At 45.8% G+C, this 144179-nt stretch overlaps 1 protein-coding gene and 1 long non-coding RNA gene across 2 annotated transcripts; both read left to right on the top strand.

The window, feature by feature from the left end:
* Nucleotides 1–29272: 29272 nt before the first annotated feature.
* Nucleotides 29273–88140, top strand: FMR1 (FMRP translational regulator 1). The gene is made up of 16 exons (XM_040442482.1): nt 29273–29559; nt 52167–52219; nt 54229–54322; nt 54445–54477; nt 63298–63369; nt 63526–63674; nt 66307–66400; nt 68895–69011; nt 69596–69766; nt 69851–69929; nt 80634–80743; nt 81881–81967; nt 83389–83584; nt 84003–84179; nt 85077–85159; nt 87145–88140. Exons 1-16 carry the CDS (start codon nt 29308–29310, stop codon nt 87304–87306), a joined length of 1929 nt encoding a protein of 642 aa, XP_040298416.1. The 5' UTR covers nt 29273–29307; the 3' UTR covers nt 87307–88140.
* A 16164-nt stretch (nt 88141–104304) lies between these two features.
* Nucleotides 104305–117605, top strand: LOC121009526. Its single transcript, XR_005780771.1, has 3 exons — nt 104305–104317; nt 112216–112221; nt 117151–117605. It is a non-coding gene; the product is annotated as an uncharacterized LOC121009526 (long non-coding RNA).
* Nucleotides 117606–144179: the final 26574 nt, after the last annotated feature.

The raw sequence follows: 144179 nt of genomic DNA, 5'->3' as shown, positions 1-144179 counted from the left end.
GCTGGAGTGCCCAAAAGCACAAGGTGTGCAATACTCAGAGACATGGCCAAGGTAAGAAAGGCTGAAAGACGACCACCACTGAACAAGACACACAAGCTGAAACGTCAAGACTGGGCCAAGAAATATCTCAAGACTGATTTTTCTAAGGTTTTATGGACTGATGAAATGAGAGTGAGTCTTGATGGGCCAGATGGATGGGCCCGTGGCTGGATTGGTAAAGGGCAGAGAGCTCCAGTCCGACTCAGACGCCAGCAAGGTGGAGGTGGAGTACTGGTTTGGGCTGGTATCTTCAAAGATGAGCTTGTGGGGCCTTTTCGGGTTGAGGATGGAGTCAAGCTCAACTCCCAGTCCTACTGCCAGTTTCTGGAAGACACCTTCTTCAAGCAGTGGTACAGGAAGAAGTCTGCATCCTTCAAGAAAAACATGATTTTCATGCAGGACAATGCTCCATAACACGCGTCCAAGTACTCCACAGCGTGGCTGGCAAGAAAGGGTATAAAAGAAGAAAATCTAATGACATGGCCTCCTTGTTCACCTGATCTGAACCCCATTGAGAACCTGTGGTCCATCATCAAATGTGAGATTTACAAGCAGGGAAAACAGTACACCTCTCTGAACAGTGTCTGGGAGGCTGTGGTTGCTGCTGCACGCAATGTTGATGGTGAACAGATCAAAACACTGACAGAATCCATGGATGGCAGGCTTTTGAGTGTCCTTGCAAAGAAAGGTGGCTATATTGGTCACTGATTTGTTTTGTTTTGTTTTTGAATGTCAGAAATGTATATTTGTGAATGTTGAGATGTTATATTGGTTTCACTGGTAAAAATAAATAATTGAAATGGGTATATATTTGTTTTTTGTTAAGTTGCCTAATAATTATGCACAGTAATAGTCACCTGCACACACAGATATCCCCCTAAAATAGCTAAAACTAAAAACAAACTAAAAACTACTTCCAAAAATATTCAGCTTTGATATTGAGTTTTTTGGGTTCATTGAGAACATGGTTGTTGTTCAATAATAAAATTAATCCTCAAAAATACAACTTGCCTAATAATTCTGCACTCCCTGTAGCTACATTTTTCAAGCTGCTAGAAGTTTCCTGAGACTGGAGAAAATAGTTGGCATGGCAGAACATTAGAATAGCATTATATGCAGATAGAGTGCTCCAATATATTTGCGATTGCGCAAATCGGCAATTAATGATACGCATATTTTGGCGAAATACGTGCAACATCACATTTTAGCAGGTCTGACTACATATTACTGATTGGTGCACTAAGTATTGTTGTGAACTTGTGACATCACAGCACTATGTCTGTAGCATGTATGAATGGACAGCAGAGCCTATCACACTACCTAACACGCTGCACTGGAACCCGCTACACTATATCACTATCTAACCTACACTGACTATCTCCCACTAACTATCTGTATTATATGTAAGCTAACTAACTATCTAATATAATGACACAGGAAAGCACAGAGCACAGCAATAACACTGCTGTCTCTCTCAGAACTGCAAAATACTGCATACAAGGGCTGCTGGGGAGGTTCTTATATAGTAAGGGGTAGGCAACTTTCCTATTGGTTGCTAAGGATGTTGCTAAGCTCAGACAAAGATATTGCAGCCTTCTCATTGGCCCACAAGCAAGAAGCAGGGAGGGATCATGTGTTCAGATGAAAAAAATCTATAATATTGCCCTATATTCTAAATCTTCGCAAATTCTCGAAGTAGCGATATTCGCGATAAAAATTTTCAATTTGAATATTCGCGCCCAACACTAGTCACAAGATGACCAGCTTTTCATAACATGATTTCACAATACTGTTATGAGATCTATGCTATATGTGTCTATTAGAGATGAGCGAATCAAAGCTGACGAAGTCGAATTTGTTCCGAATTTCAGGAAAAATTTGATTCTGAATGAATGCGAATTTCCTCACGCTTCGTGGTAACGAATTGCAATTTTTCCTAACATGGCGGCTAGCCAGCTACAATGGCGGCTAAAATGGCAGATACATGCATGAGGACATGGGGCAAGGAACTCTGGGAAGGCGGGATGACCCATAATGCCATGCATGCAGCCAATCAGCAGCCAGCCAGCCTGGTGATGTCACAGCCCTATAAATACTGCGGCCATCTTAGAGTCTGCCATTCACTATCGTACTTTGTTCAGGTACAGATGTGTATGCAGGCGCTAGGGAGAGTGAAAGATAAACTAATTGTTAAGAAAAAAAGGAAAGTAGTGATTTACTAGTGCAGGGAAAGGACAGTGAGAGTAATAATTTCACAGGCAGGGAGAGACGTGTGCAGATGCTAGGGAGAGTCATAGGAAAATCCTCATTGTGAAAAAAAGCGATTTACAAGTGCAGGGAAACATTACTTGGGGATCCAGATAGCCTCATAATACAGCTCTGTCATTCCAGCAATTAGTTATTGGGGTGCAAGTGGTATGTTGAAAAGCCTTTAGTGGCTTTTATCTGTGGAAAAAGATAAATATATACGCAGGTCAAATTTGCTGTTAACTGCGCTGATATCATTTAGTGGCCTATTTCAATACAATACGAAAAATATTTACGCAGGTCACTTTTGTTGTTATTTGCGCTGAAAGCGTTTCTTGTCATATTTCACTACAACATGAGAAAAATAGACGCAGTTCACATTTGGTGTGATTTGCACTAAAAGCGTTTATTGTCATATTTCTATAGAAAAAGAGAAAAATATTCGCAGTTCACTTTTTCTGTTATTTATTTAGAAATCGTTTAGTGGCCAATTTTAGTTCAATACGAGAAATATATACGGAGTTCAATTTTGCTGTTATTTACGCTGAAATCGCTTTGTTGCCAATTTTAAATCCTTTAGTTGCCGATCTCAGTAAATAAAGTAAAATATATTTGGTGTTTTTAGGGGTGTTTTAATTTGTTTTAAATTTATTTAGTTTAGCTCTGGCGCAGGCACAGGTCGCAGCAGAGTAAGGGGGCATGGCAGCAGGGGTTTCTTCACGAGGCCTCAGGTCCACATGTCAGCTAGCGGTCGTGTCTTGACCAGCAACGCAGCGGTTCTTGATTGGTTGACTGGATCTTCGACTTTGTAGCAAGTGACAGAAGCACCAGCAGTCTGAGTCTAGAATCGCTGATGAGCAGCTTTCTTCACCCCATAGTGAAGAAACTACTCACCAGCAGCAGCAGGTAGACCTGGAGCAGGACCTGAACCAGCAGGTGGTGGCATACTTTGACAGCACCTTGCCAGCCGTCATAGAAGATCTGCTGGACTACTGGGCAGCCAAACTGGATTTGTGGCCTCAACTGGCTGAGTTTGCCCTGGAAAAGCTTTCCTGCCCGGCGAGTAGTTTGGCATCAGAGCGGGTGTTTAGTGCGGCAGGGGCCATATTTAACCTAAGAAGAACTCACCTGTCCACCCAAAATGTGTAGAAACTTACTTTTGTCAAGATGAATCAGGTGTGGATCAGCCAGGATTTCCACCCACCAATGCCTGATGCAACAGATTAGATCAATTATCCCCACACTATGTCACCATGCCACTCTGTGGTATCATGCTGCTGCTGCTTTTGCTGCCATGTCCACACTATGTCCCCATGCCACTCTGTGGGCCTCCTGATGCTGCCATCTCCACACTATGTCACCGTGCCACTTTGTGGCCTCCTGAAGCTGCCATGTCCACACTATGTCACCTTGCCACTCTGTGGTATCATGCCACTGCTGTTGCTGCCATCTCCACACTATGTCACCTTGCCACTTTGTGGCCTCCTGATGCTGCCATGTCCACACTATGTCACCTTGCCACTCTGTGGTATCATGCTGCTGCTGTTTCTGCCATCGCCACAGTATGTACCATGCCACTTTGTGGCCTCCTGATGCTGCCATGTCCACACTATGTCACCTTGCCACTCTGTGGTATCATGCTGCTGCTGCTGCCATCTCCACACTATGTCACCTTGCCACTCTGTGGCCTCCTGATGCAGCCAAGTCCACACTATGTCACCATGCCACTCTGTGGCCTAATCATACTGCTGCTGTCATCTCCACACTTTGTCATTGTGCCACTCTGTGGCCTCCTGATTCTGCCACCACCTCCAGATCCTGTCATTGTGCCACTTGGTGGTCTCCTCATGCTGCTTCCACCTCACCACTACTCGCACCTGAGGAAGGGGTTTCACTTGTGCATGTAGCTGGCACAGATCGACCACGTCCTCTCTCTGCAACAGGAGATCCACCAGCAGCACTACGACCTGGGCCACGTCCCTTTTTTGACGCTCTCCTCATATTTTTCGATTTTAGGATCTTGCCCTAAATGGTTGTTTAATTAATAGTAGAATAGAACGACAGTATGTAAAGGGTGTATCTCACACGGCCTGAACCAGACTAGGCCTCAATTAAATAATTTTTTTGCCCAAAATGGCTGTATTTTAAATGCCTGAATCAAACCCCTGTATGTAGAGGGTGTATCTCACAGGGCCTGAACCAGTGTAGGCCTAAATTAAATATTTCTTTGCACAAAATGGATGTATTTCAAATGCCTGAATCAAACCCCTGTATGTAGAGGGTGTATCTCACAGGGCATGAACCAGTGTAGGCCTAAATTTTATATTTCTTTGCCCAAAATGGCTGTATTTCAAATGGCTGTATTTCAAATGCCTGAATCAAACCCCTGTATGTAGAGGGGGTATCTCACAGGGCCTGAACCAGTGTAGGCCTCAATTCAATATTGGTGCACCAAATGGCGGTATTTAAAATCTCTGAATGTAACCCAAATGTATTAAGGGTGTATCTCACAATGACATCTGCATCAAAGGCTGCCAACTAAATTTTTTGTGCCCAAATGAGTGTTGGTTTAACAACTGAATTTGACAGCAGTATATGAGTCTGTAATTTCACACGTGCTGATGCTGCAAGGCCTGAAAATGTGTTTTTTTATTTGTCAAAAAAGTGTGTTTTTAAAACCCCAAAAAATGATGGGTGTATTTCTAGCTTAAATTGCACACGGACTAATCAAGATGTAGATTGCCAAAATAAGTGTTTTTTTTGGTAACAGAATATGAAAGCTGTATATATTAAACTTGAAATTAACACTTGCAGATCAGGAAAATACTGTTTTTTGAGAAAAAAAAGTGTGTTTTTCAAACCCCAGAAAATGATGGGTGTATTTCTAGCTTAAATTGCACACTGACTAATCAAGATGTTGTACATTGCTAAAAAAGTGGGTTTTTTGGTAACAGAATATGAAAGCTGTACAGTCGTGGCCAAAAGTTTTGAGAATGACACAAATATTAGTTTTCACAAAGTTTGCTGCTAAACTGCTTTTAGATCTTTGTTGTTTCTGTGATGTAGTGAAATATAATTACACGCACTTCATACGTTTCAAAAACTTTTATCGACAATTACATTACATTTATGCAAAGAGTCAGTATTTGCAGTGTTGGCCCTTCTTTTTCAGGACCTCTGCAATTCGACTGGGCATGCTCTCAATCAACTTCTGGGCCAATTCCTGACTGATAGCAACCCATTCTTTCATAATCACTTCTTGGAGTTTGTCAGAATTAGTGGGTTTTTGTTTGTCCACCCGCCTCTTGAGGATTGACCACAAGTTCTCAATGGGATTAAGATCTGGGGAGTTTCCAGGCCATGGACCCAAAATGTCAACGTTTTGGTCCCCGAGCCACTTAGTTATCACTTTTGCCTTATGGCACGGTGCTCCATTGTGCTGGAAAATGCATTGTTCTTCACCAAACTGTTGTTGGATTGTTGGAAGAAGTTGCTGTTGGAGGGTGTTTTGGTACCATTCTTTATTCATGGCTGTGTCTTTGGGCAAAATTGTGAGTGAGCCCACTCCCTTGGATGAGAAGCAACCCCACACATGAATGGTCTCAGGATGCTTTACTGTTGGCATGACACAGGACTGAGGTTAGCGCTCACCTTTTCTTCTCCGGACAAGCCTTTTTCCAGATGCCCCAAACAATCGGAAAGAGGCTTCATCTGAGAATATGACTTTGCCCCAGTCCTCAGCAGTCCATTCACCATACTTTCTGCAGAAGATCAATCTGTCCCTGATGTTTTTTTTGGAGAGAAGTGGCTTCTTTGCTGGCCTTCTTGACACCAGGCCATCTTCCAAAAGTCTTCGCCTCACTGTGCGTGCAGATGCGCTCTCACCCCTGCCTGCTGCCATTCCTGAGCAAGCTCTGCACTGGTGGCACTCCGATCCCGCAGCTAAATCCTCTTTAGGAGACGATCCTGGCGCTTGCTGGACTTTCTTGGACGCCCTGAAGCCTTCTTAACAAGAATTGAACCTCTTTCCTTGAAGTTCTTGATGATCCTATAAATTGTTGATTGAGGTGCAATCTTAGTAGCCACAATATCCTTGCTTGTGAAGCCATTTTTATGCAACGCAATGATGGCTGCACGCGTTTCTTTGCAGGTCACCATGGTTAACAATGGAAGAACAATGATTTCAAGCATCACCCTCCTTTTAACATGTCAAGTCTGCCATTTTAACCCAATCAGCCTTACATAATGATCTCCAGCCTTGTGCTCGTCAACATTCTCACCTGAGATCACCCAAGACGATTACAGAAATGATCTCAGCAGGTCCTTTAATGACAGCAATGAAATGCAGTGGAAAGGTTTTTTTGGGATCAAGTTAATTTTTGTGGCAAAGAAGGACTATGCAATTCATCTGATCACTCTTCATAACATTCTGGAGTATATGCAAATTGCTATTATAAAAACTTAAGCAGCAACTTTTCCAATTTCCAATATGTATGTAATTCTCAAAACTTTTGGCCACGACTGTATATATTAAACTTGAATTTAACACTTGCAGATCAGGAAAATACTGTTTTTTGAAAAAAAAAAGTGTGTTTTTCAAACCCCAGAAAATGATGGGTGTACTTCTAGCTTAAAACACTGAAAAAATGCGTTAATGGTGGTTGTATAAAGAATTACTTATCACAGAGGTCAACCACCTAAAATATAGCTTTTATTTGAAAATATTTAAAATTACCATAAATCCCTCACATGGGGACAATAGAACATGAAAAACAAACAAACACGTATACTTGGGCTGGATCAAGAACAGGGGGGGGGGGGATGGTGGTATAGCGGGGAATGGACCAACCAGAAGGGTCCCTAGTAGAGCCCTAAGGTATCCCTTCCTAGTACTCAGCCCAGAGATGCAACCAAATGGTGGGAGCACTCTGTCCCCGTGCCTGCCCTATCTGTCCTTGAAAAAGCCCTAAAACACACAATAGACCCTTATGGATGCCCAGGTCATATAATGTAGTGAGATATGAATATCGGAAAGGTAATCAAAATTCAAAAGGTTCTCGTCTCGACGCGTTTCCCCATTAGATTTGGTTCGTCAGGAGACAATTAAAGAAAAGCCAATGCAGTGCAGTCACACCGCTGAGTCTATACATACACAATCCAAAATTAAATCCAAGAGAATAAATTCCAGAAAAAAGGAAATTAATATAAACCAAAGTACTGGAGCACCAACAGAGAAATACCTTCAAACCGCCTGACACACGACCAGAAAACAACATTGCTTACCGGTAATTGTTTTTCTCGATATTCATGACGGCACCCCATGCGACCAGGGACCTCCCATCCGGGACAGGAAACCTGAGAAGATAAAAGGTTCACACCCCCACCAAGCACCACTGATAGTAATAAACAGTACTCCGGAGGTGAATACACGTAAGAAAAAGAGAGAGAGAGAGATCCAATACGGTACATTATATCTCTTCAATACTTAAGAGAGAAACTCTCAGAAACCTATAAGGAAGTAGCGGGCTACTCCGCATATAACCTAATAAAGGACAACTAAAAGCTTTTTATTTATTTTTTATTTTTTTTTATATTAGGGAAGGGAAAATTTTGGGGGTGCCGTCATGGGTATCGAGAAAAACAATTACCGGTAAGCAATGTTGTTTTCCCCTCACCCATGACGGCACCCCATGCGAGATAGACTATTAATGAGAAACTAGGGGGGGACAACCGCCTGAAGCACCTTCCTACCAAAGGCGGAATCCGCGTGAAGTTGGAGCCTGTAATGTTTTAAAAAGGTATGTTGAGAGCTCCAAGTTGCTGCTCTACAAATCTGGGCCAGGGAGGCATCCGCCTTCTCGGCCCAGGACGTAGCTACCGCTCGGGTGGAGTGGGCTCCGAACCCTGAAGGGGGCGAGAGACCCTGCGCTAAATAGGCTTCGGAAATGGCCCTTTTAACCCATCTAGCAATAACCGCCGTGGACATTTTCCGCCCCTTATTTCTACCCCAAAACTGAATAAGGAGGTTTTCTTCCAACCTCCGGGCCGAGGTAGACTCTAAATAAGCAAGCAGACATCTTTTGACGTCCAGGCAATGATACTCCCTTTCTAAACTATTAGAGGGATTAGGGCAAAAAGATGGAAGGACAACATCCTGACTTCTATGGAAGTCCGAAACCACCTTTGGCTGGAAGGACGGGAGAGGCCTAGTAATAACTTTGTCGTCCAAGACCTGGGTATAAGGAGGAAAAGCCGAGAAAGCCTGAATCTCTGAGATCCTCCTAGCTGAAGTAATGGCCAGTAAAAAGGACATCTTGAAAGAGAGCATATCTATGGGCATGTCTGACAAGGGCTCAAAAGGTATCTGTGACAGGGCCGTCAAGACCGTGTTTAGGTCCCAAGGAGGGGACAAGGGTCTTATCGAAGGGCGGATCCTGGAGGCTGCTGACAGAAACCTTTTAACCCAAGGACGCAGGGCCAGCTGGGAATCGAAGAAGTAACTCAAGGCTGCCCCATGTACTCTTAGGGTGGAAGCCCTAAGCCCCTTATCCAAGCCAGCTTGTAAAAAATCTAGGACCCTAGAGACATTTGGAGGAGAGAAGGGGTCAGGATTGATCCCTAAAAAGGAGGAAAAGACTTCCCAGATTTTATTATATTTTCTGGCCGTGGTGGCTTTCCTACTTCCCAAAATGGTGGAAACTACAGATTGGGACAGACCTAACCAAATCTCCCTCTCAGCCTCCATGCTGCCAGATACAAAATTCCTGGATTGGGATGCAGGATCGGGCCTTGATATAATAGATCCTCCCGAGGGGGCAGAATCCAAGGGGGGGCTATTGCTAGGTCTAGGAGGCAGGAGTACCAGGACCTTTCTGGCCACACTGGGGCCACTAGGGTAATCGTTGCTTTCTCCTTCTGGACTTTTTTCAGGACCTGCGGAATTAGGGAAAACGGAGGGAAGGCATAACCCTCCTCCTGAGTCCAGTTCTGTGCTAATCCGTCTAAAGCTGTTGGATCGTCCAGACGATTTATGGAGAAGAACCTTTCCACTTTCCTGTTCTTTCTGGAGGCAAATAGGTCGATTGTAGGGAGGCCAAATTTCTGCGTTAACTGGGAGAAGACCTCTGAGTTTAGGCACCAGTCCCCCTGCTTTAGCTGGGTGCGACTCAGAAAATCGGCTACTATGTTCTCTTTCCCCTTTATGTGGACTGCTGACAGGGATAGATGTTTCTGTTCTGCTAGCTGAAAGATCTGGTGACAGAGAAGGTACTCTTGTTCCGCCTTGATGGTTGATGTATGCCACTGTAGTCAAGTTGTCTGAGTATAGAACTATGTTTCTGAAGGATATGTCTGGAGTTATCGCTTTTAAGGCCATTTCTACTGCTTTCAGTTCTTTGAAGTTCGAGGTGGCTTTCCTGGTATTCAAATCCCACCTCCCTTGCCAACCCTTGTTCTCCGAGTGGGCCCCCCAACCCCACGGGCTGGCGTCCGTTGTTATTACTATCGGATCCTGAAAGGCCCATGGTACTCCTGCTGAGAGATTCTCTGTCACAGTCCACCAAAGAAGAGACACTCTCGCCTCTGCGGATAAGTGGAAAAGCCGGTCCAACGACTGCTTGCAGCCGTCCCACTGGCGCAGGATGCATGACTGTAGCTTCCTTGTATGAGCCTGTGCATATAGGACCGCTGGAAAGGTTGCTGTCAGGTGGCCCAGCACTGCCATTGCCCTCCTGAACGAGCAGAGGTAGGATCTGAAAAGATCCAGAACATGCTCCCTGATGGAGAATATCTTGGCGGACGGGAGGAAGGACTTTTCTACTCGGGAGTCTAAAAGGATGCCTAAAAATACACAACTCTGGGATGGTGTTAGGCAAGACTTTTTCCAATTTATTTTCCAGCCCAGGCTCTTTAACAGGGCGCAGGAAACCTCGATGTTTTGAATCAAGCCTTCCTTGGTCTGGGAAATAAACAGGAAGTCGTCCAAGTATGGCAGCAACGGAACCCCTGACAACCTTAGGAAGGAGGCTACTTCCGCAATCACCTTTGTGAAGATTCTGGGGGCTTGAGAAACCCCAAAGGGGAGGGCTCTGTATTGCAGGTGTAGACATTCCCCCTGAACCCAGACTGCTGTCCTCAAATATTTTTGGGAGGACACATGCATTGGCACGTGGTAGTACGCGTCCTCTAAGTCCAGAGTCGCCATCCAGCAATTCTTTGATAGGAGATCTATGGCCGACCTTATGGTCTCCATGCGAAATTTTTTGTAGCTGAGGAATCTGTTTAATTTCTTCAGGTTTAGGATTACCCGGAAGGAGCCATTGGGTTTTTTTACTAAAAAAAGAGGAGAGTAAAAACCCCTGCCCCTCTCTGCCTGCGGAACCGGGACAACCACCCCTTTTCGCAGAAGCAGCAGGACCTCTGACTCTAAGGCCTGTCTCTTGACTAGATCCTTGGGGTAATCTGTCAGCCTGAACGAGTCCTGGGGACGGGTCAGAAGCTCCAGCCGGAACCCCTCTCCAATCCCTCCCAGGATCCAGCCGTTCTTGGTTATGTTCTTCCAGGCTGGGAGAAAGAGAGATAATCTTCCCCCTACCTGGGATTCGGCGTCATTGCTTATCTTTGGGTCTTTGATCTTGGGGTTTAAAAAGAAAACCTCCGGATTTCTTAGGAAATCTATCCTTTTCCCTTCTATCATACTGCCTACCCTTTTGCCTTGGTATCTACGAAAAAAGGGGGGGCGTTGAGGAGCTGGAAAACCCTTCTTCTTGTCTGAGGCCTTTTCAAGTATATCATCGAGGGAAGATCCAAAGAGCCTGTCACCCTCACAGGGGATAGAGCATAACCTAGCCTTAGAACCCTGATCAGCCTTCCAGGACTTCAGCCAAATAGCTCTTCTAGCTGCATTGGACAAGGCGGATGATCTGGCTGAGAACCTAACTATATCTGTGGAGGCATCGGCTAAAAAATCAACAGCCTTAAAAAAGGTGGGAAGAGAGGCCAAAACTTCTTCTCTTGGCTTCTTCTCACTGAGATGCTGTTCTAACTGTTCCAGCCAGATATGTAGTGACCTAGAGACCCATGACGCTGCAACCGCCGGCCTCAAGCAGGTAGAGGATGATTCCCAGGCCTTCTTCAAATAAAAATCCGCTTTTTTATCCAGAGGATCAGACAGGCTGCCCAGGTCATCAAACGGTAGAGCAGACTTTTTGGCAATCTTCGCCACCGGAGCGTCAACAGTAGGGGCCTTGTCCCTACAGGCTGCTACCTTCTCATCAAAGGGATATTTCCTTTTAACAGAGCTTGGAATAAAAAACTTCCTATCAGGATTCTTCCATTCCTTTTTAATTAATGCCTGCACATTCTCATGAATGGTGAAAACCCTCTGCTTCCTGGGACCTAACCCCTGAAAGGCAACGTCTGCTGTCGACTTAGCCTGTTTCACCTCTTCTAACTGCATAGTTGCTCTGACCGCTTTAAGGAGGTTTTGGGTATCTTCGGGCGAGAAGTAGGAACCCCCTGTTTCTTCTTCTGCTGACGAAGTAGTGTCATTAGAGAGTAACTGGCCTGCTTCTCTTTCCTCCACGTCAGAATGGTCTATATCCGAATCCCTAATATCCGGAGATTTTCCCGGAGACCGCGGGCGATTCGTACTTAAGGATTTTAAGGAGGCTTTCACTTCAGATCTTATTAAAGATCGCATATTCCTGGAAAGGCTCCTTGACTCCTCCGCCACCAACTTATCGATACATGGGGTGCATAACGGCTTAGAATAGGAGGAAGCTAGGGGGGCCTTACATCCTGCACACTCCTTATGCTTCGTTTTAGAGGCCGCTTTTTTGGGGGGCTTTGCCACCTACACAAATCAAGCAGATAACACCCCATTAATAAAAAGGATATATCTCACCACCTTTTTTAGCCCCCACTCCTCAGGACTGGTACCGGACTCGCGGGCCTTGAGGGTTCCAGGGGTTCGGCGCGTCCGTCTGCCGGCTCTGACATCTTGCTGAAAACAAAGAGCCTCTTCAGCACCACACTGTGTGCCACATCAGCCGGCTGGGTTCCCCCCCTCTGCCCCATTTATATTTTAAAAGACGCGCCAGGGCACACATCGGCGCTTAACCCGACTTCCGGGTAAAGCCCCGCCCCCCCGCGTCGGGGCGCGCGCATGCGCAGACGCCCCTTCCGACGCCGACAGGAAGACGGGCAACCCGGGAGCAAGGAGGGAAGCCGCCTGAACACGGCCACAGCGGCTCCCTCAGGCCAGCGCCGGGATGTGGGGGAAGAAGCCCAGACTATAGGCAGCAGCCCCGGAGAGCATAACGCCACCTGGGGGAGGCCACCCACCGGATAAGAACCTGGGCCTCCCCCCGGCTGCAGGTGAGAACCAACATGAAGCTTCCCAGGGACTTCCTATCCGGAGGACAGGAAACCTGAACTGGTGCTTGGTGGGGGTGTGAACCTTTTATCTTCTCAGGTTTCCTGTCCCGGATGGGAGGTCCCTGGTCGCATGGGGTGCCGTCATGGGTGAGGGGAAATATAATGATAATACAGCTGACAAGATGGTGTAAAAACAGAGCCTGCAGCTAAATGAATACAGACATCCACCTAAAAAGTGGTCAACGGTGCTGAGTATATCATTTAAGCAAAGCATGCACCCATCAACCTTGAATAGAGATAAATCGTGCTGTACTTATCTTTTGGAAGAGTGTCCAGGCGGTTTGAGGTGCTCCAGGGGGCACTAAAATGAGGCTCCATGTGAGGGATTTATGGTAATTTTTAATATTTTCAAATAAAAGCTATATTTTAGGTGGTTGACCTCTGTGATATGTACTTCTAGCTTAAATTGCACACTGACTAATCAAGATGTTGTAGATTGCCAAAAAAGTGTTATTTTGCTAACAGAATATGAAAGCTGTATATATTAAACTTGAATTTAATACTTCCTGGCTGTGAGCTGCCCAATCGCAGAGGAGAGAGTCACAGCCAGGAAGAAGGAGAAGCCCCTTGAGAAAAGCGGCCATCTCCTCTTCCCTGTACCAATGCTTCTAATTAGCATACAGGTGAACTTTTTTCTCTCCCTGGCAGTGAAAAGTAGTTTATGGCACAAACCCATTAATTATCCTTCTGACAAAGGAAAATTCAATAATTTCATAATCTATATATATATAAAGGACGTATGTATGTACAGTCGTGGCCAAAAGTTTTGAGAATGACACAAATATTAGTTTTCACAAAGTTTGCTGCTAAACTGCTTTTAGATCTTTGCTTCAGTTGTTTCTGTGATGTAGTGAAATATAATTACACGCACTTCATACGTTTCAAAGGCTTTTATCGACAATTACATTACATTTATGCAAAGAGTCAGTATTTGCAGTGTTGGCCCTTCTTTTTCAGGACCTCTGCAATTCGACTGGGCATGCTCTCAATCAACTTCTGGGCCAATTCCTGACTGATAGCAACCCATTCTTTCATAATCACTTCTTGGAGTTTGTCAGAATTAGTGGGTTTTTGTTTGTCCACCCGCCTCTTGAGGATTGACCACAAGTTCTCAATGGGATTAAGATCTGGGGAGTTTCTAGGCCATGGACCCAAAATGTCAACGTTTTGGTCCCCGAGCCACTTAGTTATCACTTTTGCCTTATGGCACGGTGCTCCATCGTGCTGGAAAATGCATTGTTCTTCACCAAACTGTTGTTGGATTGTTGGAAGAAGTTGCTGTTGGAGGGTGTTTTGGTACCATTCTTTATTCATGGCTGTGTTTTTGGGCAAAATTGTGAGTGAGCCCACTCCCTTGAATGAGAAGCAACCCCACACATGAATGGTCTCAGGATGCTTTACTGTTGGCATGACACAGGACTGATGGTAGCGCTCACCTTTTCTTCTCCGGACAAGCCTTTTTCCAGATGCCCCAAACAATCGGAAAGAGGCTTCATCGGAGAATATGACTTTGCCCCAGTCCTCAGCAGTCCATTCACCATACTTTCTGCAGAAGATCAATCTGTCCCTGATGTTTTTTTTGGAGAGAAGTGGATTCTTTGCTGCCCTTCTTGACACAGGCCATCTTCCAAAAGTCTTCGCCTCACTGTGCGTGCAGATGCGCTCACACCTGCCTGCTGCCATTCCTGAGCAAGCTCTTCACTGGTGGCACTCCGATCCCGCAGCTGAATCCTCTTTAGGAGACAATCCTGGCGCTTGCTGGACTTTCTTGGACGCCCTGAAGCCTTCTTAACAAGAATTGAACCTCTTTCCTTGAAGTTCTTGATGATCCTATAAATTGTTGATTGAGGTGCAATCTTAGTAGCCACAATATCCTTGCCTGTGAAGCCAATTTTATGCAACGCAATGATGGCTGCACGCGTTTCTTTGCAGGTCACCATGGTTAACAATGGAAGAACAATGATTTCAAGCATCACCCTCCTCTTAACATGTCAAGTCTGCCATTTTAACCCAATCAGCCTGACATAATGATCTCCAGCCTTGTGCTCGTCACCATTCTCACCTGAGTTAACAAGACAATTACTGAAATGATCTCAGCAGGTCCTTTAATGACAGCAATGAAATGCAGTGGAAAGTTTTTTTTGGGATTAAGTTAATTTTCCTGGCAAAGAAGGACTATGCAATTCATCTGATCACTCTTCATAACATTCTGGAGTATATGCAAATTGCTATTATAAAAACTTAAGCAGCAACTTTTCCAATTTCCAATATTTATGTAATTCTCAATACTTTTGGCCACGGCTGTATGTTCCACGATCACTCAAAATCGCAACCATCGATTTCAACGAAACTTGGTATACACATCCCTTGCTACCTGGAAAGAAATCTTGTGGGGGGGGGGGGGGGGGTCACAACTCTCTAGGACGTGCCGTTCCGGAGATATTCCCCACAAATGACCTGCATTATCCAATAGAAGCCTGCAAGTCACTGACATTAGAGATCTGGGAGTAGGCAGCAACAGCGGCGACCACCCTCCTTGGGCTGATCTGGGTACTGTTGTCAGACTGCTGAGTGGCGACCGTTGCTACCTCCTCTTCCTGATCCGATGCCAAGAATGGCTGCGCATCGGTAAGGTCTTGTAATGGATGGGAAAATAATTCCTCTGACTCAAGCGGAGGGGCTATGGTGGTGGTGGTGTCTTTGGGGGTGCACACAGCAGAGAGTGAAGAGGGTGCAGATACAGAGGATGAGGAGGGTGCAGAAGCGGAAGGCTGAATGAGCCACTCAACCAAGTCTGGTGCGTCATTTGAAGTAATCGCACGCACCTTCTGCAACTTCCCACTTAGTCCTGGTGCACCTGCCTGACCCCTACCAACCCTTCGGAATGGCCTGACTCTTCCTCTGCCAAAAGTCCCTATAGAAGAGCAGTATTTGTGAAAGAAGGTATATCACCCTGCTTCAATTACTTTTTTGGGGGGGCAACTGGTATATCACACCAGTTGAAATTATTTGTTCCAATAGCGTTTGTCACTATCTGTAGCTGAGGTAATGCAGCTAAATCGCAAACAAATGCTGCACTACCCAACTGCACTATATAGAACGTATATTATTGGTATATAACACCCCTGCTTCAATCAGTTTTTTTGGGGGGGGCAACTGGTATATCACACCAGTAGAAATTATTTGTTCCAATAGCGTTTGGCACTCTGTGTGGCTGCAGTATCGCAGCAGAACCGCAAACAAATACTGCACAATACAAATGCACTATAATATACTTTCTATGTTAGAAAGTATATTATAAGTATATCAAACCCCTCAGTATGTCACACCTATTGATAGCACACCTATAGCAGTCCTTTAAAGGACTTTTGTGGCCCTATTAGCTAGCGTTTGGTGTCCCTAACAGCTGTCCCTGCTCCACACAGCAACCTCTCCCTACACTGGCAAAAGACTGAATGTAAAATGGCGGCCAGATCACGTTCATTTATAGGGTAGAGGGTGTGTCCATGTGCTGAAACGTCTCAAATGGCTGTCCTGTACCACCTGATGGATGTGTCATGGGTCAAAGTTCTTCACAATGTAAAAGAATATGCCGCTGGCGGACATTGTCATATCGCGAACGAGCAAAGTTCGTCGCGAAACAACCGCCGGGCGAACTGCAAGGTTATCTCTACCCACAAGGACAGTAGCCGCTGTCAGCTTCAGCCAGTCCTTTGCCTACTTCCGGTTGCGTTCCACCGTGGAACGCATCGGAACCCTCGGCACACGGCGCAGTGCTCCTATCTCCTGCATGCAGCCATATCCGGATGAGAACATATATTTGGACTTATCTCTTTTGGACACAGTCCTGCTTTTGGAGACTTTATACCTATATTTCTCCATTGTTAGCATGCGTTCCACCCTGGAACTCATCCCACTTCCGGATGTCATTTCCGGTGCCCGGGATATTTAGGTGAGTTTTACTCCATAAGGGCTAGCATATATATAGGTGTGTATACACCATTCTCAAGCTCGTTTTTCTACATGCACCTTCGCCCATTTACTTCTCTGGCAACTTGGTAAGTTTAACCCCTCATGGGGGCACCCGGTTCCTCTTTCTAATTAGTGATTTACTTTATTTTACTTTTTTTTACTTGTCATGTTTAACCTTACATTTTCAGTGCAGTTTAAGGCTTATATTTCTATATGTCCTTGACTATTCCAGATAGATATGTAAACCTACATACATTGCTTTCCTTGGGGATCATGTATTTTACTCCTCACATATGCCTTGTTCAGCTAACCCTATATTGTTACTCCTAAGCCATTCATACTGGGCAGATCATAAGCTCTGCGCATTCAGTTATTATTCATTTTTTTTACGATTTTTGACATGTCTAGTTACCGTATTTTACGCCCTATAAGACGCACATAGGTTTTTGAGGAGGAAAATAAGAAAAAAATATTTTGAACCAAAAGGTGTGCTTTTGACGGGCTTTGAACTAATGGTAGCCTGTGAATGACACTATTATGGGGGTCTGTGGATGGCACTGTTATGGGGGTCTGTGGCTGACACTGTTATGGGGGTCTGTGGCTGACACTGTTATGGGGGTCTATGGCTGACACTGTTATAGGGGTCTTTGGCTGACACTGTTATGGGGGCGTCTGTGGATGGCACGGTTATGGGGGCAGCTGTGGATGGCATGACACTGCTATGGGGGGATCTGTGGATGACAGATAAATAGCATCTTATGCTATTTGACATTCACAGATCCCCCCCATAACAGTGTCCGCCACTGTGAATGACCCCCAATACAGGGGCTGGCATCTACACTAGTTTTTAAATGGCAGCGGGGGCCCAGTGCAGTCATTGTATTCCATTGCACCGAGCCCCGCTCACTGTACTAATGGTATCTGTAACTGCAGGCAGGCAATGGTTAACTATACATATGTTCGATCCAGCACTGAGCAGCCTGTACTCGCGATCATAGCAGGCTGGATGCAGGAGGCTGGGCGGGCGGGCACTGGCAGCGTAACTTCCTACGTCAAGTGCCTGCGCCGCCTGTTTCATTCATAAAGTGGGCGGAGCAGGCACGTGACGTAGGAAGTTACGCTGCCAGTGCCTGCCCGCCCGCCCAGCCTCCTATGATCATAAGTACAGGCTGCTCAGTGCTGGATTGAACATATGTATAGTTAACCATTGCCTGCCTGCAGTTACAGATACCATTAGTACAGTGAGCAGGGCCCGATGAAATAGAATACAGTGACAGCACCGGGCCCCGCTGCCATTATAAAACTAAAGGCCGGCCCCCAGCCCCTCCTCGCTGATACACACGCCGGCCGCGCTGTGCAGCTTGCGGTCGGTGGTGTATCAGTGTAAAAATGGCAGCCTTCACCCCATAAGACGCACTGCCATTTTCCTCCCACTTTGAGGGGGGGGGGTGCGTCTTATAGGGCGAAAAATACGGTAATATGTTTTATGACATGAATCCAATGTCTAGAAAATAGTATTCAGACCTGTTAACCCCTATGATGCATATTGAGCCTTTATTTTCTTGAAGCATGTTCACACTTGATGTCATTCTATTTTGACTACTTTATATTATTTATATTGTCTCACAGTGTTTGAAAAAGGTCATTTTTGACCGAAACGTCACTTAAATGTGAAGTTGCCTTATGAATAAAGATTGAATTCTGCATACAGTTGGAGTGCTGTTGTTTATATCTACTACTTATATCAGTCTGGGAAGCCATAACAACAAGCACCTAAGACAGATTTGACAAGAGTGCCGCACCATTCCTATACAAAGCCCTGCACTGCCATGTAATAATATTGTAATGTCAGGACCAGTGAAAGGTCCTCTTTAAATCAGGTCTATCCTGGTCTGCAGTTAAACTGCAGGGAGAGTGTATCCCAGTATACATCAGTGTGCATTGCCCCAACATGCATAGCTAATCCTTTCTGGTAGTGAAACAGTTACTGTGCATCAGAATGACAGCCAGGTCACATACATGGATGTGCACATTATAAAATCATATAGCAGCCTTCAGTAAAGCAAAACATGCTGTGCGCCCCTGCAGAAGCTATGTCCAAACTCCTTAGTAGAACAAAATAAAGACATGAAGGCAGCGCCAATAAAGCAGTGGAGAATAAAAAAGGTTCTTTTAATCCATGTTGTGGCAGTGCAAACACATGCTTTTGAATCCTTTATGTTAGCGCTAGAATGACTGTCACTATTAGGGCTCATTCAGACGGCCGTATGCTGTCCGCAAAAATGCAGATCCGTTTTTTTCTGGACAGTTCAGCATGTTCGCAAAAAAACGGATTGCATTCCGTTTTTTTGCTGATCCATAGACTTCAATAGGGCCATGTCCTGATTTTCACTGACAAGTATAGGACATGTTTCATTTTTTTGCTGAGCCGTGCAGTGGAAGAAAAGGGCCCCTTAGAAGTGAATGGGACAGCATCTAATCCACAAAAAAATGGATCTGCATTTTTTGCGGACAGCATACGGCCGTCAGAATGAGCCCTTAGACTCAGTTCAAACTTGAGTTATTTAGTCAGTTATTCTCATCATTTATTGTCAGCAAAAAGCAGAACGGGTCGAACCCACAGAACAGGTGTAGATCTATTCATGATACCTAATCTGAAAGTAGGCTTGGCTCCTGATTTTGGCTCACAAAAACTGATGGAAATAACTGGCCAAATAACTGAAGTGTGAACTCAGCCTTACAGGTCAATGTTAGCATTCAGTAGGGCTGTCGAATATAATCGATGCATCGATGCATCGCGATTCGACCCCCGGCGATTCTGCATCGATGCGGTTGCTTTAAATAATCGATGCATGTTGACAGGGCCGCTGATAGGTACAGCTGGCCCAGTTGTACCGGGCCCGGCCCCCCCCCCCCCCGCTTTCTACGTTTTTTTTTTTTTTTAAATCGCCGCTCAGTACTACCTGCCTGCTTGCTGTGCCTGTAGGGACTATTTCCTCTGTTTCGGGCGCGGAAGAGTATCTCTTCTCTTCTCTCTCCCGCGCCCGCTCCTCTGCTCTGCTCAGTCCCGGAATCAAGTCCCGGCCAGCTTGTCGGCTGTTTTTTTTACCGCCGCTTCCGGGTAGGTCTTCTGCGGGACTGGGCGTTCCTATTTGATTGACAGGCTTCCGACCGTCGCATACTGTGCGTCACGAGTTGCCAAAAGAAGCCGAAGACCGTGCAACATCGACTGTGTCAGGTGGGGGTCAGCGTCTGTGTCAGGTGAGGTGGCCAGGTGGGGTCAGCGTCTGTGTCAGGTGGGGGTCAGCGTCTGTGTCAGGTGAGGTGGCCAGGTGGGGTCAGCGTCTGTGTCAGGTGGGGGTCAGCATCTGTGTCAGGTGGGGGTCAGCGTCTGTGTCAGGTGGGGGTCAGCGTCTGTGTCAGGTGGGGGTCAGCGTCTGTGTCAGGTGGGGCCCCCTGATCACCCCCCTGTCATTGATTACCCCCCTGTCATTGATCAACCCCCTGTAAAGCTCCATTCAGACGTCCGCATGATTTTTACGGATCCACTGATAGATGGATCGGATCCGCAAAACGCATCCGGACGTCTGAATGAAGCCTTACAGGGGCGTGATCAATGACTGTGGTGATCACCCCATATAGACTCCCTGATCACCCCCCTGTCATTGATTACCCCCCTGTCATTGATCAACCCCCTGTAAAGCTCCATTCAGACGTCCGCATGATTTTTACGGATCCACTGATAGATGGATCGGATCCGCAAAACGCATCCGGACGTCTGAATGAAGCCTTACAGGGGCGTGATCAATGACTGTGGTGATCAAAGCTGCATTGACGGATCCGTTCTTCCGATCTGCGCAGACCTTTAAATCTGTGAAAAAAATAAACACCGGATCCGTTTTTCCAGATGACACCGGAGAGACAGATCCGGTATTTCAATGCATTTGTCAGACGGATCCGCCTGACAAATGCATCCGTTTGCGTCCAGATTGCCGGAATCCTCTGAAAAACAAGGGGACTTGGGTAATAATCTTGATGCATCGTGATGCATCGCCGAATCGAATCGAATCGTGGACTTGATAATCGTAATCGCATCGAATCGTGAGACGAGTGAAGATGCGCAGCCCTAGCATTCAGTCTAAATGATCGGCGTGGACTGAACCGTACAGTGGCCCAAAATTCAAGTAGTGGCCCTGTGACAGTGTGGGGAGGGTGTCAACAGTAAGGTTGTGTTGACATCACTGTATTTTTCCCTTCTTCTGTTCCATCAGAAAAATAGCCAAAAAAAAGTGGATCCTGTATTTCGAGTATCCGCCCTCACATGCTCAGTATTTGGTTAGCATTTGATCAATATTTGTAACGCAAAAACAGGAGTGAGTCTAAAACAGAGATAAAATGTGATGGAAATATGACACAGACTTCCACCAGCAGGCAATCTCTAACAAACGAGTTCCTCCTGTGGATTACGAAATTGGGCCGCACATTGTGAAGTTCCACCAATCTTAATCTCTTAGATACTTTATAATATACTCACAAGAGTCACTAAAATTCAGGCATTGAACAATAAAATCTGTAGCACTGCCCGACCCGGGTTTCGCCAGAATAGTTTCGTCAGGGGTGAATTTCCCACCCTTCCTTAGGTGTTTCTTTATACCACTGAGGGAGCCGGGTAGCACACCCTTCCCTTATGTTCATACATTTAAAACCTTCTCCATAAAATTCCAATCATTTTTCTTGCATAAAGTTATAGATCATGATACAATGTAATCTATCACACATACCTTCGGTAACGCTACCTCAATCCTAAGCACCACATATACCTCCTTTCTTTCTTTTATATCCCTATTCACACTGCGGCAGGAACCCGCTATTCAATCAGACATGGTTTCAAATCAAAATCAACATTTAATCTGCTTGGTTGCAGTGAATCTAACCTGTAGATCCACTCTACCTCTCTGCGGTTAATGTTACTAACTGGATAACCACCCCTCCAATTGTGGACCACCTTTTCCAAACCCACAACCCAAAGCCCTCTTGGGTCCTTATTATGACATCTTTTAAAGTGCATCGAGACACTATGACTCTCCAGGCCTTTTTTTTATGTTGTTTGTATGTTCTCGGAGCCGTGTTTTCATTTTCCGTAGTGTCCTCCCTACATACAAATGATTGCAGGGACACTTTAATAAATCACCCCTGCATGTTCACAGCTTATCTCTCCTTTAATATTATATTCTGTACCATTTTCTCTAGTCACCTTTTGTATATTCCGACATTTCTTGTCCTCTTTGGAGCGGTTCCTACAGGCAATGCAGAAACCGCATCATGTGAACTGCATTTTAGTTTCTTTTCAATAGGAATATAGCTGGGCACCAGTGAGTTGCGTATATTAAAGGGCCTTCCGATATAGGATACTGGGTTTTTCTGGAATTACATCCCCCAGTGTAGGGTAATTTTTTAGGACCTTCAAGTTTTTTCTTAACATATTTTTCATTGGACCAGCAGGTGCACAATATTGGGTAAAAAAAGTAAACCTAAAATCTTTTTCTTTATTCTTTACAGCTCTCTCCTTTTTGTTCTCCTTTCCTCGATTTGCTCCTCATATATTTTTTGTATTTTTTTTCATCATACCGCTTTTCCTCGAACCGTTTTCTTTTTTTTATCGGTGCAATTCCTACAAATTCTCATCAGTTGGCCTTTTGGTATATTTTCTAGCCAAGGTCCAAAATGACAACTGGTTGTGTCAATGTAGCCATTGACATCCGTGGGCTTGAAATAGGTTTTGGTTTTCAGGGAGTTCCCTTCAATGGATATGGTAAGATCCAGGAAGTTAACCCTCTCTTACCATATCCATTGAAGGGAACTCCTTGAAAACCAAAACCTATTTCAAGCCCACATTGACACAACCAGTTGTCATTTTGGACCTTGGCTAGAAAATATACCAAAAGGCCAATCTAGGGCCACTTTATGGCGATGCTCCATGTGTTGACGCAGGACTGTGGTGCCAACATAAGCAATCTGACCGTGCCCAATGATTCCACCTTGCTTCTGTTTCATGGGCCTGCTGTCACGTTCATCCCCTAATGATGATCCTGCCCCCTCTTAACTCGGCTCTCACATGTGATCGGCTACATCATCATACACTATTGTCTGGTCGTCACTTATATAGCAAAGGACCGGCACTCATTTTCTTGACGATATTGAGAGACTTTTATTCAAAGCATAATAGCATCATCAGTGCCAAGTTAGAGCTCAAGCATGAGCCTTTTTCCAACTGCAATACTCCATTAGTGAGCAAGCCAGTGATGTCATCATGTAACCATGACAACCTGTAAACAGTGTGAATAAACATATAAGGTGTCAGAGTGACAACAGCAGACATGGCAATGTAGTAACCATAGGCAACGTATCCAGCAAATTATACCAAAGTCATTCAAGAGTCCATAATGTAATTCTTCTTGGTCAAACTGCACATCTTCGCAACATTGTTTGTCTTCTGAAATTGAGGGAAATAAAATAAATAAAAGTAAATTACATGAAGTTTTATGATTCATAATCTCCTTTCAGACCCATAGGCTCCAGTGTCTGCAGCCTATGGATCCAGTATGCCTCCCGTTTTTTTAGTAGCTGTATGCGGTTTCCACCTCTACGTGGTTGGGGGACATGGTCGATAATCTGGAATCGTAACTTTGGAATTTTATGTTTACAAGCATAAAAGTGATATGGTATGGGCAAGAGTAGATTATTTTAACGGATAGTCGACTTATGCTTGGAAAACCTATCTTTCATCCGTGTGGTGGTCTCCCATGTATAGTAGACTGCAGGGACATTTTAAAATATACCCATGTATTGCGTATATTTTAAAATGTCCCTGAGGTACATGGGTCAGTGTGATGCTATACTGTGAGACCAGGCCTTTATGTTCGGACAGGAAACACGGTTTTGCTGAAGGTCTTCAGTAGGGCTGTATTATATGGGGATGGGGTCAGGTAGAGGGTTGCGGAGAGATAACAATGGTGAATTTGAGTCAATATATTTCACCTTTATTTATAAAAAAAAATCCAAAAGTTAACGAAAATTCAAAAACAATTCACTGTTTTCTAAATTTGAATCTCTCTGCTTTTAAGGCCTCATGCACACGACCGTTGTTCTGGTCCGCATCTAAGCCGCAGTTTTTGTGGCTCGGGTGCAGACCCATTCACTTCAATGGGGCCGCAAAAGATTCGGACAGCACTCCGCGTGCTGTCCGCATCCGTTGCTCCGTTCCGTGGTCCCGCAAAAAAAAATATAACATGTTCTATTCTTGTCCTTTTTGCAGACAGGAATAGGCATTTCTACAATGTGCCGCATGTTCCGTAAATTGCGGAAGGCACACGGGCGGCTTCCGTGTTTTGCAGATCGCAAAAAAACGGAACGGTCGTGTGCATGAGGCCTAAGACAGATAAGTGATACCTCATTAATTAACATTCCCCATATGTGTTCTTTGTGTTGGCATAATTTTGGTAATGCAATTTTATTTTTTCAGGACGTTAGAAGGTTTAGAATTTTAGAAGCAATTTTTGAAATTAAGAAAATTTCCGAAATAAATTTTTTTAAGGACCAGTTCAGTTCTGAAGTCATTTTGAAGAGCTCAAATAATAGAAACCACCCATAAATACCCAATTTTAGAAACTACACCCCTCAAACTATTCAAAACTGGTTTTAGAAATGTTGTTAACCCTTTAAGTATTCCATAGGAATTAAAGCAAAATTTCCTGTAACACATCAAGGGTTAACAAAAAAAAAAAACTTGTATACCTCTGTATGGGCACACGGCAGGGCTCAGAAGGCAAAGAGTGCCAAATGATTTTTGAAAGGGCATATTTTGCTGGAAAGGTCTTAGTGCGCTATGTTGCATTTGAAAATGTGGTCACTTTTTGGGGGTTTTCACTGTGGGGGTACCTTAGTCACAGTGAACCGCCCCCGCCCCCCCCCCAAACAGTAACCAGATTTTGTAAACTACACCACCCAAAAAAATGTTATGGGGTGTAGTGAGCACTTTGACCCAATAGGCATTTCATAGAATTTATAACCCTTGGCTTTGAAAATGAAAAATAATTTTTTTTACAAGAAAATGGTGCTTTAGGCCCAAACTTTCTTTTTCACAAAAGATAACAGGAGAATATCCCCCCCCCCCAATTTGCTACCCATTTTCTCCTGAATACAGTACGACCCCAATTGTGATCGTAAACTGTTATTTGGGGATACGCCAGGGCTCAGAAGAGAGGGAGCAGCATCTGGATTTTCTAACATGGAATTTTCTGTATTGGTTTTTAAGAGCAATAACTTTTTATTTTTCTGTTGACTGAGCTGCGTGAGGGCTTATTTTTTGCGGGACAAGCTGTAGTTTTTATTGGCACCATTCTGGGGTACATTTGGCTTTCTGGTAGATTATTTTTTGCGGGGAACTCACAAAAAAAGCTGTGTCATTTTTCTATATTTCTTTTTACATCGTTCACTTGATAGGGTAGATCATGTGATATTTTTGTACATCAGGTCGTTGCGGATGCAATGATACCAAATATGTCTATTTTTTTTTTACGTTTTACCCAATAAGAACATTTTTAGAGCCATTTTCTTAGAGCCATATTTTTAAAAAAAATTCTGGCTATGGTCTTGTGTGACGTTTTTATTGCTACCCTTTTGGGCTACATACAACTTTTTGTTTATTATGTCTTTTGGGAGGTGAGATGACTAAAAAAAAGCTGTTTGGGCGGCTTTTTTTTTTTTTATGGGGTAGATCATGTTATATTTTTGTAGAGCCAGTTGCTACGGACATGGCAAATATGTCAATTTTTACGTTTTACACAATAAGAGCATATTTAGAAAAAATCATGTTTGTGTTGCAATTTTCTTAGAGCCGTATTTTTGGGGGCCCATTTTTTGCGGGATGACGTAACGTTTATTTTTCTACCATTTTGGGGTGCATACGAATTTTTTATCGATTAACATTATGTTCTATTCTTGTCCTTTTTGCAGACAGGAATAGGCATTTCTACAATGTGCCGCATGTTCCGTTCCGCAAATTGCGGAAGGCACACGGGCGGCTTCCGTGTTTTGCAGATCGCAAAAAACGGAACGGTCGTGTGCATGAGGCCTAAGACAGACATTTTTCATGACCCAACCCCTTTAAATGATGACCTATTCTCAGAACAGGCTGTCACTAACAACAAAACAACATTTTCAGCCCGCGGTTTTGGTGCGCATCCACACAAAAAAAAATGGAGCTTTTTTTGATCCTTATACATTTTGAATTAATCACTTCAATGGGAGATTCAGCGCTGATTCTGCCCCAAGATTGGGCATGCGTCTTTTTTTCATGTGAAAAAAAAAAAAAAAAGCAAGTGCTCCGGACAAGAATAGGACATGTTCTATCTTTTGCGGAGCTGCGGACCGGAAGATCGGGGCCGCGCTCCGCAAATGCGGACAGCACACCGTGTGCTGTCCGCATCCATTCCCTCCCCATAGAGAATGAATGGGTCCGCACCCGTTTCGCAAAATTGCCGAACGGATGCGGACGTGTGAATGGAGCCTTAGGGTCTGCTACATCAAGTATTATCTCGTTCAAGGTCAGAAGTGTAAATAATAAAATCAAACCTTTTAGTAAAACATAGTATGTGACCTTGAAATTTACCAGTACTGTCTGATAACAGGCAATAGTGTTTATATTCATGGTATTTTTTGCCCTATAAGACGCACCCCCCCCCCCCCAAAAGTGTGTGTGTGGGGGGGGGGTGACAATGCGTCTTATAAGATGAATACAGGAAGAAGAAAAAAAAAGGTCGGTCTTCATTGCATGTGTCCGGTACATCGCAGGCTGTACTGCATAAGGACAACAGCCTGCGATGTACTGGACATTGATCCCAACATGTAGGGTACCTGAAAAATAAATCCCAACCCGTCTGTGTGCCGCAATTAGGTAGAAGAGGGCAGCAGCGCTTCAATGTGCGAGGGAGAGCGGCGAGGCTTCGGTAAGGAGGGGTGAGCCGGCGTCATTCTGTATGCAGGGGTGAGCCCTGCCAGCAGCGCTCCTGCCCTGTCCTTTCATACTTGCCTGCTCCACCTCTACATCGTCCCATGTGACTGATCACTGTACGGTAGAAGGCCAGTCCACAGTGTTCATTGCTGACCTAGTATTGGTACAAAAGGTACAAAGTGTTATTAAAGTGCCCCCCCTCTCAAGTGTGTCACTGGATACCCCCTCAATAAGTGTTAGCCACCCCATAAGCGTGTCACAGCAAATCCTTCAGCCCGTAAACAGCGGGTCCGCAATACAGGGCACCGGCCGTGTGCACCCCGCATCAGGATGAGACCATCATAATATCCTTCCAAAAATGTGGCATCAGTAAGGGCTCTTTCACACTTGCGTTGTTTTGTTCCGGCATAGAGTTCCGTCGTCGGGGCTCTATGCCAGAAGAATCCTGATCAGTTTTATCCTAATGCATTCTGAATGGAGAGAAATCCGTTCAGGATGCATCAGGATGTCTTCAGGTCCGGAACGGAACGTTTTTTGGCCGGAGAAAATACCGCAGCATGCTGCGCTTTTTGCTCCGGCCAAAAATCCTTAACACTTGCCGCAAGGCCGGATCCGGAATTAATGCCCATTGAAAGGCATTAATCCGGATCCGGCCTTAAGCTAAACGTCGTTTCGGCGCATTACCGGATCCGACGTTTAGCTTTTTCTGAATGGTTACCATGGCTGCCAGGACGCTAAAGTTCAGTTTGCCGTGGTAAAGTGTAGTGGGGAGCAGTATACTTACTATCCGTGTGGCTCCCCGGGCGCTTCAGAGTGACGTCAGGGCGCCCCACGTGCATGGATGACGTGATCACATGGACACGTCATCCATGCGCATGGGGCGCTCTGACGTCATTCTGGAGCGCCCCGGGAGCCGCACGGACTGTAAGTATACTGCTCCCCGGCTCCCCCACTACTACTATGGCAGCCAGGACTTTAATAGCGTCCTGGGTGCCATAGTAACACTGAACGCATTTTGAAGACGGATCAGTCTTCAAATGCTTTCAGTTCACTTGCGTTTTTCCAGATCCGGCGGGCACCTCCGGCAAATGGAGTACACGCCGGATCCGGACAACGCAAGTGTGAAAGAGCCCTTATGCCTTGGACCGATAAGAAGCCAGCATGCTGTATGAAGACCCTTATTTGCAATGTCGCGCGTGACTTTGTTGAATAACTTTGGTAGTTGATTTTTTTTTAAGTGGAAAACAACTTTAAAACGTGGAACCAAACTCGGCTTCGGTTCAGACTAGAGCCCAGATTGATCTCCAGGATAATACTGTACGAAGTTTTGAACGAAGCGACTCCGGATGTAGCATTGGAAGCTCGCCTCGCGCAACTCTCTATCCTGTAGATAGGGTGCAACTTAGCACAATCCCTTTAATATTGCCCAGGGTGACATTTTGTCTAAAATGGTATTTGCTAAGGGCAGCGGTGACGTTACAACGCAGGAGGCCTTGCAGGCCGACACATAGGGGACAGTTACCACCCCGTTTCCCAGAGGTAAGCATGCCCTTTTTAACCTTGGCCTGCCTGCCGAGAGCCTGTGTTGTACCGGCGTCTACTATAGGGTCACCGTATGACGGTACCATGCTGTGTCAGGCTACTTTCACACTAGCGTTGTTACTGGATCCGGAAGGGTTAAGCAAAAAACGCTTCCATTACTGATAATACAATTATGAACGGATCCGGTTGTATTATCTTTAACATACCCAAGACGGATCCGTCATGAGCTCCATTGAAAGTCAATGAGAGACGGATCCGTTTTCTATCGTGTCAGAGAAAACTGATCCGTTCCCATTGACTTGCATTGCGGGTCATGACGGATCCGCCTTGGTCCGCATCCCATGATGGAAAGAAAACCGCAGCTTGATCTCCAGTATGAGAACGCAACGCATTCTGGAGCTTTCCGTTCTGTTCAGTTACATTTTGTCCCCATTGACAATGAATGGGGACAAAACGGAAGCGGTTTTTTTTTCAGTACCGAGACCCTATGATGGATCTCAATACTGTAAAATTGAAACACTAGTGTGAAAGTAGCCTTGGGGTGGGCTCTGCAAGTTTTCAGTGCAATTGTAATAGCGCCGCCAGGCCATACGTCATTTACACGTAAGCAACATGTACGTTACTAGAAGAAGACTCGGTATAGTCATATTGAGCGCGCCCTCTAGCGGTGTCACAACAACGCTCCAAACGGGTACGGAGGACATTCCCGGCGTCCCCTCTACCTCAGACCGGACCCCATCCCTCGCGTTCCTCTCCCGCCGCCAGACGCGCTCTTCAGCCACACCCCTGTCTGCTCCCTCACCTCCATGGCAACCCCCGGCTGAACGCCCCACCCCCCTCCTGACGTCAGCCGCAAGCGCTCCACACAGTCCAAATAAATAAATAACTAGAAGGAGCGCGCCATCCGATTGGGCGACGCAAGGGAGCGTCGCCGTCCCGTTGGCTTCCGCGCCTATCAGTCGGCGTGACGTCACGAAGCCACTAGGTTAGGCTGCGCCCGCTGTTTGTGAATGGGCGTGATCGAAAGCCGCGGCCTCTCGTCACGTGATCGCGTTTTAATGTTTACATTCGAGGCGGGTGAGGGGGGAATCCTTTCGCCAGACGGGTGCCCGTTTCGGTTTCATTTCCCGGGAGGAGGTGGAGAGGGGACGGCCGACCGGCGGCGCTCATGCTGCAGTCCAACCACTGACGAGAGGAGACCGAGGCCTGGAGGGACCGCCTTATCTGCAGCCAGTGACCAGGGCATCGCGCCGAGCAACATGGAGGAGCTGGTGGTGGAGGTGCGGGGCTCCAATGGAGCCTTCTACAAGGTGAGGCCTGTGCATCCCCGGCAGCAGCCGTCCTCCGCCGGCAGGGATGCGTTCGGAGTCCAGGCCCGGGCTGAATGCTCTGAGCACAGGCCTGCATCTGCATATAATGACTTGCAAACTTCCCCTCCCTCCATTCATAGTGCATTCCTCCCCCCGGCTGCAGCTGCAGTGCCATCTCCCACCTGCTGCCTGGCACCAGGGCACGGCTCCTAGCCTGGCATCCCTCTCCTGCCATCACCTAGGATCTAACCCTCCCCTTTTTAGGTTGTCCACATATATCCTGTCATCTCCATACTGGGCAGGGCATGATGCCCATAGGGTCTGATTAGTGCATTTAACCCCTTCCATTGTTTTGGTGCCAGCCTGATGTCAGAATGGCTTGTTACATTTTACCTTTGTGTTTCCTCATTTAATTTTTTATCAAATCCTTCTTCCTTTTTAGATGTGGGTGACAACCCATATGGCCGCCCTTACGGGTCTCGCCAGGTTGTCGCTCAACTTTCCTGGATTTAGTTAGGCTCCACTTTGCGCGAGGGACGGAGGGGTGACAACTGCGGAGGTGGCTGAGACCTGGTTGTATTGGTTCTCCTTCTGCATGTTTGCCCTTTACATGGTAGGCAGCACGGTATGGCGCCCTGGTAATAGTGTGCCACACGTCATCAGATGGCATGCCAAGGCTGGGCAAGGTACCACATGCGCGGTGATGATGGGAAAGTTGTTATTTCTTGGCTACCGGAGACGAGCAGCCTTATCGTAGCGCCTAAGGCAGGGATTCACAACCCCTGATGGCACACGCATCCTCCTGCTGAATGGAAACACGACTGATCACTGGGGCGCCGCACAGTAAACCATGGGCGATTCCTTTACTATGGAGGAAAGTGCTCATTGGTTAAAGGGGTTTTCTCGTCTGGGACATTGATGGTGTATCGCTACAATATGCCATCGATGTCAGATAGGTGCAGGTCCCACATCCTGGACCCATTCCTGTCTCCAGAACGGGGCCCCCAACGTGCTCTCCATTCACTGGATTGGGAGTTCCGAAAATAGTTGAGTGAGCTTGCTCTGCTATCTTCCGAAGTCCCGTGGCGGTCAATGGAGAGTATGCCATGCATGCGTGGCCACCTCTCCATTCACCGCTGTGGGACTGCTGGAATTGGCCAGCGCTCAGCTATTTTCGGAACTCCCATAGCAGTGAATGGAGGGTGGTCGCGCCTGCGTGATTGGTCTCCTGAAGGAGAGCACTTCTGGAGGTAGGTGTGGGACCTGCTCCTATCTGACATTGATCCAAGCGATATGCCATCAATGTCCGAGATGGGAATACCCCTTTAATATAGACTCCTGTCACACAGTCAGGGGCAATATCTATGGGTAGGCACCTGCATTAACCAATGATCGCTGCCCCCTGCCTGTAATAACCAGTGAAGGAAAGCACTTGTTTATACATAGGAGCTAGGATGGCCAACACTGTGCCCCCTGCTCCCCATTGTTTAAAGTATACTGGCAGAGGGTCCTTTCACACTAGCGTTTTTCTTTTCCGGCACTGAGTTCCGTCCTAGGGGCTCAAATCCGGAAAAGAACTGATCAGTTTTATCCCCATGCATTCTGAATGGAGAGCAATCCGTTCAGGATGTCTTCACCGAACAGCGTTTTGGACGGAGGAAATGCCGCAGCATGCTGTGGTATTATCTCTGTCCAAAATTCCGGATCAGTTGCCGGAATGCCGGATCCAGCATTAATTTACATTGAAATGTATTAGTGCCAGATCCGTCCTTCTAGTCCGGTAAAAATTAGAAAAAAAAATATGACATCCGGATCTAATTCTTACAATGCATTTGTAAGACGGATCTAATGCTAACCTAACTAGCCTACTTGTATCTATGCCCCCGTTACTCCAGAAATCTAACTTTTATAATATGCTAATTAGCCTCTAGGTGCGGGGGGGGGGGGGGTTGCCCCTGCTCCTAGACGCTCCGTTCTGCCACCTCTGGCCACACCCTGCTACACTAGATTGACAGGGCCAGGCAGCCTTCACCTTCAACTGCCGGCCCTGTGCGCTGGGGAAATCTCGCGCCGTTCAGTGAGGCAGCCGGCGAGCGCCCTTTACTCGCTGCACCTGTGCCGTATACTGAATGGCACGGCGCAGGCGTGAGATTTACACGGCAGACAGGGCCAGCAGTAGGAGACCAACGCTGCCTGGCCCTTTCAATCTAGTGTAGCAGGAAGTTACTCCGTGTGTCTGTATTTCCGTTGCAAAAAAACTGAACATGTCCTGTTATTGTCCGCATTACGGACAAGGATAGGACTGTTCTATTACGGGCCAGCTGTTCCGTTCCGCAAAATACAGAATGCACACGGACGTCATCCTCAAAATAAATACGGTCGTATACATGAGCCCTTAAACTTGCTTTTCTCTTAGCCATTACTTCTGCTAGGAGAGTTGGTGTGATCGCTGCACTTTCCATTGACCAGCCTTACTTGGTGATCTTGGAGGATCGGTTGGTGGATTTCTCCTGATCCTTCATTTTTACCAAAGGTCTCTTCCCAGTTTCACCGTTCTCAAGAGATAGATTTAGGCCTCTTTCACACGGGTGTCGTGGGTGAGGGCCGGATGCGTTCAGGGTGCATTGCAGGAAACCCACGCGAGTAGGCACACAATTTCAGTCAGTTTTGTCTGCGATTGCGTTCCAATGTTAAATTTTTTTTGCTCGAGTGCAATGCGTTTTGCACGCGCGTGAGAAAAAACTGAATGTGGTACCCGGACCCGGACTTCTTCACTGAAGTTCGGGTTTGGGTTTGACGTTCTGTAGATTTTATTATTTTCCATTATAACATGGTTATAATGGAAAATAATAGCATTCTTTAATACAGAATGCTAAGTATAATGTCAATTGAGGGTTAAAAAAAATTAAAAAACATAACTCACCTCATCGACTTCATTGCGCAGCCGGCATCGTCTTCTTTCAGGACCCGCAAAAGACCTTTGATGTAATCGCGCTCACCGCGTGGTGACGTCAGCGCAGGTTCTGCTGAATGAAGATAGAAGGATCTTCTATCTTCATTCAGAAGGACCTGCGCTCACCACGTGGTGAGCGCGATTATGTCATCAGAGGCTGTGCGATCAAGTGGATGAGAAGAGTTAATTTTATTTATTTTTTTAACTCCTCAAGGCACATTTTACTAAGCATTCTGTATTAAGAATGCTATTATTTTACCTTATAACAATGTTATAAGATAAACTAATACAGTGAATAGACTTTAAAGGGGTCCGGGGTTGCTCATCCCTATCATCTCCTAGCAACCATGCGAATGCTTGCGATTTTTACGCAGCTCCATTTATTTCTATGGGGCCTGCGTTGTGTGAAAAACGCAGAATATAGAACATGCTGCGATTTTCATGCAACGCACAAGGGATTCGTGAAAATCACCTCTCATGTGCACAGCCCCATTGAAGTGAATGGGTCTGGATTCAGTGCGGGTGCAATGCGTTCACCTCACGCATTGCACCCGCGCAGAATTCTCGCCCGCGTGAAAGGGACCTTACCCTCTCTCTGTGCTTCTTCAAAAAATGAGAGGGAATCAGAATTTCATTGTTTAGATGTTAGGAGGTGTATAATACAATATCTACAGGTCACTCAGCCTTGGGGGTCCTCCTCCCGTCTGTTACTTTTATTCCAAGGTGCCAAGAAGGGCTCTGCTGCTTCTTCCCAGACCATTGCTAGGTGGATTAGACAAGCTATTTACTTAGCATATTCTTCCAAGGGGGTTGTTCTGCCCTCGGGGTTCGGAGCTCACTCTACTAGACCAGTCTCCACTTCATGGGCAGAGAGGGCCTCCGCTTCTATAGAGCAGATTTGTAGGGCTGCCACCTGGAGTTCTCCACATACATTTTTGTGCGTTTCTGTGTTGGACCGCGCTGCTGTTTCTTCACTGAAAAAACCTTCCTTCCAGCCGAAAACCATTCACATCCCTGGACATAGGCGAAAACGCCAAACTTCCACGTGTGAGCTCCTCTTATTCACGCCTGTGGAATATCAAGAGGGCGCACTGATAGTGAAGTACTGATAACTCAGATCTACTAAAAGTGGTTTATTGTACTTACAAACAAATTCTTTGTAAAAGCTTATCAAAGTTGTTGAGACACTAATCGTCCTCCTGCCCGACCTGGGTTTTGCTTTCACGCTTCATCAGGGGCGGATATCCAACCCCTTACGGGGATGTCTTAAATTCGGTAGAAGTGTCCCACCCTTTTTTACCCTCCACCAATAAAAGCTTATACACTCTTTAAAACACGGACAAATAAAATTTTATATATATATTCACCCATGTGGCATAAATCAGCAGCAGCGACGTTTCGGCTCATCCATAGAGCCTTTCTCAAGCAAATAACACGTGTGTCCAATAGCATATATATAGACCAACCAATCAGAAAAAGTCACAAGTGTATAAGTGGTCATAATAACATATAATATAATCAATCACTTCAAAAAATTTTTTTTTTAAATTGCAATACAATAGTGATACCATGATTCCAACATATAGATAAATTGATACAAAAAAAACCATGTCAATAATAAAAAAATACAGTGCATTCAGATGTGTACATCATAAGAAGTATATAATTGGTGACAGGTGGTGCAAATCCAAATCATGCTGTGAAACAGCGGAGCGTGGGAATGAAGTGATGACAGTACATACCATACAGGTGTGCCGGCGACTTCATGTATTCATACCGCCGAAATCTCGGAGTGTTACAACCAGCACTGCGCCTGCGTCAAACATCACTAGAATGTAAGCCGGAAGTGATCTAGCTGGCTCCTGCTTGGGTTTGCACATGCGACCTCCGAGTCCAAAATCGCCATCTTGGTAATGGTATACCAGTGACTACAGGCCGACGCATGCGCATATATGCGCTGACACCCACTGCGCCATCTTAGTAGAGGTACATGCAACTAAAGTCCTAATGGCACAGAAATATGTGCACATATGGTGTACACAGGAGCAAGAAGGAGGTGACACCCTGTCAAGGACATCAACCCTCCCCCTTATAGGACCATGTCCGTATGGGCGCATAACACTGCAGTATCAGGCGCACATACTGTTTGGTCACTCGCCTAGCTCCATCACCAATTCAACGAGGGTTCTCCTCCTATTGAGGACCACTAACATCCTCCATTACTGTGATATTGGCACATCTGCAGTACAATATAAAACATGACGTATATCTATACATATGAGAGTCGCAATCCCACTCCAATGGATCCATGTACCCTGGTCATCACATTCCCACTCCGATCCATCACAGCATCTATATAAAAGAAGAAAATAAGAGGAAAAAATTATTAAATGAAATCTTTAATCTTGAAACTAACACATTAAAACCATATTGGTTGTGTTATTCTGCATAACACCATATACAATGGAAGTGAGAGAGACCAAATAAATACGGGGGTAACGGCAAGCCTGGATTATACTCAACATTCAGACCCTTTTGGTTTGAGACTGTTGAGTGTATAAATCCAGTGCATCTCCCTTTTTTTAAAAAGTGTTGTTCTATCACCCCCTCTCCTAGGTAGGGGGACATGATCGAGGATCCAACACTTAAAATCTTTCTCTGCATGATTGAAGTCAGTGAAATGTTTTGGTACAGGTAAATCACGTATTTTCTTGCGTATGGACAACCAATGGTTACTCAACCTAGTTTTAAAGGGACACTGACAGGCCCAATAAGCATAATTATCTATATATATGCATGCCGAGGTATAAAAACATATAGGTATACCCCTGTCCACCTTATAAATACAGCAAACTCCTGTTTTATAACCTGATGTAATCGCTCTTCTTTCTGCCCAAGGGGCGGCGTTTCAGCTTCACTTCTGCCCAGCCAGCCGCGCCCCAACCGCCGTTTGGAAGCGCCGCCCAGCTCATCAATATTCACTTCTGCAGATGTCGTTGAGAGCAGCGCTCTGAAGCGCTAGAGTGGAGTGCTTGGCGCAGGCGCAGAACGGAGAAGCTAAATCGGCCTCAAAGAAGCAGAGGGGACGCAGGCGTTGTGATCCCGGCGAGTGAGGATGCCGGGCGCATGCGCAGAAGCTGAAAGTGAGTCCGATGCCCATAGCTTTCTATTGGGCATGCGCGGGATCTCGTAACGTCGGGGACAGCAGAAGCCGCCCAGCGAAGTGAATATTGATGAGTTGGGCGGCGCTTCAAAACGGCGGTTGGGGCGCGGCTGGCTGGGCAGAAGTGAAGCTGAAACGCTGCCCCTTGGGCAGAAAGAAGAGCGATTACATCAGGTTATAAAACAGGAGTTTGCTGTATTGGTGGACAGGGGTTATACTTATATGTTTTTAATACACATTAGAAGACCTGGGCATGCATATATATATATATATATATAGATAATTATGCTTATTGGGCCTGTCAGTGTCCCTTTAAGGTCTGTTGATGTCTCCCCTACGTAAAGTAGTTTGCAGGGACATGTTAAAACATATATGACATAACTTGAATTACAAGTAAGGTGGTATCGACTAGGATGTACCACTCCTGTGTCAGGGTGTCTAAACTCAGAACCTCTACAGATGTAGCGACAACTGCCCGGCTGTGTCAGTGTGGCTTGTTTCATCCCACTTTTAGGGCCAACATCAGCTTTAGTCAGTTGATCACTCATATTCCTCGTCCTACGGTATGCAAACAAGGGAGGTGATCTAAATTCAGTGATCCTACCGAGACACCCTTTGTGGATGCCCCAGTGTCGTCTAATTATTTGATTAATCCCTGCACTACTTTCAGTATATGCCGAAATAAATGGGATTCAATTAGATTTCTCCTTAAATTTTTACTGATTAATGTGTCTTTTCTATCAGCCTAAACCAGAAAATTCCCTGCAAGGGACTATCTTCCCATACTTCACTAGTTTCATTCATAAGAACTCTCCAGCATCATCTACCATGTGATCTGATCACGCGAGGGGTTCTCCCCAATCAATAACTACACATCTCCCATTCATTCAAAAGATCCACGCTTCCAACTCTGAAGTAAGTAATTCCGGCATTGTGTATGTGTAGTCCTCGGCGGGGCATTCAAACTGAGCAGGGTTTTCTCAACTCAACATTCAGCCCTTGTGGTTGGAGCGTAACTAGGTTAAACATCCATTCTACCTCTTTGATTAATGTGCACAATGGAGTCCCCTCCCCGCCAATGCGCTTTCACCAGTTCTGTACCAGTGAAGGCTAATCCTTTCGGGTCCTTTTGGGCATTCTTAAAATGTAAGGAGACAATATGTGTCTCTAATCCTTTCTTGATGTTTCTGATGTGTTCTTGGACCCTAGTTTTAAATTTTCTTGTAGTCCTGCCGACGTGCTGGAGGCCACACGGGCACTCCAACACGTAGACAACTCCTGCGCTTTCACATGTGATATTACCTTTTTATTTTAAAAAACTGATCCTTCTTATTGGAAAAAAATGCCTTTTTTATTTTCTTTACTTCTATTTTTGCATGGAAGGCAGAGCCCACACCATGTGAATTTACTCCCTTTTTTCAACACAATAGTTCGAGGGGCCGCACTATATGCCAGGCGATTCCTGAGGTTCGGGGCTTTTTTTAAAATAACCTCTGGACATTTTGGGATTTATTTTCCCAAAATAGGGTAATTTTTTTAAAATTCCTCCCAGAGCTTGCCTCTCCCCTTTCCATATTAACAGGCAATCGTCGATATAGCGTCACCACGATATCACTCACCCTTTTTTTTATTTTTTTTTATTTTTTTATTTATTCAAAATAGGACTGATTTTCTCTTTTTCTCAGAGGGCCATGAATAAATTGGCAAAGCTTGGGGAGAATTTTGCCCCCATCGCCGTCCCAGTAAATAATAAATGTTTTCAAAAATAAAATGGTTATGAGAGAGACAAAAATCTAGGCAATCTAAAATAAAATTCTTTTGCAGGTTGTTCATAAGGGGGTCCCCTCTGAGACCCAGAGTTTTTGGAATAATCGTATAGAGGGAGGTGACGTCTGCTGTAGCCAACCACGTATCTGCACTACTAATCCCTAAATTATCAACCAGTTCTATCGCGCTTCCAGAATCTTTTAAATATGATGGAACCTGTGTTACATATCTCTGCAGAAAAAAATCTACAGGGAGTGCAGAATTATTAGGCAAGTTGTATTTTTGAGGATTAATTTTATTATTGAACAACAACCATGTTCTCAATGAACCCAAAAAACTCATTAATATCAAAGCTGAATATTTTTGGAAGTAGTTTTTAGTTTGTTTTTAGTTTTAGCTATTTTAGGGGGATATCTGTGTGTGCAGGTGACTATTACTGTGCATAATTATTAGGCAACTTAACAAAAAACAAATATATACCCATTTCAATTATTTATTTTTACCAGTGAAACCAATATAACATCTCAACATTCACAAATATACATTTCTGACATTCAAAAACAAAACAAAAACAAATCTGTGACCAATATAGCCACCTTTCTTTGCAAGGACACTCAAAAGCCTGCCATCCATGGATTCTGTCAGTGTTTTGATCTGTTCACCATCAACATTGATTGCAGCAGCAACCACAGCCTCCCAGACACTGTTCAGAGAGGTGTACTGTTTTCCCTCCTTGTAAATCTCACATTTGATGATGGACCACAGGTTCTCAATGGGGTTCAGATCAGGTGAACAAGGAGGCCATGTCATTAGATTTTCTTCTTTTATACCCTTTCTTGCCAGCCACGCTGTGGAGTACTTGGACGCGTGTGATGGAGCATTGTCCTGCATGAAAATCCTGTTTTTCTTGAAGGATGCAGACTTCTTCCTGTACCACTGCTTGAAGAAGGTGTCTTCCAGAAACTGGCAGTAGGACTGGGAGTTGAGCTTGACTCCATCCTCAACCCGAAAAGGCCCCACAAGCTCATCTTTGATGATACCAGCCCAAACCAGTACTCCACCTCCACCTTGCTGGCGTCTGAGTCGGACTGGAGCTCTCTGCCCTTTACCAATCCAGCCACGGGCCCATCCATCTGGCCCATCAAGACTCACTCTCATTTCATCAGTCCATAAAACCTTAGAAAAATCAGTCTTGAGATATTTCTTGGCCCAGTCTTGACGTTTCAGCTCGTGTGTCTTGTTCAGTGGTGGTCGTCTTTCAGCCTTTCTTACCTTGGCCATGTCTCTGAGTATTGCACACCTTGTGCTTTTGGGCACTCCAGTGATGTTGCAGCTCTGAAATATGGCCAAACTGGTGGCAAGTGGCATCTTGGCAGCTGCACGCTTGACTTTTCTCAGTTCATGGGCAGTTATTTTGCGCCTTGGTTTTTCCACACGCTTCTTGCAACCCTGTTGACTATTTTGAATGAAACGCTTGATTGTTCGATGATCACGCTTCAGAAGCTTTGCAATTTTAAGAGTGCTGCATCCCTCTGCAAGATATCTCACTATTTTAGACTTTTCTGAGCCTGTCAAGTCCTTCTTTTGACCCATTTTGCCAAAGGAAAGGAAGTTGCCTAATAATTATGCACACCTGATATAGGGTGTTGATGTCATTAGACCACACCCCTTCTCATTACAGAGATGCACGTCACCTAATATGCTTAATTGGTAGTAGGCTTTCGAGCCTATACAGCTTGGAGTAAGACAACATGCATAAAGAGGATGATGTGGTGAAAATACTCATTTGCCTAATAATTCTGCACGCAGTGTACGTACTCGGAGAGTCTGCTTGTTAAAGAATTAATCCCCTCAACGATGGCTTTCCTGGGGGGGTTTTACAAGCTTTTATGAATTTTAGGAAGGTGATAAATCACTGGTGTAACCGGGCGTTTAATCGCCAGATAATCAAGTTCTTTTTTATTTAGGACTTCCTTTTTATAACCTTCCTGAAGAAGCATATACATCTTCCCTTTAAACTCAATTAGGGGGTTATTTCTCAGGATTCGATATGTCTTTTCATCCGATATTAATCTCTGCATTTCGGTCTCCTATTTATCACTCCCTCCTTTATCTGCAGGTTTTATCACAATATAGTGGAGGGTTTTTTCCATTTTTTTTTTTTTGTGCCATTTTTTTCTTCGCTAGTCAGATTATGTTTTCTGGGTCTCATATATCTAAATTCTCCAATTCTCTTAAAATTCCCCTTTTGAAAGCCTCGACACAGTCATTGTCCCGATTTTTAGGAAAAAATCTTGATTTATCACGCAGCTGAGTATGAATGATTCCATTCACACTCCCTGCGTTTTTGAGGGGAGGTGCCTGCTTATTATTATGGTACTTGGCAATGTTTAATTTCCTAATAGACCTCAAATTTATTGAGCCCGTGAGTGGGTGCAAATTTTAACCCCTTTCCAAGTACTCTCTTTTCTGATTCTGAGAGTATATGGGAGCTTAGCTTAAACACTCCTTTTATTTCCCCTGCTCTTCTTTCTGTATCGGCTGCTGTTTTCCTCTTCCTCTTCTCCCTTTACATAACTGTTTTTCCTTTCTCTACTCCCATTCCCTCGATTATATTGTCCCTTTGAACTCCTTTTGTCACTTGATGTGGAACATTTTGTTTCTCCAAATCCCTATATGTTTGTAATAGTAGTGCATCCTCATTTTTATTTTGCTGGGAATATGGCTGGAATTGTTGGTTAATATTTACATTTCTAACGCCCTGCTGGGATGGCTGTCCCTGCCGATATGTGGGATAAAAACTTTCTTGCTGATGGTAATGCCTTCCGTAGTTATTCCTATATGTTCCTTACATACCCATGCGGTGTATTATTATAGTTTTGATATGGTCTCATCCACAGTCTCTGATCCCATGTATTATAATATTTTTAAAACCTCAACTACTATTAAAATAGCCTGTAGGATGACCCCCTTGTGAACAACCTGCAAAATAAATTTATTTTAGATTGTTTTTAAAAATAAAATCTAGGCACTTATGTACAGTGCACTGGGACGGCAATAGGGGCGAAATTCGCCCAAAGCTTTGCCAATTTATTCATGGCCCTCTGGGGAAAAAGGGAAAATCAGTCCTATTTTGAATAAAAAAAAACACAAAAAGGTGAGTTGATATTGTGGCGATTGCCTGTTAATATGGAAAGGGAAAAGGCAAGGGTCTGGAGTACTGTATATACTCGAGTATAAGACGATTTATTTGGCACATATTTTTGTGCTCAAAAAGCCCCCTCGTCTTATACTTGAGTCTAGGTCTTAGCTCCGGTAATAGCAGGCAGTGCGGGGGGCGGCGCTCACTCACTGACGTCACGCGCCTGCGCCGCCTAGTGAGAGCAGGCGCGTGACGTCAGTGAGTGAGCGCCGCTCCCCGCACTGCCTGCTATTACCGGAGCAAAGACAAAGTAAGATATCCAAGCAATGAGCAATGATTAAAGTTAAAGGTTACTGATTAGTTTATAAATATACTGATGTGAGCGTCGGGGAGGGGGATCTGTGGATGGCACTGTAGGGGGATCTGTGGATGGCAGTGCCATCCACAGATCCTCCTACAGTGCCATCCACAGATCCTCCTACAGTGCCATCCACAGATCCTCCTACAGTGCCATCCACAGATCCTCCTACAGTGCCATCCACAGATCCCCCTACAGTGCCATCCACAGATCCCCCCCTCCCCTAAACAGTGCCATCATGGCACTGTTTAGGGGAGGGGGGATCTGTGGATGGCACTGTTTAGGGGGGGATCTGTGGATGGCACTGTTTAGGGGGGGATCTGTGGATGGCACTGTTTAGGGGGGAGATCTGTGGATGGCTCCCTGTATTTAATGCAGAGTGTGTGTGTGTGTATATAATGCACACACTCTGCATTAAATACAGGGAGTCAGAGTCAGACTTCCATCAATCTGAGTCACCCTCTTGCAGATGTGTGTATATAATGTAGAGTGTGTGCATTATATACACATACACTCTGCATTATAGCTGCATTTCCCACCCTAGTCTTATACTCGAGTCAATAATTTTTCCCATTTTATCGGGGTAAAATTAGGGGCCTCGGCTTATACTCGGGTCGGCTTATACTCGAGTATATACGGTAATTTATTTCAGAACTGAACATGAATGTTTGGAACCTCTGATTCACTAATAACATCAGCGCAACCTCTGTAGATTTTTTTTACATTTTTTTTTTTAGACCTGACGATTTTTATTGAAAAGAACCGTTTTAAAAGTAAAATTTTTTTTAAAGCTGCGGATGTCAATGCATATATAGACGTTACAGCGCTCCAGATGGCAGCCAAAATGGTCGCCAATGCGCCTTTAAATTTGCAGATGGCGACAAGACTTTTTAGCCTTGTCGGCATTTGCGACAGGGCTGCCGCGCTTTAGCTAAATATTGCGGCGGGGCATGGGAGGCAATAATTCCTTGCCCCAACGCAGGCGTTCGCTCAGCAGCACAGGGGAGAAGGAAGCAGTCTCTCCCTCCCCGACTGTGGCCACTGCGCCACCAATGATGTTAACTTGTTCATTAATTCAAATACAGGAGGCGGGTGCTGGCTGCAGAATCATATAGCCGGCACCCGACCTCTGACAGGTAGCTGCGATCCGCGGCTGCCATGGTAAGCTCTCTGCTGCCGTGTGCACAAAGCCCAGGGCAGCAGGGACAGTGTAAAGTCCTATTCACCCTAATAGAGCTCTATTAGGGTGAATAGGACAAGGGTTGTAGCCCCTAAGTAAAATAATAGTAAATAAAAAGTGTTAAAAAAAAGTTTAAAAAAACACAAACACCAAAATATTAAGCATAAATTGCCCCCTTTCCCAATTTTACATATAAAATATATAAACATATTACATATTGCCACGTCTGAAAAGTCCAAACTATTAAAATAAAAAAAATGTCCTATGCGGTGAGCGCCATAACACAAAAAAATAAAAATAAAACTGCGCAATTCGCCTTTTTTTTTTTTAGTCACCTTTTCCCCCCCAAAAATAGGATCGGACTGTTCTATTATTGGCCGGATGTTCCATAAAATGCAGAATGCATGCTGCTTTTTTTTGGTGTTTTTTTTTTTTTCCGCGTGGTATCGAGTATCGCAATACTTTTTTATGGTATCAAAACCTAATCTAAATTTTGGTATCGAAACAACCCTAGTCTGGACTCTGGAGCACTGCGTTAGCAGTTGTCATTATGCACCTTGGTTAAAGAACATCCCCAAGGGACAGATTAAAAGAATATACCGTAATTGCACAGAAAACAGATATAGAAGGGAGTGTAAAATTAAAAGAACAAAAAGCTACAAAGAAAAGTAAGGATTTTAGGTTCACCATTCTCACTCAGTACAACACTAATGTGGGTTTACTTAAAAACACCATTCTGGAAAACCTGGGGGGACTCCATTGTGCACATTAATAAAAAAGAGGTAGAATGGATGTTTAACCTAGTTACGCTCCAACCACAAGGGCTGAATGTTGAGTGCGATTTAAAACCCTGCTTAGTTTGAATGCCCCGCCGAGGACTACACAATGCAGGGATTACTTACTTCAGAGTTGGAATCGTGGATCTTTTAATGAATGGGAGATGTGTAGTTATTGATTGGGGAGAACCCCTCGCGTGATCAGATCACATGGTAGATGATGCTGGAGAGTTCTTATGAATGAAACTAGTGAAGTATGGGAAGATAGTCCCTTGAAGGGAATTTTCTGGTTTAGGCTGGGTATTAGACAGAATTATTAAAGGGGTTGTCCGGGTTCAGAGCTGAACCCGGACATACCTCCATTTTCACCCAGGCAGCCCCCCTGACTTGAGCATCGGAGCAGTTCATGATCCGATGCTCGCCTTTGCCCTTCGCTAGATTGCGCAGGGCAATGGCTCTTTTGTTTACAATAACACACAGTGTGTTCGGTGACGTCACTGGCTCTGATGGGCGTGCTTTAGCGCTTCCCTAGCTGTTTTACTGACATCACCAGGCTTCCTGGCAGCCCCATGGAGAGCCCGGTTCATCACCGGAACTCTTGAAAATGCCTTTCCCCTGCGCGATTTAGCGCAAGGCAAAGGTGAGCATCGGAGCATGAACTGCTCCGATGCTCAAGTCAGGGGGGCTGCCTGGGTGAAAATGGAGATATGTCCGGGTTCGGGCAGGAGGACGATTAGTGTCTCAACAACTTTGATATGCTTTTACAAAGAATTTGTTTGTGAGTACAATAAACCACTTTTAGTAGACCTGAGTTATCAGTACTTCACTATCGTGTGCGCCCTCTTGATATTCCACAGGAGTGAATAAGAGGAGTTTACACGTGGAAGTTTGGTGTTTTCCCCTATGTCCAGGGATGTGAATGGTTTTATGCTGGAAGGAAGGTTTTTTCAGTGAAGAAACAGCAGCGCGGTCCAACACAGAAACGCACGGATTGACATTTGTGAACTTGACCCACTTCACATTTGGACCTGCAGAGCTAACAATACAGGCAACGTATTGGCGTTAAACTTTTATTATATTGATTTTTCAAACACTATAGACTTCAGCTGCCTTCTAATGAGGGCCTTGCTTTTGTCTGTAAGGTGCTCCAAGCTGTTGTCCCGCCCTAGATTATTCTCACCTAATCTCTAGGGGTGCTGTCATAGGTGAAGAGGAAAAATTTTATTACACTTACCGATAATCGTTTTTCTTTGAGCCTTTGACAGCACCCGGTTAATTCCCTTCTCATAATGTTAATAATAAATAAAAAAGAATGAGTTTTTTCACAAGACGGGTATCATTTTTATCAGCAGGATTAGCCCTACCAGGAAGCCTGGTTTTAATAAAGTTGATCCTGTTGACAGACGCTCTTTTAAAAAGGTTGTGTAATCTCAGACTTTGATGACATATCACTAGAATATGCCATCAAAGTCAGATAATTGCGAGTCCCAACTCTGAGACTCACACCCTTAACCAGAACGGGCCCCCGAAAGTGAAGGAGAGCGCACTGTCCTCTCCACTCATTCCCATAAAAATGATTGTAGAGCACATGGCGCATGCGCGGCCACCCCTCCCTTCACTTCTATGGGACTGCTGGAGATAGCCAAGGGTGCTCGGCTATTTTCACCAGTCTCATGGAAATAAATAAAGGGTGGCCCACCATGCTTGGCCGCTCTGTGCTCAGTTCAGGTGTCCTGTTCTAGAGAAAGGTGTAGGTCCCACCTCTGAACCTATATGACATTGGTGGCATATCCTAACTATCAGGTTCTGGACCAGATTTTGTGCCCACCCCATCAGGCATACAAAGATGGCTGTAATTGACAGCCAGCCCTCCACAGCAATGGTTGAGGTCAGGGTCTACTCAGATCCCTTCTATTTAATCCGTTAAAGGGGTTGGCCGGTTTCTTACATTGGTGACCTATCCTCAGGATAGAAAGCAGCGCTCCATCTGCTCCTCCCCACTGAAATTAACGGGACAGAAGAGCTGTAATTACACCTGCCTGCCACTGCGATGTCGATGGCAAGCAGGTAAACGGTGAAGAGAAGGCAGCCTGAGCGCGAGCGCTGCTTTCACTTCATACAGCTGATTGGCGGGGGTGTCGGGAGTCGGACCACAGCTGATCTGATATTGATGACCTCTCCTGAGGATAGGTCATTAATATAAGAAAAGTGGACAACCTTTTAAATGCTACTGTCCATATTAACGCCCCAAAAAGTTAAATGCTCAGATATTACCGTATCTACCCCAAAATTGTTCTATTAATTAATTTCATCTTGGGCCGCAAAAAAAAGCCTCTTAAATGTAGACTGCTCAAAAAAATAGAGGGAACACAAAAATAACACATCCTAGATCTGAATTAATTTAATATTCTTCTGAAATACTTTTTTCTTTACATAGTTGAATGTGCTGACAACAAAATCACACAAAAATTAAAAAATGGAAATCAAATTTTTCAACCCATGTAGGTCTGGATTTGGAGTCGCCCTCAAAATTAAAGTGGAAAAACACACTACAGGCTGATCCAACTTTGATGTAATGTCCTTAAAACAAGTCAAAATGAGGCTCAGTAGTGTGTGTGGCCTCCACGTGCCTGTATGACCTCCCTACAACGCCTGTGCATGCTCCTGATGAGTTGGCGGACGGTCTCCTGAAGGATCTCTTCCCAGACCTGGACTAAAGCATCTGCCAACTCCTGGACAGTCTGTGGTGCAACGTGACGTTTGTGGATAGAGCGAGACATGATGTCCCAGATGTGCTCAATTGGATTCAGGTCTGGGGAACGGGCGGGCCAGTCCATAGCATCAATGCCTTCGTCTTGCAGGAACTGCTGACACACTCCAGCCACATGAGGTCTAGCATTGTCTTGCATTAGGAGGAACCCAGGGCCAACCGCACCAGCATATGGTCTCACAAGGGGTCTGAGGATCTAATCTCGGTACCTAATGGCAGTCAGGCTACCTCTGGCGAGCACATGGAGGTCTGTGCGGCCCTCCAAAGAAATGCCACCCCACACCATTACTGACCCAATGCCAAACCGGTCATGCTGGAGGATGTTGCAGGCAGCAGAATGTTCTCCACGGCGTCTCAAGACTCTGTCACGTCTGTCACATGTGCTCAGTGTGAACCTGCTTTCATCTGTGAAGAGCACAGGGCGCCAGTGGCGAATTTGCCAAAATTGGTGTTCTCTGGAAAATGCCAAACGTCCTGCACGGTGTTGGGCTGTAAGCACAACCCCCACCTGTGGACGTTCGGCCATCATATCACCCTCATGGAGTCTGTTTCTGACCGTTTGAGCAGACACATGCACATTTGTGGCCTGCTGGAGGTCATTTTGCAGGGCTCTGGCAGTACTCCTCCTGTTCCTCCTTGCACAAAGGCGGAGGTAGCGGTCCTGCTGCTGGGTTGTTGCCCTCCTACGGCCTCCTCCCCGTCTCCTGATGTACTGGCTTGTCTCCTGGTAGCGCCTCCATGCTCTGGACACTACGCTGACAGACACAGCAAACCTTCTTGCCACAGCTCGCATTCATGTGCCATCTTGGATAAGCTGCACTACCTGAGCCACTTGTGTGGGTTGTAGACTCCGTCTCATGCTACCACTAGAGTGAAAGCACCGCCAGCATTCAAAAGTGACCAAAACATCAGCCAGGAAGCATAGGAACTGAGAAGTGATCTGTGGTTACCACCTGCAGAACCACTCCTTTATTGGGGGTGTCTTGCTAATTGCCTATAATTTCCACCTGTTGTCTATCCCATTTGCACAACAGCATGTGAAATTGATTGTCACTCAGTGTTGCTTCCTAAGTGGACAGTTTGATTTCACAGAAGTGTGATTGACTTGGAGTTACATTGTGTTCTTTAAGTGTTCCCTTTATTTTTTTGAGCAGTGTATATACATGTAAAAAAATAAATAACTATTGATCTGAACGTTGCGAGGCACAAGTTTTATTGTGCCCTATGAATTACAGGGAACCTGTTATAATGCCTCACATACAGCAGACTGATGCCCTTCTGTATTCTAACTTCCAGGGGTGGATGGCATAGACACTTATAGCTATCAATACCGTGTGTCAGTGTCTAAGGATCCAAACTAAGTATAGTATGTGAAGACTGTTCCTGTGAAATATGGGGCTCATTCGATGCATGTAATTGTTTGATCAAACTACAATATTCTCCTAGAGGAGCGTATACTGGGGAAGGTGTCAATGACTGAGTGAAGACCACCCTCCAAAAGGCAGCTTTTCAATAAGTAATAACCAATATCTACTCCTATAATAATAATATAATATGAACGTAAATTAAATGACCTGATGAGGTGCTTTGCGACCCCTTATCTATCACATGCTGCCCTCAGATAGGACAGCATATGAGCCCAATAGCATTTCCACTAACTTCAGCCATAAATGCGTTCAAGTCCTTGAACTGTCCTCTGTCAAGTTAGAAGGAATTCCATTCAGGTTTAGTATGTGTGTGCTGGAAAGCTCAGTGGCAGCAAATCCGGCCAGACCTGGTAACACGGTGATCGCTGCCTGTCTAGGAAGCTGTACAGTCGTGGCCAAAAGTTTTGAGAATTACATAAATATTGGAAAAGTTGCTGCTTAAGTTTTTATAATAGCAATTTGCATATACTCCAGAATGTTATGAAGAGTGATCAGATGAATTGCATAGTCCTTCTTTGCCATGAAAATTAACTTAATCCCAAAAAAAACTTTCCACTGCATTTCATTGCTGTCATTAAAGGACCTGCTGAGATCACTTCAGTAATCGTCTTGTTAACTCAGGTGAGAATGTTGACGAGCACAAGCCTGGAGATCATTATGTCAGGCTGATTGGGTTAAAATGGCAGACTTGACATGTTAAAAGGAGGGTGATGCTTGAAATCATTGTTAACCATGGTGACCTGCAAAGAAACGTGTGCAGCCATCATTGCGTTGCATAAAAATGGCTTCACAGGCAAGGATATTGTGGCTACTAAGATTGCACCTCAATCAACAATTTATAGGATCATCAAGAACTTCAAGGAAAGAGGTTCAATTCTTGTTAAGAAGGCTTCAGGGCATCCAAAAAAGTCCAGCAAGCGCCAGGATCGTCTCCTAAAGAGGATTCAGCTGCGGGATCGGAGTGCCACCAGTGCAGAGCTTGCTCAGGAATGGCAGCAGGCAGGTGTGAGCGCATCTGCACGCACAGTGAGGCAAATACTTTTGGAAGATGGCCTGGTGTCAAGAAGGCCAGCAAAGAAGCCACTTCTCTAAAAAAAAAAAAAAACATCAGGGACAGATTGATCTTCTGCAGAAAGTATGGTGAATGGACTGCTGAGGACTGGGGCAAAGTCATATTCTCCGATGAAGCCTCTTTCCGATTGTTTAGGGCATCTGGAAAAAGGCTTGTCCGGAGAAGAAAAGGTGAGCGCTACCATCAGTCCTGTGTCATGCCAACAGTAAAGCATCCTGAGACCATTCATGTGTGGGGTTGCTTCTCATCCAAGGGAGTGGGCTCACTCACAATTTTGCCCAAAAACACAGCCATGAATAAAGAATGGTACCAAAACACCCTCCAACAGCAACTTCTTCCAACAATCCAACAACAGTTTGGTGAAGAACAATGCATTTTCCAGCACGATGGAGCACCGTGCCATAAGGCAAAAGGGATAACTAAGTGGCTCGGGGACCAAAACGTTGACATTTTGGGTCCATGGCCTGGAAACTCCCCAGATCTTAATCCCATTGAGAACTTGTGGTCAATCCTCAAGAGGCGGGTGGACAAACAAAAACCCACTAATTCTGACAAACTCCCAAGAAGTGATTATGAAAGAATGGGTTGCTATCAGTCAGGAATTGGCCCAGAAGTTGATTGGGAGCATGCCCAGTCGAATTGCAGAGGTCCTGAAAAAGAAGGGCCAACACTGCAAATACTGACTCTTTGCATAAATGTCATGTAATTGTCGATAAAAGCCTTTGAAACGTATGAAGTGCGTGTAATTATATTTCACTACATCTCAGAATCACTCGAAACAAAGATCTACAAGAAGTTTAGCAGCAAACTTTGTGAAAACTAATATTTTGTGTCATTCTCAAAACTTTTGGCCATGACTGTACTTTTTATAAGTCAATGTAGGTGATGACCCCTGTGAGGTTGGAACCGGTAGCCATATTGGTTGTCCTGCAACTACCGCAAACATCTGAATAGAGTTTTTATAAGTAACATCGCACTGACAAAGGTTAAGTAATTGGTCATCCAACCACATGCAGGTTGTAGGTGTTCTTATGGAATAAATAATACCTAGTAGGGCTTCTTTCACATGTCAAAGAATTATGGACGTCTGACATAAGTATCTCTCACGTATATGATTGTCTGTGGATCCTTGAAAACCAGGGATGCCACCTGTGTTTGGTCCGTGGTTTTAATGGACCATTGGTAGGAAATGTTCTAGAAACAAATTTTCTGCCTCGCAATGTCTGTGGAATACAGATGATACACTGAAGGCAAAAAATGGATACGGACCAAACGCAGAATCTTCATGTTCATCTTCTTCATGGATGAACCATTGAACATCTTGTTATAGAGGTCATCAACGTGTGAATGAGGTCTAACAGTAGCACTCTTAAATAATGAGTTTCTTGTGAAAATTTTAGTTCTTGACTCGGCAAATGTAATATCCATTGTCTTAGTTTTTTTTGTGGGAAAAGTCTAAAAACAACCAAGCTTGCTGTTCCTGATGGGTCTTATTGTATCTGTTAGGTGTATTTAGTACTTTGAGTGCACAAGGGTGTTTTTCTGTGAGGTCTGATGAACTCATAAACAGTTTACTGTCACCTGTATTTTGCTTGTGACACTAAAGGTTCACTAAGGCTACTTATACATTTACAATGGAAAAAAAGAAAAAAAACGTTTAGGGTACGTCCACACAGCACGTATAAGCTGTGCTTTTTCCCAGTGGAGTCATTGGCAGATTTCCACTGCATGTTTTACCTTTGCCACACATAGTGGAACCCATGGTGGAAACCACAGTTACCTGTTTCCTGGGTTCTGGCTTTTTTGCTCCCCCTTGGTCGCTGCAGGTCACTTGCACGACCTGCCTCTCTATCAGAGCGGGACCCACGTTCTTGTAATCGTCGGCAGTCCCATTGTTCGGACCCCCAGCGGTCAGCTAGTTATCCCCTATCCTGTGGATAACTGGTACCTTAAAAAACATGGCAAAGCCCCTTTAATCTTGCTTTCTCCATTTTACTGCTTATCTGGCTTGTACCAGTTGTCTGATTATTGATTTATCAAGTTGTACCACACCTACATGGATGGGATCTTTGACTATTTTGCTCAGGATTCACTGCATTGCCAGTTAATTACCTCATCTTTTAGATGCATTAAAGGAGTACAATATTAAAGATCAATCCTGCCAATCCCCCACTGATCTTCCAAGGACAGTGACATCATATTTATCAGTCTCATGATCTATGTGCATCTTAAAGGCTGAAGGCTGATGTGAACTCAGCCTCTGTTCTTGTGCTCCTTTTATAGGATCAGGAGAACGGAAAGGACAGTTTCAGCACATAATTGAGCTAAACGGAACCTATGGGCCCCATAGCCTATAATGGGGTCCGTTGGGTTTCCGCTCAGATGAAGATTTTTGAAGCAGAGACAAAAGTCGTGTATGCAAGACTTGTGTCTCTGCTTCAAAAATCTTCCTCTGAGAGGAAACCTAACGGAGCCTATTATAGTCTATTGGGCCCCTAGGCTCCGTTCAACTCAGTTTTGTGCCAAATCCGTCCTTGTTCCTATAACTGAGCAGAGATACGGAAAAGCTGAATGCCGATGTGAACTCAGCCTTAGTACCATTTAAGTAAATAGGACTTGGCTGTAGTACCAAGCATAGCCACTATAATATGTACGGCGCTGTGCTTGGTATACTGTGAGGAGGCCACAGTGCTCAATGGAGCGCCTTGGTTTCTTCAAACAGCTGATCGGTGGGTGTGCTGGGAGTCAGCTGAGCGGGCAGGCTCTCCACAGTTTCCGTTACGCCCTACGCTGTTTGCATTACTCCTATTCAGTACTATGGTAGTTAAGGAAACGGTGAAGCTCCTGCCCACTCAGCTGTTTCTGTAAGCCTAGGCATCTGGAGCTGTCGCTGAGTCCCATCTTGTCGTGGAAATGCTAAGACAGGACAACCCCGTTAACGGAACAAGCTGCAAAGGACATTAGAAATAGTGAGGATTGCAGCCGTGTCAAAACCATCCACCCTTGTGCAATCAAAGTACTAAGTGCAGAATAAGAAAGGAAATATAACAGAGAATGAAAATGACACAAAAGCTCATAAACGATATAGCTTCCAGTAAAGACCATGTAAATCAGAGGTGGCACTTATCGTTAAATGGGTTATCCAGCAGGCAAAGGGCTCAGAGTGGGTTAAAAATGAAATGAAACAATATTCACCTCTCTGATCCCCTACTGCTCCCATTCCGACACATAAAGGGGTATTCTGGTTGAATGAAGGGATTCCCTATCCAACTATTAGATCGGTGAGGGTCCTATCAGCGATTATTAGAATGGGGGCCCTGTACCCCCTACAGCCCCCCCTTAAAAGAACGGAGCGGCGGATCGCACATGCGCATGGCTCTGCATTCATTTCTATGGGAGTTCTGGAGATGGCAGAGTACAGCGCTCCACTATCTCCGGAATTCCCATGGGAACCGGCCCACTGTTGTTTTTAGGCGGGCTGTAGGGGTTAGAGGGCCCCTATTCTTGTTATTGGTGGGAGTCCCCATGCTAGAACCCTCACAGATCTAATAGTTATCCCCTATCCTGTGAATAGCGGATAATTTTACCCAACTGCAATACCCCTTTAACAGTCCCCACAGATGCAGCCGAGCTAAACTTTATGGTTAATGTGATAAGTCAAAAAAACATAAAAACTCCTTCAATGTATTTCAATGGCCCTTGTCACAAGATGGCACGAGATAACTGTCAGAGTTATCAGAGTCAATTTTAGCTCGGCTACATCTGTAATTCAATGTGCAAAAAACACTATTTTTTCTGTTTGTTTCACAGCACAATTTTAGTAGCTTCTTATGTATAATGTGTGAGACTTGTCAGACGTGTTTGATTCTCCTTATGTCATGTGCACATTTTCCATACATCTATCCTGCTTATTAGGAGGTTCTGTCTCTGTAGATCAGGCTTCCACAATGGCGTTCAGTGTATATTTCTTCTCAGCATGTTCTGTCTCCTCTCTTTCAGGCATTTGTGAAGGACGTACATGAGGATTCCATAACTGTTACTTTCGAAAATAAGTAAGTTCACGGTAACTGCGCCCCCACTGCATGTCATACAGTACACAGCTCTTTTATGTGGTGAGCGAGCCCATCCCGCCAGTGTTGCCCTCCATATTACTGATCTGAAATGAAAGGAAGAAAACTAAGTAGAATCTAAACGTTTCTTGTGGATTTGAAGCAGTCATTATATTTGCAGTTAAAAATGGTAACGTAAATGCCTGGAATATTCTTATGTTTCTTTTATTCTTTCTGCTATTTTGTTCCAAAATGGGGGGAAAAGTATCGGTTTTAATTTCTATTTCCTTGTATGTTTTGCTCAGTTAATCTTTGCTCCGTTAGGTTTCTATTTTTGACAGAAGAAAAAGTTCTGTCTGCGGGACATTTCTTTCCACCAAAAATAACGGATGCATAATGGAAAGGAGCTTTCTGTTTTTCATAACGTCAATGATTCATATGTAGAAACAAGGGGGGGGGGGGGGGGATTTATTAAGACCGGCGTTTTAGACGCCCGTCTTAATAAGCCCCTGCGCTGGCGGTGGACTGCCGAAGTTCTGAACAGGCGCCGGCCTCTACATCACTTTGGCGTATCCAGCGCAGGTCTAAAGACAGCTTCCTTGCTGGCGTGGATTTAGACAATTTCTACACCTAAAACAGATTGCGCCTGAAGTACGCCTAATATAGGCATGTTTTTGATCCTAAATGACCTCCCAAGTTTTCTCTGTTATTCAGTTCATTTCATACCTTCTGGGGGAGCAGGTAAACACTAAAAAGGACGCAGCGCCCATAACCAGTGCCATGTCCCCTTCAAACATCTGATCGGTGGGGATGGCAGGTGTTGGACACCGCCGATCTGAAATTGATGACCTATCCTGAGGATAGGTGATCAATATCCTGACAGTGCACAACCCCTTTACGTATCTCAATCAGAAGAGCTTCTGCAGCAGCTGGGTTTTGTGCTGCCTTCCAGCTTCAGGAGTTGTCTGCAACATTACTTCGCTTTTTGTTAGAATGCTGTTATATCTAAACTGGTTTGGGGTAGAATAGAGCTGTGTATTTTATATATTAAAGGGGTTATCCAGGAATTTATATTGATGACCTATGCTCTTGATAGGTAATCAGTTTCAGATCGGTGATTGTCGGACACCTGGTGCCCCCATCAATTATTGGTCAAATGGCCTAGTTGCAGCTGAGGCTGAGCTGCAATACCAAGCTCAGCCGCTATACTGTGTACGGCACTCTTCTTTGAAAAGCTGCCGGCAGTGGGGTGCACTCGCCGGAGCTCTGGTGAGCACGGCAGCCCTCTTGATCAACGGGTGTGCCAGGACTCGGACCTCCGCCAATGTGATAATGATGACCTACGCTGTGGATAGGATATCATTAGGGATGAGCAAATCTCAGGATAAATGAAATTCGCCACGAAGCCTAATTTCCTTGTGCTTCCAGTAGCGAATCGATTTTAACCTGAAACCAAACAAAAATAATAATAATACGTACCTGCTCCAGTTGCTCGTGACGGACCACCCGCCTCCATTTTGCTTGAAGATCTCGGCCGAAATCCCTGCGCTGTGACGTCATCTCGGGATGCGCGAGATTTCCCGCCAGACCTTAAAGCAAGATGGCGGCGGCCGACCCATCGTGAGCAAATGGATCGGGTATTTTTTTTTAAAATTTTTTTTAAATTTTTTTTTTACATTTTACACTTTTATGTATATCAGATGCGGCCATCATGTATGAACACGGCATCTGAGGGGTACAATGACGGGGAGCGCGCCATCGCCGCTCCCTTTCTTTGCACTCACTACTTACAAATAAATGCGATTTGTGACGAAGTCATTCGTCATGAAGCTGATTTTACCAAAAAATAAAAAAAATCTAAAAATGTGGTGAGGCAGCTGAATTGAATTTTAGAAAACTTCGGTCATCTCTAGTCATCATTATTAATTCTTGGATAATCCCTTATTGCTTGCGGTATTGGTCAGCTGTCTTGCACATTACAAAGGACAATTGTGATGGACTTCTATTTGCAGCTGGCAGCCAGAGCGACAGATCCCATTTCACGATGTAAGGTTCCCGCCGCCTTCGGGTTCCAATAAGGACATAAACGAGAGTGATGAAGTTGAGGTAAGTGGAGCCTCCATTGATGATGTGCGTAGCATCTTTAACATCTTCATCCCTGTGCTGTTCTACCATGTCCTTCCAGTAACAGATAATAAACTGTTCTTTTCTCCACTTATTCTTTTTAGTTTTTGAGGGTGAAAGGCGAAGATGATTTCATGGTAGGTTGTGAGGAATGCCAGTTTACTAAACCAAGCTTATTCTTTCTCTGCAGACAAGCCACCTGCCCCGTATTGTACTTTTATATTGTGTTTTTGCTGTGTGTACGCGCTGTGTTGTGATCTTGTTTGGGCTCAAGAACACGCTTGAAATTCATCATTTGGGATGCAGAAGCAATGTCTGTCTTCATAGGTCAGAGTACATGGGTAGGGACAAGGCCCACATATACTGGACACACCCGGGCTTTTAGGCATTGTATTTGCTGGGTCTCTGTTGTATCAGGCCCGGTAAACTCATCTTACCTATAATAAGTTTATATTAGAATATTATTTACATAGTTCTATTGTATATTTAAAGGCTATGGACACTTTTGCTGTGGAAAAATTATATATTTTTTTTGAGGATTTGCTCTGGTAGGCAGGGTAAGCGGACGCAGTACAGAGGCAAAACAAGTTCGTAAATCAAAATGTCAGTGTTTGTTTATTTCACACAAAAGGCAAGAGAAAAACAACTCCTTACAGTCTTGGTGTTAATTCACACAATGAAGAGTCCATAGAACAGACGGGTCACCTTTCTAGCCGTTTTATCCCTGGCAGTTCACAGCAGACTTTAGGGGGCCTGCTTCCCAGTGTGCAGCCCTCATGCGGCTCTCAGCCCTCCAGCACAGCACCATGCTTCAGATCCCAAAACAGAGACTCAGCTACTGAGCCCAGCTGCCTTTTTAAAGGACAGCCAGGTGCTGCCAAAACCCGGACCGGCACTTAAACTCTGGTCCGGTATTTGATCTCACCTGGCTGGAAATCAGCTCAGCTGCCTATGTTGGGAGGAAAACACCTGCCTTCCCAAACAAAACCCCTTGCTATGTCACATACCTCCCCCCCACGCTTTGTTCAACCCTGAGGGAGTGAACACACGACAGACAGTGTACCTGGGACAGGGCATCCGCGTTTCTCTGTAACTTGCCTGCCCTGTTTTCTACTGTAAACTTAAAGTTTTGCAAGGACAAGAACCATCTGGTGACCCGAGCATTCCTCTCTTTGGCCTGGCTCATCCACTTGAGAGGGCAGTGGTTGGTCACCAGACTGAACTTTCTCCCCAACAGATAATAGCGGAGAGACTCGAGTGCCCACTTGATGGCCAGGCACTCTCTCTCCACTATACAGTACCGGGTATCGGCTGGAGTGAGCTTACGGCTGAGGAAGACAACTGGATGCTCCTCCCCGCTGACTTCCTGAGACAGTACCGCACCGAGGTCTACTTCGGAGGCATCCGTCTGTACTATAAACTCCCTTTTGAAGTCGAGCGTCACCAAAATTGGGGACCCACACAGGGCCGACTTCAAAGCAGAGAAAGCCTCTTCCGCCTGGTCATTCCAGCGGACCATCACGGACTTCCGTCCCTTCAAGAGCCCTGTCAATGGGGCTGCTAAAGTGGCAAAATGGGGAACGAACCTCATAATAGCCCACCATTCCCAGGAATGACTTTACTTGCCTAGAGGTGACATGTCGGGGCTAATTCCTTATTGCCTCGATTTTGTTTACTTGGGGTTTGATGACTCCGCACCCAATGACATACCCCAGGTATTTGGTCTCCTCTAACCCTATTGAAGAGAGTCTACTACGGCCTGTACTTTGGGTAGGTGACTTTCCCAGTCGGTACTGTAAATGACAATATCATCCAGGTAAGCCGAGGCGTACCGCCGATGTGGATGAAGCACAATGTCTATAAGATGTTGAAAAGTGGCAGGGGCACCATGCAGACCGAAGGGTAACGCCTTTTATTGGTACAGCCCCTCTGGTGTAATGAAGGCAGTTTTCTCTTTGGCAGCCTCCGTCAAGGGTACCTGCCAGTACCCTTTGGTGAGGTCCAAAACAGAAAAATAGCGGGCTTGGCCTAACCTTTCAATATGCTCATCCCCCCCGAGGCATGGGATATGACGAAACGTCCTGTCCGGCTTGGGTATTGACTATAGGACTGGCCAACTCACTTTTAGACTCCTCGATGACGTCTAGCCGCAGCATGAGCTGCACTTCCTCCGAGATGGCTTGTCGCTGAGCCTCGGGTACCCTGTATGGCTTTAACTGGACTTTTGCCTGAGGCTCAGTGACAATGTCATGCTTGCGGAACTGCCTCCAGGGAGGTTTGAGAACACATCGGTGTTCCGACTAACGAACTCCCTGGTCTCCTGAGCCTGTTAAGAGGAGAGGCTGTCACAAATTTTTACTGTGGCAACCGCTTCCCTTGCATCAGACATAGGAGCCAGAACCTCTTCCCCTAGAAAACCCGGCCGCGGGCTGTCTTCAGTACAGGTCTCCCTATCTTTCCAAGGTTTGAGTAAATTAACATGGTAAACCTGCTCCGGCTTCCGCCGCCCTGGCTGGTGTACCTTGTAATTTACCTCTCCAACTTTCTCGAGTACCTCGTAGGGCCCCTGCCATCTAGCCAGGAACTTACTGTCCACGGTCGGTACCAGAACCAAAACCCAATCACCCGGGTTAAAGATCCGGACCCAAACCTGCCGATTATAGATCCGACTCTGGGCTCGCTGAGGGGCCTCCATATGCTCCCTGACAAGAGGCAAAACAGTCTCTATCAGCTGTTGCATCATGGTAACATACTCCAGGACACTTTTATGTGGAGTGGGTTGCTGTTCCCACGCCTCTTTGGCCATGTCCAACAGACCACGAGGATGTCTGCCATAAAGCAATTGGAAGGACGAGAACCCAGTAGAAGCCTGGGGTCCCTCTCGCATAGCAAACATGAGATAGGAAGGATTGGGACCTTCTTCTGCCCTATCTTTAGACACCACCCTTTTTAACATAGTTTTTAGAGTTTTGTTAAACCTTTCAACCAGACCGTCCGTTTGCGGATGGTACACGTCCGTCTGTAACTGTCTGATATGCAGCAACTTAGAGTTCCCTCATGACCTTGCACATAAAAGGGGTCCCCTGGTCAGTCAGAACCTCTTTAGGTAGCCCCACTCGGGAGAACATCTCCATTAGCTCCTTAGCTATAAGCTTCGCCGATGTATGTCGCAGTGGCACCGCCTCCGGGTACCGAGTGGCGTAGTCCAGGATGACCAAGATGTGTTGGTGTCCTTTAGCGGACTTCGCTACTGGGCCTACGAGGTCCATAGCGATTCGCTCAAACGGCACCTTGATGATCGGAAGAGGTACCAAGGGACTGCGATAAAAGGTGCTGGGGGCTAGTTGCCTGGCAGGTCAGGCAAGACTTACAGAATTCTTCCACCTCCCTAAACACACTGGGCCAGTAAAACAGTTGTAGTATCCGGTCCTGTGTCTTCTGCATTCCCAGATAACCCCTGCGAACATGTTGGTGGGCTAACTCTAACACGAGTTTGCGATAAGCCTGGGGCACCACCAACTGTTCAATGGATTCACCTTGCAGCTGGTTTACCCGGTACAACATCTCCTGATGAACCACAAAACGGGGGAACACCAACTCTGCCCCTGGTTGTTGTGGTTCACCATCTACTATTAATACATTTTCCCAGGCTCGGGATAGGGTTGGATCCCGGTGTTGGGCGGTACCAAAATTATCCCCGGAGACATTGAAGTCTGCCAGCTCAGGACCCGGCAGCAAGTCCTCCATGTCTCCCACCATCACACTTAGTGGGGTTGTCTCCCCCTCTTCCACCGAAGTGGCGGTCACCCCTACCGCTGGCCCTTCGGACTCAGGTTCCCTGGGTTCTGGTCTCCCCCCTGATCCGGGCCACTCTGCTACGGTTACCCCTTTCTCATGGGTATCAGTCACTCTCGTACCAGGCCACAGTGCCGGGAAGCCCGGGAATTCTCTCCCTAGTATAAGTTCGTAGTGTAGATTGGTGGCGACAGCCACCTCGTGGGTCTACCTGCCGGCAACCGTGGATAGAGACACCATAGCAGTGGGGTAGTCTTTCAAGTCTCCATGAATACACATGACCCCGACTTTCCGGCCAGTATACTCAGTGGACCGTACCAGGGGAGCCCTTACCAGTGTCACCAGACTCCCTGAATCCAACAGAGCCTCCGCTGGAGTGTCTCCCACCTCCACCTGGCACAGGTGATTCAGAGTCTCCGGGGCACCCGCTGCACACAACTTCCTGGCATATAACGACTGACGGAAGCCATAGTTTGTGTCCATGGGTTCCACCTGATGGGGACAGTCAGCTCGTACATGGGCAGGCTCCCGACACCGCCAACAGACTATTGCAGCTGGGTCCACAGGGGGTACATCCTGGGCAGGTTTGGTGGGCACAAACTGCCGGGCCTGGGGTGGAGAGTTACGGGATTTCACTACCCCCCTCCCAAAAAAAAAACCCTGTAGATTCCGGGTATCCTCATAGCGCTCCACCAGGTTGACCATCTCGAGAGCATTACCTGGAGAGACCTGGCCGATCCATTGCTGGAGAGGGGGTGGCAAATCCCTCCAGAACATATCAGCCAACAGACGGTCCAGCATATCAGTGGGGGTCAGCACATCAGGCTGTAGCCACTTTTGCAAGAGGTTAAGTAAGTTATAATACTGGGGTCTTACGGGCTCAGCCGGCTTAAACCCCGACTGATGCACTCGCTGGGCCCGGACCAACACATTCACCCCCAGTCTTGCCAGAATCTCACCCTTGACTTTCTGGTAGTCAGCCGCTTGATCGTCCAGCAAGTCGAAATACACACGCTGGGAATCGGATGTCAGAAAAGGAGCGACGACCTCAGCCCACTGATCTCGGGGTAGATTCTGCCTTGTGGCCACCTTCTCGTACATCGCCAGGTAGGTTTCGACATACTCTGATGGTGTCATCTTGGGGATCGCCACACGGCCGGCTTTCCAGACATCATGGACACTCTGGGACGCTCCTGCCGTCTGTAAAGCCATCACGTGTTGTAACAGCAGCTGGTTTGTTTCTTGCTGGTGTTGGTTAGCCTCCACAAGAGCTTTCATTACAGCCTCCATTTTGTCACGTGACATAGGTTTAAATTTAGCTGGTTTAATCCAGGATATCCAGCCGTACCCAAAAACAAAAATATTTTGGCGTTTATGCCAGCCTCACCGCGTGTGCCCGCTCCAAGCCACCAATTGTGAGGATTTGCTCTGGTAGGCAGGGTAAGCGGACGCAGTACAGAGGCAAAACAAGTTCGTAAATCAAAATGTCAGTGTTTATTCACACAAAAGGCAAAAGAAAAACAACTCATTACAGTCTTGGTGTTAATTCACACAATGAAGAGTCCATAGAACAGACGGGTCACCTTTCTAGCCGTTTTATCCCCGGCAGTTCACAGCAGACTTTAGGGGGCCTGCTTCCCAGTGTGCAGCCCTCATGCGGCTCTCAGCCCTCCAGCACAGCACCATGCTTCAGATCCCAAAACAGAGACTCAGCTACTGAGCCCAGCTGCCTTTTTAAAGGACAGCCAGGTGCTGCCAAAACCCGGACCGGCACTTAAACTCTGGTCCGGTATTTGATCTCACCTGGCTGGAAATCAGCCCAGCCGCCCATGTTGGGAAGAAAATACCTGCCTTCCCAAACAAAACCCTTTGCTATGTCACTATATATATATATATATATATATATATAAACTACTAGTTGCCTTGATTAAAAAATAGAATTGCACCAAGTTTCAGTCTGCAGTTTTCATTCCTCCATTCATACATTTTCAGACCTGGTGTTCAGTTTTCAGATTGCACCTAGCTTCAGACATTTCTCCAATGAATACATTCTGGATCTCGTGACAGTCTAGCAAAACCCTTGACAGACTGCAAGTCACATCACAACCACTGGGTGGCCACACATAGACAACTATATAGGATTTAAACCTCAGCATATAACATGACATGCAATGTGGGTTTTATATTTGTAGCTTGCAGTGGGTATCACACTTTACAGTACAAGTAGGACATATGCCCCAAATCCATAGCCTTCTGCTACGAAATCTGCTGTGGATTTTCCATATGTAGCCATACCCTAAGAGCCTTTTTTTTTTTTTTTCTGATTAAAGAAAAGGGTAAAAAGTTATTTTGCTAATTTTGACAAAGCTTTCTGCTTTACTACTGTTATTTGCTGCCCTGTGTATATACCGTATTTTTCGGACTATAAGAAGCAAGGGAAAAGTAGCAGTGCGTCTTATAGTCAAAATGCTAATGACCGCTTCCATTATGGCTACTCTCCCTGGTCTTCTTCCGGGACCCACTCTGCACTGTGTCCTGACTGCGTACAGCGTCAGGGCGTAGGCGCACCCTATGACCTGGCGCTGTGCGATGTCGGGTCACGGTGCAGTACGAGCCAGAAAATGACCAGGGAGTGGCAGTACCGTCCGGAGCAAGCAAGGGGTATGATCTGAGGTCTGATCTGAGGCTGATGGGGGCCAATCTGATATTAATGACCTATTCTGATGAAAGGCCATCAATATTTATTCCCATGTAACCCCTTTTACATGTATACTATATATCCATCTGCTCTGTAATGCGCTGCCTGCAGATTGCACTGCATTTCACTATGAGAAATACTCCATAAAGCAAAGACTTACCTTTGCGACTGTATAACATTTAGAGCAGTGCCCTAGTATTTAGAGAGGACCTCTTCCCTCTTCTGACATGTCTGTTTTAATAACTACTTGCATTCCCCATGCAATAATGAGCCTGGAGCATCTATTTCTATGTTGTACCGTATCTGTTACTCCTGCTAGATGTTTATTAATGCAGTAAAAACGGTGTTACCAGTTGGGGCATGTCCCTGCACTGATTGGATCGTGTCAGCCTGTGCAGGGACACACCCTCATCTGGTAGCAGTTTTCAATGTATTAATAAAACTTCTAGTAGGAGTAACAGAGCTACGGTACAGCACAGAGTCATAATTGATGATCCAGCATTTTCATTTCATGTGAAATACAGATATTTACTAAAACCGAAATCTCCGGAGTGGTGACAGGTCCTCCTTAAATAAATGTCCAATAAAGTGACAATCACCGGCACCTGAATCTTAGTAATCCAGATTTCCCATAGGAACCAATCAGAGCTTATCTTTTCAAACTGCTCTGGAAATATTAAAGCGACACTGTGATTGGTTTACCAGTTTTTTCTGTTATGGGCAGTTGAGGTAGGTGGGGATGTGTACCTTGTATGGCGTAGGTCAGGGCTTGATGCTCTTTGTATGCTGGTGTGACATATATGCCGTGTATAGTTATAGTGCTGCGTGGTGTTTGTTGTGTGCACACCGAGGCTAGGGCTCCACCACACGGGACAGGCAGCCAAAGATTGCAGCCTTGTAATGCTTTGTTTCTATACATCACAACATAATGAATCTGACTGGGGTCGCACTATGACTCTCAAGTTGACGCCACCCAACAGTCGTCAAAGGTCCGGCAGGTTTAATTTCACTTTCATTAGTTGCAGTGCTACACTGTGCTCTTTGGCCGTGCAGGTGACATGTGACCAAAGTGAACATTTAGTCCTTTTTTTCCCCTCAATATCTGCCATCGGGACAGAGTTGGGACTCCATACACATTAGATGGTCTGTTGGTTTTGATTTAGTGGTTTCTGCTGCCCTACGCGAGAATTAGATTCCTTGTCCCCTGAGCGTGCACACTGCTGTTCCATTCAGTCTCTAGGGGACTGCTCAAGGTAACTGAATACTGCACACAACCATCCAGTCCCATAGACTTTGGTTGGAGCAGCAGTGCACATTCTTGACTGTTGCTGCCTTAAGGCTAGGTTCACACCTGAGCGTTTTACAGCGCGTTCCTACGCGCTGTAAAACGCTCAACAGGCAAAAACCAATGTTTCCCTATGGGCATGGTTCTCACCTGAGCATTTTACAGCGCGTACGAACGCGCTGTAAAACGCCCTACGCCCCAAGAAGTACAGGAGCTTCTTTGGGGCGTATTGTCGCGCGTTCCCGCCCATAGATTCATTGGATGCCTCTGTATTCAATCACACAAACGCGCGTACTACGCGCGTTTCCAAAATACCAAAACGCCCGATAAAAACGCCTGTAAAAAGCGCTTATCGAATACGCTCAGGTGTGAACCCAGCCTTAAACAGAGGATATGGGACCAGTGTTCTCATGATTGTTAGGGGTTCCAGCAGTCAGACCCCCTCCAAATATTATATATTTATCTCCTGAGGAGGCTTATAGGCCATACATGCTCTTTAGGAATTCTGGGAAGAGGGTATGCAAATGAACTATTAACAAGCTCTGCCTCTGATGCCACCAAGATGTAAGGTAGCTATCCTATAAGTCAAAGATCGACCCTTTAAATAGGCCTTGAGACATGACTTGGTTAATAAATAAGCCTCATCCGCAGACAGCTGTTTTGGGGTCAGTGCAGAGCAGAGAGTACTGGCTTAACTGTCTGAGAGGCCTAGGTCAGGATTTGGGGGGGTACTATCTCGCTTTAGATCTGTGGCATCAGAGGCAGAGCTTTCTAAGAGCTCATTTGTATACCTTTTTCCCCTCCAAACAGACATTTATCAGCTATTCTGTGGATAGGTGGTGAGTGTCACTCTTGGTACAGCTCTGCTGTTCCCCAGAAATATTGAAGTTATAATGGTGGTTTAGAGGCAGACAATCAAGTGATGGGTTCACTTTAACAGTAGAGCTTGGAGTTTTTTTCTGTTCGATCTTGTGTTGTACATAATGGAGGCTCTGATTGTTACTTTACATATCTTTTTGTGGAAAAGTACAGAATATTTGATCCTTTGTTTCCACAAAGACTTTTCAGTTTTATAAGAGTCAAGAGTCTACACTTGAGATGTGATGTGTTGACCAAATTTCATATAATTCTCCATTTTTAAAGCAATGGTCTTTAATGTGACTTCAATGTGTTTTCCAGGTTTATTCCAGAGCAAATGAGAAAGAGCCATGCTGCTGGTGGCTTGCTAAAGTTAGAATGATAAAGGGTGAGGTAGGAATATGTCTACAATTTTTTTTTGGTCTCATTTTGTTATAGCTTGTGATTGAAAACGGGGGCGTTTCGCTCCACTGGGTGGAAAATTCTGGCCAAAAGGAGTCATGATTTTAATGTCAAGTGACTTACATGATTGTTTCTCTTCCTGCCTAGTTTTACGTAATAGAATATGCGGCTTGTGATGCCACCTATAATGAGATTGTCACCATAGAAAGACTGCGCTCTGTAAACCCCAACAAGCCGGCGACGAAAAACTCCTTCCACAAAGTGAAGCTGGACGTTCCTGAAGATTTGCGGCAAATGTGAGTTTACTACAAATAAAGCAGAATTATTCAACTGACTGCCTTTAGAAAATACTATTCATTTTACATTTACCTATTAGAATTGTTTCCCACCGCAGAACGTGCCGCTGCATTATGCCACACCGATCTATGGGTGTCCGACTGCTGGCACTCCTTAACCATCACTAAGGCAAAAGCCCTTTCTCTGCATTCCCAAAATTAGGAGGTGCTGCAGCTGCTCTGTTGTAGGGATTATGGGGTTCCCAGCAATCAAAACTTAACCGATGTTATGTCCTAGCGATCCTATCGTTTAATTTAATGGGACCCTACGGAGAGCTGGGTTCTGCTGACCCACCTAGTGATTCGGTCGCAGCTTCCAGGTGGAGAAAGAAAAGAGAATTGGTTACACATGTGCACGATTTTCTGGATTTACTTCTATGTGGCTTTTCCGTGCGGATTTTGTTGCATCTAAGCACCAAATCTTGCATGTGTTGCACGCAGATTTTGGGTCTCCACAAATGGTTGACATGCTGCAGATTTCAGAATCCACACCGTAGGTCAATTTCTGCACAGAAAATGTCCACACCTTGTAAATGAGATTTTGAAAATGTCATGTAATTTGCTGGTACTGTATTACACACCGTGGGCATGTGGACTATGGGGGCTTGGAAACAGAGAGCGCGACTGCTTGACTGCTTCCATGGCTCCCACTGAAGTGAATGAAGTCACGTGGATGACCACCTCCCCATTCAATCACCACCTGGATGCGGTGACCACCTCAACAGGCAGGTCGAGCCTCCACAAGCTCTAGAGGTGGGTCCCGCGTCTATGAGATGGATCTGCCATAAATGTCCAGGTTGGGAGTACCCCTTAAAGGGTTTGGCCCATCTGAGACCTTAATGGTATATCCTAGCGTTATGCAATCAATGCCCTAGATGGTCTAACCCCTTTAACAGCCTACCTATTTCGGGCCTTAAAGACATATATTTTTTTTATCCTTGTATTGCAAGAGCCATAACTTTTTCTAATTTCCGACAATGTACCAGTATGAGGGCTTGTTTTTTGTGGGCCGAGTTATATTTTTAAATGGCACCATTTTGGAGTATACATAATTTATTTATTTTTTCTCACGGCTGTGAGAGGCCATCTTTGGGGTGGGAAGATACCTCAAAAACAGCAGTTCTGGCATTGTTTTTGTTCACCATGTACCGGTAGGTTAAATAACGTGACAATTTTAATAGTTCAGGATGTTGCCGAAAAAGCGATATTGGCTATGTGTTTTTAAATTTTCACATATTTATTTGTTAAGGTTTTCTTTTTTTTTTTTTTAATACTTTTAAGTTTTTGCTTTTTATTTGTTTACAGTTCTAATAGTGTACTTGAACACTAGGGGACTTGATCACTTCTATAATTCACTGAAATATTTCTGTATTGCAGCCTATTAGACACTGCCTCTTGCAGTGTCTAATAGACATATGTGCACGGCAGACCTGGGGGCCTTTCTTACGTCCCTGGCTGCCATAATAACAAGCATTGGCACTTTGTGATGATGTTGCAGAGGGCTATGGCTTGACAGTGGGAGCCCCATCCCTTAAATGCCGTGGTCGCTATTGACTGCGGCATCTAAGGGGTTAAACTGCCAGGATCAGAGTTATCGCCTATCCAGGCAGGAGCAGTGCTCTGTATTACAGCCCTGCTCCTGCTCTGATCTTGTGGGTGTATTCACAGCACCTGCGGTGCCAGGAAGTAAAAAATGCACATTGGCAAGCGGGATCTAACATCTTACTGTAACACACGTTTTCAGTCTAGGTCACAAAGAGGTTATTGGTTTGAGAACCCTCTAAGGGAATAGAATTGTGTAAAGTCACATAAAATGAGGAGGGAATCTGAACTGGCTGTGAGTTCTAAATGAGGAACAATTGCTCCTTGAGCTGAATCTAATTTACACGATTGGTGTAAGACCACACAGTACGGTTGTGTAGCGGTTGCGCTACAGTCCATTATTGCAGATCCGTAAAAGCCGTATTGGGCTCAAGTTAAACTAATTAGAACCGCACTGTTTAGTCCGTCTGTATTGTTTTTGGCGGCATAGTATTGCGGGTGCAGCGCTGCCGTTAACAATACAGTCCGACTAAGCAGTGCATTCCTAATTAGTTTAGTTAGTGCCCGCTGTGACTTTTACGACCACGCGGTACTAAATTGTGGCACGGTCTTGTTCTGGTGTGATCATACCCTTACCAAATTGTCTAGGACATGGTTATCTGGTGTACTTTTTTTTTTTATTAAGCTAGTTTGTATGTGATGCTCTTAATTATGTAACTAAATACTTTACATTCCCATGGCCAAACTGGCGCGTGTAGTATCTTGGAAAGTCTGTACGGTACGTTTTTAGTCAAGTGCAGCCAAAGCAATGAATTGAAGTATAACAGCGGTTTGGTTTACGTCATGGATGTACGCCTAAAAGTGTTAGGTGCCACACTCGTATGAGGTATTTTTCTTTAGACGCTGACTGCTCTTATGAGTGCCATGGCAGTGTCTTGGTGGTTGTTAGTCTAATATGCAATGCCCCTGTTAGACAGTCGTAATAACCATTCACCTAGCACAATGTCCGGAGATACCATTTGGCATTTTATTATGTTTTTCCTGATTTTAGGTGCGCAAAAGAATCTGCTCACAAAGACTTCAAAAAGGCAGTCGGGGCGTTTTCTGTAACATATGATTCAGAAAATGGCCAGCTCGTCATCTTGGTAAGCATCGCAGTTATCCTTCCAAAAAATATACTTTTCATTTTAGAATTGTGACTTGTTTTCTGCTTATTGCAGTGTTTGGTATCCTCTTATTCCTGTAATTGTGTTTTGGGGAATATATATGTCCGTATGTAACACTTGAGTAAAATCGAAGTTTTCTATACTGGAATACCACTTTAATGTATATATTGGTAAACGTTCCTAGGAACTGCGCACCTTATGACGAAATTATGCATTAAGTTAATCATGCAGGCACAGCAACTCTGACTGCCACTCTGATGACACATTGATCTGGGCCATTTAACCTATTAGAAGTTGTAACCAGTGCTGAGTATGGCAGCAAAGGAGGATGATCAAGGGGATAGGGGCTCCTTTTGTTTCTGTCAGTGGCAGCATTGTAATATCGGGGGCTGGCTGTCTTATACTGGTAGCCCAGGGAATAATTAAGAGAACCCATGGCTGCGAGTATATAAAACCAGCTGCACTGTGGGGTGAAGTATTAGATAGATAAAGTCTTCACACTGTGAATACTTGATCTAAGGTCCCAAAATGTAGAACCAAAGAAGGAGGTGAAAGATGATCCATTTATTCACGCATCGCCACCTTCTAACTCACAGGACCCTTTCTCAAGCAAGTGTAATAGTGCCATACAGAGTATGAGGGCAGTGTGATGATCTCTATCAATAAAAATCCATCGTTCATTAATGTGTCAAAGGTGTGGAGGAGAAACAGGTTTATACAGTCAAGTTAGTAAATGCCACTAGAGTAATAAAAGCGTACATAATAATCAGTGACACATAGTTACATCAGGTGCAGAACAAGAGTAATCTGAGGGCACAGGATCTCAACATGCTCATCCCGACATTCGTGTTACCCCAGTGAGTCCGACTCTCGTCACCAGCTCCGATCAATGATGCTCAGAACGGCCGCTCCAAATGTGCATGCTCAAACCGTGGTATGAAGGAGTCCTCGCCTTACTGGTTAAAGGGGTTCTCTGGGAATTAAGAAAGTGAAATTACTTAAATATTACTTAATTATAAATATATATCCAAATACCTTTCATTACTAATAATGGCTCGTTTTGTCTAGGAAGCAATCAGGGGAAATAAAATGGCTGTCGTCCCTATTACTACACACAAAACCTGTCCTAATTACACAGGAGAACAAGTTACTTCAGAATACTCCGCTAAGGAGCTGCCTCATCCTCCTCCTCTCTGCTCTGCTCGTCAGGGATTATGATGCTGAATACAGTTTAATATGATTTTCAGCTGAATCTCTGTAGGAATGGAGTTCAAGAGGAGACATGAAGTACAAGGAGGAGGTGGGGATGTGGCTGATGAGCAGCAGCACTTGTATGCAGTCTCTATTACCACAGCCCCAGATTACCACAGTCTGTCCTGTCCGTCCTCTCTGTACTTTATGTCTCCTCATGAACACCGTTCCCACAGAGATTCAGCTGAAGATTTTATCAGCTGTAGTCAGCATCATAATCCCTGACAAGCAGAGCAGAGAGGAGGATGAGGCAGCTCTTTAGCTCAGTGTTCTGAAGTAATTTGTCCTTCTGAGTGATTAGGACAGGAGTGATAAGGATTTTCATATTTTTTATTCCCGGAGGACCCCTTTAAGAGAACAAATTCCTAAACAATTATAAATCTAAATGACCACTTATTAGGAGAGAGATAACTGTAAGATGAGTCAGCAATGTTAAACATAGGAGAGACTCTGCATGTAAAGTGAGAATCCGCTTTTAGGACTATTACCGCCCTATTAGAAGGGTGATTGGCCTATGTAGCAGACCATAGAGCAACGAAATAATACATACCACTCCGCACCAGTTTCCAAAGTATACCGCAGTTTTATCCGGAAAACTTGACGGTTCACAGTCATGTTGATGGCCGCACAGTTCTGTAGGTAAAACTGTAGTATTACAGGCAGAATTCTGCAGCCATTAATCTGTCAATCAAAGTAACACACCCGCTTCGTGATGGGGTAGGTTTTTGGTTGCATGTGGCTGCCACCAAGTAGAACAGTAATTTCGTACCCTGTAGGTGCAGCGGTACAATTGCTTAAAGAGGACCTGTCGCCTCTCCTGACACGCCTGTTTTAATAGCTTCATTTATTCCCCATCTAATAACACATCTTGAACATCTAGTCTTATGGCCATTCCTTTATTATTTCACGTTAATGGGGTTTTCTGGGACTTAGATTTTGATGATCTATCCACTGGATAGGTCATCGGTAACAGATCAGTGGGGTCCGATACTTGGCCACCCCAATCGGTAAGCTGTTTTGGGCAGCAGGAAGCTGATGGCTCTGTTCACCGTGTGGTGCCCTTGCTGGAATACTACAGAGTTCAAGTAGCTGCCCTAAACAGCTGATTGGTGGGGGTGCCGGGTTTCAGCCCCCATGAGCTGCGATTGGTGACCTATTCTGAGGAGAGTGGAAATCCCCTTTAAGATGTTTTGTATAAATGTCACTTTTTATCTCTTTACAGTCTGTGAATGAAGTTACCATAAAAAGGGCAAACATGTTGAGCGACATGCATTTCCGAAGCCTCCGGACAAAATTGTCTTTGATGTTGAGGAATGAAGAAGCCAGCAAGCAACTTGAAGTATGTAGATTTTATTGTCCTTTTTCCATGCAGCCATTCTTGCCTGCAGGATATACTGTGGCATTGTAAGGTTTTTTTAAAGGGAGTCTCAAAAGCAGCATTGATATGAACCCAAGCATAGTTTTGATCCGATTCCAAACCCGTGGCTCCTTGACGGATAAAAATCTGCTTTTTAAAAAAATTATGCAAATGATGCCTTTAGTGAAGTGAAGGTGGCACCATTGCTCTCATTGTGTAGTAACTCTAATCCATTCACTGCCCAGCCGCTTTCTCAAACTGTTGATTGACGGGGCCTGGTAGTAGGTATGTAAGGCCCGTTTCAGACTAACAAATTCCACACATCGGACTCGCAGCGTGAGTATGCGGCAGCTCCCGTCCTGACCTCCCAGCACTGCCGGAGTCGCATACCATTGTATTGATTTATGATGCTATGGAACCCTTACAGTACTGGAATGTATTGGATAACACTGGCAGCATTATGTCAGTGTGATCCAGTTAGGTGGTTAATGACCCGGCATGGAATGTTCTTCCCTGCTTGCTGTAATCGGGAGGAATACCTGAAGTATTTGTGTATTTTTTTGCAGAGCTCACGGCAGCTAGCATCCAGATTCCACGAGCAATTTGTTGTACGAGAAGATCTGATGGGTTTAGCCATCGGCACTCACGGTGCAAATATACAACAGGCTAGGAAAGTTCCAGGGGTGACAGCTATTGATTTAGATGAAGACACATGTACATTTCATATTTATGGTGAGGTAAGTGTTGAACGCCTGGAAATGCACTGTGTAAATTGTTCTGACTTTGATTTATATAAATTTCCAAATGATTCACTTGTATAGGACCAAGACGCTGTAAAGAAAGCAAGGACATACCTAGAATTTGCTGAAGATGTAATTCAAGTTCCTCGAAATTTAGTCGGTAAGTTTGTGTATCTTGGATTATTGTGCACATAGTGTGTGCAGTGGCGTAACTAGAGCTCTATGGGCCCCAGGTCAAACTTTGGATTGGGGTTCCCCACCCCCTTTTTTCCCTTTTTGCCCCCCTCTCTCACTGTATATATTTAATTTTTTGCCCTCTCTAAATGTGTATATTTCATTTTTTGCCCCCCTCTCTCAATGAGGGGGATATGATATAAACTTTTAAATACATAAAGGGAATCAACAAGGTAAAAGAGGAGAGAATATTTAAAAGAAGAAAAACTGCTACAAGAGGACATAGTTTTAAATTAGAGGGGCAAAGGTTTAAAAGTAATATCAGGAAGTATTACTTTACTGAGAGAGTAGTGGATGCATGGAGTAGCCTTCCTGCAGAAGTGGTAGCTGCAAATACAATGGAGGAGTTTAAGCATGCATGGGATAGGCATAAGGCTATCCTTCATATAAGATAGGGCCGGTGGCTATCCATAGTAATCAGATATATTGGGCAGACTGAATGGGCCAAATGGTTCTTATCTGCCGACACATTCTATGTTTCTATTTATGTATATACACTGCTCAAAAAAATAAAGGGAACACAAAAATAACACATCCTAGATCTGAGTTAATTAAATATTCTTCTGAAATACTTTGTTCTTTACAAAGTTGAATGTGCTGACAACAAAATCACACAAAAATTAAAAAATGGAAATCACATTTTTCAACCCATGGAGGTCTGGATTTGGAGTCACACTCTAAATTAAAGTGGAGAAACACACTACAGGCTGATCCAACTTTGATGTAATGTCCTTAAAACAAGTCAAAATGGTTCAGTAGTGTGTGTGGCCTCCACGTGCCTGTATGACCTCCCTACAACACCTGTGCATGCTCCTGATGAGGTGGCGGACGATCTCCTGAGGGATCTCCTCCCAGACCTGGACTAAAGCATCTGCCAACTCCTGGACAGTCTGTGGTGCAACGTGACGTTGGTGGATAGAGCGAGACATGATGTCCCAGATGTGCTCAATTGGATTCAGGTCTGGGGAACGGGCGGGCCAGTCCATAGCATCAATGCCTTCGTCTTGCAGGAACTGCTGACACACTCCAGCCACATGAGGTCTAGCATTGTCTTGCATTAGGAGGAACCCAGGGCCAACCGCACCAGCATATGGTCTCACAAGGGGTCTGAGGATCTCATCTCAGTACCTAATGGCAGTCAGGCTACCTCTGGCGAGCACATGGAGGGCTGTGCGGCCCTCCAAAGAAATGCCACCCCACACCATTACTGACCCAATGCCAAACCGGTCATGCTGAAGGATGTTGCAGGCAGCAGAACGTTCTCCACGGCGTCTCCAGACTCTGTCATGTCTGTCACATGTGCTCAGTGTGAACCTGCTTTTATCTGTGAAGAGCACAGGGCGCCAGTGGCGAATTTGCCAATCTTGGTGTTCTCTGGCAAATGCCAAACGTCCTGCACAGTGTTGGGCTGTAAGCACAACCTCCACCTGTGGACGTCGGGCCCTCATATCACCCTCATGAAGTCTGTTTCTGACCGTTTGAGCAGACACATGCACATTTATGGCCTGCTGGAGGTCATTTTGCAGGGCTCTGGCAGTGCTCCTCCTGTTCCTCCTTGCACAAAGGCGGAGGTAGCGGTCCTGCTGCTGGGTTGTTGCCCTCCTACGGCCTCCTCCACGTCTCCTGATGTACTGGCCTGTCTCTTGGTAGCGCCTCCATGCTCTGGACACTACGCTGACAGACACAGCAAACCTTCTTGCCACAGCTCGCATTGATGTGCCATCCTGGATAAGCTGCACTACCTGAGCCACTTGTGTGGGTTGTAGACTCCATCTCATGCTACCACTAGAGTGAAAGCACTGCCAGCATTCAAAAGTGACCAAAACATCAGCCAGGAAGCATAGGAACTGAGAAGTGGTCTGTGGTCACCACCTGCAGAACCACTCCTTTATTGGGGGTGTCTTGCTAATTGCCTATAATTTCCACCTGTTGTCTATCCTATTTGCACAACAGCATGTGAAATTGATTGTCACTCAGTGTTGCTTCCTAAGTGGACAGTTTGATTTCACAGAAGTGTGATTGACTTGGAGTTACATTGTGTTGTTTAAGTGTTCCCTTTATTTTTTTGAGCAGTGTATATTTTTTTTTGCACCCTCTCTCAATTTATATATTAAATTTTTTTGCACCCTGAGTAATGAATGATTTGCTGCCAGACTTCCAGTGCCCCGCCCTGCCCTCCCCTCATATGACCCCCCTTTCTGAATCCAGGGTTAGGTAGTTAATTATATGTCGCCACTGCCAGGTGCACCCTCTCCCCCCAGTATGAAGCTGGTGTGGACATGCATAAAAAAAAAAAATCATAATTACCTACTCTGTTCCGCTCCGTCTGTCGGTCTGTACTCGCGTGCTGCCGGCTGTGGCAGAAGCTGCGCAATCCCTTCATACGCTCTCTGTGGGTGGGTTAGGGTTTGTATGGGTCTGGCCATTAAAAGCACTTGCGGAGCTGCGGCCCCAGCCCCCTCCCGCCGGGCCCGGTCATGGTCTCGCCCTCTGCGACCACGATCGTTATGCCCCTGAGTGTGTGTGACTGCAGCAATTCAATGGTGGGCGCAGCATTCTGTGCCTTGATCCAGGCTCCAAATGTATAGGGCCACAGTAGTTAATAGCAGTGAGCTCTGATATTATATAACGACATGCATTTTTTTCCTGCACATGGACAAACGTCCGGTACATTATAAGACTGCTGCAAATAATAGCTTTTCATACCAGTTAGTAAAACTCAAGCAGTCAGTGAGGTTTTTTGGCCACAGGGTGGCAGTCTTCTGCATGTATACCATACTCCTGTGTTACAGTTCATTTTTAAGGCTTTATTCACATCTTTACTAAGGTTTCCCATCAGGTATTCAGTCATTTTTTACCCCTTTGGCTGAGACTTCTTGTAACATAACTAATTGATTTCAAAGGGAACCTGTCATGTCCCAAACCATGGTTCCCGCCATGCTGCCAAAACTAGACATAGTCTGTCATGTTAATTAACCCCATAGGGACACAGCCTTATTTCAGCTTAAGGACCAGGCCATTTTTTGCAAATCTGACCAGTGTCACTTTAAAGAGGACCTTTCACTAGTTTAAAAACTATATCAGTGGGCAGATCGGCGCCCAGGGGTCCCCCTGCACTTACTAGTAGGTCTGGGCGCCGCTCCGTTCACCCGGTATAGGCTCCGGTGTGTGCAGCTCCCTCTTTTGTACGGGGCAGAGTTTTTGTATTGGGGTTGTCCCCCTAGTAAGTGCAGGGGGAACCCTGGGCGCCGCTCTGCCCACTGATATAGTTAGTTTTTCGTTTTTAAACTAGTGAAAGGTCCTCTTTAAGTGCTGATAACTTTAAAACGCTTTGACTTATCCAGGCCATTCTGAGATTGTTTTTTCGTCACATATTGTACTTCATGACACTGGTAAAATGAAGTAAAAAAAAAAATAATAATACCTAATTTACCAAAAATTTTGAAAAATTAGCAAATTTCAAAGTTTCAGTTTCTCTACTTCTGTAATACATAGTAATACCCCCAAAAATTGTGATGACTTTACATTCCCCATATGTCTACTTCATGTTTGAATTATTTTGGGAATGATATTTTATTTTTTGGGGATGTTACAAGGCTTAGAAGTTTAGAAGCAAATCTTGAAATTTTTCAGTAATTTACAAAAACCCAATTTTTAGGGACCAGTTCAGGTCTGAAGTCACTTTGCGAGGCTTACATAATAGAAACCACCCAAAAATTACCCCATCTAAGAAACTACACCCCTCAAGGTATTCAAAACTTTACATACGTTGTTAACCCTTTAGGTGTTGCACAAGAGTTATTGGCAAATGGGGATGAAATTTGAGAATTTCATTTTTTTGTCTAATCTTCCATTTTAACCCATTTTTCCACTAACAAAGTAAGGGTTAACAGCCAAACAAGACTGTATCTTTATTGCCCTGACTCTGCCGTTTACAGAAACACCCAATATGTGGCCGTAAACTACTGTACGGCCACACAGCGGGGCGTAGAGTGAAAGGTGCGCCGATTGGTTTTTGGAAGGCAGATTTTGTTGGACTGGTTTATTGACACCATGTCCCATTTGAAGCCCCCCTGATGCACCCCTAGAGGAGAAACTCCCTAAAAGTGACCCCATCTAAGAAACTACACCCCTCAAGGTATTCAAAACTTATTTTACATACAGTACAGACCAAAAGTTTGGACACACCTTCTCATTCAAAGAGTTTTCTTTATTTTCATGACTATGAAAATTGTAGATTCACACTGAAGGCATCAAAACTATGAATTAACACATGTGGAATTATACACATAACAAACAAGTGTGAAACAACTGAAAATATGTCATATTCTAGGTTCTTCAAAGTAGCCACCTTTTGCTTTCATTATTGCTTTGCACACTCTTGGCATTCTCTTATGTGGGGGCTCATTTTTTGCGGGATGAGCGGACGGTTTTATTGGCACTATTTTGGGGGCTATATGACTTTTTGATCGCTTGCTATTAAACTTTTTGTTATGTAAGGTGACAAAAAAATTCCTTTTTTGCCCTTTTTTTTTTTTTCTGGACCATGTTCATCTGGGGGGTTAGGTCATGGGGTATTTTTATAGAGGAGATTATTACCGACGCGGCGATACCTAATATGTCTACTTTTAATAAATTATTTTAGTTTTTTTGGGTGTCTCAAGTCTGAGAACCAGTTTTTTTATCTGATGTCAGTGCTAAATTGGGATATAAATTTAGTACTCCATGGAAGTGTGATACTCCCTGAAGCAACCAATAATGCAGAGGCCCGGATGATCGGGGCACGGGTCACATTGAGTTGTGGTGTCCTTCTGTATCCCCCTCCTGTGACACACTCTGCACCGTTTTTGGGTTCGTCCCTTCTTTCCAGTATGGGGGACCACACCTGGAAAGTGTTGGCCAGGGACGATCCGGGCGCCTACAGTACTCCGGGCTGCTCTTTCCCGGTCCGAAAATATCAGGGCCTTGAGGACTGCCTCATAGAACTGAAGGAATGTCCCTGTGCTGCCAGCGCTTCGAGACAGCACAAAAAAGTTGTACATGGCAACCTGTACCAAGTAGACCGCAACTTTTTTTGTACCATGCCCGGGTTTTGCGCATGGCGTTATATGGCTTGAGGACTTGATCAGAGAGATCAACTCCTCCCATATACCGATTGTAGTCGACGATACAATCTGGCTTAAGGACCGTTGCCGCGGTACCTCGCACAGGGACAGGGGTGATGCCGTTACCATGAATTGTGGACAGCATAAGGACATCCCTCTTGTCCTTATACCTGACCAGCAACAGGTTTCCAGTGGTAAGGGCACGGGTCTCACCCCTGGGGATAGGTACCTGGAGGGGGGGGGGGGGGGCAGGGAGGCCGCGTTGATTTTTCCGCACGGTCCCACAAGCGGACGTGGATCTGGCGGCAAGGGACTGGAACAAGGGGATACTGGTATAAAAGTTATCCACGTACAGGTGGTAACCCTTATCCAGCAGTGGGTGCATAAGGTCCCACACAAGTTTCCCGCTAACACCCAGAGTGGGGGGACATTCTGGGGGTTGAATCCGGGAATCTCGCCCCTCGTATATACGAAATTTGTAAGTGTAACCTGAGGTACTCTCACAAATTTTGTATAGCTTCACGCCATACCTCGCCCGCTTGGAGGGCACATACTGGCGGAAAATGAGTCTCCCCTTGAACGCAATGAGAGACTCCTCAACCGTGACTTCCCTTCCAGGTACATAGGCCTCCATGAATTTGGCCCCAAAGTGATCGATGACCGGCCGTATCTTATACAGACGGTCATGGGCAGGATCACCTCCGGGGGACGGGGGACGGGGGGGGACATGCTGCATTATCGGAATAATGAAGACATTTCCGGATGGCCTCAAACCGGGAGCGTGTCATGGCCGTACTGTAAAGTGGGGTCTGGTATAGGATGTCCCCACTCCAGTAATGCCTGACGCTGGGTTTCTTGACCAGGCCCATATGCAGCACGAGGCCCCAAAATGTCCTCATTACGGCTGCACTGACCGGTGTCCAGCCACCAGGCCTGGCCAAAAAGGAGCCCGGGTGTGGAGCAACGAACTGTTGGGCGTACAGGTTCGTCTGCTCCACCATCAGATTTACCAGTGGGTCACTGAAAAAATGACAAAAAAAGTCATATTCAGTGTAGCCCACTGTGGAAATCTGGATTCCTGATTGGCCTACAAAATCAGGAATCACGGGCTCGTATCGCTCTGGGCTACACCAGACTAGTTCACCGACAGTGTGCTCCGGTGGATTTAACTGGTGGGCCGGAAAACTAGTACGAGCCCCAAAGCTGCTCGTACTAGGCTGGGCCACAGGGTCCCTAACATGGTGGTCCCCTTGCTCCGCCGCCTTGGGGGCTCATCATCATCGCTGGATGATGAGGAGGACGCGGATGACAACAGGAATGTGGGGTCATCCTCGTCCTCACTGGGACTCTCAGAGTCAGAGGCAAGCTGGGCGTATGCCTCCTCGGCCGAGAACGTCCGGCGGGCCATAGGGGAGTGTGTGTCCGCGTGTGTATGTGCGTGTGTGTAACTCTTTATTTTGTATGCGTGTGTGTGGGGGCACGGGTGTTCACAAACTCACCCTAAAACTAACAGAAAAAAAAAACTAAAAAAGGCCAAAAAATGTGAAAACAATTATTCAAAACCGCTGATCAACTGTCCGAAGTTGATCAGCGGTGGGGTGTGCGATTCGTTAACAGTGGCCGGACGCTAAGAGTGTCGGCCACAGTCGGCGTACACAAAAAAAATTTATAAAAATCCTGCACCCCAAAAAAGTGTGGGGGGGCAAGCGGCAGCACCCCTGGGGGGTGATGCAATCAAAGTTGAACAAACTAACTTTCCCTTTTTCTTTTTCCTGCGTAACCCAAACTTTCCCTATGCTTTCCCTATGTACCTGAAGTTCAGATGGGGGGTGCTGGGGCACAGATCGGGTCCTGGGGGACACAGATGGGGTGATGCTGGCACCGATGGACAACACGTGCAGGCAGGAGGAGGAGAGGAGCGCCTGCATCTTTTAAATCTGCCGCCGCCCCGCCCACAGACCAATCAGAGGCGATCCTGAGAGGTGAAGTCACCATCACCACTCAGGATCGCTGGATGGTGATTGGAGGGGTGAAATCACACCACCATCACCATCCTGTTCCGGGTTATCGGGTCTTCAGAGACCCGAATAACCCGGAAACGCAGAAAACCGCAGGTCTGAATTGACCTGTGGTTTTCTGCGATCGCCGACATGGGGGGGGTCACAGGACCCCCCGGCGCATTTAGCCTAGGTGCCTGCTCAATGATTTGAGCAGGCACCGGGTTCCGATCACCGCCCGCCAGGCGGCATTGATCGGAACCATACATGACGTACCGGTACGTCATGTGTCCTTAAGAGGTTAAAGGCTATGGACACCTTTTGAGGCAGTTTTTTATCATTTACATTTTACTAATTTTGAGCAAAATTTTTTTGATATGGTCCCTGTTAAAAATTTCCAGCAGTTTTTCCCCTCCAGCTTTCAGTTTCAGTGCATCAATAGAGTATTGCACTCTGCCTGATGCTGAGTCCGTCAAGGATCTGACGGCTCTATCTGTAGCCCTTATCTTTGAACGCCTTATAACACTCATAGCAAAATTTTTGTAGATTTTTTATTTATTTTTTTGCTGATAAGAATATGGCTTACATCAGGGCTTGACAAATTTCCTTGGAATCTAGGAGCCAGCTAAAAAAGTTAGGAGCCAGGCGGAGCCGCATCATAAAGCCCCTAGTAGGTGCCCCCATAGTGCCCCCCCCCCCCCCCACTTCTCCATAGAGCCCCCCCAATAATGCTGTATACCATGTTACATATACCGCTGCTCCGTCCCCGGACCCTATTGACTATAATGCGGACGGGGGCGGAGCTCCGGCGCAGTTCGCGGTGAGAGGCCGCCGGACTAAAGTTGGACATGCAGTACTTTTAGTCCGGCGGCCTTTCACCATGCACTGCCGTGCTGCGCCGGAGCTCTGCCCCCATTATAGTCAATGGGGACAGAGCTGCGGTCCGGCGAAACAGCGGAAGGACGGATATGACAGGGTGAACAGCCTGCCTGATCCGTCCTGCCGCAAGTGTGAAAGTAGCCTTAGTTCTATAGCTACTGAATGAGACAGAAGAAGGGATGCCTTTAACATATAGATCTCCTTGAGAAGCCAATTTGATCCTAAAGGGTTAATTCAAACTGTAATCTAAACTGTGTCCTGTCCCTTCTCTTATCTCTCTGCTCCTGTCCCTTAATCTTATCACTGCTGCAAAAGCATCAGCCACAGCCTCAGTGTAACCTGTTCTAGAGTCTGACTGACTGTTCTTTTAACTCAAAGAATCGAATGAGTCACTAACTGAGTCGGATCTTTAGATTCTTAACCTGTGACTCATTCGATTCCCTGTACTTGTGTCAGTGACTCGGCTGCTAGTCCTTGCATTGCCTCAGCTCTGATTGGTTGGTGGGCGGGGAGGGGAGGGGCTAGCAGAAGCAGCTTCCACTCTAGGATCAGATTACACTCCTCCCGAGCCCCTCCCCTCCCTGCTGCCGGCGTCTCTGCTATTGTGTGCTGTGACGGAGCTGTTTCACACGGTGCTGCCTCCGGACAGAACGGCAGCTCCGCACCCATCGCCCGGGCACCTTTGAAAACGGGCTGACAAATACCCAAGCGCCAGGACTAAATTCCTGGTCGCCATGGCGACCTGGCGCCTGGGATTTGTCGAGCCCTGGCTTACATGAGTATGAGTAGTCAGGAGTTGAGAGATAGGGGCTGCAGCTCCCTGAAGGATTTAAGCTACATGCACACGAACGTTGTTTGTTTCCATGTCCATTCAGTTTTTTTTTGCAGATAGAATGCGGACCCGTTCATTTCAATGGGTCCGTTCCGTAGCCCCGCAAAAAAATATAGAACATGTCCTATTCTTGTCCGTTTAAGGCCTCTTTCACACGAGCGTGACGGATTAGGTCCGGATGCGTTCAGGGTGCGTTCAGTGAAACTCGCACCATTTTGCAATCAAGTTCAGTCAGTTTTGTCTGCGATTGTGTTCAGTTGTTCAGTTTTTTCCGCGCGGGTGCAATGCGTTTTGATGCGTTTTTCACGCGCGTGATAAAAAACGGAAGGTTTACAAACAACATCTCTTAGCAACCATCAGTGAAAAACGCATCGCACCCGCAGTTGCTTGCGGATGCAATGCGTTTTTCACGCACCTCCATTCACTTCTATGGAGCCAGGGCTGCGTGAAAAACGCAGAATATAGAACATGCTTCGATTTTCACACAATGCAGAACTGATGCGTGAAAAACAACGCTCATGTACACAGCCCCATTGAAATGAATGGGTCAGGATTTAGTGCGGGTGCTATGCGTTCACGTCACGCATTGCACCCGCGCGGAAAACTCGCTCGTGTGAAAGGGGCCTAAGGCTACTTTCACACTGGCGTTTTGGCTTTCCGTTTGTGAGATCCGTTTAGGGCTCTCACAACCGGTCCAAAACTGATCAGTTTTGCCCTAATGCATTCTGAATGGAAAAGGATCCGCTCAGAATTCATCAGGTTGCCTCCGTTCCGTCTCCATTCCGGCCTGGAGGCGGACACCAAAACGCTGCCTGCAACGTCTTGTGTCCGTCTGATGAAACTGAGCCAAACTGATCCGTCCTGGCACACAATGTAAGTCAATGGGGACGGATCCGTTTTCATTGACACAATATGGTGCAATTGAAAACGGATCCGCCTCCCATTTGACTTTCAATGTCAAAATGGATTCGCAGGTGCGAAAGTAGCCTTAGGCATTGTAACAATGGATCCGAAAAAAAAAACTGATGGCATATGGATGTCATCCGTTTTTTTTGTTTTTTTTCAGCCCGCAAAACACATACGGTCGTGTGCATGTAGCCTTAATGTGAGACTGAACAATAGTCTGTAGAGGTAGTGAAGGCTTTGGAGGAAAAACCATTAAAATGTTTAATAAAGACCAACTGAAAAAGAGATTTTAGCCCAAAATGAGTAAAATTGAATTATATAAAATGCATTCAAGGTGTCATTAGACTTTTCTTTTAAAAAAAAGTTGCCCCAAAAATTGTAATTCTTATCAAAATTGTGCTCACACTACATGCAGAGTAGCCTCTTTCTTTTTTTGATTGACAGGCTGCCTTGCTCTGAGCTCTACTAGTAGCAGGGCAGTGTGACGTACTGCAGCTTTGTCCTGTAGCTCTCACACCAGAGTTGTGGCCCCTTCACACAACTGAACGTCCAAAAGTTGGACCCCCACCTATATGCTGCTGTTAGGCCATTAGTATTATGAACCTAGAAAAACCCTTGAATTACATCTGTGCTTTTGTGGACTGCAGCTGTCCAATTCCTTAGCACTACCAAATGTTGAATGCATGCTGTTTCTACAAGCATCCACATGTGTGAACGGAGCTTATGGTTTTTGTTAACGCTAAGAATTTATCTTAGTAAATCTACGGGATATATTTTATGAAAAATGCAGTGGAGCGGATATTGTTTCTGGTCAATTCGACCAATGCATCTAATGTTTTCTTTTGCTTTTTGTCTTCTTTTACGCTCAGATTTTGCTGTTGTACATGTCTTGCATTTTTTTTTTTTACCAGGAAAAGTCATTGGGAAGAATGGAAAACTCATTCAGGAAATTGTGGATAAATCAGGGGTTGTCAGAGTGAGGATTGAAGCTGAAAATGATAAAAACATTTCCCAAGAGGAGGTACATTTCTTCTTCTTTGACCTTTTGGCTTTCAGTTTTCTTCATTACTGGTTTATTTGGTGTCTGTTCTGATTATTTGGGAAGACAAAATGCTACTGACTTGTGTAACCCACAGATTGCCAAGTGTTCTGTATATACAATCGGTTTGAGCAGATTCTGTTTTCTTGTGTCTCCAAGTTAAAGATGTATAACAGGGATCAGCAGCTTCCGGCATCCCCAACTCCCATCATGCTCCATTCAGTTCTATGGGAGTTCCGAGAACAGCCAAGAAAATGTGCATGCTGGGAGTCGTAGTTCCACCACAGCTGGAGTTCCAGAGGTTGCTGATCCCTTGTGTTGAATTTAGTCTATTCAAAGAATAGTGAGTCTCTGCATCCCTCCATCTTTTTATTTCATGCAATGCCCTTACCTTAGCTGTGAAATTATGTGCAAATGGTTGCTAAATTCATATACAAGAGGATTGTCCGACTTGTGTATTTTATTTCCGTTATTTATAGAATAGGAAATTGTATGTTTTCTATTATACACTTTTTTAAAAGGGTTTTTCAAGATTTTTTTTTTTTTTTTTTTTTTTTTTTTTTTTATCCTCTGGATAGGTTATCAGTATCTTATTAGTGGGGGTCCACCTAGGACCCCTGCCGATCAACTGGCGCTCCTGTAAGCGCTGCTGCCTTCTCGCGGCTCAGCAAGCACAGCGTCGTACATTCGCTGTGCTCTGTATTGTGCTCGGCCCCAATCACTTGAATGGGGCTGAGCTGCTCCTAGGCCACGTGATCGATGAACTTAGGAAAAGCAAAGAAGCGCCGCTGCCTTCTCAATCAGCTGATCAGCGGGGGTCCTGGATGTTGGACCCCCACTAATCAGATACTGATTTTTCAAACCCTTAAAACTTAGTGCGGATCCCAAAATCTTCCGTAATCATGTGACCAATGCTTAAGTCACATCGGCAACAATATTGTTTGCGTTCGGGGCAGCGTTGTCTCTGTACTTGATTATTTAGTGAGCATGATTTATTAGTCAGGGCTTTATCTTTAGTAAATTGCAAAACCTTCACATAAACGAGGCCTCGACGACTTGATGCAACCTGTGATCGATCTGCAGCATGCAAATATTAAAATTGTGATCATTTACTTTTAGGGAATGGTTCCTTTTGTGTTTGTGGGCACAAAGGACAGTATCACCAATGCAACCGTTCTGCTGGACTACCACCTTAACTATTTAAAGGTAACGTTTCACTCTTCAGAGTTAACATTGGATTGCACATTAAAGGGCTGTGCGGTTCTAGTATTTTGATGACCTATCCTTATTAGGGACGTCTTAGTTAAAAAGGTAGTGGGATCCCAGTGCAGAATTCAGAATGAAGTGCTACTACAGAGTGCGGAGTTCTTACTGAAGTCAAGGGATTGTAATGTGTGTGACCTGGCACATCCCTGCATTACGTAGTCAAGACACATAACAGTGCCATGTGTGCCATCAGTGTACTGGCGCTGCAGATCACTAGGTCCCCAGCAGATTACAGACTATCTCCGGAGGTCTCAGTGGGAAGCCAAGGGCACTATTGTGACAAAAAGGCACTGTCCAAAGCAGTCAACTTTTTTTGTAATGCCCACAGCCTGCCTTCGTAAAAAGAAGATAAATACTTACCTGCTGCCTGCCGCCCTGGTCCTCCGCGCTGCTCATTCTGGTCCCCCGGACTGTTTACAACATGAGCATAGTCGCATGCTTTGCTGCAGCCAATTGCTGCTTTCAGCGGTGATGTGTGGCTTGTGGCCATGTTATTGGCTGCAGCGGAGTATATGACCATTCCCATGCACCACTGGATGCAAATGGTTCAGGGACCAGAATATGGACAATGCGAGAGGCAGTGTGGCAGACCGGAGCGGCAGGCTGCAGGCAAGACTTAGATAAAAAGTCTTTATTCCCGAGAGCTCCTTTAAAGCCCGTTGGGGGTCTCATCCCTGCCTTATTGCTATAGACTGCCTAGAAAGTCATAATATAAAGCTCTTTGCCTGGTCATTATAGGTTTATAATACAACTTGAGTTGAGTAGTGAATATTTTGAGAAACACACTTCAGTTTTGCCCTCATTCATTGTCAATGGGGACAAAACTGAACAAACCGAAACGGAGTGCACCAGAATGCATTCCATTCCGGTTTGTTGCTTTCCCAATCTGGATACAAAACTGCTGCAATCAGCGTTTTTGTGTGCGCCATAGGATACTGATCAAGACCGTTCCGTTTTTTCGGACATGAAAAAAAAACTGATCCGGGGCCCATTGATTTACAATGGTTTTAGTGTCGGATCCATCTTTCTCATTTTAGAAATAATAAAACCGGATCCGTTCTGAACAGATGGAGATGGTTGTATTATTTACCGGATGCGTTTTTGCTGATCCCTTGCCGGATCCAGCAAAAACGCAGATGTTAAAGTAGCGTGAAATGAAGGAAAGTTTTTGGCCAATTGACACACACAGTATATTTGAAAGTTGCAGCAGGTTTTGTAAAATGAATGTGCTTTATTCGTGAAAAGTAGAATCCCCCTTAAAAGGTGTCATAGTAAGCAGAAATGCATGCATGGATGTTGTTCTACACGTATTAGCAGAATCCTGTATGGAAGACTGACGTGCTTATGTCATATGTCTACAGGAAGTGGACCAACTGCGCCTGGAGCGGCTGCAGATTGATGAACAGCTCCGACAAATCGGAGCCAGCTCGAGACCTCCACCAAATCGTCCTGAAAAAGAGAAGGGCTATTTAAGTGAAGACTGCAGTGGCATAGGACGAGGAAGTCGACCATATAACAACAGGGGGCGCAGCAGGAGGGGAACTGGTTATGCATCGGGTAAGTTATGAAGCACAACATGTTGCAATTTTCTTCCATCGCTGCTTCAAATTTGGACGAGGAGGTGAGATGGGGGTTCATAGTGGTACAGATATCCGTGGTTTGCTGGAGGTTAGGGAAGATTAAAGTGGTTGTCCCACTAGAACTGCTTATCCCTTATTCACAAGATAGGTGATAAGTGCCTGATCATCTGGGGTCCAACTTCTGGGGCCCCTGTTGATCACTAGAACATATGAATGGAGCCGCATGCACACTGCCGCTGTATTCAGCTCTGTGGGGCTGCCGTTGAGTTGTTGTAATGGGACATTGGGGGGCAGTTCATCTTTAGTATGCAGAATCCACACAAAATGTTCAAAGGCTCGACATTATTTCTTCCACGTTGACATGAAATAACGACATGTCCAATATTTTGTTGCAGGTACAAATTCTGAGGCATCAAATGCTTCAGAGACTGAGTCTGACCACCGGGATGAGCTCAGTGATTGGTCCTTGGCCCCTGCTGAGGAAGAGCGTGATAATTACATTCGGAGGGTTGATGGAAGAAGGCGTGGCGGAGCACGAGGTCAAGGACTTAGAGGACGTGGGGGGTTCAAAGGTAATTTATTTTTATTTTATTTTTTAAAGAAAACTTTCACCTCAGGCTACTTTCACACTGGCGTTTTGAATTCCATTTGTGAGATCCGTTTCAGGGATCTCACAAACGGTTCAAAACGGATCAGTTCAGCCCCAATGCATTTTCAATGGAAAAGGATCCGCTCAGAATACATCAGTTTGGCTCCGTTCTGCCTCCATTCCACTCTGGATGCTGACACCAAAACGCTGCTTGCAGCATTTTGGTGTCCGGCTGGCGATGCGGAGCCAAACGGATCCGTCCTGACTTACAATGTTAGTCAATGGGAGCGGATCCGTTTTCACTGACACAATATGGTGCAATTGAAAACTGATCCGTCCCCCATTGACTTTCAATATAAGTCATGACGGATCCGTTTTGACTTTGTTCTTCATAATGCAAACAGATCCGTTCTGAACGTATACAATCGTTTGCATTATAGGTGCGGATCCGTCTGTGCAGATACCAGACGGATCCTCACCTAAACGCAGGTGTGAAAGTAGCCTCCACTAAATGGCAAAGGCTTTTCCATTTTAGGAGTGGGAAATGGTTTTGTGAGGTGTCCGAGGATAAGCTTGGTGGTGGTCTGGAAACTCGGGCTCCCACCGATTGACTGGAATAAAAGATTAATAACTCTCTTTGTGACTTATTGTACATGTGCCATTGCTCTATGGAGGACAGTAGTTTTTTTTTTACTACCCAGGCTTGTGTTTGGAGAAGTCTAGACTGATGCTTAAAAGCGTCAGCTAAATCACTGAGCTCTGCGTCCATTAAGTTCATAAAAACTGGAGATTTAATTTATGTATCTACCTTTTGGGACATTGTTGCAGCATACAGTATTTGTTTCAGAAATGATATAAATTTTTGTTCTGCTTATTTTAGCAAATGATGACCAGTCTCGAACAGACAACCGACAGCGCAATTCTCGAGAACCTAAAACAAGGACAGCAGATGGTTCTCTCCAGGTTTGTCAATGAGTATTTATTATATGGCCATTAAATTGAGTAAAATATTGTATGGGGTATTCCCATCTCCGCAGGATATGCCATAAATTTCTGATAGATGGGGACCCACACCCATCTTTAGAATAGGAGTTCCCCGTCCACAATCCTGCCTGCCTGGTGAGGCGGCCACTAGTGAGAAATGAATGTGTGCAGCTCTCTCCATTCACTTGGAACCAGCCACTTACACCTGCTCAGCTACCACACATCCGCCGCCACCTCTCATTATTTCTCTGGGTACAGTGGCCAGCAGCTTCCTCAATATGCTGGATGGGAGGGCGGAGGGAACCACACCTGTCAGACGTCTATGACATTTCCTGTGCATGCGCCACAAAATATCTATAATGGAAATGCTCCTTTAACCCCTTAGGGACTTAGGATGTACCGGTACGCCATGTTTGCCGAGTCCTTAAGGACTCAGGACGTACCGGTACGTCCTAAGTTTAAAAGTAGATTGCGGCGGGGGTTAATAGGAACAGGATGCCCGCTGAAATCATTCAGCGGGCATCCTGTAACAAAGCCGGGGGGGGGTCATGTGACCACCCCGTATCGGCGATTGCCGCAAACCGTAGGTCAATTCAGACCTGAGGTTTGCGGCTTTTACCTGCGGCGGGCGGTGCCATCGGGTCCCCATGCGTCTGTGGGGGGGACCCGATGGCATGTAAGGCAGCGCGATGTCTAAGGAAGGCATCGCGCAGGCTAGAAGCTGTATGAGTAATACACACGTATTGGAATGCATTGTAAAGGATTAGACCCCCAAAAGTTCAAGTCCCAAAGTAGGACAAAAAATAAAGTGAAAAAAAAAATTGGAAAAAATAAAGTTTTCCCCAAAAAAAATGTAAAGTTTCAAGTAAAAATAAACAAAAACATAATTTTCCCTAAATAAAGTTAAAAAAAATTGGAAAAAAATAGGGGGGGGGGGGAGTATACATATTAGGTATCGCCGCGTCCGTATCGACTGGCTCTATAAACATATCACATGACCTAACCCCTCAGATGAACACCATAAAAAATAAAAACTGTGCTAAATAAACCATTTTTTTTGTCACCTTACATCACAAAAAGTACAACCGCAAGCGATCAAAAAGGCGTTTGCCCACCAAAATAGTACCAATCTAACCGTCACCTCATCCCGCAAATAATGAGCCCTTACCTGAGACAATCGCCCAAAAAATAAAAAAAACTATGGCTCAGAATATGGAGACACTAAAACATCTTTTTTTTTTTTTGTTTTAAAAAAGCTGTTGTGTAAAACTTACATAAATAAAAAAAAAAGTATACATATTAGGTATCGCCGCGTTCGTATCAACCGGCTCTATAAAAATATCACATGACCTAACCCCTCAGATGAACATCGTAAAAAATAAAAACTGCTAAATAAACCATTTTTTGTCCCCTTACATCACAAAAAGTGTAATAGCAAGCAATCAAAAAGTCACACGCACCCCAAAATAGTGCCAATAAAACCGTCATCTCATCCGCAAAAATCATACCCGACCCATGGTAATCGCCCAAAAACGGAAAAAATTATGGCTCTCAGACTATGAAACACTAAAACATGATTTTTTTTTGCTTCAAAAAAGAAATCATTGTGTAAAACTTACATAAATAAAAAAATGTATACATATTAGGTATCGCCGCATCCGTGACAACCTGGTCTATAAAAATATAACCTGTCAGATAAATGTTGTAAATAACAAAAAATAAAAACGGTGCCAAAACAGATATTTCTTGTTATCTTGCCTCACAAAAAGTGTAATATAGAGCAACCAAAAAGCATATGTACCCTAAAGCACAAAATTTTTTACCATTCAGCATTTTGCAGAAATCGAACACTGGTTTTCTAAAACTTACAGAAAACCCCTTTGATGTAGCATGAAGTTTAAGAAAGACCTATGCCATTTATCTTGAATGCGATAAACGCGTAATTATTCAACTTTGTATTGTAGATCCGAATTGACTGCAATAATGAGAGAAGTGTACATACTAAAAGCTTGCAGAACACACCCATTGAGGGCAATCGACTTCGCACTGGCAAAGACCGCATTCAGAAGAAAGAAAAATCCGAGGCGGTGGATGGGCAGCAGATGATGGTTAATGGCGTACCGTAACTTTACATGTCTCCTGTCAACCCTTCACACTCTAAGCAAAATCTAAGATTCATCCTATTTCACGTTATAGAAGCCTGTTAGGCCAAAGACAAATAGGCAAGAAGACACGGGGCATGAAACAGAGCGTTCCTGTTAGCCTTATTTTGTTAGTATTGGCTATAAACGTTTTCAAAGGTCAGACATTGGAAACCTATTTGCATTAAATATCAAACCTTCTGAGGCTTTCAAGTACATATTGCACTTGACTTAAAAAAAAAAAAAAGGAGAAAAAAAAGAAAAAAAAAATATTTTTTGTTTAAAAGAGAAAATAAATGAAAACCTACTAAGCTGTGTGTTGGTATAATTGTGTTCAGTTGCACTATTTTCAGGCAGCTGATTAGAACGGTAGACAACAGCATCTATTCAGCCGGGCTCATGTCTCCACTCATGCAGTATGTCTTACATCATTCCTACAACGCCCAATCATTGGACAATATCTTAGTGGGCCCTAATAATTGTGCAACGTAATGTCATTTCTCATTTGGTTAAAAAAAAAAAAGTGAGAAAAAAAAAAAAAGTCGTATGATCTGTGCCTTTTTTATATCTGGACATGTATGGCTAGTGTTTGAATGCAGGAATCAGGGGAGAAAAACGTAAATGTGTAAAATATATGTAGCAAATATGTAAACCCAATAGAACTCTTTTTAAGGCGAGTGCATGCTTTCCATACACACGTACACCTAAACCTCGGCTGCAAACAGTAGAAATTTGGTTTTGCACTGATACACTAGCAGATAATAATCCTGCCAGGGACCATGTTTCTTCATAGACAGAATAGATGGGGCCATTTTATTATTATTTTTTAATATTGTGAGCGGTGATTTAATGCTAGTATTGGGGCTTTGTGCCTGATGGATGAGTGCGAATGTTTAGTATCTGGACTTTCAATACCATTTTTTTAAGATTTCTCCCCCCTGCAACCTCTCCCAGTGTAGGAAGGGTTGGTAGATGCTTGTATGCACCCGAAGACCTTACACCCTTGGCATTGGATGGATTCGCTCTATCTGTAAAGTAACAATCAACCTGTACTATGTAGCATTTGTCCTTCTAATTTCATTAGCTCCATTCCTTTATTGCCTATGGACTCGCAGCATGTACCGAATCAGAGCTTCTCCCTATCTGCCAAGACTTAGCAAGTCTTGATTTATTTTTTATTTTTTTTCATGTTGTTTCCGGGAACCAGTTTTTATTTGGCTTCCCACCTACTTGCATACAACTGAATACACCATGAAAATTTGCTGCACTTAAATTAACATAAAAAAACAAACAAAAAGGAAAGACTTAAACGTTTTGCCAAACACTAATTTTAGTTATTTATTTTTTGGGAATGTATAGTATTTGGATAATGAATGAATTGGTACATTGCACACATCATCTCTACGCTGGTTTGGTTTAACAAAACTGTAGATAATTAACCAAGGTAGTCTAACCTTGTTTATGCCCACGAAGCGTTCTCTGTACATAATAGCTACAATATATTGGACTTTATGTTGACATTTGTTTGGTTATAGTGCAATATATTTTGTATGCAAGCAGTTTCAATAAAGTTTGATCTTCCTCTGCTAACTGAATTGGGGTTGACTGTTCAAAACTGAAGCCTCTACATAGGCAAAACCACTATTGTGTGAGCTGCTCTGTTATCTTACCAGTTATCAGTGGTCTTATTCCTTCACTTGACATATGCCTAAGGCACAATGTACAGATGTAGCAGAACTGAAAAGTCGGGGCAATTATCGTGAAGTAGCATTCTTAAAGGGGTTCTGCAGTTTGTTTAAATTGATGATCTATCCTCTGATCGGCTGGGGTCCGACACCTGGGAACCCCGGCCGATCAGCTGTTTGAGAAGGCAGCGGTGCTCCAGGAGCGCCGCGGCCTTCTCACTGTATCAACCTGCCTGGGCGTGGCTAAGCTCCATTCAAGTGAACAGAGCTTAGCCGCGCCCAGGTCAGTTGATACTAGTCGTGACATCACTGGGCCTGCGGTAAACAGTGAGAAGGCCGCGACGCTCCTGGAGGGCCGCTGCCTTTTCAAACAGCTGATCGGCAGGGGTCCTGGGTGTTGGACCCCCACCGATCAGATGCTGATGATCTATCCAGAGGATAGATTATCAGTTTAAACAAACTGCAGAACCCCTTTAAGAACGCCCCCTCCCGATGATTGCACTGTGTAAGTGTACGGCCTCGCGGTCAGGGTTACTGATGCAGTTTCGGAAGCCAAAACCAGGAGTAAATTAAAATAGGAGGAGACCTTGTTTCTGTCCTTTATACTTTTGTCTCCTGTTATGATCCACTCCTGATTATGGCTTTTAAAACTGACAGGAAACTTGACTGTATGGTCGTTCCTTAAAGGTTCTGCCGATCGCCCAATGAACAAGCGTTCGGTTACGGGGTGAAATCATCGCTGAGGTGGGCACCTCAAGACAGCATAATTCCTGGGCAGATGCTGTGTAAACGGTGATCTGCTGCCTGGAAACAATAAATCAGTATGGAGACTGGCAGCCTCTGTAGCAATCAGTCGTCCCGATACAGTAGAGGTGATTTGACCTGTAAATGCAGCTTGCACTTTTTTCTACTAAAGTTCAAAATTCCGTGCTGATCAGTTTAGTAACATCATAGTCAGATTTCTACTTTTCTATTAGAGCTCCAAACACGGTCATAGAGTCGGCCACATTCACACTTGCGCATTTTGGGAAGTGATTTGCATCAGTATTTTAAGCCAAAATCAAACGTGCATCCAAGGCGTAGGAGCAGATCTTTCCACTAGACTTTTTTGTCTACGTTTATTTCGTTCTTGGATTTGGCTTTTAAATACTGACGCAAAATATGAACCTGGATACTGTCACGTGAAGGTGATCTAAAATTAAGTTCTGTCTGACACTAGGGAGAGCTTAAGAATCTGATACAGCACAAGTGAATCAGTGGGGTATCAATGGGGGTTGTCAAAATCCGTATTCAGTAATCGGACTCTGGAGGCAGCAGCATGCTGTCCAAATCTCACTATGCAGAGGATCTGGAATTCAGCTAGGTCGGTTTCACACAGTCTGTGTTTGATTAGTGATTGATTGTGAGCTAAAACCAGGTGTGAAGGCTACACAGACATAAGGTATAATGGAAAGATTGGCACCTATTCTCTGTTTTTGACACATACCTGGTTTTGGCTCACAATCACTGAATCCTCTGTGTGAACATACACATACTTCTCTCTCGGTATCCCCTCCTGTTTGCCTTATAAATTTGCATCGAAAACAGCTTCTCTGAATCCAGCCTAAGGTCGCTTTCACACTGTCAGTGTTTGATCAGTGATTTTCATCAGTTGTTCTGATCTCTGTATGGGGTCGATTCCTGGTTTTGGCTCACAATCAGTGACTAAGAATAAACATTTTAACAATGGGGCCCATGGAAATTGCAGAATGTACACGGCCGGTAACATTATTTTGCGGATCTGCGCTTTGCTGGCCACAAAATACATACGGTCCTGTGCATGAGGCCTTAGGCTGGATTAACACATGCCGTTTATGCAGAATTTTGAGGCAAACCTAGGACGGGATACCGAAGTGATAAGTATAAGGGTATGTTCACACACAGTATTTCTCGTGCATGGCATTGGGGGACACAGCACCATGGGTATACGTCCAACTACCACTAGGAGGCACTAGACACAAAAAGTGTTGGCTCCTCCCAGGTGGGCTATACCCTCTCCACAGGCACAAGGCTATTTAGTTTTAGTCTAGTGTCCGTAGGAGGCAGACCTGTCCTGCTTTTTTTTTGCAGGTCCTGTTTTTTTTTTTTTATTCTTTTTTTCTCTCTTCTGCAGGTCCCGGTGATCTCCACCGTTATACCTGCTGCAGACTGGGGCTCCATCGTGTTCCAATTTAGTTGCCCCCCCCCCCCCCTCCCCTGCGTGCGCATACTTCGGTACCATCGCCGGTCACCCAGTCCCCACAGACTGCATCCGCAGTGGCTTGCCGGCATTCCCACGGCTCCCGTGTTGAATCTGCCGAAGGGGTGACCTCCTGTGGCCAGGGGGGTGGGATCAACCTGAGGCTACTTTCACACTAGCGTTCTGCTGTCCGCTCGTGAGCTCCGTTTGAAGGGGCTCACGAGCGGAGCAGAACGCTTCCGTCCAGCCCTGATGCAGTCTGAATGGATGCGGATCCGCTCAGACTGCATCAGTCTGGCGGCGTTCAGCCTCCGCTCCGCTCGCCTCCGCACGGCCAGGCGGACAGCTGAACGCTGCTTGCAGCGTTCGGGTGTCCGCCTGGCCGTGCGGAGGCGTGCGGATCCGTCCAGACTTACAATGTAAGTCAATGGGAACGGATCCGCTTGAAGATGACACCATATGGCTCAATCTTCAAGCGGATCCGTCCCCCATTGACTTTACATTGAAAGTCTGAACGGATCCGCTCAGGCTACTTTCGCACTTAGAAATTTTTCTAAGTTATTAATGCAGACGGATCCGTACTGAACGGAGCCTCCGTCTGCATTAATATGATCGAATCCGTTCAGAACGGATCCGATCAAGCGCTAGTGTGAAAGTAGCCTTAGCCGGGGGTCCTGGGAAGCCTCCATCTTCCTCCAAGACAACCCCCCCTTTTTTTTTCTTGGTGGGGGGGTCATATTCTTGTTTCCCCTCCTTTCTCTTCCCCCTTGGTTGTTTTTCTTCTCCTCCTTGGCCACACAGTCTCCTCCCCCCCCGCCCCGGCCTTCCCCGCTACTTTAGTCCCCGGCTTCTGCCGGGACTAGGCCTCATCTTCCATGGCCCGTTCCTGGCTCCGAGGTGCTCCGTTTGCCCTGATCCGCCCATCCCCAGGCGTCGCTTCTCCCCCCCCACCCTCCTCACCTAGTTTTGTGGGTCCGGAGGGCCCTCGGTCGGCCGCGATTCGCCCCACCCCCCTTGCTCCATTCCCGGCCGCCTCATAAATCGAGGCCCCGGCTCTTGGACCTGCTAGGCCGCGATCTTCCCGGCCCCTCCTCCTTGCTTCCCGGGCTTTTCTGACCCCGCCCGGCCCTTTAGGAGGGGCTATCTCCTCCACCCTTTCCTGGCCTAACGTGGGTTTTCTGTTGGAGGGGGTGGCTAAACGCCCCCCCCCCCCCCCTCAATTGCTTTATTTCTCTGCCAGCCCTCCTGTCCACCTCTATAGCTGCTGCAGCACCTCTTTGGGGAACATGGCATCCGGGTCCAGATAAGACAGCCTCTGCTGGCTGCTCTATGAGGGTCTCCTCTCCCAGCCTCTCCTCGGATCGCCACGTGTTTTCACGTGCGTCCGCTGTCTACAAAGGCTGCCATGCAATCAGCCTGTCCCTGCTTGTGTGCAGTACCTCTTCCCAGACCCCATCGTGTCCCCTGACCAATCCTTTTGTGTAGGTCCCCCCTGAATGGGCTCCCTCCCTGTCAAAGCCATGGGAACCTTGTCCGACTCTCCCAATCCCTGGCTGAGTCGCTGACCGATACCTACCCAAATTGCGGCCACCTCTGCCCTCCCAGGGTCCTCCCTGCAGATGGGGCACGCTCAGATACCGGGTCCGACAAGGGGTAGCTCACAGTACAACCTCGGGTGGTCTTAACAGGGTTCCACCCCTCCTCTGGTCCTCCCCAGGACAGGCCTGAGGCTGGTGACGAATCCTTTCCTGTCACCCCATCCGTTGCCTCTGGGGACAGCTCTGCACCATTTCCCTCAGAACAGAGCATCAGGCGGTCTTCCTCCATACTGAAGCCCTCTGGGAGGTCAAGACTAACGTGCACGGAGGAACCTCTCCTACCCAGGGTTGGTATCCCCTCTAGTGGATTTTCGGATGGCGCTCCCCTGACAGCACAGGTATTCAACCGCACAGGTAAGGCAGCCGTCCCCGTGTTTAGCATACTGAGTCACCTATGTGGTGTCTCTGGTTCGTACACCTTCTCCTTAACAGGGGGGTACCTGCACCACTGCCATAGGCTGTACCTGACAAGCCTTCCTGGTTCCCCTATACCAGGGGCTCTGCTCTACACATTTGAGAGTGTTTCCACCGGGTCCCCATCCTGGTGCTGGTGTTCGCCTCTCTACCTCATTACAGGGGGTCCCTGTTCTAGGCAAGCTGATGGCTCAGGCAAACGCCTCCTGTAGGTTGGTGAGTAAAAAGCAATTATATCTGTCTGTTTCCAGCCGCCTTGCTCCTTTCATAGGTAGAGTACCTACACTTACTCCAGATGCTGAAGCCATTACTCCTGGCTGGCTCTATGGTGTTCCATGCGGCACTATTTCTCCATTCCGGGCGAGATATGCAGGCCGCCTTCAATTGCCATAGCAATTGCACCTGTGTGTTCCAAGCCACTTTGCTCCCTTCATAGGTAGAGTACCTACACCATCTCCAGATGTTGTAGCCAATACCCCTGGCGGGCTCTATTGTGTTCCATGCGGCAACATTTCTCCCTACGGGCGAGATATAGAGGCCACTTTCAATTGCCATAGAATTGCCCCTGTCTGGTTATAGTGGGCACCAAGTTGCCACCTTGATCCCTTCATAGGTAGAGTACCTGCACCATCTCCGGATGCTGTAGCCGTTACTCCTGTCTGGCTTTATGGTGTACCATGTGGCATTTTCTCTCTCTTACCGGACGAGATATTGAGGCCTCCTCCAATTGCCGTGGCCATTGCACCTACCTCATCATAGTGTGCACCAAACAGCCATCTTACTCCCTTCATAGGTAGAGTTCCTGCACCGTCTCCGATGCTGCAGCCGTTATACCTGTCTGGCTCTATGGTGTATTATGCGGCCCTGTTTCCCTTTTTTTCAGGCGAAATACAGGGCCTCCATCAGTTGCCATTGCACCTACCTGATTGTAGTGTGCACCTGTCTTGTTCTTTGTGGTGCCGTGCGGCCCTATTTTCCCCTTCCCGGGCGGAATATAGGTACCATTGCTAACGCGGTAGCTGTTGCACCTCTCTGGTTCTAGGGTGCACCATGCGGCCACATTGCTCCGATCTTAAATGTAGTACCTCTATCATCTCCAGATGCTGTACCCATTACACCTGTCTGGTCGTTTCTCTGCACTGCACAGCCATATTTCTACTTTACAGGTTGAGGACCTGTACCCTCCAAATGCTCTCGCATTCCCAGATGCTGTGGCTATGTTTCCACTCTCCTTAGAAGGCAACATGCAGCCACTTTACCTATTTTTTAGGCGTGTGTTTGTAGTACCCCAAGTGCTGGGCCCTATGGTGCAATCTGTGGCCCATACAGTTTCTGTATTACTGGGTGCTTTCTGCCCCCGGGCTCTAATCTGTGCTGCGGATGTTGGTTCCATACTTTTGGTTCTCCCATACATCTGCCACTCCGTTACTGTCGTGCTCAATGGTCTCCTTGTACTTCTCAAGGCACTGTCTACAACAGGCCATCCTGGTTCAGCATGTGCATGGTTACCATATCTGGCAGCGGTGGGCCAGCCCAACCCCCACCTTGTCGGTCTAGTGCTACTTCTGGTAGCTCCAGTATATGGCTGATCTGTTCTGATCCAGCGGGTGGTCCACATACAACCACGCTCCCTACACCATGGCCAGGTGGTTGTTGGCCTTTGTGCTAGAGTTGCTCTTGCCATCTCTATAAGGTACTACGGTATGCTGCGCTCTGCGTTACCCCATGTTATAGAGGAGTACTCGCGTTGTTTCCTATTACAGAGCGGCCCATTCCTGGTGGAGTACAGTGATCTCCACTGGATCTTCTACCTTGTTGGGGCACGTAGCTTGGTGAGCATCGGACGCTGCAGCATCATCGCTGGATGTCCTCCGCCACACCGAATCCTTCTGGGGTCAACGGCATTTATCGTCGCTGGACGTCCTCTCTGACGGGTCAGAGACAGGACCACTGAGCGCCACACACCTGCCTGGTAGGTGAATTTTCAGCTGATTGCTCTGGCATCGGACAGGGTCCCGTAGTTCCTTCTGGGTCCAGGTCAGTGGCGTTGCTAGGGCTGGTGTCACCCGGTGCGGTAGAAAATGGTATTGTGTGGCACAGTGTAGAGGTATACTGTATATTGTGTGGCACAGTGTAGAGGTATACTGTATATTGTGTGGCACAGTGTAGAGGTATACTGTATATTGTGCGGCACAGTGTAGAGGTATACTGTATATTGTGCGGCACAGTGTAGAGGTATACTGTATATTGTGCGGCACAGTGTAGAGGTATACTGTATATTGTGTGGCACAGCGTAGAGGTATACTGTATATTGTGTGGCACAGCGTAGCGGTATACTGTATATTGTGTGGCACAGTGTAGAGGTATACTGTATATTGTGTGGCACAGCGTAGCGATATACTGTATATTGTGTGGCACAGCGTAGCGGTATACTGTATATTGTGTGGCACAGCGTAGCGGTATACTGTATATTGTGTGGCACAGTGTAGAGGTATACTGTATATTGTGTGGCACAGTGTAGGCTATATGTGTATAACAAACATATTTCACATAAAAACTTAGTTACTTGGCTTGGCCCTTGGGGATCTCGGACGCCACTTCAACACTTTGGCCGGGGGCTCGGCGGAGCTGATGTGCTTTATCCTAATGAGAAAGATTTCATAATAAGGATTTGGAGAAGGGGCAGAGGGATAGCAGAGCAGGGAGAGGCTGGTGCTGCTACTAGGGGGTCATACCATGTGGGAGTAATAATGCCCCCTCCCCCCCCCTAGTAGAAATAATTCTCCTTTTAATGTGACAGTGCAAAAAATACCCCCTTGTAATGCCCCCAGTTGAGCTAATGTCCCCATAGTGCCCCCATAATGTCCCAGTATAAAATACCCCTATATAGTGCCCCCAGTGAATTCCCCCATAGTGCTCCTTTCCCCCTTCTTCCTGCTAGTGCCCCCCATAATGTATCAGTATAAAATGCTGCATATATAGTGCCCCTGTAGATGCCCCTCAATGTCCGGCCTCTGATAGGCTGCCGGCCTAGTGTCCCCCATAATGCCCCCCAATAATGTGCCAGTAAGGCTACTTTCACACCTGCGTTCAGGTGTCCGCTCGTGAGCTCCGTTTGAAGGGGCTCACGAGCGGTCCTGAACGCAGCCGTCCAGCCCTGATGCATTCTCAGTGGAGGCGGATCCACTGAGAATGCATCCGCCTGCCAGCGCTCAGCCTCCGCTCCGCTCAGTGAGCGGACACCTGAACGCTGCTTGCAGCGTTCGGGTGTCCGCCTGGCCGTGCGGAGGCGAGCGGATCCGTCCAGACTTACAATGTAAGTCAATGGGGACGGATCCGCTTGAAGATGACACTATATGGCTCAATCTTCAAGCGGATCCGTCCCCCATTGACTTTCAATGTAAAGTCTGAACGGATCCGCTCAGGCTACTTTCAGACTTAGAAAATTTTCTAAGTTATAATGCAGACGCATCCGTTCTGAACGGATGCAAACGTCTGCATTATAGGAGCGGATCCGTCTGATGAAACATCAGACGGACCCGCTCCGAACGCTAGTGTGAAAGTAGCCTTAGTGTCCCCATAGATGCCCCCCCATCATGTGCCAGTATCAAATGCCTCTCTCCTCCCCCCCACATGTCCCAGTATCATAGTGCCATCTCCCATCCCCCCAATGTGCCAGTATGAAGTGCATCTCTCCTCCCCCCCCCCCACATGTCCCAGTATCATAGTGCCATCTACCCCCCAATGTGCCAGTATGAAGTGCCTCTCTCCCCCCCCCCCCATGTCCCAGTATCATAGTGCCATGCCATCCCCCCCCCCCAAAAGTGCCAGTATCACATGCCTCCCCCCCATGTCCCTGTATCATAGTGCCATTCCATCCCCCCCCCAAAAAAAGTGCCAGTATAAAGTGCCTCTCCCCCCCCCCCATGTCCCAGTATCATAGTGCCATGCCATCTCCCCCCCATGTGCCAGTATCAGGTGCCAACCCCCCTCCCCCCATGTGCCAGTATCAAGTGCCTCCTGCTCCCCCCATGGCAGTAACAGTCGGGTATTAAAAAAAATAAAATAAACACTTCTACTTACCTCCATGTCAGCGATGCAATGCAGCCTCTTCCTGTATGTCCATATATAGAGTTAGTGCTTGTGTATTTCAGAAAAGCTTCTGCTGGGATTCGAACCCAGGACCTTCTGTATCAGAGGCAAAGCATCTAACCACATGGCCACAAGAACAGCCTTGCTACTGACTGAAAATATATGAGACTTCTACTGTTATAGCTGTACATCTATACACATGACAGCTGCCCTAACACACCTAGCACTGCTATATCTCTATATGACAGCTGTCCCAGCACACTCAGCTCTGCTATATCTCTATAATGATAGCTGCCCCAGCACACCCAGCTCTGCTACATATGATACACATGACAGCTGCACCAGCACACTCAGCTCTACTATATCTCTATATATGACAGCTGCTCCAGCTGTCATGTGTATTAGGCATAACATCCCCATACACCCATATCTGCCCAAGTCAGAAGAGGAGGCTTATCAGGCTGATGGTGCTTGCAGTCACATCCAGAGGCTTGCAGGCAGTATCTGGGTCAGTAGGTGCCGACATTGCAGGGAAGGGAACAGCACGTGTCGCTGCTCCTTGAATTCGGCCTCCGTTTAAATCTCCCGGCCTCCTGAGAGACGTCTGTGATGTCATGACATTCATACATGCGTGCGTCGCAGTGGAATGACATAACAACGCACGCAACTCCTGCCCAGAATGAGACTCCCTCCAGGGAGTCTCCGCCCAACAGATGCCGCAAGGAAACTGATGTTCTTCCCAAACGGAGCGAGCAGAATAAAGCCCGGGACTGCCTTCCATGAGGACTTATGCCAAAGGTACAGGGAAGGGAGGTTGCGTGTCCCCGGAGCCCCTGACCACTGCAACGACCCTCCCAGCTAGTGAAAGAGACCAGGCCATGCGCTATCTTCACAGTGAACCTGCTCAGGAACACAGCAGGATCTTCCATGCTATCCTAGACAGGAAGCAACACTGGTAAGGTAAGGGGAGGAGGCCCTTTTAAAGTTTGAGCTTCTGTGTTGTTTCCTTTCCTGAGGGCGGGGAGCACCATCCTGTCAGTGCCGTTGAGGGAGGCGCCAGGGAAAAAGCTCTTATTTGGCTTTAACACGCGGCTATTTCATTATTCCACAATATTCCTTTGAAACTTTTGCCTGTGTTCTAATTGAAAATGATATATTTTTTTTCCTAATAAACCTAGCGCTGTCGTTCTATAGTGCGCTAAATTGTAGACATTGTTTTATCTTGAGACATGTTGTCTTCAGCTGTATTTTCTGGCATTTCTAATAGGTGTTAGTCTCATATTTAGAGGATGCTAGAAATAACGATCTTTGTGAAAAATGACAACTTTTTGTTGTTGTTCTTTTAAGGCTTATTGGTCCAGATTTACTAATTCTATAGAAAGCATAAAGATAGACAGTGGCTCAGGCTGGATGATAAATGTGGTTCAGGGACAGACACTTTTGTCTAACTCTATACCAACTTTTGGTTGGCTTACGTTGTGACTGAATTTTATGTCAGAATTGTTGCGCAATGTTCATGCAAAATGCCAGCTATTGGGCAATGCCCGTTTCCAAAGCCCAAATTGGATCAGTTTGCACCAGTTTTTAGACAGGTTTTAGGCAAAGACACATTAGTAAATCTGGGCCTTAGTGGTTATATCACACACTATATGCATATTGGAGGGCTTCTCTACATACACACACACAATTAGTCAGCATTTTTAAATAGATGTAAAGAAAACACCACTTTTTGTATTTTGAGATATTTTGAGAGAAGCCTATGGAGAAAAACTGTATTTTGATGCAACAAACGAAAGCACATTTATCGAAACTAATGTAAAGTAAACTGGCTTAGTTTCCCATACCAACCAATCAGATTCCAGCTTTAATTTTTCAGAGCTCCTTAGGAAAATTTATAGTGGAATCTGGTTACTATGGGCAACTAAGCCAGTTTTCCTTTACACCAGTTTTGATAAATCACGGTGTATGACACCTTTTACACAAATTCTCCTGTAGACTTTAGGCCACTTTCACATAGTCAGTGCTTACCGAGTGATTTCATCAGTGATTGTGGGTCAAAAACAGAAGAGGTCCAAATCTTTCCATTGTACCTTCTCTGTGTAGGATCTACTACTGGTTTTGGTTCACAATCACTAATGGAAATCACTTTGAAAACACTGAAAAAGCGGCTTTTTTCTTTTGTATTTTGCATTCCCTTCCAATCCAGCCTTTGGCTCCAAAAAAATAAAAAATACCACCCTTATGATGTGAACAAGAAACTGAAGTCAATCAGGATTATCCTGTTGCTATAGGGCTCATGCACACAAACATATTTATGTTCCATATCCGTTCCATTTTTTCACACTGCCAGCAGTAGTTCCAGCAGGCTGTTCCGGCAGAGAACAGTCTACCCGGAGCTCTCTGTTGCCGGAATGCCCGCCAGCTCCATTGATTATAATGGGGTCCAGTAAAGATCCGGACACTACCCGGCAAATATACTGGGATTTGACCAAACAAAAACCGCTGCATACAATGAGAGGGAGCTACTGCCGGCAGTGTGAAACAGGCCTTTATAGTAACATAGTAGCATAGTATATAAGGCCGAAAAAGACATCTGTCCATCCAGTTCGGCCTGTTATCCTGCAAGTTGGTCCAGAGGAAGGCAAAAAAAAAACTGTTAGGTAGAAGCCAATTTTCCCCACTTAAGGGGAAAAAATTCCTTCCCGACTCCAATCAGGCAATCAGAATAACTCCCTGGATCAATGACCCCTCTCTAGTAGCTATAGCCTGTAATATTATTACACTCCAGAAATACATCCAGGCCCCTCTTGAATTCCTTTATTGTACTCACCATCACCACCTCCTCAGGCAGAGAGTTCCATAGTCTCACTGCTCTTACCATAAAGAAACCTCTTCAATGTTTGTGTACAAACCTTCTTTCCTCCAGACGCAGAGGATGTCGCCTCGTCACAGTCACAGTCCTGGGGATAAATAGATGATGGGATAGATCTCTGTACTGACCCCTGATATATTTATACATAGTAATTAGATCTCCCCTCAGTCGTCTTTTTTATAAAGTGAATAACCCTAATGTTGATAATCTTTCATGGTACTGTAGTCCCCCCTTCCAAGTTATTACTTTAGTTGCCTTTCTCTGAACCCTCTCCAGCTCTGCTATGTCTGACTTGTTCACAGGAGCCCAGAACTGTACACAGTACTCCATGTTTGATCTGACTAGTGATTTTTAAAGTGGTAGGACTATGTTCTCATCACGGGTATCTATGCCCCTTTTGATGCAATCCATTATCTTTATGGCCTTGGCAGCAGCTGCCTGACACTGGTTTTTGCAGCTTAATTTGCTGTTCACTAAGATTCCTAGATCCTTTTCCATGTCAGTGTTACCCAGTGTTTTACCATTCAGTATGTACGGGAGATTTGCATTATTCCTTCCCATGTGCATAACCTTACATTTGTCTGTGTTAAGCCACATCTGCGACTTCTCTGCCCAAGCCTCCAATCTATCCAGATCCCTCTGTAGTAGTATACTGTCCTCTTCAGTGTCAATTACTTTACACAGTTTAGTGTCATCTGCAAAAATTGATATTTTACTGTGCAAGCCTTCTACAAGATCATTAATAAATATATTGAAGAGGATAGGTGCCAGTACTGACCCCTGAGGTACTCCACTAGTGACAGTGACCCAATCTGAGTGTGTACCACTAATAACCACCCTCTGTTTTCTATCACCCAGCCAGTTACTTACCCACATACAGACATTTTCTCCCAGTCCGAGCATTCTCATTTTATATACTAACCTTTTATGCGGTACAGTGTCAAATGCTTTGGAGAAGTCCAGATATATGACATCCATTGATTCGTCGAGGTCAAGTCTAGAACTTACCTCCTCATAGAAACTGATTAAATTAGTTTGACATTACCAATCCCTCATGAAGCCATGCTGATATGGCGTTATTTGCTTATTTTCATTGAGGTACTCCAAGATAGCATCTCTTAGAAAACCTTCAAACAGTTTACCCATGACATATGTTAAACTTACTGGCCTGTAGTTTCTGGGCTCTGTCTTTGGACCCTTTTTGAATATTGGCACCACATTTGCTATGTGCCAGTCCTGTGGAACACTCTGTCACGATACTAGTGGAATACTGCTGGAATCCAATAGCAGGGACAAGGCCTGAACATAGGAAGCATCGGAGTCTTGAACAGGAGGTAGCAGGATAGAAGGATGAAGCAGAGCCAGGCAGGCAGAGCCGTTACCAGGATTGAAGGATGAAGCAGAGCTGAGGTCAGACGGTGCCGTTACCAGTAGCACCAAGGCAGGATTGAAGGATGAAGCAGAGCCAAGGTCAGACAAGCAATGGGTTAGGGCAGGTGGCACAGGAACGTAGTCAGGCAATCCGGGTCAGCAACAGGAGGTAGCAGGGTAAACCGCAAGGAGGAAGAACAAACCGGAGAGCAAGTTCCAAGCAAGAGGACTGCACAAGCAAGAGCTCAAACACAATACTAGCAATTAGTAACAGGCTTGAGAGGTTTAAATGTGAAACAGGAAGTAAGATGGCACCCAGCTGAGACACAATCAACCATCTTAACTGAGGGAAAACTTGAGGGCAAGACAATCTGAACTAAACAGACATAGCAGGATGATTCCTGACATTACTCTCACCTCAACAGTGGCCCCTGAACGAGACCTGACTCGGTCTCCCAGGATGTCTTTGATGAAACTGTTTGATCAGTCAAGGAGCATTAATGTTACTCACAGGTTCCCAAGAATTATCTTCAGACCCATAACCCTGCCACTTAATGAGGTATTGTAGGTGATTCCTGAAAATTATAGAGTTCAAGATTTTCTCTACAACAAACTGTTCTTGCCCATCTATCTCCACCGCATCGGGAGGAGGAGAGACAAGTTTCGGAAAAGGGTTGGGCACAGCAGGCTTTAAAAGAGACGCATGAAAAACAGGATGAATCTTCATAGATCGTGGGAGTTTGAGACGAACAGCTACTGAACTAATTATCCCGATAATCTTATAAGGCCCAACAAACTTCTGTCCTAGTTTTAGTGAAGGAACCTTAAGTTTCAAATTTCTGGTGGAAAGCCATACTTTATCCCCCACTTTTAAGATTGATGCTGGTCTATGAAATGTATCTGCCGCCTTCTTGTAATTTTCTTGAGCCCTCTCTAATGTTCCTTTTAGTAGTTCTAAATTTTGCTGTAATGCAGAGATCCTTTCCGCGACTGCTGGAATAGGTGAAACAGCGGGGAATTTGGGAAGAATATTTGGATGATACCCCAAATTTGCAAAGAAAGGAGTTGGCTTAGTTGAGTTATTGAAAGAGAACTCAGCCACAGGAAAAAGATCCACCCCATCTTGTAAATGGCAGATATAGCATCGAAGATACTGTTCCAGAGTCTGATTTGTGCATTTAGTTTGTCCATTAGATTGTGGGTGAAAGGCGGTTGATAGATTAATATCAATCTCAAGTGCTGTGCAAAAACTACGCCAAAATTTTCATGTAAACTGCACCCCACGATCCGAGATAACTTCATCAGGAACTCCATGAAAAAAAAACACATTCTGAACTACAAGGTCAGCAGTATCTTTAGAAGGGGGTAGGCCGGTACATGGAATGAAATGTGCAGCCTTGGTGAGCCGGTCAACTACTACCAAAACTTAGTTTTTTCCTTTAGAGGTAGGTAGTTCTACAATAAAGTCCATGGAAATAGAACCCCAGGGACGAGAGGGGACCGACAAAGGCTGTAATAAACCCATGGGTGAAGAACGTGGGGTCTTGCATCTAGCACAAACATCACATGACATGACATATTTCTTTACATCCTGTTGATAATTAGGCCACCAAAAGAAATGGGATTAAAATTCCTGTGTCTTCTGCACTGCTTTGTGACCCGCGATCTTGGAATCATGGACTAATTTTAGAATTTTCAGCCTTATTGTTTCGGGTATATATAGCTGTTGCCCATGGGTCCACACCTTGTTCTTAAGCACCAAATGCACATCATCATGTGGTCGAGACAGCAAGGAGTCGGTGTCATAGGCCTCTTTTATCTCTTCAAGCAAGTCCTTATTATGGATTACTCCCACAAAATTAGACTCAGGAACAATGGTCTTGGGCGGAATCGTAGAAGTAGAATCATTGGAAAAGATTCTAGATAGAGCATCTGCCTTGCCATTATGGGAACCGGACCTGTACGATATTACGAAGTTGAATTGATTGAGGAAGAGACTCCAACTAGCTTGGCGAGGGGATAGACATTTGGCAGATCTAACGAATTCCAAATTACGGTGATCAGTCAGAACTATTATTTGCTGTGAGGTTCCATGAAGATGATGTCTCCATTCCTTAAAAGCTGCAATGATAGCGAACAGTTCTTTATTTCCCACATCATAATTCTTCTCAGCAGGGGATAAATGTTGGGAGCCATCCAGCCATGTATGAAGAGGGGAGGGTTGTCTGGTTCATAAGAAAAGGTCAGAAATTGATGGAAACACCACTGAAATGGTTCGGGAACAGCATGGGGAGGATGTCTGGATGCATCTTAGACTCCCAGGTCGCTGCTGGGAGCGATGTTGTCTGAGTAGTACGCCACTTTTACAGACTGACAATAATACGCACCAAACCGAAGATAAAATCGATTTTAGAGGAAAAATTGTTAGGAAACATTCTTTCCTGTATATTTACTTGTATATAATGTACAAGTGCTGCCAAAAATAACACGGAAGAGGCACTCCGATATAACCTGTATATCACATAAAGGAGTGCCTCATTCACATTGTGGTACAATTGTTCAGGTAGTGGGACTCCTACACTCATAAAGGCTATGCACTAAGTGAAAGGGATTCCAAAAATTACAAGGAACTGGCACTCTAATACGCCCTTTATTACACATAAAGGAGGGCATCATACACCCTTAAAAAATTATGATTGATGTCCTGCTGATCACTCTCAAAAACATTAGGAGCAAGGGCCTCCTGGTGACCCTCTAAAACCTTACGAGTGAGGGAGAAAGAAATATAAACAATATTTGATGTGAAAAGCTAGGACAAAAGCAGCGGTGCCCTTAATGGAGTAGGTTCAGTCTCCTCAATGACAAAGTAAAACAGTGGGTACGGGAACCGCGCTATATGTCAGTCATGTATGTCAGTCATTCAAATGGAATCCTATAAAGATAGGGAACTGAATTCGCATCCAGCTTTCAGAAGCAACAGTCACAGGTACGTATTCCACATACAGGGAAACTGTTATACACCTCCAGCTGGTCCTCAGATCCCGTCATGAGCCGCCGACCGCTGATTCCAACGCCGGGTCAAAGATACCTTCACAAAGGAACAGAAAAGATGGTGCAATACCCTCGATAACTAAAGGTAACAAGGTTTATTGTACTCACAAATTCAAAGTTGTTAGCATGCACATAGAAATGCCCGACCCGGGTTTCGCAGTTAGCTTCTTCAGGGGCTGCAGTGCAAACACCGCCGTAGACCACGAGTGAAAAGTAACTTCTACCCCGGAACTAAAACGGACCTCCGTTGTCCGCTGGCATGTCAATCAATCAATCAGTATCAAATGCCATAAAACATATACAAAATGTGCAATATAAACAGTTATATAAAATCTTAAATAGCTATTAAATAGACAATATCATATAAAAACAATGTTATAGATTGAACTAAAATATATAATAATATAATAGGTAGCATGTATAAAAAACAATAATATCAGACAAATCACACCATACAGACTGCTTTTATATCCCATTCGATATTATGTCCTTGCGGCTGCAACGTATCCATTTCAAAAATCCATTGCGCCTCTTTCTTATTGATTTGTGTAGTGGGGTTGCCTCCTCGCCAGTGACGTTTAACCAGTTCGACGCCGCAGAATTTTAGACCAGTGGCGTCCTTCTGGTGGAATCTCTTAAAATGTGCCGAGACACTATGCGTCTCCAGCCCTTTTTTAATGTTCCTAATATGCTCCGCCACCCGAACTTTCAACTTCCTCAATGTTCTACCAATATACTGAAGCCTGCAAGGGCACTCAAGCATATATATGACTCCCATGGATTCACATGAAATATTCCCTTTTATTTTTAATGTGGAGGATTTGGAGGTAAACACAACTTCCTCTATTTTGGATTTTTTCCTATCGTCCCTGGAGCGATTTTTACAACATGGACAAAAACCGCACCAGGTGAAAACACTGCGGGGTTTAGATATGGTCAGGTCATCTTTCACATAGCTGCGCACAATGCGGTTCCTAACAGTGGGGGCTCTTTTAAAGATAAATGGGGGTTTCTTGGGAATAAGATCTCCAATAACTCGGTCATTTTTTAAAACATTCCAATTTTGATGGATGATTTTCTTAATCTGGGGGCAGGTAGTGGAATAGGAAGTGGAGAAGGCAAATTGATATTTATTCCTAATCTGTTTTGTATGTTCACTAGGATCCTTATTTTTAGTGTTATAACTTTCTCGCTTTACTTCCTCCCTCTGATTGTATAACACTTCCTTTTCATATCCCTTTTCAATGAATCGATCTATAATACTATTGCTCTGTTTTTCATAGTCCTCTATATTGGTGCAATTCCTTTTGATGTGCTGCAACTGTCCTTTTGGTACATTACAAATCCAGGGCTCATAATGACAGCTGCTCCTCTCAATATAACCGTTACAGTCAGTCGGTTTAAAATAGGTCTTAGTTATAATTTTTCCCAGTTCTACCCTAATTTCAAGGTCTAAAAAAATGGATGGTGTTTTAACTGACATCTTCAGTGAAGTTTATATTCCACGTGTTAGAATTAATGTGGGAGATAAATTCAATTAGTCCTTTCTCGGTACCATACCAGACTCCAATGCAGTCGTCAATATATCTTTTCCAGAGTTGTAGACTGCCACTCTCGGTGTCTCTCTTTAGGACGGGGAAGATGTTAAAATGCTCCCAATACGCCATAAAGAGGTTGGCGAAACTGGGTGCGAATTTCGCACACATCGCTACACCGGAGACTTGTAAAAAATAGTAGTCATCGTACCAAAAATAATTATGTCCTAAACAGTATTGTATACAGTCTAGGATGAATGTTTTCCGTTCTTCACACATTTGTTCATCCCCATCCAAATAGAATTTAACTGCCTCCATACCGATGTTATTTGGTATCATTGTGTACAAAGTGACATCAAGAGTCATCAAGAAGGCATTCTCTGGGATGCTGCCGACTTCTTTTAGAACTTCTAGGATATGTCCTGTATCCCTTAAATAGGAAGGTGTGGTGACCGCATACCGCTGTAAAAAAATATCAATGTACTCTGATACGCGGCTGGTAATTGAGTCAATGCCCGAGACTATCGGTCTCCAGGGGGGGGCGCTCTGCATCTTTATGCACCATAGGTAGATAATATATATAGTAGGAGTCTTCGGATGTATATTATATAGATACTGATACTCCTTTTGATTTAGGACCTCCTGAGCCAACCCTCTACGAGTGAGGGCCTGCTGCTGAGCTGACCATCTAAAACATTAGGGGCGAGTGCCTGCTGCTGATCTGAACATCAAAAAAATTATGGGCGAGTGCCTGCTGCTGAGCTGACCATTGAAAAAATTATGGGCAAGTGCCTGCTGCTTACTTAACCATTGAAAAAATTATGGACAAGGGCCTGCTGGTGAGCTGAGCCTATAAAACAATAAGGGCGAGGGCCTGCAGGTGAGTTGACCCTCTGAAAGATTGTAGGTGAGGGCCTGCTGGTGAGCTGACCCTCTAAAACATTATATGCAAGGGCCTGCAGGTGAACTGACCCTCTAAAAGATTGTAGGTGAGGGCCTGCTGGTGAGCTGACCCTCTAAAACATTATGGTTGAGGGCCTGCTGGTGAGCTGACCCTCTAAAACATTACATGTGAGGGCCTGCAGGTGAGCTGACCCTCTAAAAGATTGTAGGTGAGGGCCTGCTGGTGAGCTGACCCTCTAAAACATTATATGCGAGGGCCTGCAGGTGAGCAGACCCTCTAAAAGATTGTAGTGGAGGGCCTGCTGGTGAGCTGACCTTGAAAAACATTATAGTTGAGGGCTCGCTAGTGAGCTGACCCTATAAAACATTACATGTGAGGGCCTGCAGGTGAGCTGGCCCTCTAAAAGATTGTAGGTGAGGGCCTGCTGGTGAGCTGACCCTCTAAAACATTATATGCGAGGGCCTGCAGGTGAGCTTACCCTCTGCAACATTAGGAGCGAGGGCAGACTAATAAGTATATTGATATGATGGAAGAGGAGGAGGACGAGAAAAGGAAGATTGAACCATATACCCTTTTTTGTGGTGGAAGGGGTGCATGGGAATACAGTGTATTCAGTATATTATAAAAAACACATTTAAAGTGTCATTATGTTCAGCCACTTTCCTCTGGTGGAGTAGAGAAGTCAGGGGCAATCTAGGCCTTGTTCATTTTTATAAGAGTCAACCGGTCAGCATTTTCAGTTGACAGGCAGATGCGCTTATTAGTTGTTATGCCCCCAGCAGGACCAAATACCCGCTATTACAAAAGGCTGGCAGCAGGGCAGGTTAGCACATCCAAGGTGCAGAGCCACGTGTCCAGCTTGGACACCCAGCAGTTGTAAGGCACAGAGGGATCATCGAGGACATGGACACAGTCTGCTACTCACTACTTCTTCCAAAATTTTTCCCTCCTTGTGACACTAGGCCGTCAATCACATGCGCGCTGCCATCTTAACTCACAAGTCCGGCGATGCCCAGTAAGCCCTTAACTGTGCCGGGAGCTGGTCTGAAAAAAATGCGGTGACCGGGAGCAGGCAGTTCCGAGAACAGCCCGATAAAGGCCCCTGGCGGCTGTTCTCGGAACTGCCTGCTACCAGTGACCGCATTTGTTTCAGACCGGCTAGCGCACAGGCACAGGTAAGGACTTACCTGTGCATCACCGGACTTGTGAGTTAAGATAGCAGCCCGCATGTGTTCGCGGGCGAACACGGCGAACTGGCCATCACTGCTGATGCGGTGTCATGAAACTGTCCCAGGCTTTGGAGAGTGTTGCCCTGCCTCTGTTGGAACTGCTGTGTGTTCCCCTCGTCTCTCCTCCTTGGTTGCCCAAGGAACTATGTACTCTGCGTTGTCAGCTGGAAATTTTTGGAGCAATTTTTCCACAAGGACCTTCTGGTATTGCACCATTTTGCTCGTCCTCTCCACCACAGGAATTAGATGAGAAGTTCTCTTTGTAGCGGCGGTCGAGAAGGGTGAACAACCAGTAATCAGTGTTGTCCAAAATGCGTAAGTCGCGTGGGTCACTGGAAAGGCAGCCTAACATAAAGTCAGCCATGTGTGCCAGAGTCCCAACAGGCAAGACTTCGCTGTCGTTATCAGGAGGATAACTCTCAATCCTCTTCTGCCCATCCACGAACAGATGGAATTAAACTAACATGGGTACTATGCTCTGTAGCAGAGGCAACCATCTCCTGCTTCTCCTCCTCATCATTATCCAATTTGCGCTGAGAAGACGAACTGAGGGTGGTCTGGCTATCACCCTGTGTAATGTCTTCCCCCATTTCCACCTCTTCCACATGCAAAGCGTTGGCCTTAATTGTGAGCAGCGAGCATTTGAGTAGACACAGAAGTTGGATGGTGACACTGATAACAGCGTTATCGCCGCTCACCATCTGTGTTGATTCCTCAAAGTTTCTTAAAACCTCACAGAGGCCAGAGATCCATGCCCACTCCTTGCTTGTGAAAAAGTGGAAGCTGACTGGAAAGGCGACGACCATGTTGTAACTGATATTCCACTACTGCCCTCTGCTACTCACAAAGCCTGGCCAACATGTGGAACGTGGAGTTCCAGCGCGTGCTCACATCGCACAACAGTCAGTGAGCTGGCAATTGTAAGCGCTGCTGCAGAATTGACAGACCGGTGGAAGCTTCCGATGACTTGCGGAAATGGGCACACACGCGGCGCACCTTCATTAGTAGCTCAGGCAAATTGGGGTAGGTTTTGAGAAACCGCTGAACCACTAAGTTGAAGACGTGGGCTAGGCATGGGATGTGTGTGAGCTTGACGAGCTCCTAAGCCATCCCCAAGTTACGGCCATTATCAGACACAACCCTGCCTGGTTCTAGGTTGAGTGGCGAGAGCCACAGCTTAGTCTTATCCCCTGCCACAGCTCTGCGGCGGTGTGCTGTTTGTCACCTAAGCAGATCAGCTTAAGCACGGTCTGTTGATGCTTCCCCACTGCAGTGCTACACTGCTTCCAGCTACCGACTGGTGGCGGACTGGTGCTGCAAGAGGATAATTCTGAGGTGGAAGTGGAGGAGGAGGAGGCGGAGGAGGAGAAGTGGGGGTTGGAGCCACTAACGTAGATGGTGGTGGAAACTCTATTGGAAGTAGGGCCCGCAATCCTTGGCGTCGGTAGCACCTGTGCCATCCCAGGGTACGATTCGCTCCCGGCCTCCACAACGTTCACCCAGTGTGCCGTCAGCGAAATGTAGTGTCCCTGGCCGAAAGCACTTGTCCATGTGTCAGTGGTTAAGTGGACCTTCCCAGTAACTGCGTTGGTTAGGGCACGTGTGATGTTACGGGACACATGCTGGTGTAAAACAGACACGGCACACCGTGAAAAATAGTGGCGGCTGGGGACTGCGTAACGAGGGGCGGCCGCCGACATCAGGCTGCAGAAGGCCTCAGTGTCCACAAGCCTAAATGGCAACATTTTCAGTGCCAGTAATTTGGAAAGTTGCGCATTTAGTGCTATGGCCTGTGGGTGGGTGGCTGGGTATTTGTGCTTGCGTTCAAATGCCTGGGGTAAGGACATTTTTGGGACACGAAAGTGGATGTGTTCGTTGATGGTGCTTGCAAAGGTCCAGGTGGAGGGCGGGAGGCATCCAGGCCTGCGCCTTCGACAGGTGATTGGTCAGTACGTAACACAGGGGAAGAGGAGGCAGTGGTGTGACCCGCAGACACAGATTGTAGACCCAGGCATTTGGCCCACCTATTACGGTGCTTTGATGCCATGTGACGGATCATGCTGGTGGTGGTGAGGTTGCTAGTGTTCATATCCCTGCTCATTTTTGTATGGCACAGGTTGCAAATTACAATTCTTTTGTTGTCCAAACTTTCCTCAAAAAAGCGCCAGACTGCAGAACACCTACCCCTTGGCAAGGGAGATTTCTGCAAGGGGGTGCCCGGGGGAACAGTTGCGGGCCTGTTTGGTGTGGCCTGCCTTCTCCCTTTTGCCACCCCACTGCCTCTTCCAGCCTGTTGCGGTGCTGCGGATCCCTCCCCCTCTGTACTGCTGTCCTCGCTCGGCTTGCCACCTTTCCAGGTTGGGTCAGTGACTTCATCGTCCACCACCTCCTGTTCCACTTCCTCACTCTGCTCATCCTCCTGACTTGTTGACCTAACAACAACCTCAGTTATTGACAACTGTGTCTCATCCTCATCATCAACCTCTTGAGACACTAATTGCCGTTGACTTATTGGCAACTGTGTCTCATCATCATCATCATCATCCACCTCGTGAAACACTAATTGCCGTTCCCAACCATCATCTTCTTGTGACTGTGGATGCTCAAGAGTTTGGGAATCAGGGCACAGGATCTCATGTCCCTCTTCAAGCAGGCTTGTCGAGAGGCCCAAATGAAGTAATGACGCTTAAAATAGCTCCACAGAATAACTGCGTGCACCATCAGCATCACTGCCACTGTTATGGACCATTAAGACAAAATGGATACTTTCTTGTTGAGAACTATGCTTAGCTAAGATGGCGGCCAGGCATTCAGCCAACGCCTATAAACTAGAATCTTACTTTGTGTTTTATTATGTGCTTCTTTGTGGTTTCCGTTCAGCTCAAGCAAGCAGTTTTTCAAAGAAAGAAAGAAGCAGCTTCCCCAATCTGGAAGGGGGAGGGGGGAACTTCCTCTTGTCATCGATGTTACAGAAAATATAGAGTTTATAGCCAATAGAAAAGATACACGCCACCTTGCACCCCCACTCCTTTCCATTCTATATACCAGGGGTACTCAACTGGCGGACCGCGGTCCAAATACGGACCGCGGCCGCCAGTTGTCCGGACCCCGGCCATCCTTCAGAGCGCTGCTCCTCTACTGTACCGTGCAGGAGGAGGAGCTTACCGGCGCACTTCCACCTGTCCCACAGCGCAGTGAGACAGGGCTCCCTCCACATGTAGCGCTCCTCCTCCTGCACACTCTGGCAGCTCTGCTCAATACAGCGGCGGGGCACAGGAGCTGATAGTTCTCAGCAGCGCAGGAGGAGTCTCTCCCTCCCCCCTGTGCTGCTGCTGTCCCCGCCGCTGCCAATAAGAAGAGGCAGGAGGAGGAGGGGAGGGGCTGTGGCCACTGCGCCACCAATGAAGAAAACTGACCTGTATTACAAATACAGGAGGCGGGTGCTGGAATCAAATAGCCGGCACCCGACCTCTGTGACAGGGAGCTGCGATCAGCTGCAGTTGAGTTAACCCTTCAGGTGCGGTACCTGAGGGGTTAATTGTAGCTGATCGCAGCCCCCTGTCACAAAGGTCAGGTGCCGGCTATTTGATTCCGGCACCCGCCTCCTGTATTTGTATAAGAAACGTTGGTGGCACAGTGCGCCCCCCCCCCCCCCCCCTAGTATAAGAAACATTGGTGGCGCAGTGCGCCCCCCCCCCTTCCCCATTATAATAAACATTGGTGGCTCAGTGGGAAGTGCCAATGAGGTTTAAAAATAATAAAAGAAAATTAACTCACCTCCTCCAGTTCATCGCGTAACTGCCGGTCTCCAGTTCTTACTTCTTTCTTCAGGACCTGTGGTGACGTCACTGAGCTCATCACATGGCCCATTACCATGGTGATGGATCATGTGATGAGCTCAGTGATGTGACCACAGGTCCTGAAGAAAGAAGTAAGAACTGGAGACCGGCAGTTACGCGATCAACTGGAGGAGGTGAGTAAATTATTTTTTAACCCTCATTGGCACTGCCCACTGCACCACCAATGTTTATTATATTGGGGGGGCGCACTGCGCCACCAATGTTTATTATACTGGGGTGATGGGGGGGCGCACTGCGCCACCAATGTTTATTATTTTGAGGGGGGGCGCACTGCGCCACCAATGTTTATTATATTGGGGGGCACACTGCGCCACCAATGTTTATTATATTGGGGGGCACACTGCGCCACCAATGTTTATTATATTGGGGGGCACACTGCGCCACCAATGTTTATTATATTGGGGGGCACATTGCGCCACCAATGTTTATTATATTGAGGGGGGGCGCACTGCGCCACCAATGTTTATTATACTGGGGTGATGGGGGGGCACACTGCGCCACCAATGTTTATTATTTTGAGGGGGGGCGCACTGCGCCACCAATGTTTATTGTGATGGGGGGGCACACTGCGCCACCAATGTTTATTATTTTGAGGGGGGGCGCACTGCGCCACCAATGTTTATTATATTGGAGGGCACACTGCGCCACCAATGTTTATTATATTGATGGGGGGCGCACTGCGCCACCAATGTTTATTATACTGGGGTGATGGGGGGGCACACTGCGCCACCAATGTTTATTATACTGGGGTGATGGGGGGGCGCACTGCGCCACCAATGTTTATTATATTGAGGGGGGGCGCACTGCGCCACCAATGTTTATTGTGATGGGGGGGTGCACTGCGCCACCAATGTTTATTATTTTGAGGGGGGGCGCACTGCGCCACCAATGTTTATTATATTGAGGGGGCCGCCAGACGAAAAAGTCGGACATGTAGTACTTTTAGTCTGGCGGCCTCTCACCGTGCTGCGCCGTAACTCTGCCCCCATCCCCATTATAGTCGATGGGCACAGAGCAGCGGCACGGCGAAGTAGTGGCAAGATGGATCTGACAGGGTGAGCAGCCTGTCGGATCCATCCTGCTGCAAGTGTGAAAGTACCCTTACTAATGAGCGCTTCCATCATGGAACGCCCATTAGTACAGCCTTTACCTCCACCGCTACTTGTGCTAGTAAAAAAAAATATATATTACGGCAGTGTTTCCCAACCAGTGTGCCTCCAGCTGTTGCAAAACTACAACTCCCAGAATGCCTGGACAGCCTTTGGCTGTGCGGGCATGCTGGGAGTTGTAGTTTTGCAACAGCTGGAGGCACACTGGTTGGGAAACACTGTATTACGGTACCTCCACCTCCATTTGCTCACGCTGTGGAGAACACTCCCTGCTGACTAGAAGCTCAGGACAGGACCTACAAGACGTCATCACGTTAGAGCACCGGTCCTGAGCTTGCAGTCAGCAGCGAATGTTCACCGCAGCCAGGTGAATGCAAATTATTATTTTTTTTTTGCAAAAGCAGAGAAGGGGGGCAATACTCTTACTGGGGGCACTAATGGGGACATTATTCTTACTGGGGCACTAATGTGGCCATTACTAATTCTGGGACTTACCCGGGGCGCTCCACTATAACGTCAGAGCGCCCCACGCGCATGTATCACATGATCGCATGGCATCTTTACTGTTGGCGTTCAGCTCGGACCTTCACCTGACTGCAGACCCTGGTATGTGGACCTTTAATAAAACTAGTTGAGTACCCCTGCTATATACTGTCTGCTGTTTCGCAAATAAACCAGAGATCCTGTTATGACCCCCAGTTGTGTGTTGTCTCAGTATTGATCTCTCAGTATACGTATACTTAACATTAATTAATTTGGAGCAGTACATCAACCAAACTGGCAGCTTGGCCAGAACCAGAACAATTTTGGCACCCAACGTGGGGCTCGAGGATTGGACCCTCTGTTCCCGTACCCCCGACACCGGGATCGCGACCCGTAATGCGAGGTAGGAAAACGGAGTCATCTTGCCTATAAAGTGTCCCCTGGTGTAGCCTCTTGGTGTTCGTCTGAGGGAGGGGTGCGGCAGCAGTCTGGGACATCCTCGAGGGCATGAAAGTAAGAACCCCATATGTTTTTTAAAGTCTTGATGTGTTGTGCCTATAAGTTGTGAAGACCCTGCTGACAAGTATCACTGACTGAGACACGGAGTTCTCCTATGTGCCTCCTATGTACCTGTATCAGAGTTCAGCCCGGCGTCTGACTCAAATCTCCATAAAGGGGACAATCGCAGAAGGGGGGAGAGCGGTTTGCGGTAGCCCAGAGTGTGCTGACCCGGACTCAAAGGTCTTCACGTCCAGTGATTACTCTATACAGAGGTCTTTAGACGGCTCCAGTAGGTGCGAGAGACGATGGGACAGTACTCAAGGGTTCTTCCTTGATGTATTGTGGTTTATTGTTTTTAATGTGCGACCCTTTGTAACGGAAACACAGACTGATAGAAACCCAAAGGTCTTCTAAAGTGCCTGTGTCAATCGGTCACCCCGGTGTTGTGACCGAGAGACGACAGAAGGGAGGAGACTGGACAGTGTCTACCCAGAGTGTGTGGGACATTAGGCTCAACGTGTTATATCAGGTTTCTGTGTTGTCCAGAACAAGGTGAAGGATCCAGAAGATGGGAAATGAGGAAAGTGTCCCGAAGGGCTACTGTTCACCCGAACAGTACGTGGCGGACCGGAGAAGCAAACACCTTCAATTGCTTTTCAATGGCTTTTGTTTCAAGATAACATGATGATTTAAGAAATTTGAGTTAAGAGTTTGAGTGGTAACCCTGCGACATCTGTTTAACATACCAAAAGGTGGCACACTGCCCTGTTATGTGGCAGACGTTGTTGAATGAGAAAAGAGGGAAGTTAGAGGATGATAAATTGACAGACATGGTCCGTGTGTGGTTGGACTGTAGTAAGGAATTTGAACAGACGGGGGGACAAAAAAAAATTTGATGAGAAAAGACAGATATATTTCTGCAAACCTGGTGTTGCATTGATACATGACTTGCCACCGCCCTATAATGGCGCCGAGAAGAAAGCAGGTTGGTGGACCTGCAAAACATGTGGTCTACAGAATCCCTCCTCCCGTGATACATGCCTTGCCTGTGGGGCTCCCCACCCACAAAACCACACCTTGGTAACTACTCCCCGTCACGTCCCATCACTTCCCGTGTTAGCTACAGCGTCATCTTGTTCCCAGCCAACGCTCATGAACGGACCTTTAATATCATTCGGTCCAGACCCCGACCCCCCCCCCCCCCTTTCACTCCTATGTCACCCCTAGTGTCCCGGTGATCTCTATGCTGTACCTGATGATAAACCCGGATGGCACTTTTATGACTCCCAGTTAGATCATGACTCCCACATCCATAATGGTGGGAGGTCAAACAGAAGAGCCCGGTCAAACGCAGTCTGACGAGGCGGTAGAATCTGTGTCGAGTCACAAGGACTCCCACCCTTCCCCAATTGGCACCATGGAACGGGGGTAGTCCTGATGCACAGAAATACACCGCCAGTCTCAGATTACTGCATTGCAAAGAAACATGCAAGGTCTAGAGAGGGGCAATTACAAAACCCTTAGGGAAGCCCTGGCACTAACACATCCCCAGGGCCTGCCCAAATATGTGTCTTTTACTCCACAACAGTTATTCATCATAGTGAATTTACTGCCTGACCCTGAGATCCACCCAATGCCATTTTACAGGAAATTGTCTCAAGTGCACCAAACCTATGGATGTACGTGGTCTGATTTGCAAAGTATAGGGGAGTATAGTGGTGAATACTGCTCACTGATAATTTATTTATTTTATGCACTTATATAGCGCTACTATATTCCGCAGCGCTTTACAGACATTAGCAACGAACTGTACCCAATGGGGCTCACAATCTAAGGTCCCTATCAGTATGTCTTTGGAGTGTGGGAGGAAACCGAAGTACCCGGAGGAAACCCACGCAAACACAGGGAGAACATACAAACTCCATGCAGATGTTGTCCTTGGTCGGATTCAAACCTAGGACCCCAGCGCTGCAAGCCACCGTGCTGCCCACTATAAGGGACCACATTCCCATCCCTGAGCTGAGGGGTCAGAACTTTGACCCCTGGGATCATAAGTCTGTGGAATACTTTATAGAGAAATGGCATTCCACCACATTGCAGGACAGCTACGTGCAGCGTTGACCCCCACCTTTTTTCTTCTCAGAAATGATAGCTTCTGCTTTTCTAAGTTTAAGATCCTCTTTCTGATAAGACACTGTCTCGCTTCTTTGTGTCTTTCGTTCAAATTATGTGATACCCACGGCTGCCGGATGTCTGACAATAAAATTGGGCACTGATTCATATAAGCAAGGGGATTCGCTGCAAACCATTTTTCACCTCATCCCCGATACTCTCTGGGCCAGAGGACCCCAGGATATCGTATGCCTCAATGTCCCACCAGTCACTGTGACCCTGAAGGACCCCAAAGTCCTACCTTACAAAGAGACTGGATCCAGTAGCCAGGGCAGCCCCTTCCTGTGTCAGAGCTATACATGCAGCCAGTGCCCTGCTGTCCACCACTTCTGATATGGTACTAAGCCACCCCTTCACTATCCTAGCACCACATAACATTTCTGCCATTCTCCAACAAACACAACCTAGGCATCTGACTAATCAACGTCACCTATGGTTGCAAGGTAGCCTGCTCCTACCTGATATTGTCACTATTTCAAAGATGTCACATCCTCAATCCTGCTGCTCTTCTCCCTCTTCCAAGGGGGGAGTATACTGGAGAATCTAAAGATTTTATTGATCTACAGGCACACTCGAGCTGACACCTCTGAAGCCAGAGCAAAAAGCCCTAGCTGATCAAGCAACAAAGCAAGCAGCGGTGAAGAAGAACAGACCTCGCAAGTCTTGATGGCAACAGAGTCCACAACAGACCCAACATAGAAACCAAAAGAGGTCTCCTGGGACCTGCTAGTCCAGTTACAGAAGCAGGCCACGCCACAAGAAAAATTGGATTGGCTAAAAGAGTCAGCCCAAGAAGAGAAAGAATCTGGACTGTGGACCCAAGGAAAGAGAGTATGTCTGCCCAAAGCTCTCTATCCTCTGATAGCTTCAATAGCTCATGGGACCACCCACCAATCTAAGACCATCATGAAAGAACTAATTGACAAAACATGGGTGGCCCCAGGGATAATCCCTGTCCTGGTGATGCATACTCAGTCTTGCCTTATCTGTGCGCAGTGCAACCCGGGAAGAGCTGAGCCTACCCCAACCAAATGTCTCCCCAAAGCCCAGTACCCGTTCCAACAGATTCAAATTGACCACATCCAGATGCCAATGTGCCAAGGGTTTCAATATGTGCTAGTAGTGGTAGACTTGTTCTCTGGGTGGCCAGAAGCCTACCCCGTCCGAAATCAGACAGCCACAACAACTGCTAAGATACTAATGCACAAAACTGTTTGTAGGTTCAGAGTACCTGAGGTCATTGAAAGTGATCAGGGCCCAGCATTCACTGCTAGCTTAACCCGAGAAGTCTGGAAGATGGGAGGGTCCCACTTAGCCTATCACACACCCTACAGACCCCAAAGCAGCGACAAAGTCGAATGATTGAACGGGGTACTGAAGTACAAGATGCTGAAGATGACTAGGGAGACAGGGCTCAGTTGGGTACAATGCCTGCCAATAGCACTATTTTCAGTTAGACACACCCCTAGGCCTCCACACAAACTGACTCCATATGAAATTTTGTTTGGGACAGGGCCTAGGATGGGGCAGTACTTCCCACAGCAATTGCAAATGCATTATGAATCTGTTGCAAAATATGTGATTCCCCTGAGTAAACAATTGTCTAACATACGTGCACAAGTTTTCTCTTCCATTCCAGATCCTGACTCCCTAGAGGAAAGCCACACTCTCAAACCTGGAGAGTGGGTGGTTGTAAAGAAACACATCAGAAACACCTTCGAACCACGATACGAGGGGCCGTACCAGGTGTTGCTGACTACCCCGACCTCTGTGAAACTCGAAGGGAGGCCTACCTGGATCCACGCCTCACATTGTAAAAAAGAGTAAAGGCTGTCCCGATGACCCTGTAACAAGAAGTCATCAGGGTCCACCTACTTATCATAACTTTGACTGTAGGCATATCAGCAGTGTTCACGCCACTGGGTGATGAGTGGGACTATTGACTGATACGGCACCATCAAATTTTAGTCCAGGGGTTGAAGGAGACAAACTCTGAGAGATTGTTGGATCTCTACCCACAGTCCCGTGAGTTCAACCAGTATGCCTTATTTTGCAATACCCCTGGAACTTTCTGAACTGATTGACATGGCTAACTCTACTATCTTTCTCACTAGCATATACAGAGTTAAATCCAGTACACACAAGGACAGGGAAGTGCGCTTGCCTGTCGCAGGGTGGGAAGATGCCCAATGGCTCATGATAAACAGATCAGGACCCTCAATAGATTATAGCTCTACCCCCTGGCAAGAGAGACACTGGGCTAACGTCACATGTTTTCCTAGTTGGACACACAGTTTTTTGTCTCCAAGTACAAACCAATGGCATGACATTTAGTCCCCACATACACTCAGGTTGCAATGACTCAAAAACAGACAGCCACGTGCAGTGTATTGGTATAGTTGCCGTGAACGGACAAGACCTACCCTGTAACAACCATACTGTACAGGACCTTATCACAGGTATATTAGCTAAGAACACTGTAGGTCAGTTAAAAGGATATGAGCTGGCGAAAGGGATACAATTAGCCAAATTAATTACCCAATTATTCAATAGCACAGCAGTGGCAGTTCCAGAAGACATATACTTAGTTTGTGGACACAAAGTGTACAAATGGTTATCCGAGAATGTCACAGGACTGTGCACCATCGCCAGGCTTACTCCTGCCACCTTTATAGTACCACACTCTGAAATTTACATAAATGCTATTCCCAAACACACCTTGTACTGCAGGGCCAAAAATAACACACCCAGACCAAACGGTAAGCCACATGTTGTAGAAATGAGCATCTCCAATAAAATTCTTAGTAGCCTTTTCATATATCCCATGATAGTGCAGATGTGGGATCATTTGGTGGTGGCAACTGATTATCTAGATCAGTGATGTGGCTCTGGGTGGGGGGGGGATATCTGTGGAGGACACTGAAGGAGTGGATCTGTGGAGGACACTGAAGGGGGGATCTGTGGAGGACACTGAAGGGGGGGATCTGTGGAGGACACTGAAGGGGGGATCTGTGGAGGACACTGAAGGGGGGATCTGTGGAGGACACTGAAGGGGGATCTGTGGAGGACACTGAAGGGGGGGGATCTGTGGAGGACACTGAAGGGGGGGATCTGTGGAGGACACTGAAGGAGGGGATCTGTGGAGGACACTGAAGGGGGGATCTGTGGAGGACACTGAAGGGGGGATCTGTGGAGGACACTGAAGTGGGGATCTGTGGAGGACACTGAAGTGGGGATCTGTGGAGGACACTGAAGGGGGGATCTGTGGAGGACACTGAAGGGGGGATCTGTGGACGACACTTAGGGGGATGTTGGGGTGGGAGGTCCTGGAAGGGTGTTTGGGTGGGAGCTCTGGAAGGGGTAGGAGGTCCGATAGGTATGTGGGGGTGGGAGATCCGGGAGGGGGGGCCCATAATTTATTTTGCTATGGGGCCCAGTCATTTCTAGCTACGCCCCTGATTGTTAAGATTGGGAGGGCACTGGAGCGATAGAGCGCCCTGCTGTAGGAGAAGCCGGCGGGAGATGAAAGGAGGAGGGGCCAGCTCCTGGTGGTGTCGGGCACACGGCGCAAGTATGGCGGTGGAGGATCTGACTGAAGCCTAAAGACCAGACATCAAGGTAGACCTGCAGAAGAAGGTGACAGCGCAGTATGTGATGTATACATGTGTGTAATGTATGTAGTGCAGTGTGTGATCATCACATACTGCACTACATACATTACACACATATATACATCACATGCCCCCTCACAGTAATAATGCCAAGATATGTGCCCTCTTCACAGACTTAATGCTCACACATGCCCCCTCACAGTAGTTATGCCCAGATATGTGCCCTCCTCACAGTAGTTATGCCCTGATATGTGCCCTCCTCACAGTAGTTATGCCCTGATATGTGCCCTCCTCACAGTAGTTATGCCCTGATATGTGCCCTCCTCACAGTAGTTATGCTCAGATATGTGCCCCCTCACAGTAGTTATGCCCAGATATGTGCCCCCTCACAGTAGTTATGCCAGATATGTGCCCTCTTCACAGTAGAATTGCTCACTCGTGCCCCCTCACAGTAGTTATGCCCTGATATGTACCCTCCTCAAAGCTCACAGTAGTTATACCCTGATATGTGCCCTCCTCACAGTAGTTATACCCTGATATGTGCCCTCCTCACAGTAGTTATGCCCAGATATGTGCCCCCTCACAGTAGTTATGCCAGATATGTGCCCTCTTCACAGTAGTAATGCTCACACGTGCCCCCTCACAGCTTTTGCATTTCTTTCTGGCAAAGCTACCTGGTTCCGGCCCGCAAAATTTATAACAAGTCTAGTGCAGCCCTCAGACGAAAAATGGTTGGGCACCACTGATCTAGATGATCAAATATGGGAAGTGATGAGACTTATGAACACCTCGAACAGTGTGCACAACTAGTTGATCATTGTCACCAACTGAGGAAGGGGTGACTACCACTGAGGAAGGGGTGAATGAACATACCCCGAAACGCATCTGGTGCCACATTCCCTGCCAATTGTGACCAGAAATATTAATATCCATCGATCCAAACCGACCCGAAAAAAAGTGGGATCCATAACCTTCCAAAGTTACCCGCGCAAATTGACGGCCAAACACAAGAAAGGACCGGTATACCAACTGGCCCACGTGTGGAATAGCAAGCCGCCAGCGTGGTCTTCACTAGAAGAAAAAGCTCCCGATACCGTAGTGCGACAATATCATCAGCACAGCGCAGGGAGCAGCAATATACCACGGCTTGGTTAAGACTGATCTGGTGGAAGCTGGATGTAAGGTAACTTTGTAATCGCTTGCAAGCTTTAAAGTAGCGGGACGCCGCTACCTATTCTGATCGAGCAGGACGCCGCTCTGCTCAGGCTAGTTAAGATATTATTATCCATAGGACGGATTGATTTTGGTGTGGGAAACATTAAGGAACATTGAAGTTACACCATTGAATGATAGAGGTGGACTTACCATTTACCTTCGATTTATTCTCAGTTCGATTATTTTAGATTATCGTCATCGATATATTGTTGTCGCGGCTGTATATCATTTATTCGCAAATTGTCTAGACTCAACTTGCTGCTATTCAGATATACTCATTGTAACGGACCGTTTCAGCAGACAAGGGGTTAAAATCCGTTTAGGCGATATGCCCCTTTCTGAGAGACAGGCCCAGCTACTGCAGAACACCAAACTCCAGAACTGGATACAAAGTAGCACTCCAAACTGGAACCTCACGAATAGCTGCTAGCAGACGAACAGGAATCAGCTTACACTCCTGGCAATCAGTCTCTAACAGCATACAGCGGATCCCCCCAATAACGAGACAAGGCTCCGTGTTGAGGGTCAAGCAGTGGTCTGAGGTGCTGGCACACCCAGCCTGGTTTTTATTACAGTTGTTTGCAAATACAGGTCCGCCCACGGGGAGGTATGAAACAACCAAGCCCATCTGGTGTACACGCCCCTAGGGGACCAGAATGAAGACTGTGACATAGGACAGATATGCAGCACTGTAGGATACACAGAGACAATACATCCCCACAATGCATCATGGTTTCCTCCTCTCTGCCCTGGAGACACCCGAGGCGTAATCCAATTATCTCTCAAGACAAAGAGAAATCACCAATACACATGTGGGGACAACAGAACAGACATCACCATTTTAAACACACAATGGGACAATGGCACAATAGAAACACACCCAGCATATTCCTCCCAAGCTGACAAGTTACACTTATTATAAATTGTTACAACTTTGTGAGTTTACATTGGCCATACATATAACTTACATCAATTTAAACAGTATAACTTGGGCACAAACCTATCCAAAATTCACTTGAATAGGTTCAGGGGTTTAAAAGTTAGTATGGGCCATAATTCTGAGGCAAGAGGCTGATAAACAGGCCTCTCCAAAACCCAGTGGCGAGGTTGGTTTCGCCACACATCTCCCCCCCCCAGGGAAGACTAACCAGATACCTGACCTCACGCCGGTCGGTACCTGAGTTAGTCTGGCAGCCCACCCACAACTCAATACTGGACCTGTTACATTTGGTAGCCTGTCTCTGTCCAGTGAGTCCACCAAGGTTATGTTGGAAGCTAGTACTCCCGGTCTCTGTGTTGCTCCCTGGCTTAGAGTCTGGTTGTTGGAGGGGGAGACCGACTGTCTCTACCCCCTGTGCTGTAAGTGCAGAGACCACGGTCCCATCTGCACTGTTGTGGGGCTTACTGTCTCCCCCTGGTGCGTTAAGCTGCCGCTGGGGAGAGGGGGTAACGAGCTCCTCTCCCATACATACTTCCAGCCGCTGGGGAGGGCGACCGACCGTCTCTGCTCCCAATACAGTGTCCTGCTGCTGGGGAAAGGAGACTGGGCTCTCTATTCCCTGCTGGACACTCTGCCGCTGGGGGACAGGACCGACTGTCTCTGCCCCCTGTAACTCCGCCTGCCGCTGGGGAATGGAGACTGGGCTCCCAATTCCCAATAAATCACACGGCCGCTGGGGAATGGAGACTGGGCTCCCAATTCCCTGTACATCACACGGCCGCTGGGGAATGGAGACTGGGCTCCCAATTCCCGGCACATCACTCGGCCGCTGGGGAATGGAGACTGGGCTCCCAATTCCCAAAAAATCATGCTGCTGCTGGGGGGCAGGAACAACTACCTCTGCCCCCTGTAACTCAGCCTGCCGCTGGGGAGGGAGGACGCTGCTCTCCTCTCCCTGCACTTCACACTGCCTTCCCGGCATATCACTCTGCTGCTGGGGGGCAGGAACAACTACCTCTGCCCCCTGTAACTCAGCCTGCCGCTGGGGAGGGAGGACGCTGCTCTCCTCTCCCTGCACTTCACACTGCCGCTGGGGAATGGAGACTGGGCTCCCAATTCCCTGCAATTCACACTGCCGCTGGGGAATGGAGACTGGCTCCCAATTCCCTGCTGGACACTCTGCCGCTGGGGAGGGGAGACTGAGCTCTCTCTGTCCCGCAACTGTAATTTCCGATGGAGGTCCACCCAACGTGGCAGCTAACCGTCACCTTCTGCCCGGTATAGTAGGGTCTTGAACACTAGACTCCTCACGAACTTCACGTATTTCTCAGCTGGATTGGGTCCGAAGAAATTCAGCCGCAACCACATCATACGGTCAAATTCCTCCACAGAGTATCTGTACTCCACTGCTGGTTCCATCCTGGTGCTTTTAGGGTCGCTGTACTGAGACATGCGTTGCCCTTAAGTTGTAAAATCCAAAGAAATGGTGTCTCCTGTAGCTGTCCTTCTGGCTGTAGGAACGATCCCGCTGCTTGCCACCAATGTAACGGACCGTTTCAGCAGACAAGGGGTTAAAATCCGTTTAGGCGATATGCCCCTTTCTGAGAGACAGGCCCAGCTACTGCAGAACACCAAACTCCCGAACTGGATACAAAGTAGCACTCCAAACTGGAACCTCACGAATAGCTGCTAGCAGACGAACAGGAATCAGCTTACACTCCTGGCAATCAATCTCTAACAGCATACAGCGGATCCCCCCAATAACGAGACAAGGCTCCGTGTTGAGGGTCAAGCAGTGGTCTGAGGTGCTGGCACACCCAGCCTGGTTTTTATTACAGTTGTTTGCAAATACAGGTCCGCCCACAGGGAGGTATAAAACAACCAAGCCCGTCTGGTGTACACGCCCCTAGGGGACCAGAATGAAGACTGTGACATAGGACAGATATGCAGCACTGTAGGATACACAGAGACAATACATCCCCACAATGCATCATGGTTTCCTCCTCTCTGCCCTGGAGACACCCGAGGCGTAATCCAATTATCTCTCAAGACAGAGAGAAATCACCAATACACATGTGGGGACAACAGAACAGACATCACCATTTTAAACACACAATGGGACAATGGCACAATAGAAACACACCCAGCATATTCCTCCCAAGCTGACAAGTTACACTTATTATAAATTGTTACAACTTTGTGAGTTTACATTGGCCATACATATAACTTACATCAATTTAAACAGTATAACTTGGGGACAAACCTATCCGAAATTCACTTGAATAGGTTCAGGGGTTTAAAAGTTAGCATGGGCCATAATCCTGAGGCAAGAGGCTAATAAACAGGCCTCTCCAAAACCCAGTGGCGAGGTTGGTTTCGCCACACTCATTGATGTCATTTATCCACATTTAGGATTTTATGTTTTGATAGCGAGGTCTATTGTTTTAGTATTTACAGTACATCAATAAATATATATTTTATAAACGATTCTCTACATGGTCCGGAATTTCTGAGAGTGCCCTGCTCTTTTAACTTTATTGTTCTCATTTTATAGTTATCGAGTTGGTGTTCTCGATTGGTTAGGTGCACCTTTTTTCGTTTGCAGATAGCCTTGTGCGACATCTAACTCCGTTTCTTCGTATACTTAACATTAATTAATTTGGAGCAGTACATCAACCAAACTGGCAGCTTGGCCAGAACCCACCACTTCCCTGTCCCTTATTGCTCGCCTTCTTCATATTAAATGTTATATATGCTTGAAAGTATGTCACAGGTACAGTTGCGGAGAATTTGTAAATGTATGCGCAAAAAAAGGTATTTGGGATGTGGAAACGTCACACAGGAGATGTACCCCAGGTAATGTCACTGTCCGCAGCGGACACCGTCTATGGAAAAAGTAAACTGAATGTCACAGATATTTTTAGGATGCGCACACGTTTCACAGGAGATGTAGCACATATAATGTCGCTGTCTGCAGCGGCCTAACTATTGCTAATGTCAGCAGCGGCTAATATAAAATTACAGGGAATTTCATAGGTATTTTGGATGTGGAAACATTACACAGGAGATGTACCCCAGGTAATGTCAGTGTCCGCAGTGGACACCGTCTACGGAAAAAGTACACTGGATGTCACTGATATTTTTTGGATGTGCACACGTTACACAGGAGGTGTAACGCAGCTAATGTCACTGTCCGCAGCAGACACCGTCTATGGAAAAAGTACACTGGATGTCACAGATATTTTTGGGATGCGCACACGTTACACAGGAGATATACCTCAGATAACATCGCTGATGTCAGCAGCGGCTAATATAAAATTACAGGGAATGTCACATGTATTTTGGATGTGGAAACGTGACACAGGAGATGTACCCCAGGTAATGTCACTGTCCGCAGCGGACGCCGTCTACGGAAAAAGTACACTGGATGTCACTGCTATTTTTTGAATGTGCACACGTTACACAGGAGATGTAGCACAGCTAATACCACTGTCCACAGCGGACACCGTCCGCTGTGGACAGTGGATGTCACAGATATTTTTGGGATGCGCACACAAGAGATGTAGTGCACATAATGTCGCTGTCTGCAGCGGCCTAACTATTGCACGCTTTTTAGCGCAGGATGCGCTAAAAATAGATATTGCTGCCACACACAACAGTCCTTAAAAGGACTTTTGGATCTGTAAAGTTTTAGCAATTTAGCTCAGGTTGCGCTAAAAATATATATTGCTGCTGCCACACACAACAATAGTCCTTAAAATGACTTTTGGGTCTCTGACAAGTTTTTCTAATCAAAAAAGGAAATTTCACTTCCTACATTATCTTTCCCTTCTTCGGCACAGCTCTCCCTGACTAACACTGAGCCAAACACGTGTCATCGGGTGCTATATAGCACCTGATGACGCCTTCCGGCAAGCCAATCACTGTAATTCCAGTAACCAACATGGCTACGGCATTACAGTCAAGGGCAGTACCCACCTGCACGTTTATTGGCTGCGTAGCAGCCAACAAACGTGCGGGGGGAGACTTGAGCATTGCGCTCTAGCACATGCGGTTCTCGGGCGAATACAGCCATGTGCCGAGCATCAAGATGCTCGAGCTGAACTGGTGTTCAGCCGAGCATGCTCGATCAACACTAATACTTGTTACAACAGTTTGCATATGTGCCTCCCACTTGTTAAGGGACCAAAAGTAATGGGACAGAATAATAATCATAAATCAAACTTAACTTTTTAATACTTGGTTGCAAATCCTTTGCAGTCAATTACAGCCTGAAGTCTGGAACGCATAGACATCACCAGACGCTGGGTTTCATCCCTGGTGATCCTCTTCCAGGCCTCTACTGCAACTGTCTTCAGTTCCTGCTTGTTCTTGGGGAATTTTCCCTTCAGTTTTGTCTTCAGCAAGTGAAATGCATGCTCAATCGGATTCAGGTCAGGTGATTGACTTGGCTATTGCATAACATTCCACTTCTTTCCCTTAAAAAACTCTTTGGTTGCTTTTGCAGTATGCTTTGGGTCATTGTCCATCTGCACTGTGAAGCGCCGTCCAATGAGTTCTAAAGCATTTCCCTGAATATGAGCAGATAATATTGTCCGAAACACTTCTGAATTCATCCTGCTGCTTTTGTCAGCAGTCACATCATCAATAAATACAAGAGAACCAGTTCTGTTGGCAGCCATACATGCCCACGCCATGACACTACCACCACCATGCTTCACTGATGAGGTGGTATGCTTAGGATCATAAGCAGTTCCTTTTCTTCTCCATACTCTTCTCTTTCCATCACTCTGGTACAAGTTGATCTTGCTCTCATCTGTCCATAGGATGTTGTTCCAGAACTGTGAAGGCTTTTTTAGATGTTGTTTGGCAAACTCTAATCTGGCCTTCCTGTTTTTGAGGCTCACCAATGGTTTACATCTTGTGGTGAACCCTCTGTATACACTCTGGTGAAGTCTTCTCTTGATTGTTCACTTTGACACACATACACCTACCTCCTGGAGAGTGTTCTTGATCTGGCCAACTGTTGTAAAAAGGGTGTTTTCTTCACCAGGGAAAGAATTCTTCGGTCATCCACCACAGTTGTTTTCCGTGGTCTTCCGGGTCTTTTGGTGTTGCTGAGCTCACCGGTGCGTTCCTACTTTTTATGAACAGTTGTTTTGGCCATGCCTGTTTTTGCTGTCTCTCTGATGGGTTTGTTTTTGCAGCCTAATGATTGCTTGCTTCACTGATCGTGACAGCTATTCGGATCTCATCTTGAGAGTTGACAGCAACAGATTCCAAATGCAAATAGCACACTTGAAATGAACTCTGGACCTTTTATCTGCTCATTGCAATTGGGATAATGAGGGAATAACAAACACATGGCCATGGAATAGCTGAGAAGCCAATTGTCCCATCACTTTTGGTCCTCTAACAAGTGGGAGGCACATATGCAAACTGTTAAAATTCCTACACCGTTCACCCGATTTGGATGTAAATACCCTCAAATTAAAGTTGACAGCCTGCAGTTTAAGCACATCTTGTTAGTTTCATTTCAAATCCATGGTCGTGGTGTATAGAGCCAAAAATGTTAAAATTGTGTCAATATTTATGGACCTGACTGTATATAGTTGCCAACCCTTTTAAAGGGTGATGCTTGTTTCTCTTGACTTGGAGGGAAGGGTTGACCTCTTGTCCCTTTCAACACTATGGATGGATCCCAGGAGAACAGGTGAACCTTTAAAGGTTTTGTACATATTTCAAACCAGCACCTGGATCTCAATACTTTTGTAATTGCATGTATTTTTTGCATTTTCTATTTTATTCAATAAAATGTATCTGTTTAGGGGCCACCTGCTGTTCGTTCTTTTCCTTATTTCTCTATCTATCTCAGTCACATCGCTGAGGTGGATGCACATGTTCCATCCAACCACCAGACAGATCTTCTGTTAGACATTGTGACAGTTATAGAGAAAAGGCTGCAGCAGAAAGGGGCATATCCCGTAAGAAAAGACCTTGTCCCTGAGGGGCAGAAGAAAGGACTCTCCTCCTGAGCTGCCAGCTTGAAATAAATCTAGCAGAGCAATTGAAGCAGTACATGGGGAGAACATTGGATCCATGTATGGTACAGGACTAGTTCTAGCTTTGTTAGGGCAGCACGGTGGCTCAGTGGTTAGCACTGGGGTCCTAAGGTTTGAATCCGACCAAGGACAACATCTGCATGGAGTTTGTATGTTCGGATACTCCGGTTTTCTCCTACACTCCAAAGACACACTGATAGGGAACTTAGATTGTGAGCTCCGTTGGGGACACCTTGATGCTAATGTCTATAAAGCGCTGGGAAATATACACTGCGTGCAGAATTATTAGGCAAATTAGTATTTTGACCACATCATCCTCTTTATGCATGTTGTCTTACTCCAAGCTGTATAGGCTCGAAAGCCTACTACCAATTAAGCATATTAGGTGATGTGCATCTCTGTAATGAGAAGGGGTGTGGTCTAATGACATCAACACCCTATATTAGGTGTGCATAATTATTAGGCAACTTCCTTTCCTTTGGCAAAATGGGTCAAAAGAAGGACTTGACAGGCTCAGAAAAGTCAAAAATAGTGAGATATCTTGCAGAGGGATGCAGCACTCTTAAAATTGCAAAGCTTCTGAAGCGTGATCATCGAACAATCAAGCGTTTCATTCAAAATAGTCAACAGGGTCGCAAGAAGCGTGTGGAAAAACCAAGGCGCAAAATAACTGCCCATGAACTGAGAAAAGTCAAGCGTGCAGCTGCCAAGATGCCACTTGCCACCAGTTTGGCCATATTTCAGAGCTGCAACATCACTGGAGTGCCCAAAAGCACAAGGTGTGCAATACTCAGAGACATGGCCAAGGTAAGAAAGGCTGAAAGACGACCACCACTGAACAAGACACACAAGCTGAAACGTCAAGACTGGGCCAAGAAATATCTCAAGACTGATTTTTCTAAGGTTTTATGGACTGATGAAATGAGAGTGAGTCTTGATGGGCCAGATGGATGGGCCCGTGGCTGGATTGGTAAAGGGCAGAGAGCTCCAGTCCGACTCAGACGCCAGCAAGGTGGAGCTGGAGTACTGGTTTGGGCTGGTATCATCAAAGATGAGCTTGTGGGGCCTTTTCGGGTTGAGGATGGAGTCAAGCTCAACTCCCAGTCCTACTGCCAGTTTCTGGAAGACACCTTCTTCAAGCAGTGGTACAGGAAGAAGTCTGCATCCTTCAAGAAAAACATGATTTTCATGCAGGACAATGCTCCATCACACGCGTCCAAGTACTCCACAGCGTGGCTGGCAAGAAAGGGTATAAAAGAAGAAAATCTAATGACATGGCCTCCTTGTTCACCTGATCTGAACCCCATTGAGAACCTGTGGTCCATCATCAAATGTGAGATTTACAAGGAGGGAAAACAGTACACCTCTCTGAACAGTGTCTGGGAGGCTGTGGTTGCTGCTGCACGCAATGTTGATGGTGAACAGATCAAAACACTGACAGAATCCATGGATGGCAGGCTTTTGAGTGTCCTTGCAAAGAAAGGTGGCTATATTGGTCACTGATTTGTTTTTGTTTTGTTTTTGAATGTCAGAAATGTATATTTGTGAATGTTGAGATGTTATATTGGTTTCACTGGTAAAAATAAATAATTGAAATGGGTATATATTTGTTTTTTGTTAAGTTGCCTAATAATTATGCACAGTAATAGTCACCTGCACACACAGATATCCCCCTAAAATAGCTAAAACTAAAAACAAACTAAAAACTACTTCCAAAAATATTCAGCTTTGATATTAATGAGTTTTTTGGGTTCATTGAGAACATGGTTGTTGTTCAATAATAAAATTAATCCTCAAAAATACAACTTGCCTAATAATTCTGCACTCCCTGTAGAAGCTCTATATAAATGCGTAATATACATTTTAAAAAAAAATCATATACGGTACTATATGACAGCTGATTTTAATTGTTTTGCATTACTCACGGAATAACCCTTTTAAGCTTATAGTTTGCGATCACTGGGAGTTCTGATTTCCTTTTTGCCTCAGGTTAATCAAAAACAGTTTTGATGCAGACAAGAGATGAGCCTGAATAAAGTATTGAAGACTTAATTCCTGCATGCATTTCTTCAGTTGCAAACCTTTCACAGATAATGGTCTCTAATCGCCCATAACATTAAAGCCTTAAATGCGAAGGTAAATAGCCATTCCATAAATCGTTATTCTTATGATGTAACACCGCTCAATTTCTTCAGCTATCTTCTTTGTTTTATTTAAATAGAGATATTACTGTACTGTATACCATATATTAGATACAAATGACCCAAGTAAAGGAAAAGGTGAATTATTGCAGATTTCTTTCTGTGTTGTGTCTTTTGGCTCATTCATTAGTTGCTGTGGCAACGCAGTGAAAATACAGTGAATTGCTTAGCAACTTAAACCAGAAAAATATACATTTAAATAAACTTGTCAACCGAGCGGCCCAATCTCTCATGAAAACTATTTTATATAGAGACGTGTTTTTGCTTAAATTGCTACCAATTTATCATACCATGTTATTTTCCTACTCTGTCTAGCATTGTTGCTTTTACCAAGGTAAATACTGATGTACCGGTATAAAAAAAAAATTGCAAATTTACCCACAGCCGTAATCTCTTGGTCTGGGATGGAGAATCCAAACATACCATATTTTTGGGACTATAAGACGCACCGACCAGGTTTAGACAGCAGAATATTAGAAAATAAACATGTTCTACTTATTAAAACTTCCTAATAGTTTAATGAATTATCGCACAAAAAATATTCTATAGTTTTTAAACCAGGACCTGGATCTGAATTCTTTTGTGATTCCATGTAATTAAAAATTTAGCATAGCCCCTGAGCTATTCAATAAATGGTATCTTTATAGCGCCACCTGCTGCTTGTTTTTTTCTTATTTCTTTGACCTGCTCACTGAGAAGGTCGCACATGCTCAGTTTAATCCTTCAACTGCCTCCTGAGATGTGATAGGGAGAGCTGAGACACGCCTCCTTAGCTGCAGAAGAAAAGACACTCCCCTTGAGCTTTCAGCTTGATATAAGTCTAGCAGAGCAATGAATGTGGAGATCTCTGGATCCATGTGAGGTACAGGGCTGGTTCTAGCTTTGTTAGAGAGAGACTGCCATGTACAATATGGTGTATGATTTTTTTTTTTTTTTACATTAGTCATGGGATAACCCCTTTAATAGTCTTGGGTAGAGAGGTATTATAGTCAGCTCCTGTTAATCCTGAAACAAACAGCAATGGACCCGAACTTAACCCGAACTTGAACCCCATTGAAGTCAATGGGGACCCGAACTTTTGGGCACTAAAATGGCTCTAAAATAGCCCTGGAAAGGGCTAGAGGGCTGCAAAAGGCATCAAAATGTGCTTAAGAGCATGGCAACTGTCCTGCAAACAAATGTGGATAGGTAAATGTAACATTAAATACAGAAAAATTTTAAATAACAATCGATCTAGGAGTAGGAGGTTGAGGAGGCGGTGGATGGGTGGATGTGGCGGTGTAGGTTGACGTGGCGGTGTAGGTGGAAGCGGCGGTGAAGGAGGAATAGGTAGCCAACACTGATTTGTGTTATTTTTTTATTTTTAAATTGGGGTATCCCCCAAAATATTGGGACATATAACAAAATAAAACTAAGAATAAGTGCACTTGAGTACAAGAATGGATGGTTGAGGTTGGTATAAATGTTTATTCTGCACAAGATACGGACAAGTCCTGTGGGATCCATGCCTGGTTCATTTTAATAAACGTAAGCTTGTCCACATTGGCTGCGGCGTGTGATAATGCTCTCTGCCATGCTAAACACACGTTCACACTATACACTGGCTGCAGGGCGGGTCAGCACCTCCAAGGCTGACAAAGCTTTTCCACATTTTGGCCATGCTAACCCTGCCTTCTCAGGTGCTGGTGGTGCCCCAGCTGTGTTGGCGACCTCTTCCTCCTCCTCTGCCTTCGCCTTGTGCTTCCACTGTGCCCCCGCTGTCAGGTGGGAATGCCATCATCAGCGTGCGCTTGTAGTCGCGCATCTTCCGATCAGTAACAGATGTTTTCACTAAATTTAGTTCCCTGTCAGCAATGCAGAGCAGAGGTTCATTCACGGCAAAAGGGGGTTCATATCACCCAGCAATAGAACAGAGGATTTTGAGAGATTTAGTCCCCTGTCACCCAGGCACAGCAGGGGTTCATTCACGGCAAAAAGGGATTCTTATCACCCAGCAATACAACAGAGGATTTTGAGAGATTTAGGCCCCTGTCACCCAGGCACAGCAGGGGTTCATTCACGGCAAAAGGGGGATCTTGTCACCCAGCAATAGAACAGAGGATTTTGAGAGATTTAGGCTATTGTCACCCAGGCACAGCAGGGGTTTGTATACGCCAAAAATGGTAAAATGTCACCCGACAATTGAAAATAAGAATTTTTTCTAGGGCACTAAAATTTGCACTTTTTTGAATTAAAATGGCTCTAAAATAGTCCTTGAAAAGGCTAGAGGGATGTAAAAGGCAGTAAAATGTTCTTAAGAGCATGGCAACTGCTCTGCAAACAAATGTGGATAGGGAAATAACTTAAAATGAAATAAAATAACAAAAAATTTAAAATTATTAACCTGCAACTCAGAGAAGGAGGTGGATATGGAGTCGGAGGTTGAGGAGGCGGTGAATGTGGTGTTGTAGGTGGAGGCAGCAATGGAGGAGGAACAGGTAGCCAACAATGTTTTTTTTATTTTTTTTTATTGGGGTAGGTATCCCCCAAAATATTGGGACAAATAAAAAAAAAAGAAAACAAAGAATCATTGCACTTGACTTGAGTACAAGAATGTATGTTTGATGGTGGTATAAATGTCTATTCTGCACAAGGTACAGACAAGTCTTGTGGGATCCAAGTCTGTTTCATTTTAATGAACGTGAGCTTGTCCACGTTGGCTGTGGACAGGCGGCTGCGTCTGTCTGTAATGACGCCTCTTGCCGTGCTAAATACACTTTCAGAGAGTACACTGGCTGCAGGACAGGACAGCACCTCCAAGGTATACAGGGCAAGCTCTGGCCATGTGGACAATTTGGAGACCCAGAAGTTGAATGGGGCAGAATCATCAGTCAGTACGTGTAGGCGTGTGCACAGGTACTGTTCCACCATGTTGTTCAAATGCTGCCTCCTGCTAACACGCTCCATATCAGCAGTTGGGGCCTTTTGTTGCGGCGAGGTGACAAAGCTTTTCCACATGTCGGCCATGCTAAACTGCCTTCTGAGGTGCTGGTGCTGACACAACTGCGTTGGCGACCTCTTCCTTCTCCCCTGCCTTCGCCTTGTGCTTCCACTTGTCCCCCGGCGTCAGTCGGGAATGCTCTCAGGAGCGCGTCTACCAGCGTGTGCCTGTAGTCGCGCATCTTCCGATCACGCTCCAGTGAGGGAATTAAGGACGGCACATTGTCTTTGTAACGGGGATCCAGCAGGGTGGCCACCCACTAGTCAGCACACATTAAAATGTGGGCAACTCTGCAGTCGTTGCGCAGGCACTGCAGCATGTAGTCGCTTATGTGTGCCAGGCTGTCCAGAGGTAAGGACAAGCTGTCCCTCTGTGGCAGGCGTATCGTCTGCGTCCTCCGTATCCCCCCAGCCATGCACCAGTGATGGGCCCGAGCTGCATTGGATACCACCCCGCTGTAAACATGCTTCATCCCCATCCTTCTCCTCCTCCAGTAGTAAGCCATGGCTGACCAAATTTGTACCTGGCCTCTGCTGTTGCAAAAATCCTCTTTCTAAACCACTTCTAAAAGACTGGACTAAAAGTGTTAGAGATGACCCCTCTTCCTCCTCCTCGTCCTGGGCCACATCCTCTTCCATCATTGCCCTAAGTGTTTTCTCAAGGAGACATAGAAGTGGTATTGTAACGCTGATAACGGTGTCATCGCCACTGGCCATGTTGGTGGAATACTCGAAACAGCGCAACAGGGCACACAGGTCTCGCATGGAGGCCCCAGTCATTGGTGGTGAAGTGGTGCTATTCCGCAGTGCGACTCACCCCTGCGTGCTGCAGCTGAAACTCCACTATGGCCTGCTGCTGCTCGCACAGTCTCTCCAGCATGTGCAAGGTGGAGTTCCACATGGTGGGCACGTCGCATATGAGGCGGTGAGCGGGAAGGCCGAAGTTACGCTGTAGAGCAGACAGCCGAGCGGTGGCAGGATGAGAACGCCGGAAGCGCGCACAGACGGCCCGCACTTTATGCAGCAGCTCAGACATGTCGGGGTAGTTGTGAATGAATTTCTGCACCACCAAATTCAACACATGCGCCAGGCAAGGGATGTGCGTCAAACCAGCTAGTCCCAGAGCTGCAACGAGATTTCGCCCCTTAATCGCACACCACCAGGCCGGGCTTGAGGCCCACTGGCAGCAACCACTCGTCGTTCTGTTGTTCTATACCCCGCCACAACTCCTGCGCGGTGTGGGGCCTGTCCCCCAAACACATCAGTTTCAGAATGGCCTGCTGACGTTTACCCCTGGCTGTGCTGAAGTTGGTGGTGAAGGTCTGTCGCTGACCGGATAAGGAGGTGGTAGAAGAGGAGGAGGAAGCCGAGTAGGAAGAGGAGGCAACAGGAGGCAAAGAATGATGCCCTGGGATCCTTGGCGGCAGAAGGACGTGCGCCAAACAGCTCTCCGCCTGGGGCCCAGCCGCCACTACATTTACCCAGTGTGCAGTTAGGGAGATATAGCGTCCCTGGTCGTGCTTACTGGTCCACGTATCTGTGGTTAGGTGGACCTTGCCACAAATGGCGTTGCACAGTGCACACTTGATTTTATCTGATACTTGGTTGTGCAGGGAGGGCACGGCTCTCCTGGAGAAGTAGTGGCGTCTGGGAATGACGTACAGTCGTGGCTAAAAGTTTTGAGAATTACATAAATATTGGAAATTGGAAAAGTTTCTGCTTAAGTTTTTATAATAGCAATTTACATATACTCCAGAATGTTATGAAGAGTGATCAGATGAATTGCATAGTCCTTCTTTGCCATGAAAATTAACTTAATCCCCAAAAAACCTTTCCACTGAATTTCATTGCTGTCATTAAAGAACCTGCTGAGATCATTTCAGTAATCGTCTTGTTAACTCAGGTGAGAATGTTGACGAGTACAAGGCTGGAGATCATTATGTCAGGCTGATTGGGTTAAAATGGCAGACTTGACATGTTAAAAGGAGAGTGATGCTTGAAATCATTGTTCTTCCATTGTTAACCATGGTGACCTGCAAAGAAACGCTTGCAGCCATCATTGCGTTGCATAAAAATGGCTTCACAGGCAAGGATATTTTGGCTACTAAGATTGCACCTCAATCAACAATTTATAGGATCATCAAGAACTTCAAAGAAAGAGGTTCAATTCTTGTTAAGAAGACTTCAGGGTGTCCAAGAAAGTCCAGCAAGCGCCAGGATCGTCTCCTAAACAGGATTCAGCTGCGGGATCAGTGTACCACCAGTGCAGAGCTTGCTTAGGAATGGCAGCAGGCAGGTGTGAGCGCATCTGCACGCACAGTGAGGCGAAAACTTTTGGAAGAGGGCCTGGTGTCAAGAAGGGCAGCAAAAAAGCCACTTCTCTCCAAAAAAAAACATCAGGGACAGATTGATCTTCTGCAGAAAGTATGGTGAATGGACTGCTGAGGACTGGGGCAAAGTCATATTTTCTTATGAAGCCTCTTTCCGATTCTTTGGGGCATCTGGAAAAAGGCTTGTCCGGAGAAGAAAAGGTGAGCGCTACCATCAGTCCTGTGTCATGCCAATAGTAAAGCATCCTGAGACCATTCATGTGTGGGGTTGCTTCTCATCCAAAGGAGTGGGCTCACTCACAATTTTGCCCAAAAACACAGCCATGAATAAAGAATGGTACCAAAACACCCTCCAACAGCAACTTCTTCCAACAATCCAACAACAGTTTGGTGAAGAACAATGCATTTTCCAGCACAATGGAGCACCGTGCCATAAGGCAAAAGTGATAACTAAGTGGCTTGGGGACCAAAACGTTGACACTTTGGGTCCATGGCCTGGAAACTCCCCAGATCTTAATCCCATTGAGAACTTGTGGTCAATCCTCAAGAGGCTGGTGGACAAACAAAAACCCACTCATTCTGACAAACTCCAAGAAGTGATTATGAAAGAATGGGTTGCTATCAGTCAGGAATTGGCCCAGAAGTTGATTGAGAGCATGCCCAGTCGAATTGCAGAGGTCCTGAAAAAGAAGGGCCAACACTGCAAATACTGACTCTTTGCATAAATGTCATGTAATTGTCGATAAAAGCCTTTGAAATGTATGAAGTGTGTGTAATTATATTTCACTACATCACAGAAACAACTGAAACAAAGATCTAAAAGCAGTTTAGCAGCAAACTTTGTGAAAACGAATATTTTTGTCATTCTCAAAACTTTTGGCCACGACTGTACTGTGGGACAGCAAGCGACATGAGCTGTTTGAAGCTGTCCGTCTCCACCAGCCTGAATGACAGCATTTCAAAGGCCAGCAGTTTAGGAATTTACGCTTTCTCTCAAAGGTTTGTGAGATGGAGAGCTGAACGCTTCCGTGTGACATGGTGGAGATGCTTGGTGATGGAGGTGGTGTTGTTGGTGGCACATCCTCTGTTTGCTAGGCAGCAGGTGCCATTGTTCCTCCAGAGGCGGACGAAGAGGCCGAGGCAGCAGCAGAAGAGGGAACAGGAGGAGCCTGAGCCCTTTCTTGGTTTTGAAGGTGCTTACTCCACTGCAGCCCGTGTCTCGCATGTAGATGCCTGGTCATGCAGGTTGTGCTAAGGTTCAGAACGTTAATGCCTCGCTTCAGGCTCTGATGGCACAGCGTGCAAACCACTCGGGTCTTGTCGTCAGCACATTGTGTGAAGAAGTGCCATGCCAGGGAACTCCTTGAAGCTGCCTTTGGTGTGCTCGGTCCCTGGTGACGGTGGCCAGTAGCAGGCGAACTGTTTTGGCAACGGCTGCTCTGCTTTTGCACCCTGCTCCCGCTTTTGCTGCGCTGTTGGCTCGGTCTCACCACTGCCTCTTCCTCCGAACTCTGAAAGTCAGAGGCACGACATTCATTCCATGTGGGATCTAGGACCTCATCGTTCCCTGCATCATCTTCCACCCAGTCTTCCTTCCTGACCTCCTTTTCGGTCTGCACACTGCAGAAAGATGCAGCAGTTGGCACCTGTGTTTCGTCATCATCAGAGACTTGCTGAGGTGGTATTCCCATGTCCTCATCAGGAAACATAAGTGGTTGTGCGTCAGTGCATTCTATGTCTTCCACCCCTGGCGAAGGGCTAGGTGGATGCCCTTGGGAAACCCTGCCAGCAGAGTCTTCAAACAGCATAAGAGACTGCTACATGACTTGAGGCTCAGACAGGTTCCCCGATATGCACAGGGGTGATGTGACAGACTGATGGGCATGGGTTTTAGGCGCCACCTGTGCGCTTTCTGCAGAAGACTGGGTGGGAGATAATGTGAACGTGCTGGATCCACTGTCGGACACCCAATTGACTAGCGCCTGTACTTGCTCAGGCCTTACCATCCTTAGAACGGCATTAGGCCCGACCAAATATCGCTCTAGATTCTGGCGGCTACTGGGACCTGAGGTAGTAGGTTCAGTAGGATGTGTAGCTGTGGCAGAACGGCCACGTTCTCACCCTGCACCAGAGGCTCCACCAACACCACCACCATGACCGCGTCCCTTATTAGATGTTTGTCTCATAGTTAGCGTTTACAAAGCAAAATAAAAAGTGGTTAAGTATGTTAAAAATAATTAACCGCAAATATAAACCCTGATGTAGGGTATTGCACTCTATTTTTTTTTTAAACTCTATATGACAGCGGTATTTGTGGCCTAAATGTGACACTCACTTATGCACATCTTATCCCAGATGTGCAATATATCAGAAGCTTTTTTCACCCCAGTAACCAAAAAGCCGTATTTATGGCCTAAATGTGATAGTCACTTATGCACGTGTAATCCCAGATGTGCAGTATATGAGAGGCTTTTTTACCCCAGTATGCCAAAGCCGTATTTATGGTCTAAATGTGATAGTCACTTATGCACGTCTAATACCAGATGTGCAGTATATTAGAGGGTTTTTTCACCATAATCAAAAAGCTATATTTCTGTTCTAAATGTGACAGTCACTTATGCACGTGTAATCCCAGATGTGCAGTATATGAGAGGCTTTTTTACCCCAGTATGCCAAAGCCGTATTTATGGCCTAAATGTGATAGTCACTTATGTACGTGTAATCCCAGATGTGCAGTATATGAGAGGCTTTTTTCACCCCAGTAACCAAAAAGCCGTATTTATGGCCTAAATGTGACAATCACTTATGCATGTCTAATCCTAGAAGTGCAGTATATCAGAGGCTTTTTTCACCCCAGTAACCAAAAAGCTGTATTTCTGTCCTAAATGTGACAGTCACTTATGCTTGTCTAATCCCAGATGTGCAGTATATTAGAGTGTTTTTTCACCCTAACCAAAAAGCTGTATTTCTGTCCTAAATGTGACAGTCACTTATGCATGTGTAATCCCAGATGTGCAATATATTAGAGGCTTTTTTCACCCCAGTAACCAAAAAGCCGTATTTATGGCCTAAATGTGACAGTCACTTATGCTTGTCTAATACCAGATGTGCAGTATATTAGAGTTTTTTTTTACCCTAACCAAAATGCTGTACTTCTGTCCTAAATGTGACAGTCACTTATGCACGTGTAATCCCAGATGTGCAGTATATTAGAGGTTTTTTTCACCCCAGTATGCCAAAGCTGTATTTCTGGACTTGCAGATAGCCTATGCTGGTGCACTTTTGTTGCATAAAATGGCTGCTGATCATGTATTGATATTGACTAACTGAAGAACAAAAAGTTTGTTTTCATCAGTAGTTGGCTCAGGGCAGGCTTAAAAAAATTGTGCACTGCACCCACAAAACACTTTTTCTGTAGATCGCTGAGTACATAAACCAGTTCTTGATAAGATTTCTCCCTGATCTCTCCCTCACAGCAGCTCCAGCCTCTCCCTACACTAATCCGAGCAGAGTGACGGACGGCGCTACGTGACTCCAGCTTAAATAGAGGCTGGGTCACATGCTGCAGTTGGCCAATCACAGCCATGCCAATAGTAGGCATGGCTGTGATGGCCTTTTGGGGCAAGTAGTATGACGCTGGTTGATTGGCTGCTTTGCAGCCTTTTAAAAAGCGCCATAAAAATCACCGAACACCGAACCCGAACTTTTACGTAAATGTTCGGGTTCGCTCAACTCTATACATGAGGTCACATAATAGGAGTATAAACGTGACAATAAACATAGTAACATAGTTTATAAGGCCGAAAAAGACATCTGTCCATCCAGTTCAGTCTGTTATCCTGTAAGTTGATCCATAGGAAGGTAAAAAAAAAAATAATGTGAGGTAGAAGCAAATTTTCCCCTCTTTAGGGATAAAAAATTCCTTCCCGACTCCAGTCAGGCAATCATAATAACTCCCTGGATCAACGACCCATCTCTAGTAGTTAGTAGCATCACAATTTACAGTCCTCTTCTTTCTGGTCTCACTCCTCCCACTGGTGACATCATAAAAGCACCTTTGATTATGTCAGAACTTTCATGTATTTCCCTGCTGCCTGGGGACCTTCATCATAGGGAGGGAGGTGGTTCTCACAGTCCTCTCCATGAGCTGAATGATTGGTGTCAGGCACGGAGAGAGAGAATTGTGCACAAGCTCTCACTGCTCCAGAAAAGTGCTGCATGGGCACTCCACCAGATCATTAAGGAAGCATGTGAGGGGTCTAGCACTGCTGGAGCACCTTGACTGAAGACTGTAAGATGCAGGCACTTTTAAGCAAAATGTTCTTCCTACTAAAGTGAGTCTTTTAATCCAAAAATTATGTAATTCAAAAGTTGTTTTACATCTTGTGCCAATTAGAGAATTGCTTAAACAGCAACCTTTTTATTTTGATTTTAAAGCATTAAATGATAAGCTGTATAAATCTGGCATCATGGTAATCATATTGACCTACAGAATAAAGGAAACATATCATATTTACTGTCAGTCAATGTCGCAAATACAAAATTGGTAAAAGATTGGAAGAACTTTGTCTGACTCCATTAATATTTTTTTTCCAGCTTTCCAATACATTGTATGCAAGATAAAAAAAAAATACAAGTCCCGCAAAACACAAGCCGTCGTACAGCAATGTGGCTTTTGGAAGGCAGGGAAGAAAGAAAACAATAAATGAATAAAAAAAATCGTCTGGGTCCTCAAAGGGGTTGTCTCACTTCAGCAAATAGCATTTATCATGTAGAGAACGTTAATACAAGGCACTTAGTAATGTATTGTGATTGTCCATATTGCTTCTTTCTCTGTCTGGATTCACTTTTCCATTACATTATACACTGCTTGTTTCCAGGAGTTACGACCACTGCTGCAGCTCAGATACAAGGTGGCCAGGACAGGAGCTGTCGCGTATATATGCCTATGTGCACTGCCACAATCCCAGAGAGGCCAGTACTTTTTCCTATAGTGTGCAAGCACAGCCACCGCTGCTGGATTGTAGGGTGTTTATAACCCCTGGATATGAGCAATGTATAATGTGATAGAAAAATAGATCAAGACAGCAAAAGAGGCAATATGGACAATCACAATACATTAGTAAGTGCCAGGTGCATTATGCTCGTGGTTGCAGAGGGTGCGACTGGGTCTGGCGGGGGGAGGGGCCTGATGCACTCACATGTAACGGGAGGGCTCTGACAGGGCCCGGCATGAAGTACAGTGACAATGCCGGGCCCCGTCAGAGCACTGTTCAAACATGTATAATATGCGCCCTGGTCGCAGAGGCAATGGGGGGTGCAGAGGCTGGGGGGGGGGCGCAGAGGCAGGGGGGGCACGTGCACTCACCCGGAAGTTCTTGTCACTGCCGGGCTGTTTGCTTCCAGAATGAAGCAGGGAGCCCTCTCCGCTCCCTGCTTCACTGTTCTTCTGAGCTCTGGCGCTCCCCCCTCAGGCCGCACATCGCACTGCTGGCTGTGGGAGGAGCGCTGAAAGCCTGGGAATCAGCCTCCAGCACAGCCAGCAGCGCGATGTGAGTGTGGGAGCATGTCATCAGGGAATAAGGTATGTTTTTTTTTTCTTTCATAAAGCTGCAGACAGGAGGCAAAAGGGGGGCCACAACTAGAGTGAGGGGGCACAAAAGTGGGCATCTTTACTGAGGGGGCACCTATTCTGTCCTAACTACTTTGAGGGGGCACATATCTGGCCATAACTACTGTGAGGGGCACATATCTGGGCATAACTACTGTGAGGGGGCACATATTTGGGCATAACTACTGTGAGGGGGCACAAAAGTGTCATAACTACTGTGACAGGAACAAAGGTGGGCATAACTGCTGTGAAGGGCCACAAGGAGGACATAACTGTTGTGAAGGAGCCACAAGGTGGGCTTAATTACTGCGAGGGGCCACAATGTGGGCATTAGTACTGTATGGTAGCACAATAATGTCCTTGATTACCCTGCTACACATTGGCATGGCTCAGTCTTACAGGCCAGCTGGTGATTTCACAGGGGCAGTCACCATTCCTTCCTTATGTGATTATTCTTTTTTTCTCTATCACCACATGGACCTTGTTCCAGATCCAGTGGACATCATGCCGACACCAGTGACACCCTGGATGAGGTAGGACCAGATTTTATTAGTTAGAACTGGGTGAGTGTAGCCATGCATTGGGCTTAGGCCTCATGCACACGGCCGTTGTGCACCACGCATCACGGATGCAGACCCATTCACTTGAATTGGTCCGCAATTCTGGAGATGCGGAACGGAGTCATGGAACGGAACACTGGAATCACTACAGAGTGCTTCTGTGGTGTTTCTTTCCGTTGTTCCTCACCGCAAATAAATATGACATGTCATATTTTTTTGCTGTGCGGACAGACCACGGACCCATTCAAGTTTAATGGGTCCGGCCCGCTGCACGGATGTTGCCCATGCATTGGGGACCGCAATTGCGGTCCCCAATGCACGGAACAGCCGCACAACGGCCGTGTGCATGAGGCCTTAGTGTAAAAAAAAATTTGCCACCTCTTTTTTGGGGGGGAGGTGGGGGTGATACAAAGTTTGCACTGGGGCCCATAACACTCTAGTTAAGCCACTGGTAAGATTGGCCTGATGAAGTGTTGCATCACAGTGTACTCCCTCAGGCCATTGCTCCCTGGGGTTGAGTGTAGTGGAAATGTAGTTTTGAAGGTCAGATGTAAATGTATAAAAGTGCAGCATATAACTTCAGGTATATTCAATAGCAGTAATTTTCAAGTTCAATTTTCTGGCACCAGTAAGGAATATGGAGGAGGGTTGTGTGGATGCAATTTAGCACTAGTATTGCACTGGCCTTAGTAGTATTTAGGGTAATGGGTGTCTTAGCCATAGTCCCTCACCCTCAGTGTGTTTTAATGCTGGTCTCAGCTGGTCATGCTGCTGTCTGTCTTCTCAATGATTTACTTGAGAAAAATTGTTTGTTGTTCTCTTTGGAGAATCCGCCTTAGGAGCAGGAGCTCAGCAGTGTGCTTCCTCTCCACTCTCTGTCTGGACAGGAATTTGCTCCCCTGTTCCTGCCAACCTTTGCCATCCACTTCTTACTGGTAGTAATGGCCATAGCAATATAACACAATATCCAGCAGTATTTCAAGAGAGCGTGAACAGCACAGCAGTATTTTGTGATAACGGGTGCCAGCGGCTGATGAAGCGATCCAGACTTCCAATATCAATAATCCCAGAAAATCCACGGCACTTCCTTCAGTAAAACGTGTAGTTTTATTCACCAATAGCAACGTTTCAGTTCGCACACTGGAACCTTTCTCAAGCAGTGATGTAACACAATAGCTATATACAATTGTAGCACCCCCAGGTCTGGGGTACTGCACATTTATTAATGCTCTCAAGCTATTGTCTGAAGCTCTACACACCCCTAAATTCACTCTACACATACCACTGGTAACACTGAGAGTGCAAATGCAGAAAAGTCAGAAACATTAGAGCACAGAGTTGTCAGTATTACCAGTGTTATGTGCAGAGTGAATACAAAGGCAGAGAAGGGGGAGTCCATGTTACTTGTTATGAAAATTTCCCTGGAGTTTCATTTTAGCAGACACTCATTTTCTACTGTTATTCATTAGAGGTTTCTTGAAATTTGTTTCTGGTAAGATTCTACACAATTGGTTGAAAGATTCGATCCAGATACTAATAAATTTGATCCAAATTGAAAGTGCTCAAATTTTCCTACACAGTTGTGTATGACACTCTGGGGGTCTCTTAGGACTGTATCAATGACAATTACATATATGGCAATGGGTAAAAGGATGAGAAACAGCCTGTTTTTAAACACACTGCACTGTCGGATTTGCTATTTTAAAATAAAAAAAACGTTCTAAAATGATCCTTTATTATGGGCAGATGCCTGCTAGTGTTTATACACTGACAGTAGTGTTGTAAAAAGCAATTGTTATGCTGGCGGCCAGTGCAGGCTCAGAGGAGTGGGGCAACAGCTGGCACGGGCTGCCAACATAACGCTTGCTTGTTCCAATACTACTGTGTGTGTATAAACACTGACATGCATCTGCTCCCAATAAAGGATAATTTTTTGAACTTTTTACATTTTAAAATTTATAGAAAATCCAACAGTACAGTGTGTTTAAAAACAGGCTGTTTACTACCACAGTCAACCATCCATTTACCCATTGCCATATACAGTGGGGGAAATAATTATTTGACCCCTCACTGATTTTGTAAGTTTGTCCAATGACAAAGAAATGAAAAGTCTCAGAACAGTATAATTTCAATGGTAGGTTTATTGTAACAGTGGCAGATAGCACATCAAAAGGAAAATCGAAAAAATAACTTTAAATAAAAGATAGCAACTGATTTGCATTTCATTGAGTGAAATAAGTATTTGAACCCCTACC

The sequence above is a fragment of the Bufo bufo genome, chromosome 8 (assembly GCF_905171765.1).
Source record: "Bufo bufo chromosome 8, aBufBuf1.1, whole genome shotgun sequence".
In the NCBI taxonomy this organism is placed as follows: Eukaryota; Metazoa; Chordata; class Amphibia; order Anura; family Bufonidae; genus Bufo; species Bufo bufo.
Note: the sequence above shows the minus strand (reverse complement) of the source record. Positions and strands in the feature narration are given on the sequence as shown.

Bases quoted from the DNA above. Each gene is read 5' to 3' on its own strand.
- FMR1 (XM_040442482.1), top strand. From the start codon at position 29,308: ATGTTTACATTCGAGGCGGGTGAGGGGGGAATCCTTTCGCCAGACGGG. The intron at 52,220-54,228 runs GTAAGTTCACGG...TTCTATTTGCAG, and splicing joins ACTGTTACTTTCGAAAATAA to CTGGCAGCCAGAGCGACAGA. The intron at 54,323-54,444 runs GTAAGTGGAGCC...TATTCTTTTTAG, and splicing joins ACGAGAGTGATGAAGTTGAG to TTTTTGAGGGTGAAAGGCGA.